Genomic DNA, 144,179 nt, shown 5'->3' on the forward strand with positions numbered 1-144,179 from the left:
AAAGGTTTAGGAGTTGGAATCGTTCTAAATGAAACAGCCCTCTGTTTAATTACATGTCAGTGTCATCTTCTAAACACTGAAGGTGGTTGCTTTGTACTGATGCCCCCGTTGTTGTGGTTGTCATTCTTGAGAGCTGGATTGATCCTTCAGGCTGAATATGAAGTGGCGGAGATCATCGGTTATACAGTAGAACTCTAGTGAAGAACACCTGTGCCGAGTCCATGACTAAGAGAGCTGTCAGCTGTCCACATCAGCTCAAGCACTCACTGCATGAATTTAGAAGTTATGCTGTCAAGTAGGGCTTGAATCGTGAATGATAACCGAAGAATCAATTAAGTGAGTGAGTCGAGTATCATGTATCATGTATGCTGTTTACGACATAACCAAAACGTAAATCCTTGTGTTTGTTCCATTTGATAAGATGAATAGTTAGGTTTTCACAGCTGGGTAAACATACAGTATTACGATAGGCTATTTCAAGATATTTGGTGTCCAAATTATTCTACCATCTACTTGCCTCCTTTATTTGGAATTTATTTTGTTTCTGTTTTTTTTTTAATTCAGAGAAATGTTACAGACATTTGTGTGTGTGTGTGTGTGTGTGTGTGTGTGTGTGTGTGTGTGTGTGTGTGTGTGTGTGTGTGTGTGCGTGCGTGCGTGCGTGCGTGCATGTGTGTGCAGGCTGCTCAACAGCACTGCCGGGTGGCTGTAGCTGGCGCTGCCATTCTCACACATACCATACTCCTATCAGACAGACGGACAGACATACATACATAGATACACACTCGGTCAAATGTTGGAGCGTGTAGGTACCGCTCAAAAAGATCTGATGCCTGGATGTTGGATTCAACCTTATAGTCTTTAGTTTGGGGAGTACGACAAAGCAAACTCCCCGCAGCTTTTGGCACATGGTCACGTCATGGTCTTAATCTAAATAGGTTGGAAAGTTGGTTTTCATAGAGAATGACAACACTAAGAGTGCTTCTTTTGGCAAAAGTCCCCAGAGAAGAGAGAGACACAAAGCATGTCTGTATCTGGGGTGCTAATGGATAAATTGAGCCTCTTACCTTGACTGATCTTTAAAAGATTTTATGCTTTTACCAAAGCCAACTGCGAGGCGTTGTGAGCTTGTAGATCTGATATTTTTTGCCAAAGTTCTGAAAGCTAGGGTACAAGTGGTTAATATAAAAAAGGAGAAAAAAGTTTCAATCACACAAAGATTTGGAGGACCCCCTGTAGTAACTCTGAGGACCAGCTAGGGGTCCCAGACCCCCTGTTGAAGACCCCTGGTGTAGACACTCGACAAAGCCGGACGCACCATGGTGGATTTGAACCCACAACCTCCGAGGTGGTGGTGGTGGTGGCGGGCGGACACTTTACCACTACTCCACCCGAGTGCCTGGATTTAGGATGTTTTAACCACTAAATCAATTTCCTATTTTATACATTGTACAGCTGTGTCGCACAAAAATATCCAATGCATCGTGCAGGGATCATCGCCATGCTGGCTTGTGGAGAACATTTTTGTCAAAATTCAACTTTTGCCACGGACATACAGTAATGAGTGAACAATAATTTACCAGAAACACATAAAGAGATGAATGACCATAACAGGTCTGTAACTCTGAGAGTGTAGACTCTCAGAGTTATGGGCATCGTTGCAAATAAACCATTTGAGAACAACTAGTACCGTACTATAGTGGATTAGTGTCAGTAAATCAGTGTCATACATAATCTGAAGAAAATCTTGAGACTTGACATTCAGTAATCTTATGATCAAAATAAGAACATTATACTGGTGTGTAAATCTAAAATTTGCCACGGACTTGCCAAGTCTTGCCACGGACACATTTTGTCCATGCATGGGCATATTGTTGACCTCTGGCAACGAGGTTGAAAGTGGTTATGGGAGTCAAACGTTCCAAAAACGAAAATGCTTCCAATTGTTAAAGGAGAATTCTGGTCTAAATGGCTTTCTTACCTTGTTTTTGTTGTTAATTTGTCTCCAAAAAACTCGTCCAGATGTTATTTTATCAATATAAGCAATATTGTCCATTTTTGAGACCATTTTGGCATCCCTCCCACAGCTCAAAACGGGAGCCGTGGGGCTTATGCAAATCTGCGTATATTGGCTAATATCTCCCCTTCATTACATACATTGTTGGCGTAGCAACCACATTGTACCTCAGGGTTACGTCATTGTTGAGATTCTGCCGTAAAACGATTCAGTCACATAACGTTATAAATATCGTCTCGCAAGACTAAGATTCCGAAGTCTCGCGAGACGAACTGTAGAACGTGACTGAATCGTTTTACCGCAGAATATCAACAACCTAACCCTGGAGTAAGATATGCATCTTAGCTCAACAGTGTTTATAAACAGCAGATTATTACAGAAAGAAAATGATTTAGGAGCAATGAAATGAGCAGATTTGCATAAGCACCACAGCTCCTGTTTTGAGCTGTGGCCGGGTCACCAAAATGGACAATAATGCTTATTTTTATAAAATAAGACACGTTTTCTTTTTTTTTTACAAATTAACAACAAAACAAGGTAAGAAAGAATTCTCCTTTAAGCAGCAATATGGAGCATTTTTCCGAAGTGGTGGCCTTTCCAGAAAAACAACGCAGATGTAAGGATCATGACATTCAGTGCCCATCAGTTTGATTTGCAGAGTTTGCGTTTTCCGGTTTCAATGCTAACTGGCCACATCCTGCCTCATAAACCACTCCGCCCATCATGCTCGGAAATGGCATTTCAAGACGGGAGCATCAAGCTGGTACAAACATAATGTGTGCAGATCCCCGGTCCCTGCCTTTTCCAACCCAGAGCTTATTTTATGCAACTTATCGCCGTTGTCGGGTGAAAACCTTGTATGTCCAAAACCGTTTATTTTGGATTTATAAACTTAAAAATGATTCAAACTAGTGAAAACAGCCGATCTACAAGTTGTGAGGCGTTGTGTGCTTGTAGATCTGCTGTTTTCACTACTTTTGTGCGACGGCCTTGTATGATGAAGCAGGGCTTTACTTTGTGAAAGAACGTACAAATTTGAAACATGGAGATACGAGGTTTCCACCCGAAAACGACGATATACACACACCAAATCAAGGACTTCACTCTACCAGAACATCTCAGATATTTCTATCGCAGACTTAATGTTGTTACCATATTTATAGTGCTGCCTACGGGTAATATTTTATGAGCTCCAGGGTCAGAGACGAGTTTAGAGGCTTCACTATAAAGTTTGGCCTTCTCCGTTTTCCATTGCTGTGACGGCTGGGTGAACGCTGAAAGCACTGCGGATAAGACGACCATGATGGTCCAGAGGATAATGTATGCTCTCTTATACTCTCTCTACACTTTACAAACGTCAAGAGATTTCTAAACACTGCTGAGCCTCAAGGCCCCCCTGAGCAACAGGCTGCGGGGCGTCTTTTTCCACCAGGAAACCGGGCTTATGAGCAACGGACACTGACGGACTCTCTGCCCTGTGTACACACACACACACACACACACACACACACACACACACACACACACACACACACACACACACACACACACACACACACACACACACACACACACACACACACGTACACGCCCTTCCATTGATTTATCATTTCCATTGACTAGTCTGCATTCCATAGTAACAACAACCCCCAATCTCCATCCATAATAATCCCAATCCTAAACCAGCTCCATCAGGACGTGCAAAGCGTCCACAGCTTCCAGGATATTTCTCATCGTTCTGTTTTTTGTGAGGACATGCTTCATGCACCTCTCAGAAAGAGAGAAGCAAGAAGCATGCACGCAAACACACACACACACACACACACACACGCACACACACGCACGCACACACACATGCACACACACGCACACATGCTGTAGAATCGTTTTACCCGTCCATATGAGGATGACATTTGGAGAGCCATCGGTGACGCCCACGCGAATGAAAAGGCGATTCAAAGAGGTCATCTCAGCGAGCAGCCAAGCCATTACAGTGCAGGCGAGAGAGAGAGCGAGCCAGTCACTTCCAGTACAGTGCTACTGTTTGACTCTGTGCAGGGCGTCTGGAGTCGCATACGACTCCCTTTGATACCTGGAAGGTATAGTGATGTCGCTCTCTGGGGACGGGGGCTCTTTCCATTCCGACATGTCTCCATTCCGACATTTACTTCTTATTGTCGGAGTGGCACTTCCATTGAGGTTAGGGTTATGGTTAGGGTAAGGGATAGGGTTAGTGTCGGAATGGAGACATGTCGGAAAGGAGACATGTCGGAATGGAGACATGTAACCCTCTGGGGATGGCCTAGTAAAGTGCGTTCGTTGGCTGATCTAAGCAGCAGAGTTGTAATGTTGATGCTTTTGACTAGGAGAGCCCCTCCGCTCAGAGACAACACACTGTCCCCCCGTAAATGGACCGTAGATGACCATATTAGGTAGGCATCTGGAGGAATACACTGGACCGAGGTCCTCTGGAGAGATTAAGCTGATACTGTAGCCACCCACACGAATGCACACAGACGCGCTGTACTGCACAGACATGCGTGAATGTAGACTCGCACACACACAGATGGACGTGCAAAATGTACAAAGCGACAGTATAAAAACAGAGGTTTATAAAGTTAATGTCAGTTCATTCATAACAGAAATGCAATACAAATGCAAAAGTAATCCAAAATGGTGCTATTTATTTCCTTTAGCGTCCCGTGAAGCTTGGCCAATGTGGGATGAGGCGGGGCATACGTACGCACAGACAAAGCCAGATGTAGGAGCGGTTAGCACCGCTCAAAAATAAAAAGCAATGCTAAAATAATTTGCAACGTACAGTAAGTACAACATAATAGATACACATTACACCTTCTCTGGCATCTGGCATGCTGATTGTTTTTATTAATGTAACTCCCAAACCACACCTATGCATAATGTAACGGGTAGCGTAAGTGTTTTAGGTGTCGGAAGATTGCAAGTTGGCCATGGGAACACGCACGCACGCACACGGACAGGCATGCACACACACACACACACACACACACACACACACACACACACACACACACACACACACACACACACACACACAAATACAGACAGTAATACATGCACGCACACACGTGACTACGTACATAAACATACATACTGTACATACATACATACAATATTCATGGTTCAAGTAGAAACGATTACATAAGCATCTAACAGTACCTGCCAGCCTCATAAAGCAGGAATATCTCGATAGTCCGACGTCCCATTAGTCCGACTTAGCATGTCACAATTGTCACATGCCACGAGCACCATGCTCCCAAGATATCAGCACATTGTGCCATAGATGACCTAGCAGTTGAAGAACAAAAGAAAAGTGTGTTGCCAATGCCATTGAGCTGCTATTATACAGTAGGCTATATGTTAATAGTTGAAACCCCAGTCTTTCAAATAATTTGGGTAACTTCTTGATGGTAGGGAATATTATGCTGAAATAGCAATTAATCAGTGGTGAAATGCATATTACATCATCTCTTATGTAATATGATACTGACATGATACTGACCAGAGCATCACCAGTATCAAGTTTGGGGTTCGGGTTCCTGACCTGGCGGAGACCCTGTGCTCGGAAGAGCACTGCTTCTATTTATTTTCATGAATCTATCATTAGTTGTCATTGCACAGGCATCCACACCTTGGTTGTCCCACATGAGACGCCACAGCCGTTCACCGATGGAAGGACGGGCACATGGACGAACAGGGGCGAAAACATAGTCTCCAGCCTGGCGGAGACAAAATTGCAATTCCTTGATTTGATAATAGTTGGACTTCCAGTCATGGCCACATTGGCGGGTAGCTGAACTTTGTGGACACCCCACAATGTTCTGCCAAAGTACAAAATGACCTTAAGTTACTTAAAACCCAGAACATTGCTACATAGTACATACGTAAGTACAGGTGTTTGTCCATTACAACAAAGTACTGTGTAATCATTATATTACGAGTGACAATAAATCAACGCCTTGAAACAGAAGTAGAAATGTGCGGTATGCTGTGGAATGAAGCACGCGGCTCACACAGCAGGGCTGCTTTCTCTGTCTGTCCTCCCAGACCCCCGGAGAGGGAGGAACAGAGGTAGCAATTGATGGCAGAGACATCTGTCCATTACATAATGAAATGGCTGCTTTTGGTGTTGTGCTGGGAAAGTGTTTTGAAGACTTGTAGATGTATGTATTATGTTTTTGTCCACAAAGAGATGAAATATGACACACACACACGGCCTCCCAACGAAGCAACAATGTTACAGCTATGTAATGTACTTACAAATGGAGTTTCGTATTTATATTGGAATATTTTGAATTGCCAACAATTACAAAACAGTTGTATTATACTTCCACTTCAAGATTAATTAAATACCTGATAGGTTGCTGCCACATTATGTACAGCTATTGTTGCTTATGCTGTCTGGTTTGCATTGTCTGTTATTGTTTACATTCGTGGGCCTCTTATTAATTGACTGACTGACTGAATGATTGATGTTTTCATTGAAACAATGCATATCTCATTATGATCCTTTGAGTGCAAATGTGTGTGTAAAGTGAGTGCAATGTGTTTGGGGTGGGGGGGTGGTCCTTGAGGGGGTTCCAGATGGTCCCCAGCTAAATAATGGAGAGTTGGTAACCAAATGGACCCTTATGAATCTGAACACTTATGAATAGTGTAAAATGAAAGTGTAAAACTGTTGTCTCAAAAACAGTTAAATGATTGTTAAACAGTCTACTCAATTAGAGAATATAGAATTGTTATTTTGATCAACGTGCCTGTTATCTCTCCTATGGCACCACATCAACACATCATGGAATTGTGGAGAAAATCCTACTCAGCGAAATATTCAAGCGAAAATATGTTTAGGGTCTGAGAGGCTGAATGTCATCAAATGGTGGTCCGTGGCTCAAAGGCCACTGGACTTGACTATGGACGAGTAAAATAGCAAAGGGCAACATGAGTACTGTAAAATGACCCTGTTACAACTCAACCCTGTACAGCTGCTATTCAGTTAGCTCTTTATGGAGGAGTTGAAGTTAACAATGGCGCTAATCAAACTAAGGCTTGCAGGTAGGAAACCTATTCCACACAACTGATGCAAAGTATAAAAACAAGTCCTTTCTCATACAGCTTTTGAATGTGCTGTACCTGTACAAAGGTACAACAGGTACTAGCCTACAACACCACAGGTTGATTCATTACGCCACCGTGGCTAGTGAGCACAACTCTCACGTGTTTACCTCCTCTGCATGGGACGTCACATATGTGTGTACAATGGAATTTACACTGGAATGAGGCCTGAAGTTTCCATGTCTGGCCGAAGCAATGCTTTTCCAATAGCAGAGAGAGAGAGAGAGAGAGAGAGAGAGAGAGAGAGAGACAGAGAGCAGATTAAACTCTGAACCGTAGTGGAAAGAATCAGACTGCAAATGTTCTGAGAGGCCCATCAGAAATGAATGGAAACAGACATGCTGTATAGAGCCTTGCATTTATTTCTCCTCCAAGCAGGTAGGCTATAGCATACAACAGGTGGGCAGACTCAAGCTATTGCATTGAAAATTGGTTAAAACTTGTATCCGTAGCAACCAATTTTCTGTGGCACTGGGAAATTACAGAAATAGAGTTAAACACAAAATTGATCTGATTATTATCCCCACCACCAAGCTGTCAGGCAGGAGGTTATGTTTTCACCTGCATGCATGCATAAAGTATGTACTGTATGTTGTGGACATGCTATCCCCCCATGCAGCTTCCTCGCTCATTGATGGCCTAAATACACGTTGCTCTGAGATACTGTATGTGCTCAGATGAGCATACTTTTCTAACTGTTTCTGTCCTGGTCCTGTTAGCTCAATCAAATTACAATGCTGGCCAATAGGTTTGGCCGACATGGACAAAATCAAATATCACAATATTTTATATCCCAAATACTTCAATATTGAATTTGTGACAATAATATAGATTTTCTTTCACTTGCACTTTCTTTGTGCAAAATGTGCTGCTTGTATCACAAAGTGAACGATTCTTCCAAAAGAACTGACATAAGCTGCCAGGCTAAAATAACAGATCTGCAAGCTCCCAACACATCACATTGAGACATGTTGTGACAAGTATGTCTAGAAGTATAAAATGGGGCTTAAACGGTGCATTAAGTGATTTTATTTTGTTAAAATAAGGGGAGACCCCTGTTATTGAACAAACACCATATAGCAATAATTAGACAGTTTGAACCTTATCACACACACACAAAAAAAAAACTTTTGTTTTAACCAAAAAATAACACTTACACTACCTTTAGGTGATTAAAACCTAATATGCCATATCACGACATTCCAATATCCTAAATCCCAGACATTATAGTCTCATGCCACAACATCAATAAATATAGATAAGGGCCCAACCCTGGCCATGTCATCAAAGTCCCGAGTTCAAATCTGTGTTGCGTGTTGGCTATTCTTTCACTCCACTGCATTATCTAATAAAGCAGAATGAATAAAAAAAAATAACGTAACCTTTCCAATGGACACAACAAGCTAATGAATCTGGCGAGGATGTGTGGATTTGTGGAATATTCCATTCAATCCAGCCACTGCATTGATTGGGGAATGTATGACATGTGTATTAGTCACGCAGTGTGTTTTATTTTTCCTGGCAGCGGCCGGGGGGCCTCGCTGCAGCTTTATCACAACTCTTAACAAAGTGATGCTGTCTCCACTTTGTCCCCTCCGGCCAGGCACTGTCCAAGCAACAGATAGGTCCAAGATGTAAACAACTCCTGAACGCAATCCGTAAACACATTCTCTGGTCGCTAGTAAAATGGTTTTTACTACAACAAAGAGATAGACCTGAAGTTACGCAACCACTGCTTTTAATGAGGCTAAGCATTGCAGAGAGTGTGTGTGAGCATGCGCGTACGTACGTACGTACATACGTACGTGCGTGCATGCGTGCATTACAGTCACGTCCAGAGATTGTGTAGTGGTAAAGATTCCCCCCAAAACCCAAACATTTCACAAATCTTAGCTTGTCAGAAAAACATTTGCAAAACATAAAACACATTTCACAAAACAATCCTAATCCCCCTTCCCTCTTAAATTTAGAACAGCCAATTATTTGCCCCTTTTTCCCCCCTTCCCAATTTAGTCATCATCATGCCAATTGTTTCTCCCCTCATTTATGTGTTACCACTGTTGTATTGTCTCCTGCTGGCTCACCTGCCAGTGAGGAATCCCCACCACCATTACCAGGATGACATAGTGCCTCTCACACCCCATCCTCTCTGCAACCAACGTGAGTGAGTGATGAAAAGTCATTAAAAGACATGTGTTTCAACTAAACCGCCCTGACGCACAGCGGCAGCACATTGCGCAGCGATACCGTCCAACCCTCAAATATTCACTCGCAGTGTCTCTATTTGAGCAAGGTTTCACAGCCATGTCCCCAACCCAAACTATTTTTATTTGGTCGCAATCTGCTCTTTGCACCCTTTCCTGGACTTAACTGCTATTTGTCAGACGTTTTATTAAGAGTGAGGGAAACTGGATGTTCAAATGGCATAGTGCAGTGGTTTTCAACCCTTTTCATATCAAGGTCCATTGTTTATTCGGCATTTGAGCCACGGACCACAATTTGATGAAATTTTGCCTCTCAGACCCAAAACTTCGAATATTTTGTTATCGCTGGACACGATTTGCTGTATTGATGTGGTACCATTGGAGACAACGGGCAAATGTTGATCAAAATAACAATTCTTCAACATTCCCTAATTGTGTAGACTTCTTGTAAATTGAGTAATGCAGATGTTTAACAACAATTGAACTCTTGAGAGAGTAAAATGAAACCAAATGGACCGGTATGGTTCCATTTGGTTTCATTTTACGCTCTCAAGGGTTAAAGATCTATAAGGGTCCATTTGTTTACCAACTCTCCATCATTTAGCTAGGGACCATCTGGAAACCCCTCAAGGACCACTGGTTGAAAACCACTGCCAAAGTGGACAGACAACAAACACGGCAGCTTATTGCTGCACCCTCACTTTCCTGGCGCACTTCATATATTTACGTGTATTTCAGGATTGGTTCACAATAGTACCCACTCCAGTGTCCTCAATACTTCATATTTCAGTATAGTTCAAACCCTCGTCAAATAGTATAGTGAGACCCTTGATACTACACACATTTCAGGATCGTTCAAACAGTCAAACTGAGACCATCATAGTGGTTTGTGCTGTCAATAGGGCCAACCACTATTTTCCTAGTACAAGGGAATCATTTTTATGATTATTATTTTAAGCAGATCTACAAGCTTAAGAAGTGTTGTGAGCTTGTAAATTGGGTATAAATAGCCATAGGGTTTAAATGGTTAAACTGATTTTAGTGCTATATTAACTGCAATGGTGGATGTTCACAATGCGTTGCAAACTCTGTTTCAACTCTCTGATCCTGTGTGACTGTCCCTTTTTCTTTTCCAGGAACAGCAAAGTCAACTTGACAAAGAAGCATGTGTCAGATGCTTGCCTTCTCTGATAAGTAGTGATCCATCGTCAGTTTTCACTCGTTTAAATGAGTTGTCAGGTGTTTTGTGTCCGATTCGCGCATCCAACTTTCCCTGTTCCATCATGAATCTTTATGAATCTTCAATCTCCTCCGTGCGTGGAGGCCTATCATATCATCTAATGGATCTATTACTGAGCCTGCCTCTCAGTTTGTAGACTTTCATGTTAAGCCCTTGGCTCTACAACTAGCTTCATACATCCAAGACACTACTCATGTCTTGAAGGTCCTATGAGCAGTGGTGGCAGAAGTACTTAAGAAAAAGTAGCAATACCACAGTGTAGAAATACTATGTTACAAATAACCGTCCTGTATTCAAATTTTTTTTACTTAATAAATTAAAGTTAAAGTACCAAAAGTAAAAGCACTTATTGTGCAGAATGTCTGATATCACACGTTTTCAAAATCCTTAGAATAATAGACTATCTACAAGCTCACAAGTCACAACATGTGATGCATTGTGTAGATCAGCTATTATTGAATATCCTAAGTATGAAATAGGGCCTAACTGGTTAATTGCAACCGTAGGTCGCTACTTAGTATGAAAACCTCCTGTCTGTCTGTCTGTCTGTCTGTCTGTCTGTCTGTCTGTCCATCCGTAGGTCACTCTTCTGACATCACAATGACACCTCATCCCAGCACAGCAGAAGGATATAGCTGACCTGTTCTGACATCACAATGATGTTGCAAATGAATTCCGTCCTTGTCCTTTTTATGCCCATATATGGAGATCCCTGATGTCATCAATATTCAGCCCATATCTGTGAAAGCCCATATATGGAAATTTTGTGTCAGTCTCATGTGGTCTATGACATCAAACATCTATGACGTCAGATGTCAGTCATCTCCATATTTGGGAAAATATAGTAATCATTCAGGGTTTTTTATGATCCTTAGGGTCATCCAAAAAACATGTTAAAAGTTTCCCATTATATTCTTAGTGGATCAAGGTGAATTCAGGGGATTCAAGTTTGGGTCCCTTCACTTACTATACAGGAAAAAAAGACCCCAAAAATATTCTTTAATAGCATGTGAGGGGTCTAACTAGGGGTTTTTCATGATTCTGAATCCATTGCAAGCATTTGTTTTACACGAAAAACATTCCTCGGGCTAAAGACGGACCCACAAAACTATGGTTTAGTGACGAGTCATCACTTTTCTGGGGTCAGCTCAGTCTTGTGGGTCCGTTTCTAGCCCGAGGAATGTTTTTCATGCAAAATGGATTGCGATGGATTCAGAATCACAAGAAACCCCGTTAAGACCCCTCACATGCTACTTAAAGAAGATTTTTGGGGGGTCTTTTTTTCCTGTATAGTGAGTGAAGAGACCCAAACGTGAACCCCCTGAATTCACCTTGATCCACTCAGAATATAATGGGAAAACTATATGAATAAAAATAGTAGTGGAGTAGGACTATAAACTAAAGTATTAAAAAAAATTGAAATACTCAAGTAATGTAAAAGCACCTCAAGTTTGCACTTGAGTAAAGCTTAGTTACTTTCCACCATTGGCTCTTACTAACTTTGGATTTGGATGTGGAGTCCTTATCGACAAATAATGTGGCTTTTGTGGGGGCGCCGACAGTGGTAAGGTGCGTACCATATACGGTATAGGCTCTAATTCCTGACAACACGTTCCAGTTCGACTCCCTGACTGTCTCTACATTTCCTGTCTCTCTACACTATAACTAAAGGCAAGAAATGGACTGGCTTTTGCCTCGCTTCTGACATCTAATAACTATTAATTTACGGAATGTCTTTCCGCATGCTGACATGTGACATGATACTAAACAGTGTTCTGCCATGGTAACAGCCGCATGCTGAAACAATGCCCGACATCACTGACTGTACTATGGGCATAAACAGGTGAAACAGTCTGAATGCTTACATCACTGATATTAAACAGTGTCGCCACCATAGTAACAGCCGCATGCTGAAACAATGCCCAAATAATGTCTGTCTGACTGGCTGACATGATGAAACAAGTGACCAAATTTGGAGATGACTGACATCACTACAGTGCCCAAATTTGGAGATGACATGATTGACATCACAGACTGGCCTGGACACGGAACACCATATGGGCATAAAAGAGAGACAGACAGACAGAGATAAGAGATAATGTACGGACATGAAAGGTACACAGACAGACAGACGGATACAACGGGTATTGCACAACTGGACGTCAATGGTGACTATTCTGTCTGAGACTCCTCAGGGACATTCAATCTCTCATATACTGTGCACACCCTCGGGCACAGGACTAGTCATTCTTTAATTTGATTTTTTGAACACTAACAAGAGAAACCTATAATTGTGTGAGCATTCTATAAGCAAGTTTCCTGGATTTGATGGTGAAGCTGGACAGCTTCACAGTTGACACTACATTAAACAGGAAGGCAACAAACTTCTGAAAGCGGAAGCTCTCTTTAAATGATAAACATACTTTTATGAGTTTGCAAAGCAGGCTATTATACTGTCAAACCCTTTTGCACAGAGAGGCTGTAAAACAAAACAAAAAGGTCCAATCTTCCTCAAGATCTGATTTCTTTACAAAAAAAAAGAAAGGAACATCCTCAGGACAAGAGAGTAGGTTTACTTTGTCACAGGATACAGTTCTTTAGTAAATCCCATAAAAAGTATAATACACTTGAAATGGAATCTTATTAAGTCACCCTGCTCTTAAGGACGTTCTTCCTCCCCTACCAGAGACCAGTTTCAAGAGGGCCCCTACGTTATGGGACAGGTTAGTGACATCTCCCTGTCTCATCTGTTGTTCTTCCGAACCTTTGCAGGGTACTAACAAATGTAGCTCATGTGGGGGTGCTACCAGCCGAGAGGTAAGGTGCGTACCATATACGGTAGGCACTGATGCCTAGGAGTCCCAGCTCTTCACCAAGACTTTCTCTCCCCGTTTCCTCTCTCTTTACACTATAACTATCAATAAAGGCAAGAAAAGCCCGAAAATGTAACTTAATTTCTTTTCCCCCCTTTTTTTCAAACATTGTGCAAATACAAAAGAAAGAAGCCATTCTGTGACAAGGTTTATGACATCACCACAATTACCAAGTATCACTATCACTAGTATTATTTTTTTCAATTTTTCTTTTCAATCTTGCAGTGCAAATTCAAGATTATCAAAAGCTGCGTAACAGCTGCACACACACAAATAAGAACTATGATACAAAAATAGTATTTTTCCTTTTCTTCGAGCAAAACAAGTAGACAAGTGTTGTGTCCATTGCCTGTTTTACATAGGCTGGACAAAGAGATGACTCTCTGAGTCTCTGAGCGCAAGTATGATATCGGAAAAGCCCATTTGGATTACCCTATGGCTAAGCACATATATAATGTATCTAACAGTAACCCAGACAGTATTATGGTTGAAGCCCCAGAAACCATCAAAAAGAATATATTATTGCACAGAGATGTTATATATACCGTATATATATTTCATTAGGGCTTTGAGTTTTTATCCTCAGTGATAATGTGCGTTATATGATACTAGACCTTACCCGTTCGAAGATATGTGCTCCAAAATATGTCAAACGCACCCGGTGAAAGTGTGTGAGAGAGAGAGAGAGAGAGAGAGAGAGAGAGAAACATTCCTAACTGTGAGAGAAAGGGGTGTGTGTGTGGGGCTACAGATCCCATGGCCTGGAGGAACGGACCGTAACCCTGGCAACAGACAGCAGAGTTCAACAGAAGTGGTTAAGAAAACGCTAAAAAAACTGCTTTAATTTGGGAGAAATGAAATTCGGGCTCCGTCAGCGTTGGTATAATGCTAATGGCCAATACCATGAGAACTTTGGGATCAGTTGCTGAAGCGAGTGAATAGATAAACGTAGATAAGCGTGAGCGTTAGAGCGTGAGCGTTAGAGCGTTAGTTTGCTCCTTTATTAGTAGGATAGTACTTTATTGTCAGCTCAGCTCTTGAGACCCAGCAGCCCTGTATGCAAAGCACATACTGTAGTATACTGTATATGTTATGGAAGTGCTGATGTGCCCTCTTCTTTTATCACCAAATAAATCAATCACAAAAGAGGCTCAGAGAAAATATCAGCATTACTGAGATTAACACTAATACAGGGATGAAATAAAAACCCTCAGAGACTTCCCTAGATTTAACATTGTTTTTATTTACATGTTATACTCTTACAAAAACAACAGGACTGAAAGGTCGGAACACTAGCCAAGATTGAGAACAACCATAAACTTTTACAGTACAGAGTGGTCTGAAATCAGTTTTAATAGCCAAGCTGTGGAATATTATCCAGTTAAAACACTCAAAACACAGCAAAATGTCTGGTCGGTCATGTACAATGTGCAGGTCGCGTAATTTGTCTGGGATGTTTTCGGAAATATTTCTTGAAACTACTTTCTACATACAGTATCAAAGACACAAAATACAACTGTTTCAAAGCAGGTTGCAGTCAAGTAACCTACGGTATAAAGAATATGCAATATAGTTATGTATGTATATATACACATTGCAGACGGTCACAAGCTGAGGGCTTGCAGAGGCCCTCACACTCTGAAAACTAAGGTTCTCTATTCACATTAAACAAGAATATCCAAACATGGCATACCCATGAAACAGCAACCATAATACAAAAGTCACCAAAAATATATATATTTATATATATTTATGTCGATATGAAGAGCTACCTTTTTTGTTTTTCTCCTATTTTCAAACAAAACTGTATGAATCAGAAAATGTATACATTGTGTGTGTGTACACTGAAAAGGCATGTATACCGTATATAATTGGCAGATTTTTAAAACCATTGCACACACAAAAAAAAGGAACTACATAGAGAACAGAGGAGGAATAAAAGACATGCGACGAAAAACCGAAACAAATGAAGTTGGATAAAAAAGGCATTAACACGTAAGGCCATGACAGAGCACACATCACCTCAACTTGGCATCACTGGAACAAGCAGCCAACAGAAGACAAGAAGCTGAACATGCTCTCCGATCCAAAAACAAAAACGACCACATGGACATGCAACCTTTCAAATGAACAAACCCACTTAAAAGAAAGAAAAAAAAAAACACACAACCACTTCTTTGATAACGAAGTGCCATTTTACCATTTCACAGATCAAATGGACTTCTAAACTCATCAGCTTCAGTCATATTTTTGAATAAAAACAAATGATACATTCTTTCTATTCATTGTTCAAAGAAACAAAAAATATTGAGTTAGAACCGTTAAAAACACCTGTCCATTTATTGCACACGAATGATTCACAAAAATATTTCGGGCACTTTTTGCGTTTCGACAAACAGCAGCATTTTTCTTTATAAAAAAAGTCATTTGAGTACAGACACACACAGCTGAATGGAACAGATGACAAGTGTACCACGTACAAATGGAGAATAGAAAAGTTTTCTTAAAATGTCAAAGTCTTAAGATTGTGCAACTCAAGTTAAATAGGTCCATTTAGTAAGGCTAGCCTTTGTTTATGCACAAATACAGTGTTTTAAGGGGCAAAAAAGCACAACCCTTTTACTAAATCAACATGGACCACATAGACTGATTATCTCTTTCACTTATTGTGTGCAATTACTGATTGCCATGGTAACTCTCCAAAGAGACAGAACATTTGGTCCAATGGGGGGAGCTCAATTCACACCCTGATAAGAGGGCAAAATGGCACAACTTTCATAAAGGAAGTCATAGGCTGGCAAGAGATGACAGAAACTGTTTTAAGACTCTTCTCAATGAATTTCTGATTACTAGCATGCTATAAGAAATCATAGCACAATTAGGTTTATTCATTGTTGAGTTCACAATCATCTCCTACCATGTATTTAAGGTGGTCTGTATAGTGAATAACATCAACGTTTACTGTTTAGACCGTTTTCAGGAGGCAACCGGTATTAAATTAAGAATGAAGGTTTCACTAAATAAGACAAGTAATAAATATCAGTAGCATTCATCTCATGGATTTACCATGCGTATTGCGTATCATTGTCTTCTTATAATACAGGCACAACTATGCTGATCTACAGAATGACTATCATGGTGGCACAATACAGCTAACAGAACTCCGAGGTTTTGACCATTAGTCAGCAGGAAGGAAAGCAAATCTAAATAAGTAGCAATTAGTAGGGCTGCACAATACATTGTACATACTTTTAGTTCATTTGGAACAACCTGGTGTGGTTTTATAACAAGGGTACATCATCGCCTATTCCTGCTGAGGGGTCAATCACAGTCTTTTTAGTCCTGCATCTATCAGCCATAGAGGGAAATGCAGTGTGGAGCAGACTGCTGGTGAGACAGGTGAATAGAAATGGAAAGAAGTGCAATACATTTATTTTGTTCCCTAAATTGTCATAGTGACTGTTGGCAAAACGGTAACTTAACCCAAATTCAGGCAATTACATATGCCTTCCCCCCACCCTCCAAGTGCTAAAGAAGTTGAGTGAAGAGGTTTGTGAACAATTAATATGGTGGCTATTTTATCAAAAAGCTTATTTTTGTTAATACTGTGCAGCCCTAGCAATAAGGAAATGCACACCGTCAGGGACGGTACAGCGTACAAACAGAAACGGCTTATTCTGTGGCCTAACCGGTCCATATACGACTTACAGTGCAGTACATGCACCCACACACGTGCGCGCAAACACGTGCTGTTCACTTGTCTGTCTTTAAAGCATCATATAACTTAACATTTGCCTGGTGTAATTTGAGACAATATCTGTAGTGATGAACAAAGACTTTTGGCCCAAATAATGCTGGAAGCTATAGTCATACTATAATCAAAGCTTTCAAAGATTATTATATTAGTGGAGTCCAGGGGGTTCAACCAGGTAGCAGAACGTAACATGTAGACAGAAACTGAATCGCCGTGAATTCAGTTCTAATGCGGCTCATGAGCTGTGGAACTGGCAAGTCATTTCCTCTTTATACAGCACCTCCTTTGATGTCTCTCCTATTGTAGCATCAAATAAAGCAGACATGGCTTCACAAATAGATACAAAAAGAGAAGTTAGAAACACGTAGCTGTAAAAGTGATGCACTACAAATTGACAAACTGTCTTAAAGGACAAGATGGCCTGAGACATCCAGAGGCTAGATGCGACATGAAATGCTACATCCCCATGCCTTACAACGCGTATTAGTATAACGCTGTTTGATGCAACTCTACTTTCCGTGGACTTGATTTTTCTTCTAATGGCAACATGGTTATTTAAAGTGAGTTTTGTGAATCCGAGAAAGCCATCACATAATTTAAATTAAATTTTGGTTTTGAACCAACTGAAACCACTAAATGGATCTTAGTGTAACAGAAATAAATAAGATATAGAGCCGATAGTTTAAGGGGAAAACGGCATCTCTCCGTCGATGCCATTTCAAGTTTTTGAAAAACTATTTAAAAAGTTGTCTTACAAACATATTGTGTTCATACTGATAAAGAGTAATACACATACACACACCTGACAAGTCACACTTCACAACAGCCAACACACATAGCATTCAAATATTTAAAGTACAGTACAGGCTTTTGAAATATAGATAATAGTAAGTGACATGAATGGTTGCCAGTTAGAACTGGCACTGAAGGAGCAACACAGTCTCTGCCCATACTACCATCAGTGCTAGGAATAAACTGCTAACTGCTTTATTTTCTTTTTCTTGATTTGTCACTTGTTGACAAAGTCAACACTCCTCCTTCCTCTACATATTACTTGTTGAAATGGGGGGGAAATCTCAGGCACTTTCCAAAAGGAAGGGTGAAGTCTAGGAACTCGTACTGACTTGTAATTGGCCGGGGAGGGGAGCAGAAGACTTGTCATTACTCGATGGTAATGGAAGACAGCTCCTTGGTTGGGGCGTGCTGCTGCTGCTCCTCCTCTCCACAGTCCACCGGGGATTTAGCGTCTCGCTTGGCCTCCTCCGTTAGCACCGCCGTGACCTCCGCCTCCAGCTTGAGGGAGGACTGGGCTTCCAGAGGGTCCAGGGGGTCGGGAGACAGGAAACCAGGGGAGCTCTCGCAGTTCTGTGTGGAGGAGGAGACCACCTGGGAAATGACGGGCAACTGGACCGAAGAGGAGGCGGCGTTGTTGGCGATTGGAGCGGAGGCGGCGCTGCCGGGGAAGGCCGGGTGATGGTGGGGCGGCTCCTGCTCCAAGTCGTACTGGACTCCCAGAGCCTCCTCCTCCTCCTGCACCTGGCTCAGGTAGTCGGGCACGAGGAAATCACTGCAGGGCGGGAAGAGAGAGGACCATAAGAGAGACGGGAACCAAAAGGAAGTTTTATAAACATTGATCAAAGTCCCAAAGGCTTCATTATTACTTAAACACATTGACCCTGGTGTCCCGATTTTGGGCAAAAAAAGAAAAGGCAGAAAAACGTGAATTTACAAGTTCACAACCTGTCGTGATGCGACTCGTGGTGAGCCAGAAAAATGGCTATTTACGCTATTTGTTGTGCATGACAAAATGGACAAAATGCAGGGCTTAAAATGGTTAATGTTTGTTCTCAAATGGTGAGAACATTTTGCTTCCAACTGATTGCAGCCAGGTCCTCGGGTATTTATCAAAATAATCTTAAAAGTAAGGCCTCATTTAAATCTCGCTTAGCGCCATGTCACGAATCGGAAATAGCTGATCTATAAGTTCACAACGCATAACGATGCCAAGTGTTGTGAGCCTGTAGATGGCTTTTCATACTTTCAGCGCACAACACTGGCGTGCAACCAAGTTTAAGACATAAGCGATGGGCCTACAGTCAAAATGCTGATTGTCACAGTTCTCGCTCCTACTCCAAACAATGCCATCCTACTAGAGGGTGTCAACTGCTGCAAACATGCCTAATGGAGGATTTAAGAGATTTTAGTTGCAATCAAAACCAGAAGCAGTTGTGAGGCATTAAATGGAGACCCTGAAACTCTTCCAAAATGAAAACAACAAAAACCATTTGAACAAATTCTGAACACATCTTCATTATGCTGTCAACCACTATGTAAGTCCACATGCCATATTTACTACAGCTAAGATGCACTTAGTTATGCTGACCTATCCCTGTAGCTTTAGAATCCTTTCACCCTGACTGACTATGCTAAAGGCTCGAGACCTCAGTATCCAGGACAAAATTTAAGGTTAAGCATATGTGTTATTGTGTGGCAAAGACTAAAGCTTAATGGCATATGGTAATCTATCTGCAATATGACATGCTGGTCTGGAAATAAGCACTTTAAAAAATACAATGCAGTTAACATATCTTTTTACAAGAAGCTTGTGGATGGGAGTTAAGAGTCTTAACTGGCTTGCCAGAGAATTTTCCACAGAGTTATGATGTCAGGCGTAGACATTCTACTATAAAACTCTTGAGGAGTCGATGGCCCGTTTGAGCCCAAGCCGACCTGTGAGGGCTTGAGTTGATTAAGAAGTGGAAAAGTCTGGGATATAAAAGCACACGGCCACTTTATAAAAGACTTAAGACTGGGCTGTGTCTTACTATGGCTTCTGTGGACTGGCTTGTTCATACAAAAACAACTCCATTGAGCAGGGGCGAATAAAACTGCATTATTATGATTATTATGAGTCTGACTCAATTGTGTTGCGTGTGGTTTCAAAGTTGCAAGTTAATTGATTCAGGTATAGTTGATAAACCAACTTCTAGACACACCCACAGGGTAATATTAAGAGTAGCTACAGTTGTTTGTGCTACACCACTATAACAAAACTTTATTGGATTACAGATTTTACTTCAAGATATTAATTGTACTTAAAAGTACAACAGACAAGTACTTGACTGTAAACCTGTAGTTACACCTGGATTGAAACACCTCTAAGGCCGGGGCCACACATTTAAAGCACATGCTTTATGCTTTACCTGGGGGCAGGTGGGAGGTAAAGCAGCTCCCAATTCATTCCGTATGGAAGTCACATGTTTTGAAAAGGCAAGCTCGCTTTGTGGCTCAAGGACAGCCTTGAGAAAAGCTTAGAGCAGGGGTGCCCACACTTTTTTGACGTGTGATCTACTTTTAAAATGACTAGCTCAACATGATCTACCCATCCAAAATGTTTTAGCTGAGGGCCTGGGGGGGGGGGCTTTGGAATAGCAGCACTGGCGTTACATTTTAAACAAACACACTTACTATAAGGGAAATAAATGGGAAATACTGGAAATGTCTTCATTCCATTCTGTATGGAAGTGGTAGGTTTTGGGGTTCTTTGTAATGCTACTGACTCTTGAACAAAGTATTGCATTGGAGGTTTTCCTACTTTAGAAGCCATGAAGGGATCTGACAGGCCCTTCTTGATGTCATATTGACATATTCTTTTTATATTTTAATTACATATTTTTAGAGGCATGTCATGTGGTCTACCTGCACACCCTTGGTGATCTACTAGTAGATCACAATCTACCTTTTGGGCACCCCTGGCTTAGAGCAAGCTTGCCTCTTAAAAACACGTGACTTCCATAGCGAATGAATAAAGTAAAAAGCATGTGCTTTAAATGTGTGGCCCCGGCCTACCACATACCCCCAAAATACTTGAAGGGCACTCGATATAGTGATTCAAAACAAGAACAAACAAACAAATAAATTCATCAGTGACAAACAATCAATCAAATTCACCCCCAGGGATTGGATTTTTAGAAATTAAACTGAAGAGATTATCTTCAGATCCAGGCATGACTGTCTGAGTAAATGATGTTGGGGGTCTGTGTGCCCCCGGACTCCTCACCTGCTCTGGAAGTAGTTTGCTAGTTCGGATGCTTCATGGTTCAGACTCCTCAGATGAACAATTAAATTGCCAGAGTTGGTGAACATGGCGCCACACGTTTTGCACTCGTAAATCCGCGGCTTGCGGATTATATGCCGGGAGACCCTCATGTGGTGCTTATATTCACCGAAGGACGTGAATGTGGCACTACAAATCTGGCACCGGAAACAGCGTTTACCTTCGTGCTTTAGCCGATGCATCTTTAGCGAGTAGGCCCGCGTGAACTTTTTCCCACAGCGGTCACACTGGAAGGGCTTAATACCTAGGGAAAAAGAGGGAAGTAAAGTTAAACCTCTATTATCATGTATAACTACACTATTAATAATAATAATACATTTGATTTATAACGCACTTTGAATTCTTGCAAATCTCAAAGTGCAACAGTGAAACAGCATAGGCAACCAACCAATCAGAGTGGGACCCTGATAGGCTAAACTAAAGGGTCAAATGAATAACTAGACAAAAAGAAAAGGCCCAAGAACAATTAAGAAAACAATTTGTTAGGTTTTTAGTCCTTTTTTAAAAGCCACAGTGGACTGTGGTGCTCTCAGGTGTACAGGGAGGGCGTTCCACAGACATGGGGCTGTATTATGGCGTTTCATCTTCCATATTTTGTGACAACTTGTCTCAGTGACTATAATCACTACACAAATTATATAAATCCAATCACTTTATTAAACTGCTTTATTTAAGGCTCATTCGTGGCCTTAAATTTAACATACTCAAATTGAAGTGTAATGAAGGATTTCCTGCACTTGTGACTTGTACAACCCCCATTAAATGAAGACAAACTACTGCAACAGCCGCTGTTTGTGACTCAGACAAGTCTTTGTGAAGATACAACAACATGCTCAACACCGGCCTTTACCATCACACAGCTCAGCTCCAGTGTGTATGTGCGTGTGTCTGTTGGCATGACGAGTGTGTATTTTCCCTGAGACAGAGCATTGTGTGTTTTCCAAATTAGTGTTCTCAGGAATGCCCCGAGTCTGGATATTAAAGCCTCATCTATTCCACTCATCACAACGTCAAACAGAGCAGAGTTCATGTAAATACGCACAGTGGTAAACTATTCTCCAGGTAGATACAGGCACGGCTACTATCATAAGCCACCAGTGAATTGTTGCATATATAATAAATGTCAAAGGCATTTACTAACCCTCTGCACTTTTAAATAAACACTTCCCGAGTACACAGTTTAAGGCCAACTGTATCGTAATACAATAGAGCCACTGGAGCCATTTGTATATTTTCTCCTCATCTAAACATAAGCGGAGAATAAATGTCCTAAAATCTCACACGCGGCATGTTTTCAGAAACTGGCCTCAGGGGATTTAAACACATTTGAATGCAACCCAATGCAAAGTGTTTCTTTTCTTACCAGAGTGTATGAGCATGTGCTGCTTCAGGTTCTGGATGCGTGTGAATCGCACTCCACAGGTGGGACATTGAAAGGGCCTGTCAGGACCGTTAGTACCAGGGCGGGCCGAGGGGCTGATGTACAGATGGTAGGGGTACTGGATCCCTTCCAGCCTGAAATAAGGAAAACACATGGTAAAGAGTACAGCCACAGGGCTCCAGACTAACCTTTTTTATTGGAGGTGCACCAGCACATCATTTAGGTACCCAGCATTTTGTGCCCTTTGGTTTTATCTTATTGTCTGTTTCTATTACTGTGTCACTTTAGATTTTAACCACTTTGATCATTATTTTTTTATACTTTGGCTATTCAAAAATAGCAGATATACAAGCTCACAGCATTCAGGGTTTCCTGCAGCACTTTATAGGCCAGGGGGGCCCCCTGGCCTAAAATCTGTCCCCCCTGGCCAAGAGACAAGAGTCAACCTCTCCTTTTATGTTGAGGGCAAAAATAAGAATTAGTCTAAAATAAGGGAATTAATTTAGTTGTGTGAGCACCTTCCTAGGAAGGTCCTCGATGCACGTCCCACTGGGAGGAGACCCCGTGGCAGACCAAAGACCAGATGGAAGGATTATATCTCCAGACTGGCTTGGGAACGCCTCGGTATACTCCCTGAGGGAGTGGAGGAAGTTGCTCGGGATAAGGAAATCTGGAGGTCTCAGTTGGAACTGTTACCCCCGCGACCCGATTCTGGATAAGCGGTTGAAGATGGATGGATGGATGGATGGAATTTAGTTGTGTTTTCCGTCATCATGGGCACATTTATGTGGTTTTTTATAGGGCAAAATTAAGAATTAATATTACAAATTAAGTGAATTAATTAATTATTTAATTAGCTAAAATATTCGAGATCCCCCCTGGTCAAGACTTTTTCCTGCAGGAAACCCTGGCATTGCACCGATTGCTGCGCTGTGAGCTTGTAGAAAAATCACAAGACTTTAATCTTTGAATATATATATGTTTTTAAAGCAAACTTCGGAAACTCAAATCTTTGCTTCTGGGCGTCCCTGGAATTAAACATTTTGTAATACATATAAATTTGAGGGTCCTTGTCATGAAAAGGTTTGAGAACTACTGATGATAGAAACATATGTTTTTCAAAAAACCTTTCGATTAGAAGACATTTGTAGAATCTGCCTCAGGTGGGTTAAGCCACTACAATACATCGCTTTAAAACAGAAACTTATCATACACACACGCGCGCACGCACGCACGCACGCACGCACGCACGCACGCACGCACACACTCCCAATTCCGTATCCTCTCTAGACTGGATATGCAAACTACCACAACAGGAAATTATCATCAGCTTCACTGTGAGGCTACAAATGGCTGGCAACAACAGGACTACACACTTTACCACTACAGTTTATTGCGCCATCGAGTTTAGCTGTCATCAAGCTCTTGAAATGCTTTATAGATGTCCTTCCTTTTTTGTCAGCAATGCTCGTATATTGCTTGTATTGTGTGGGGTTATGTGACTCAAATGCGAAGTATTTTCTAATAGCACTTAAGTGCTGTCATCTTTGTCAACCAAAACACTTGTGCACTTGTCCACATCAATGAGCTTGTGAGCTAAATAACAGCTAATACACCATAAATTGTAGCAAATGAAATGACAAGCCACCATGGGCACACATAACACTGAGTGAGTGACAGAGAGTGAGACTTTCTCTGCGGGGGCTACGCAGCGCAGGGGCGGGTCCTCTAAAAGCCAGTCCACACCAATGCAACTCCTTGCAACATGCTAGGGCTGACCTTCGATTGAATTTTTTTAAATCGAAGCTCGTTCGCCAAAATCGGGCGAACTTCGAAGCTTCGGTGACGGCGACCGCGGGGGGGGAGCAAACGTTTATCGGTTACATAAGTGATAACCGTTAAGGAAATGTGTTTAAAAATGCGTGATTTTACCCAATTTTAAAAGGGAAAACACACCAGTTTTTTCCTCATAATAAAGCTCCCGATTTTCAATAAATACAACAATACAATGAGGAAGAAGAAGAAGAATAGGCTATGATACGAATGTTTTCTATATTAAAGAAAAGTACAGTACAGTAGGATTGACATAATCACATCACGTCTGTAATGTAGGCTAACACACTGCGGCTGCAACAGCAAACAGCAGCAGCGCGACTCAAGAGCCCTATATAACAGATTAACTCCCAAGTCCCAAGGTGTACTGTACATCGCAAATGTAATAGTAGATTTTATAGTAAATAATTGCACTGCAGTGTGTCTGTTTTAACGTTCCACTCATCAACCGAAAGCTGACGGTCAGGCTCAGACAACTCTATGCGGACGCGACTAGTTTTGAGCTTGCAGATCCGATATAAACTTGTCATCAACACCACGACGACGTAACCCTAGCAAGTTGGTTTTAAGCTCTTTTTTCCTCTTTAAAACAACGCTGACGGGGTCCGTTTTGTAAAATCAAATTTTCGCTGTTTGTTTCCTGTTGAAGAACACACTCGTGTGTCTGTCAGCGTGCGTGTGGTGGAATTTGGAAGACAGCAACCGCATACATGGATGTTACACCGACACTGGTTTGGCACCGAAATGTGTGACTGCATCGCAAGCTAAGGCACGCGGCCCCCCCAAAGGACAAACGGCCGCGGCCGATTATTCGAATTTCTTTTTCAAATTCGAATACCGTGCCTTCGAACGAAGCTTCGAATATTCGATTTTTTGGGTCAGCCCTACAACATGCAACCACTTTATTATCCCCAATGGCAGTCGCTTCAACCCTGAAGAAGGCTGTGCCGTGGGTTATCCCAGTTTATTTTATTTTTCTATTATGAAATAGCCATCTCAAATATAGGCTTTAGCAAGGAGTTGCATTGGTGTGGACTGGCCTTAAAAAGTGTTTTGTTGCAAGGAGTTACGAGTAGTTGCATTGGTGCTGTCTGGCTTTAAGAATATGCGTGAGGAGGGAGAAAACAAAAAGCTGAAACAGACACTCTGTGTCAGTAATTAATTATTTATTAGGTTTTTGTTGCACTTGATACATTTTTGGGTGCATGCTCCGGAGCCCTGAGGCAGGTAAACACAGTAACCCCCAACTAACGATGATTTTATTTCTTTTTCCCCCTGCTACTTCTCTCACCAAACTGCACACGGCTGTGGTTTGAAATTGTAGGTCATGCTGCCATGGCAACCAGTTGGAGTAGTAGGCTGATTCTCAATAAATTCTCTTTTTGTCAAACGTATATGTGACACATAAACATCCTTGAACTTGGTACCTCTGGAATTATTGTATAGCATACAGATTGGCAAATCTTGGTGTAAAACATCGAACAGCTAAAAAATGCAAAAACTACTCTGACTGCCTGAGATTTATCTTCTTGATTGTATTTTCTTTCACTCATGCCTTAAGAAAGACGTATGGCTATGAGATGATATTTCAATATATAATTTTGTGTAAGTTCTTAAGTCAACAGACCGCACCGACTGGCAATACAATGCACTGAGTGTTTTCACTGCTGGACCTGCAAGTGCTCTGGAGCGAGGAACATTCTTGCCTTGATTTTACCCAACCAGCCAGAACTTAATCTCAGGCTGTGTAACACTACCTCCACCACCAAATGGCAAGGTTATGTTTAGGTTTATATTAAAAGATGATTGAGGTTATGGGCACACTTGGGGAAAGTGTCTGCCAAATCTAACACAAGTCAGAATTTGTACCAGCCGTTGAAGGAGTGCTGCCCGAGTTGACTGAGTTGGGCAAAATAAATCTCTTTCGCTAGTTCAATGGCAGCATACTATCGCTTTAAAGTCTTGCTGTGCTCTCCCGGTGGAGCTGTGTTAAGACACAGAAGAGAGAGGTTAACAGGAAATTGATTGAAAGCTAATTGAAAGCACTGAGGAAGTGCTGCTTGCCGCCAACAAGGGACGCTATTGTGCCAAACTTGAAAACGTGTATAATATCACTTGAAAGGCCTGGCTAGATATTGGATTTTAATAGTCTACTGACGCATTCACTTCCAGTTAAGTGCATGTTTAGCTTTCATATCATCGTGTATTCATCTTATGACCTGAGGCACTGTGTTGTTTCCCAGCAACGTACCATCGTTTGTCATACTTTTGCTATTGGAACATAACAATTCATGATGACCTAAGCAGGTGTGGTACAGACGCGCACTGCCTGGTGAAGGAAATGATGAGCTATACGTTTCCTATTGTTCAACCGCAAGTTTCAACAAATCATGTTACCTTTCATCGTCTTCTGCATGTCCTCCGGCATTAGACGTGCTTTGCATGGATGGCAATCCCTCAGATACTCCCTCATCCATCGACCCTGTTAAGAGAACAGACGGAGACACCTGTTAACAGCTGTTCCTCTGTCTGCTTACTGGGATAATGGTACAGCAAAGAGCAGACATAAGTAGTATGACGTCCTGTAGAATCATACTTTGTGATGAAAAGTCTACTCTAACCTATTCTGTGATGAGTAATTCACTCCTGGTACGTACTGTAGCGTATTTTAGAAATCTCACCTATGGAGGAGGACTGCGGGCTGATGAGCAGCTCTTCCTGCACCTGTTCGCTCCCTGGTACTGTCTGCTGGTCGCTCAAAGAGCTCTGGGAGGCGCTGACCGGCTGGGAAGAGTTCTCCTGCACCTCCTCGTCGCTGAGTCGCTCCACCTTCACCCTCACGTCCTCTTCCTCCGCCGGCACGGGCGACGAAACCGCCTTCGAGCTCTCGCATGTCAGGAAGTCACTGAGCCGCCGCCCCACTACCACCTCCGACGTCCCCGCCGCGGCCTGCTCCAGGCAGCGGGGGCTCTCTGGGCGTTTTGGTTTGTCCGAGTGGAACCTCCGGTCGATGCCGAAGGGGAAAGTCCACGGAAAGGCCAGGGATGAGTCCATGGGCTGGGCAGCACCGTCAGAGAAAGAAGGTGAGGGGTTTGCTATCTGAGGGGAGGTGGTCACCATTTGCGTAGGGCATTTGAGCGGGCTCTCGGGCGACGCCATGCTGACGAAGGTCTTGCGTTTCCGCCGCGACTCGCGGCTCACGGGAAGGTTCCTCTCCATCACGCTGCAGTCGGACGACACAGGCGACAGGCTGCCATCCAGGGGAGTCAGAGTACAGTTCGACGAAGCCCCTTCAGGCACAGAGTCGTGCGGTTTGTCTGCGGCCATGCCGTTGTTACTTGGACTCCACAGGATGCTGGACTTCATAAATTCGGAACACGTACTCGCCACAGCAAACATCTGCATGTAACTGGCGGCGGCCAGGACGTCGATAATGTTCTCCGTGCTGATGGAGAGGGTCGAGGTGTAGGCGTACTCCAGGAGAGGGGTGAAACCGCTTACCGTCACGTGGTGCAGGTCCAAGACAAACTTGTCCTCTTCTTCGGGCCGGCCAACCAGCTTGGAGCGGAAGAAGTCGCTGCAGCAAGCCAGCACCACCTTGTGGGCCAAGAAGAGCTTGTCCTGCACCCGGATAGTGATGTCACACAGGTGGCCCTCGTTGCGCAGTGCGTTGAGCTTCTCCAGCATCTCCTGGCTGTGAGACGCTGAGCTGTGGGTGAACGTCTTGACCCCCATGTTGGAGTCAGCTATCCCTCCAGACAGTTATGGATGACGTCCTCCTGTGGGGACAGGGACACTTTACTTTCTGTGTTTCATTTACTACTTTCTTTTAGGTACGCCCATTTCTTTTTTTGCCCTTTTATTTTATTTTATTGACAATGACTACAGGATGGCTGAGCCACCAGGACAAATCCACTTTTGTTTTGTAAAGGTTAAAGTGGCAGTGAAAGAAATGGAAAGTATGAGGGCGGATATTCAGGCTGGTCTGCTGCAGTGTAACTTAACAAGGATATTGCTTCATATACTACTTAGGAACAATTTTCTATCATGCAAAAAACAAATTAACTTTCTCTCACTTTGAAAAATAAACTAAATTCCTAAACACTGCCAAGGTTTCTTTCCCTGGAATCCCTAAAAGTGCAACTCTCATACTACAAATCATACTGCTGCTTAATCATCTAAATAGTTTTTAACCACTGTTTGCATCAAGTTGCAGCATTAGCAATTCACACTTTGTGTGTCTGCTTGGTCTCATTGGTAATACTTCCTCAAACACAAAATAATCTGAAGTCAATATAAAAAACACGGTACAGCACCATAGGAGCTTTTCTTTGAGGCAACTTCTGTACAATAGCGGTCAAGAGCTACACACACATCCAAAATATTGCAACAAGTGCTGGATCAAAAATGGAAAACTGAAGAGAAGAATAGTTCTGCACACTGTCTTAATGCTCCCCTCTAAAATATCTGGTGTACTCGGCACACTTGACGAAGGCCTGTGAAACGTGGTGTTTCTTTTACCGCTTGGTTAATACAATTATTTGGGGAGCATTGAGACAGTGTGCTGATCTATATTTCTCTTCAACTTCTGTACAATAACCTAAAATAGGTTCCACAGAAAAAGTACATTGTCAACAAGCAGAGGTTGAAAAAAAAAGCATACTATGCTATTCAGTTAATGTTTTATCTACTGGGCATTACAGTACAGTACATAATAAAAAATAATCTGAAAAATTATTGGGTGGAAGATTGATAGGTAAATGCTGAGTTTTAAGCTTTCAAAACTATATTGACACACACAAGTTGCTGGCACAGGATAATTACATCAGATCTTGCCATATTGAAACAACTGTAACAACTGTTACAAGTGAAATGCAGAAGGCCGCTCTACCAGTAGTCACATTTGTGATATCGATGCCACCCACCCTAGCTATTTAACCACACGTTGCATGATCAACATGTTGTAGATCTGCTAGTTTCACTATTTTTTTGAACAAGCTGTTAATGTTTTGCCTATTATGACGAGCCCAACATCAGGGAGGCCAGGTTGAAAGCGGTTAAACGTTTGGATGATGACACAGAAGAAAAGAACTGGGTTAGGGACAAAGTGAGAGGCACAGGGGACGGGAGCCTTCATTGGGGAAGTGGCGGTGAGAGGGGTGAGAGCAGGGTAGACAGCGTTGGGGATGAAATGCCAAGTTACGTAACGACAATCAAAGCAGATGCGCAGCAGCGCAGGCCAGACCCATGTGGAGGCCAGCGCACTACAGGATGCTGCACAGCTGTCTGTGAGACATGTGGGTTCTCTGAGGCATGAGATTTTCCATCAAACAAACGCTCGAGTCGAGGGGCTCTCGCAGGGAGAGCTCGCTGCTCGCTACCCTGCACACACAGACGGAGAGACCAAGGGAAAATACTCTGGGGCCATGTTGGCCCGGTACAGCCAATGTAAATTACAGGCCCGGGCGGAGGGGTTCTAACCTGCCATGTGCAAACAGGGCTTGCATTATTCACCGAGAGGTTTGTTTTACCTTGATGCCTTGCTGAGTTTGCCATGATTATGTAAGTAGACATACCCGCCGCGAGTTCTGCACTCTCACTGCCAGTTGATAACAAAGCATAAACAACTTCACACACCCAAAATAGACCCCCAAAATAAACATATAATAATAGTAATAACAATAATAAATAAATAAAAACATACTAAAAACTGTGAGCCTTCCACAGCCAAAACAAACTACTGCATAATAATATATATGTTGTGTGTATCACACTTTCAAATCAATTCACAAGTGAAAATAGTAGGAAGCTATGGGGAGTGGGATAAGTAGAAACCTTGACATTTATAAGTATGCGGTTTAAGTGAGATCTAATTTTATTAGACACATCCTTAAAATGTATTTTGGCCCTTTCTGTGCAAATTAATGCCCTTCCCCGCCTACACCATCGGTTCTCAAAGTGGGGTCTGGGGATTTGATTCCTAGCGATCATTTAGCTGGGGACCCCTGGAACTCCCTCAAGGACACTTATGGGTATGTAACTCAGAGACCTGGTCCATTTGTACACTCTCTGAGTTAAATCAACATTGATTTTACTATATAGATTGGGGTCTCAGAGATAGAAATGCTGTTAAATGGGGGGAGCCTAATGCATGTCAAACTGGGGGTCCTTGAAATTAAAATGGTTGGGAATCACTGCTAGAGCCGTACATACACATCGTACCTTATGGGGGTCCCTGGCATATCTTTTCAAATGGGGGTCCGCGGGCTAATACGTGTCAATCTGGGGATCCTTGTTCCTTGGCACTAAAAAGTTTGAGAACCACTGGCCTACACTTGCTTAATCCTAGCCTAGTATTATACTATGAACCACGATGAATCACAGCGGGAAGGAAGAATGGTTAAGTGCTCGTGTAGATGTTGATGCGTGTAATTACAACAACAGAAAGGTCAGTGACAGCAGCAATGGCTCCATTCATGATGTTTGTTTGGATGGCGCCGAGGGGGCGTGGCTCAGCCCCCTGGTACTTCCACCGTGTTTACATTTACATCCACGCACAGCAAGCAAGCGACAACACGTCCCGAAAAGTCACTAGCGTAAACACACACACACACAGACAGCACTGGAACAAAACGTTGTCTTGCCAGTCACACTGCTCCCACAAAAAAAAGCTCGTGGTAGCGCTTTACACAGGGAACAAAACACAACGTAGTACAGCTTCTTCTCCCAAAATGTCGAACAAAAGAAACGTCTGCGCAACCACAATAACACAGAGAAAAAAAGTCGTTAGCGAGGCAGCATTAGCAAGCGGCAGAGCAGTATAATCAGAGGCAAGCGGTAGCTAGCTGCTGTGCTAGCTGGCTAACGTTAGCAAAGTTGTCGTTAATTGCTGCGTAGGTAGCGAGGCTGACAGGGGAACATAACGGCAAAACAAAGACAAGCTAATGTACATATTGTGTCCAGACAATGTTCCAGACAGCCAAGGAAGGGAAACACAGAGGCAAAAAACAACCGCTCTGAAATAAGAGGGAAGGGGATAGAAATGCCCCTCACACATTCAACTGAGGGGAGCAAGAACGCGTCCTTTTCCTGCACTGCAGACAGCCACGTAGCCTCCGTAAACATAACGACATTGTTACTGGTGTTATCTAACAGATGACATGTATTTACCTTCCGTATCCAGGCTTTTAATAGTTGAGGTGGAGTCCAAAATGGGTTAAAAATGCAAAGCCCTCAGCTGGCTGCTGGGGAAAGCCAACGGTACTTGGAGTGATCTTCTCGCGATGCCATTGGAAGCCGCACGGGATTGCTCCAAGTATCGCGCGATCTGCTCGTGCAACTTTACCACAACAACAACAACAACAACAACAACAACAAATAAAAGTACTCATATGTAATAATTAAGCACACTTTCATGCTCATTTGAAAAGGCAGCCTTTACAATAAAATAATTCAAAGTGTTATGCAGACTGTGTATTTACATTTGTGGTATTTCAGTCCAAAATAATCTTTTTGCAATACATTTGTGGATTTTGGTATAGAACAAATCAGTGAATTAATTAATAAGAACAAGCTGTTTTTCCAGCATCTCTCTCTCTCTCTCTCTCTCTCTCTCTCTCTCTCTCTCTCTATATATATATATATATATATATATATATATAGCCTATATATATATATATATATATATATATATATATATATATATATATATATATATATATATATATATATTTATTTATTTATTTATATATATATATTTTTAAATATAAAATCAAAGATAGGCTGCATTTTTTTCTCTCTCTATAGACACATTTTAGGCGATCAATCAATTCAAACCAAAACTGTTTTTCACAGATATTCATAAAATTGTTTTAAAGTAACTTCAATGCTTTTCCTTGTTTGTGGGACAAAGCCTTCTCATCCTTTTTTGGGGCCAGTGACCCTTAGCCAATATCCAGGTCCCTTGCCGCCCCCACACACCCCATTAAAAGTTTTGCTTTTACTGTATTTTGTTTATTGTGTTAATTATGGCTTATCATTTAGAAAACATCTCATTGATTTCCAATCATCAGATTTTACAATTGGACTATTAGTATGTAATTATTATGTAATTAATAGCCTACTTGAGGAGGAGGGGGGGGGGGGGGGGGGGGGTCTGTTACGATTCTAAATAGAATTGTATGTCAGGCCCTGTCACATCAGGCCCCTCTCACAGCACTGAATGGCAGGGCTGCCATGGCCCCAGGGGCGGACTGGCCATCTGGCATACCGGGCATATGCCCGGTGGGCCGCTAGGGCAGAGGGCTGGGGGGCCGGGATTTTTTTTTTTTTTTTTTTCAAAAAATATTTTCGGGGAGTAGTGTCACAGTAATAATCACAGTAATCCTTAATCATTTTCAATCATATTCAAGGGCTTTTGGAGAAATGAGACAGGCACAGAGCCCTGCAGAGGGGTGGTGATTGTGTCAGGCTCTGTGTCCAGCTGGCAGCTGATGCCAATAAGTAGTAACGGCCCCTTGTTAATGGGTCAAAGGAAGGCAATTATGTCTCTCTGCACTGTCAACTAGCTGCTACAGATGCATACTTTTCAAGCAGACTGGTTAATTGGTTCTTAACTTATTTTGTTTCAACTTTAAGGAGGGCATTTCTCATAATAATTATAATAATGGTTCATGATTAATTGCTTTTAAGACCCATTTACTTGTGAACTTGTAGATATATGTTTTCACTTGTTTTATCAGGATACCAGGTTTGAAGTGCCATCATGCACCTTTCTTAGTTCCCACATCCCATATGGGTGTACTGTAAAGGACAGCATTTGATGTTTGTATTTGATGTTATGCTTTTGAAACTGATATTATCCTAGATAAAGTACTATGTTCTACCCGTCTGTCTTTCAATGTTATATGAGATACTTAAAGTCTGGTTCCTGTGGAAATAAGCCTCGGCTTTCTAGGATCTCCTTTTAGTTGACCTTGTACCAGTGATTTGTACTGTCATGAAACTGTACCTTTTTCTTTTGCAAACTTCTAATAAATTCTTCAATCAATCAATCAAAAGCAGACAAAATAGATACTGCATGTACAGTTCTAGGCTACACATACAGTATTGTCACTGTATTGGCCTTTCACTTTCAGCATTATCACAGGTTATACAATTATTATTAAAACACTGCATTATTTGGCCTTTACACTTACTGTTACTACCTACCTATACAGTAGCATTTACTGCATATTGAGCAATGAAATGCACATTTCTAAAATATAATATAACCCAAGTGTGTCCACTTCTCAGATCAATATACTTATTTCCCATTCATTAGCTAACAAGCCAAATTTCTTATTGCATGCACATTTTGACATGCAGTCATGTTCATACTCTCCTTGTTGGTGAGAACTGTACGCTAACTTATACAATTTATGGATTGTGTAGTTGCCTGTGGGTTGTGTAGTTATCATTTATGTTGTTCTGTAAAAGTTGTGGTATTAAGAGCTTGTGTATTTGTATGTGCCTCGACCGGATGAGTCGGTAGAGTATCTGCGCGCGCGCGCTGGTTGTGGGGGCTGGTCTGGGCTAAGATGCCAGGGCTGAATTTTAGTCCCAGTCCGTCCCTGCATGGCCCTGTCATGTTACTTACTACCTTACTTACCGTATTCTAGATTGGATCTGAAGGGGCAACGTTGCTTTAACTGCAAACGTAAATCGACTGCACAGAAGATTAAAATACATGCGCTCGTTGACTTTAACGTTTATTTGATCATTTTATTACAGACATAAAAATCTCAAAGACAGCAGCATCTGAAATGTTAATTACATGTCCAAGGTAAAAACTTTACAAAAATAAATAGCATAAAAAGGAAGCTGTAATAATAAAATAGTATGGTCCTTCACTGAAGGGATATAGGACTAATGCTTTGTCTCTTTTGTCTTTTAACATAACGACTGGAATGAAAATTCAAATATACATACAAGTATCAGAAAACCATAGGGATCATTTGCATATAACACAATAACACAAAATGACCTTAAAATTAATAAAATTAATAACGTTCCATACACACGGATAGATATTATGCTTATTGCTTCACTTAATATTAACACCTCCAAGGGAACACTGGTTGTATTGCTACATGTCTGTACGACTGTTACCGTCAGTTGCATTGCAACACACCTGGCACGAAGCTAAGCTAAACCTACTGTACAGAGCAAAGCAAAGTTCTGTCTCACTGGTTTGTCTTGGTTCAGATTCTGACCAATAGTTTTCTATCTAAACAATTTTTTACACAGGGTGTGTAAATCTCAAAAAAGGATCAGTTCCTTTAAAACACACTCTGATCAACAGTAAGATCATTGCAAGAACCCTTTCAGATGTAAAGTACAGGAGACACATCCTCATATCCAGACATACTGTATGCTCAGATTCATGATACATATCCTTAACATAGTTAAGAAACTCAATATTTTAGGGAAAGAGCATAAACTACAATCTTTCAACACAAATCACATTTAAGCAATTGATCATTTTAGCAAAAAAAGAAAAGAAAAAAAAAGATCCCCCAAGAAGATATTTCCCAGAGACTTGAAATTCCCAAATGTGTCCACATTTATGTACCTGGCTTTAGACAACTGGCTCGATTAAAGCTTTATAGGGGTTTGAGCTCTGTGGAGGTCAACTGGAGGTATATTTGCACTGTGCTGGTGTTTGACAGCAGTACTAGCCCCACTTTAAATGTAAGCTAATATAGAAAAACAACCAAACTGCAAACTGTCATTTAGACCAGTGGCTGGAATTCCCAATCAAACACTTCATTCAAAAAGTCCTTCTTCATTTAGAGTGAGACTGAAGCTTCCCTTTCTGGAGAACGTAACACAGTACCTTCATCTAGTATCTACAAATGGCATGTACATCCTGAGGTAGATTTACATTAGTTTAAAATTTCAATAGTGGTTGTCGAATTATCAACAAAAGATGACAAAACAACTTTCAGAAGAATGCCCTTGATGTAAATCGATGTTACTGCTGGTTGGGAAAAGCACTCTCTTCATTTATCCTAAAATTATGCCATCCCTGCCTATAGATGAGGCATAGAAGGGATTTGTTAAAAGTTCGCTATGCCCCATCCTTTCGAAACATCCCAGAATCTCATTATTTCTCATAAGCACTCTTGGTTGAGGCATTCCCCGGAGGCCGGCTCGGGCATCTTCTGGGGGTCACACTTGTCCGACTCGACAGTCTTCCCTGTGTAGTCGATGCAGACCACACTGCGGCGGCGATCCCCCTTGCCACAAGTTCGTGAGCAGGAGGACCATGGCCCCATCTGCCACATGGGGCAGGGCAGGTCGCCGCAGGGCTTGATGTCACTCGGCTTCAGGCCTTTGTCGCACTGCCCTGAAACGAAGCCGCCATTGTCCCTGCATTCCACGTTCCTCCTGGACCAGCCAGAACCGCAGCTCTTCGAGCATTCAGACCACTCCCCCAGCACCCACTCTGGCACGCCAAAGGGATGGATTACATGGGGCGACAACGAAGAACCCTTCCCGTCCTTGGATTTGTTGAAAGTGACATCTCGGGGAATGAAGAAGGTGTATTTGACCTTGGGAGGGTTGGCGTCACCGGCCGTGGCCAGGAGCTGGATAGTGACTGCTTCCTTCAGCTGCCTGAAGCTCTGGATCCTCTCCAGCGTGGTGGAGGAACCGCTGTACTTGAGCACGGCACCCAAGACGGGGATGTCCTGCTCCACCGTGGACACTGAGTAGTTTCCATTGAGGATGAAGCCTCCGGTCTCTCTCTTTATGGCCAGGTAGTTCCCATCGTGTTTGATTCCCCGGTGGCTCCGCTGTTTGATGTCAATGTTGGTCGCACCGACGGGGATAGTGACGATGTCACTGTAACCATAACTGGGTGGGACAAGAGACAGCTCGTTTTACAGATGGAAAACATTTGCAGGGTGCTCATATTATTAAGTAGTGGCATGTTGCAAGGAGTTGCAATGCACCAATGCAACTATATATACTATATATAATATATATACTGTAGTATATAATAATAAATAATAATAATGGATTTTATTTATAATGCACTTTACATTTGTAAAAATCTCAAAGTGCTAAAATAGGCAATTGCATGAAAAAAGAACCATCACACCATTAAGGAAGTGGTCTCAATAAAGTGGCCCAGTGGTCTCAATAAAGTGCAGTGGTGTCCAGTGTCCCACGTTCAGATTAGCAGTATTATTTTAAAAGTACATACGTGGCTTTGTTGTAGGAGCCTGTAATCTTCCTGCAGGTGATCCCATTGCCTCCGCAAACTCCGCACTTGTCTACTCTCTTGTTGGAGCCGATGACCTGGTCACAACCAGCTTTCACACACTGACCTTGGACACACACGGAGGTTGTGTCTGGACCGCAGCTGGTCCCATCTGTTACCTTCAGTGACAGAAGCAAACAAATATATGTTCTATATTCTTCCACTGAAGTTGTGGCTATGAAACAATAGCTACACAATAAAGTTTCAGTAGTAAAGTTTCAGTTCCATTTCTCAGAATTGAATTGGATAAATGGGATATTTAAGTCAGTGTACATTTGCAGACAAGTGACATTTGGCCTCTGCATTATTTACCCATATTAGGAGCAGTGAGCGCTATAAATACAACACTTGGGGAGCAGTTAGGGGTGTCTTGCTCAAGGGCACCTTGATACATAGACTAGGTGGGCCAGGGGGCGAACCAGGGAACTTCTTATTCCCAGATGGGCTCTCTACCCATTCAGCTACCGGTATGTCCCTAGATGGTCACACCTCTGCTTCCACAGTGGTTGCCTTCTTAAATTAACAAGATTTTACTGTGTAGCAAGCTTGCTCAATATAACACTGGGTTACTTTAATACCAATAGTTCACGTCACAGATATTTTGACAATTTGAAATATGTATACTTTTGGGGCATTTGTTGTATCGTCGTTGTCGGGTGGAAACCACGTATCTCCAAGTTTCAAATGTGTATGTTCTTTCGCAAAGTAAAGCCCTACTTCATCATACAAGGCTGTCAGACAAAAGTAGTGAAAACAGCAGATCTACAAGCACACAACGCCTCGCGGTGCGAGGCGTTGTGTGCTTGTAGATCGGCTGTTTTCACTAGTTTAAATCATTTTTAAAATGATAAATGCAAAACGAACGTTTTTGGACATACAAGGTTTTCACCCGACAACGATTTTTGCTCACAGTCGACTTCGATGAAGTGTGTTGAGCTGCTGGGACGTTGAGGTGCCATACCTTTGCCTCAAACACTTTGAATTCGCTGCTTCCCCTGGCTCTACAGAACAGCTTGCATCTGTCTCTGGGAGACACGCCAGCATACTTAGGGATCCACTGTTTGATGTTTCCGTTGAAGTCCAGGTAGCTCAGACTGTTGTACTTCTCGCACTGCTCCTCTCGAAAGCTCTTCCCTGAAAGGATAACGGCGCTATAAAACACTGTGTACAGATGTCCACTCACGGCCTCGTGAAAATATTACCGCCGCAATCAAATATTTTTCCACGGATTAAGAAAAATAAAACATTATGAAACTACCGGGCAAAATGGAATTTCAAGGCACTCAAAAGCCTAAAAAACAAGAGCACACACATCCAAAACATAAATCACAGGCACTGGAGCGATGCCTCAAATGAAAAAACAGCTACTGTATATCAATGGGGACCTGACTGAAAAATGAAAAATAGTTTCTATAAAAAGACAAAAATGGCGTCTCACCGCTGTTGTTTTCACAGGGCTGGGTGTTGCAGGACTGGTATTGAACCCGCTGTCCCTCACAGTACTTGCCTCCATTCTGAGGCACGGGGTGTGTGCATTCCCTGTAGGAGAACTCCACCCCTCCGCCACACGACCTGGAGCAGTGCTGCCACAGCCCCCACGAGCCCCAGTTGCCGTCCACAACCACCTGTGGTAAAAAACACAGAGAAGAAAAGTAAAGAAAAAGAAAGAAAAAATCTACGGATTCCAGAATAGTTGGTTTGTAGCTCTGTGCCAAAGGCAATTTGAGCCGCGCTGTCCCTGACCACAGTCTGGGTTTCTGGGTTTGAGGCCACACAGTCTCCTGGCGTGCCACTGTTCAACGGGTAAATCTGTGTTGAAGTTCGGCACGCGCCCGCCGTCTGCCTGCTCTCGCGCTGCCGCCACATGTGTCACTCAGCACCGGGAGAGGCACGCCAAATTTTAAGAGGCCAAGTTTAAAGTGTTTGGTATGTGTGCGTGTCTATATAGTATACATGCGTACATACAGTATCGTATGTGTGTGTCGTGTGTCGTGTGTACCATGCACGCGCATGTGTGTGTGTGTGTGTGTGTGTGTGTGTGTGTGTGTGTGTGTGCGCGCCTGCATGTGTGCGTGCAGGGGTGTCCTTTCCAGAGATTTTTATTAGTTTGCAACCGCCAGTAGTCTTAACTGCCAGCATGTCTGGCTTCATAACCAGATGTGATCACAACATAAGGAGAAGATATCAAGGCAACCAAAGAAGGACGGAAATGACCCAGACCTCTATGTTAGACATAATTATACCGTATACTATATAATATATATATATATGTATGTATGTATGTATGTATGTATGTATGAATGTATGTCTGTCTGTGTCTCTCTCTCTCTCTCTCTCTCTCTCTCTCTCTCTCTCTCTCTCTCTCTCCATCCAGCACAACATGTTGATTGTTGATTGATTTATTGACTGGTTGATTTTATGAACTATCAGACACAGGAAGAAAACAAATCTAAAGGCTAACATGTTAAAGTGAAAACACCTATTTCATTATAAATCCATAAGAAAAAGTCTTAACCTGTCTTATATTAGCCCTTCTCATATTTGAAGAAAAAAGGTACTTCTGGCAACATGCATTACTGAATTATTCACTGCATGCACTTGTTTTCACTTCTCAGAACAAAAGTATTGAGGAGTATGCCTTTTATAATAGCGCATATACTGTATGGTGCAGCTTCTGTTGTTCTACTCTGAGCGGTACTGGCAGTCCTACCCTTCTGAATTAATCACTACAAACCTAAGTTTGAGGGGATGCATTTTAGTCCGGGAAAAATGGGGGTGAACGTGGATTCGCCTGTAAAAGTTTTTTTCTCAACTGATTCTTGTAGCTTGGGGTCACCTCTTAAGGATTCAAGAGGATGACCAGTGATATCCATTGAGCATTTTTTATTATTAACCCCTTAATGCCTGAAACATGGGCTCCCATTGACTTTCTATACAGGAGGAAAATACCCAGAAAAAGATTATTTTTCGGGGTATTTAAGGAGGATCTGAGGGGTCTAACTAGGGGTTTGTCATGATGCTGAATCCATTGCAGGCATTTGTTTTGCACAAAAAACATTCCGTGGGCTAGAAATAGCCTCAGAAAACAATACACGTATGGGTGAGTATTCATGTTAGTCGGAGGCCTTAGGGTTTTTTTTCTCGTGCTAATCAGTCTAAAAGTCCAAAATTTTGCACAGATGTAGCTCAGGGCTTGCTCTAATGATTTAGCTAGGGCACCCGAGTCTGCGACATTCGGGGTCGCCACAGCGGCCAAATCAAGTTGGGCTCCCATCGACTTTAGTGATGAAAAGTGATGAGTCATCACTTTTCAGAGTTTTGTGAGTGTTGTTGTGACCCCGAAGGTCGCCGACCTAGCTAAATCATTAGAGCATGCCCTGAGCTACATCTGTGCAAAATTTTGCACTTTTAGACTGATTAGCACGAGAAAAAAAACCCTAAGGCCTCCGACTAACATGAATACTCACCCATACGTGTATTGTTTTCTGAGGCTATTTCTAGCCCACGGAATGTTTTTTGTGCAAAACAAATGCCTGCAATGGATTCCGCATCATGACAAACCCCTAGTTAGACCCCTCAGATCCTCCTTAAATACCCCGAAAAATTATCTTTTTCTGGGTATTTTCCTCCTGTATAGAAAGTCAATGGGAGCCCATGTTTCAGGCATTAAGGGGTTAATAATAAAACATGCTCAATGGATATCACTGGTCATCCTCTTGAATCCTTAAGAGGTGACCCCAAGCTACAAGAATCAGTTGAGAAAAAAACTTTTACAGGCGAATCCACGTTCAGCCAAAAATCACCCTTTTTTTCCCGGACTATTTATTGTATCGTAACAAATAATATTATTTTGCCTTTACCTGCAGTTTGTTCCTAAATTCGAGCTGTCTGTACCAAGCAGAACATGCTCAAAATGATGCTGATGATATGAGAAGTTTCTTAACCGAAAAGTTGAAAAGAATTGTTCTGCAAAATAGGAACTTTTATTTTAACAGCCATAGATTCACAGGAGAGTGGATGTTCCAATATTATTCTTAGATATGAGTCTAAGATACAACCGAAAGATAGGTTTTTCTTAGTTAACAGGATTGACTTGGTTTTATCCAAATATATTGAAAGCTTGTTTTCTGTGAGCCAATCCCGTACACTTTCTAATTCATTGCGTGTTCTCTTTTCAGACTAATTTATATAATTCCCAAATACACACCAGCAACAGATGAATCAGCATAAAACAAGAGCTTTACATTTAATTTCTGGCATATCATTAATAAAAGAAGCCCTAGCGGCACCCGCTGGTCTAGTGGTCAAGGCGCATACCACATACTGGGCTATGATGCCTGCTGGCGTCGCCGGTTCGATTTTCTTTTTTCTTTTTCATATTAACCTCTTGAACCCTAACGTCCATATTCTGAGAACTTTAGACAAAAATAGCAGATCTACAAGCTCACAACGCCTCACTTGCGTGGCATTGTGAGCTTCTAGATCGGCTATTTTCAGCAAAGACGTTTGGTGAAAGGGAAAAAGAGCAGAGTGAAAGGTCAAGTTTATTAAGTGTTGACGGTTCAAGTGGTTAAATGTCTGAAAACACAAATCGACATGAATCCAAAATACACTGATGATTGTGCTGTCAAACGATGAAACTATATGGGAATCCACGAAAAGGTGGGGGTCCCTGCTTCATCTCTCTCTCATCTCTCATCTCTCTCTCAACTAAGGGGTCCTTGGCCTGAAAACATTGAAGACCCCTGCATTAAACCCATCAAGGTAGAGAAAGCGATCCTTACCAGCGGTTCCACGACCTTCTGGTTGTCCATGCACGTCCCCTTGAGGCAGGTGTGATTGGCCCCGCAGGGCGTCCCGTCTGCCCAGGGCAAGCTGCCATTCTTGGTGGTGCAATGCGGCTTGCCCTCCTCGTGACACCACAGCTGGCTGCACACATCGCTGAATGAGGTGTTGGGACAGCGGATGAATTCCTCTCCAAATATCTGCTGGCACTGCCTGTCCAGGCCATACACGGAGCCTGGCAGGTCGCTGGGCAGGCGCATGCCGCTCTCTGGGGGGTCTAGCAGACAGTCTCCTGTGGCGTGAGAATGACGGTGGGGGCAATAAAGGATTTAATACCAATGTCCACACGTATAGAATTATGTAATATTGTCCTCAAGCGAGGTAAAGTGAAATGAATACCCTGCAGTCAAACACCACTAGACAAGGGACCTAGCTGACTGGTTAGTACATCATAAAACTCACTGTCATCCATTTGATTTACTGTAAAGTAGCAACCTTCACAACTATCTGTAAGTATCAGAGCTCCTGCCATTCTTCGCTGTCACATCAAAATCTTCTGACCTGTGTATTTTTTGTTGGTCATTATTCACTGTAATGCACCAAGCTCAACGAGACAAATTCATTGTACTGTATGTGCAAACATACGTGGCAAAAAAGATTCTTATTCTGAAATGCTTGTTCATAGGGTTGGACAATGTTGGGTCTCTGCTCTATAGGTAAAATGTCCTGAGACAACTTATTGTGATTTGGCACTATGATAAAATTGGATTTGATTTATTTGAATTGTTAAAGTGAATCCATAGTTGTTGTGTATTGTATTGCAGTGTGGTATTTTGTAACCATGCATGCAGAAGGAAATACCAGACAACTTCTATCTACTTCAAACTAAAGTGAATAATTTGGACTTGATGAAAGCGATATTGCTTCTTGGGCAAACTAATACTCTTTGCCTGGCTATGACAACATTACTAAAAACGGCATTTAGTCATTGTTTCTTCTCATCGTCTTTTACTACACCGAATAAGCTGTTGTCAGGGGCTGTCGCTGACGTTTATGGTGCAGAATGAACATTCTCAGCCACATGAATTTTCTTTGGATACATTTTCCAACTGATAAAGAACATATTTTGCTGACGGCAGCTGTTGGTCTTGGCGTGAGCGGCGGAGAACAGGAAGCGGTCCATAGTATGAGTCAGTGGAAAAGAAGGTTCACCGATAGGTCCAACAAGCAGACAAACAATACAGAATGCAATGCACAAGACACAAGGAATGAGCACCAGAGGAAGAGGGACAGAGACAAAGAGAGATACAGAGAGAGAGAGAGAGAGAGAGAGAGAGAGAGAGTGTGTGTGTGTGTGTGTGTGTGTGTGTGTGTGTGTGTGTGTGTGTGTGTGTGTGTGTGTGAGTGTGTGTGTGTGTGTGTGCGTGTGCGTGTGCTTGCGCGCGTGTGTGCGTGCGTGCGTGCATGCATGTGTGTGTGAGTGTGTACAAGTAGAGAGGAGAGTTTAAAATAATTGATGGGAGGTCGGCAGAGAGGTTCGAGAGAGAGACAAAGAGTTGAAGACAGAGAGTGAGACAGAAAGAGAGACAGAGATACAGCATGAGTGAGAGAGGAATAATTAGAGAGAGAGAGAGAGAGAGAGAGAGAGAGAGAGAGAGAGAGAGAGAGAGAGAGAGAGAGAGAGAGAGAAATGAAGAAGACAGACAGAGACAGACAGAAGGAGACATGTGGAGATGTAGGTGAAGGTAAGCTTTGTTTGACAACACTGTGGTTTACACAGCCTATAATTTGTGGTGAGCAACATGTTGAAACAGGAAAGCTATAGTACACGAGAGAGAGAGAGTGTAAGTGAGAAATAACAGTATGTTATTTCACCCCTGGACTGGCCCGTTTAACAGAGCAGACCACGGTGCGGTGGCACATTTCCATTTTGGCAAAGTGTCCCCGCAAGCAGAAAGTAAAGTAATCATATAAAACCAGCACATTTGCTGAGGTTTGAATTGCTTAAGGTGCAAGTAGTTTTACAGTTCTCGAAGACAGAAGAGGAAGGTCTGGGGTGAAAGTCAGATTGTGTCCATTCGTGTGTCCATTTCAGAATGGCGGGTTGACTTACCGTGTCCATTATCGAAGAACTCTGTGACGTAGCGTGCACTGCACGGCGACCACGGGGACGTCTTGTTGAGGTTGACAAACAGCGGGGCCATCAGGTGGTGTTCCCCCAGGTCTCCAAACAGCCTCTCACAGGTTTTGGAGTCATCGTGAGGCATGCTCAACACGTGGCCTAGAGTGGGTGAAGATGCAAGTGGTAATGTATTGGTTCCTCACCCACAGCCTGTGTGCACTGGTGCGCAATGCGCAGCAGGCACGTGCACACATAGACAGACATCAAAGGGGGCTTGAGCCCCTGCCCTTTTAGGGTCTGTAAAAAGTCAGCGGCTATCTCCACTCTAGATGGTACCCCCATTGAATGGGTGGAGCGTTATAAATATCTAGGTTTCTGGCTGGATAAACATCTCAACTTTAAATTTCATATTGATGCTCTAGGAAAGAAGCTTAAATTCACTATAGGTTTTTTCTACAGGTTGAAGGCCTGTTTTGCTCGCTCCTCCCGCAAACGATTGGTAAATGGTTTGTTCTTGTCCCAGCTGGATTATGGGGACACCATTTATAGGTTTGCTTGTGCCTCCACTTTGGCCAAATTGGATCCCCTTTATCACGCAGCTCTGAGATTCATAACAAATTCGCCTTTCAGGACTCATCACTGCATGTTGTATGCTGCAGTTGATTGGTCTTCATTGACATCTCGCAGGTTACAACATTGGTTGAATTTTGTATACAAAGCCTTACTTGGTGAGCTTCCTTTTTACATTTCCTCCAAATTTGTACTGGTCAAGAATGGGCTAAATCTCAGATCAAATGCCTGGTTACGCTGTGTAGTACCTGCATTTACATCTGAGGGAGGCAAAAAAAAAGCCTCTCCTTTTTTGGCCCCTGGTCATGGAATGACCTTCAGTCCAGACTCAAATTGGCTGTGTTAATTCCTTTGAGAAGTTTTAAGAGAATCACTCTAGACAGATCTACAAACGCTTGCACTTGTTCAGAGTTCAGACCTGTAATTAATTTGCTCTGTGAGCTCTTCCTTTGGGTACATTGGGCACACTGTGCGTGTACTGCTACCTGTGAATTGCAAATTAATTTATTATTTAGTGTACATTTTGTATTTTTGGGGTTCTTAGGTATCTGTTTGTGTATCATGGATGTTCTATTTTTGTTGTGATGTCTTGTATGTAAGCAAGGATTGTGTAATTTTTTATTTCTGCCTCTTGGCCAGGTCACACTCGAAAAAGAGATCATGTCTCAATGTGTTTTTATCTGGTTAAATAAAGGTTAAATAAAAAAAATCGAATGCTATCAGCGCACTGAATGGGAATTTGTCTTTTCAGGCCTTTGAATGGTGCAGTAGGCAAGATACTGAGCTACTGAGCTTGGAGGTCGGCTATTTTCGGAGGTTGGCGATTTTGGATATTTTCACCAAAAGGCCCTTTTCGAAATTTCTGCCCCTGCCTCTCAAACATTCTCTGCACGTCCCTGGAGCGCGCCAATCTTCTGCTATTATGTCATGGAAGATAATTACCTGCATTACCTCAGTCTATGCCCTACTTCCTTCTGTTTCACCTCCCCCTTCTCCTCCTGCAGTCTGTCATACGATATAATCTTACACTAAGAATCCACAACGTGGCGTGTGTTCGTGCATTTGCATTCCCACAGCAGACCAGTAGAGGAATTGCTTCCAAACTTGCCATAAATACCTGGGTCGGATATTGAACATGCTTTCAATTGTCATACCTTTTTTCTTTGATTAAAAGTCAGATTTTGCCCCAGATTTTTGCATTGACAAACAAAACCTACATGGAGTCCTGGAAATCACTTTCAAACACTCTGTATTTAAATAAGACATACATGGGCTATGCCTGCCTTCAGCATACTCTCATGTTGCTGAAGTGCATACTCATGTTGCGCTCACGCGCGCGCGTGCATGCGAGCAGCTCCGTGCACATTATGTAGGAATGTCGGCCATAGTGACGCCCGTTGTGTGCGAATCGAAGGTCACTTAGATTAATGTTGAGTCGGTGTGTACATAGCCTGGGTAAAAACAATGTTGGGCATCATTTTTTCTGGTCCCCTGCCAAATAAAATGAATAATGTACCAGGCTGATGTCATAATTCAACCACTGGTTTGTTGAGGTGGCTTACACATGATAATAACCATGTCCTTTATACATACATATATAGTATATGATGTTATATAATGTTATAAATAAAGTGGTCTTTATAGATATTAGGGCAACCTGCACTGATTAGGAGAGAGGGCAACCATACAACTTGGAATGATGTGAGACATATTTTAACTGCCGACAACGCTGGTCGATAAAAATCTCCTTGTGTTCCTGCCGTCATTAACGTACGTCCTCCATTGAGTAAACAAAGCAACACATGAATTTGATTGACTATCGCCGACTATGTCGTCCAAGATGTCGTCCTATTTTCATGTTTTTGGGCTACATTCCTCCACCCACTTTTCAACCATCGCCTCATCGCCTAGTATCGGCAGCAGTTGCCGGGTCCCAGAGACAAATTATAACGCATTTCCGGAAAATACTCCAGGCTGTCACCCGTGGTCGCCGGCTGTTAAAATGCACCGTTTGACAAACCATGCTCATCAAGACCATCTACAGTTGGCACACAGAAGGCAGACTTGCAGCTGTAGCTGTACACATTGTTCTGTGCTTCTACCACAGCAGCCATGATGAGCCAGAGCCACCCACCCCCCAAAAAATAAAAATAAATATAAAACAGCAGTGTCAGGGGGTACAGGTCTGGCCTGGGGCGGGGGTCATTTAAAGTAGGAAGGGTCTAAACGTAAACTGACTCGGCCAGATGATGGCAGCAGTGCGTACCGCAGGGCGGTATATGCAGTATACGCACTACTGCCACCATCTGAGTCAGGTTAGTCTAAACGCCCAAAGTGCACTTTTTTTCTAGTCATAATAACCCAACTCAGTCCATTTAGGGCATTTCAGCACAAAACATCCCTGACACCCTCACCTGGCTGTAACCTTGCTGCATCCTAAAGTGTATGATGTCAAACACTGAAAATTGCCGATCTACAGTATAAGCTCACAACGCATCACAGGGTAACGCATTGTATTGTTGTATTGTACTTTTGGGCAACGAAGTATATGAAGCCCTTAGCTGTCCTGCTACTCCTCACTGCATTTCCATACCTCCATTCACATTCTAAACTTAAAGTTAAGGATCTCCAGCTAGTGCATACGTCACTGGGAATGGAAACAGAAGCCAGTGGACCTCTGGAAAAACACCATAGCTATGAATCATGAATACAAATTCTTTCTCTTTCTTTTCCTCCATTTGGCATTGTGGGAGGGAGGAGTGGAATGGAAGAGAAAGATGTTAAGATCTTATATTATTATTTATTAATCATTCAATTCAATTAAAACACTTTCCCGGTAAATACCAAAATAGCTATAGTATAAGCAGATATGAATGCTGACATGTTTTTGTGCACAAGGGGAACAAAGTAATTGGAAAGCGTAAAAGAACTTACTTGGATTAGATTGTATCGATACAGTACAGAACCACTAAAGCAATAGGCCCTTTCCCTAAAGGCCCAATCCGGGATTTGCTTTGATGGTGGGGGTTTTGTTCACGTTTGGATTAGAGATTGTGCCATTAAAGTGGCAATTTATACGTTTGATGTTATCTCCCAAAAGAGAGAGGTAATTGCAACCGTAACACCCAGGATTCAAACCCCAAACATCTACTGCTTACCAGTAGGCGCCCTACCCAACACCAGGGTCCACGATAATGGAATTCGTAGGATACAGGGGTGAATAAATTAGAAACCGCGGTTTGTGATTGGCTGAACCGGCGGTCGGAAGAACTCCGCTGTGTTCACTTGGATTGCGCGGAGTGGCCGACAGTGTATGGAACTCGGACGGCGCTGAGTCGGCTCATGCAACCTTCGCAACGCTCGACACAGCGACTTGTTCGCTGCCGCTCGCTTGGCGGTGTCTCGCGTGGATCAAGGTCGCCTGAGACGGCATGCCTCCGTCATCTTCACTGAAAACAAGCGCTCCTTTCCCTTGTATCTCCTACGGATTCCATAATAGTCCAGGGTCCAGACCACCTCAAAACCACTGCAGATGTGCTAGTTATTATATTGACATAATTCTACCATACAGAGTGGTTAAAACAGTGCTTATTTCAAAATAAGTTCTGGATTGCAGCTTTAATATCACATACACGTCTTTAGCACACAGAGCAGCCATCTTACCTAGTTCGTGCGCAGCAGTGAAAGCGGCTTGTAGGCCATTGTCCTCAATGACAGAGCAGCTTCTTTTGGGATCACACATCGTTCCCACGTCGGCCACACCCAAAGTGTCACAACTCTGATGTCCACAGATGTCCTGCAAAGTTAGAGAAGATGATTTGTGACAGCAGCTGGTCATTTTCTTTTATTCATTTCTTTTTCTTCTTCTTTTTTTCCTTTTTTTGACAGTTTCTGAAAGTGAAGACTGAAAGCATTCAAATAATATTGAATATCATGCATAGAAATCTGAAAATAGTTTTAAGAAGATATGCTTATGTAAATGTTGGTACATCTAGAATCTTGTCTCCAGCCTTGCATCCCAGGCTGCAGTGGACTTCACATAACGCACAAATGTTAACACATTGTTTCACTGTTCAGGGAGATGACATTCATCATTCTGAAATTGTCATGTACTGATTGCAATGTTCCTCTTCTAATGTATCCCAGAACAGCAGGTTATTAGTGGAAAACCCAGGAACACAACATCTGTCCCCATGACTCCCTAATTAATAACTTTAACAAAAGTATAGTATATCCGCAAAGACGAGGGGTTTAAATCCCCCATGGTGCCATGCATTCCCACTTATGGGAGAGAATCCGGACGGGGAGGGCACTAGAGACAGCATTATAGAGACTCTTGCAGGGTGGTCAAGGGCGCCTGTTAACAGGGGTGTTGAACTGTGAGGAATAGAGTGTTCCTCCGCAATTGACTGAATTCACGTTACGCAACTTTGTGGCGCTGACGTCACGGTAGCAGGGGAAAAACTACCGTTAACACAGAAATCGCAAATGTAATCAATTTCCAAATAGTAATGTATAAAATACGGCTAGCATGATCAAGAACACAAGATAGTAAAAGGCATAATTTACTTTACCGTTCGAAATAATGATTTGTTGGCTTTAAGTCCAGCTATTTCTATGTTATTTTCGGTTATTTTACCCTCCAAAGCTGACGTCACGTCAGCACCAGGAAGTTGCTGAGAAATTAGCTGAGTGCGCATGCGTGGGCGGGCTGTGAATAGGGTCTATCTGCTATGTCCTTCCCCACATGAGGAGAAGCACCATGCGATTCCATGTGTATCAGAAAAGGCAGGTGGTTTCAGTACCATCCCTAGGACCAGCCTGTCCGAAGACCAACCTGTAGGGGTCAGCCGCAACAGGATTATACACAAGTACCTAAAGCAATGTGTGAAATGGCATAACGACTACATTGGTGGAAAAGGGGGGAATATTTATTTAACATAAATAAAAAATAAACAAGGCTAAGCTAAACTAAACTAAGATGAGATGAGATGAGGTGAGATGAGATGAGATAAACCCCATTAGATCACATGAATAATATCTGGGCACTGTGGCTCTGGATCTTGTACTGGTTATTATAAATAATGGTGTGTGATTAAAGGCCTTTCTACAGTTCTATTTGTCCACATCTGGCCACGGCTGTCGGCCAAAAGCCTAAAAGGTAAATGTAAACTGTATGAAGAGCAGCTGCTGCAAGTGGATTTGAAAAGATAAACTGTTGTGAATTTATGGAGTAGTCTTTGGCATACCGCCATCTGTGGTGGCACATTGCATTGCACTCGCTCGTATCCTGCCAACCCCACTCCAGATATTAACCACATGAATTCTAGCATCCCTATTCTGTGGCCAAGAGTTTTGGTGTTGGGGAGGGGGGAGGGGGGGGGGGTTAGCTTGTAGATTGGCTTGGCAAAGAGATTTGGTGTCGAGTGAAAAAAGGAGAGGGCCTAGCATAAACCCCTGGGGGACTGAATAGGGTTTTTCTAAAATCAAACATTGATTTGAGGAGTGCCAGTGTTATTTTGAAAAACATAGAATGACAAATCTTCATGTTTGTGTTGGGTTCTTGTTTTTTTTTTAATGTTTCCTTCGTAAAAAATGCAAGCGGATAAATAAATCAAGGCGCGCTGTGGCAGATGAAAAACGCATGTGACACGGGGGAAAATAACAGCACGGTGGATCAGAAAATGTATTTCAAACACGGGTGACCTCTGAATCTTTCCCCTCCTGATGGCTGCCGCTGCAAAGACAGAGATGAATGCGTCCTGGGCCCTCAGCCCCGAAACCACAAGACAACCCTAACCCTGCATGATTCAAAACACATCTGGGCCCAGGGCAGCAGAGTTCTGCATAGCTCGTACACCTTGTTCTGCAGCAGTGTCAGTGGTGCGCAAAGTAAAAAGACACACATGCACTTGCATCGGTCTGTGCACTGCAGTGTTTCTCAAACATTTTTTGTGTGTCAAGGATCCCCAATTTGATGTGTATTTGGCCGCAGACGCCCATCTGAAAATACGTTTGTGCCAGGGACCCCCATATAAGATGTTGGTTATGTTATTAGAATCCAAATTTGTCTGAAATGGCTTGTTTTTGAAATAGCAGATCTACAAGTTCACAACCCATCGAGTAGATTGGCCCCCACCGGATCCCACTTTGAGAAGCATTGGTGTACTGTATGTATGAACTGGAGCAAACACTTTCGAATTCATTGCTTTTGCACATAAATAGACAGAACAGCGCAAGAACCACACACAGAGACGCACACACACGCGCGTGCGCACACACACACACACACCCACACACACACACGCACACGCACGCACGCACGCTCACACACACACACACACACACACACACACACACACACACACACACACACACACACACACACACACAGGAGAATGCTAAATGCCTGAGTCGTAAATTGCATGTATGATGCAAGACCACAAACATCCACGTGCAAAAAAAATTTCCACTACGTGCAGATAGCATGGAGTTTAGAGTTTCAAAACAGTGGCAGTGTGGTCTCCTCTGAGGAAGAGGAACATGGCACACATTTCTGGACAGTCAAGCTGGGCTCAGCCTGGTATTCAAGCCCAGTGATGTCATTACAGTGGCGCTAAAGTTAGCTCAAAAGACAGGACAGGAGCCTTCGTTTCAAACCGCTCCACCACAAAAATGGAAAAACAAACCCTTGAGTGATGACTCCTTGATTGAAGCCCACTTACTGCAAGCCGCCCATGTGTTCTATGCATTTCATTTACATCTAAAGATCAGATTGCACTCTTCAAATACCAGACTCATTCACTTCTGCCACTGTCAAAACGGTCAAACACAAACTCAAGCTATGGAGACAGTTTGAATGGGGCCTGTCCTCTCTGTTCTGTCTGGCTGTACTGTCCAATGAAGCAGAAAGTACATGAAGAATAATCTTATGATTTGGAAATGTGAAACTTGGAGATACGAGGTGTCTGCCCGACAGGCAACAGTGACGATATATTAGACACTTTGGTTAAATAACGCTGCATAAAAATGACTCATGGTGATCATGGCATAGCATTGTGTGGCCGTGGTTGTGAAGGAGAGAGCCTGACCTCTCTGGTGAACAGCAGGGCTGTGTCATAGTGCTCGGGATGCCTCTGGCTCGGCGGGTTGAACAGCTGCTGCCAGGAGCAGAAGTTCCGGAGCGCCACGCCCCCGTTGCTGGAGAGTGCCGGACCCACCTCTGGATCCTCCACCACCAGCATCTTCACCACCACCATCTGCACCGAGTTCTTTATGCTGGGGTGCTTGTAGAGCTGGGATGCCATGGACACCAGCGTCAGAACGTAATGCTGCGGAGAGGGAGAGGAGTGGAGAGGAGAAAGGACTTTTAAAAACACAAATTCCCCATATAGCCTCACTTAGGTCCGCACACTGTGGTCGGAACTTGATTGCTCTTTGCAGGAGCTTGTCTAGTTCAGAGTCCAGAATAATGTGGTTTGCTTCCGCATGATGATTATGGCACGATGCAATGAAGGATATTTAACTTGGTATAGTTTTATAAATGGCATAACATCTGTAGGCCTAATTTGTCTTGCTATCTCACAATGACAACACTCAAATCTCAAGGCATCTTAGAGCCTCTATTATTCTACCAGTAATTATGTAACAGACGTAACAGATAGTCCAAGCAATCCTCTACATCGTTAATGTTAGAGTGCATTATGTTTTATAGGGTCCTTTACTCCAGCTACATTAGGCTACTTGATTATTAACATTTGGGGACATTTAAATGGTGTAATCCAATTAGGGAAAATGAGTCAGATGCTCCAGATCTTTGTTTGGATGATGCTTAGAGGCTGCTGCCAAGCAGTGACCAAGCCTGGAGGAATGTGCAATAGCACATTGCAGACATTTCTGTGCCCTGACCTCTTTTTCAGCGTTTGGAAAACAGTGAACCCACTCATTTCCTATCAGGTCATCTCTGACTGACGCCACCTGGACGAGAGGAATACTTTGCATTTGGATTTTGGACCAGAATTTCACTTTCAAAGAAGGGGGAAAAAAAAAAGTTTACGCCCAAGGGTAGGTCTAATATTTAGTATAATTTCGTGACGTATAAATATCCATTCTCCGACTCCCGGTGACGCGTGGGATTGACTTTAACACCACATAGCTGGGAAAGGTCAATAGAATAGCTCAAACTAACATGGCTAATTGTTTTGTTCTTTGCATGTGATCTATTGCTTAAATATGCTACTACTACTACTATTACTACTACTACTACTACTACTACTACTAATAATAATAATATTATATGAAAAGCTTTATTTTCTGGCCTATTCTTCTCACCTTTATCTCGTCTCCATAGAAATGGGTCATGGACGCGTCCGCGACCACCAGGGACTCGATGAACCGCGGCGCGGACACGAAGCGTCTCCCTCGGCGAGCTTCTCCGTGACGCGCGTCACCCTGGCCGCGCGTAAAACTTTCCCCGTCGTCGTCGGATATTTCTGGGCTCTCCTCGTGAGCGACATCCGGAGCCGTTGCAGCCAGTGTCCTCCTTTTGATGACATGCAGCTGCTCCGCAGACGCCGTGCCCGAGCCCACCAGCCTGTGCTTCGGCTCTATGAAGTATTCTCTCCCCTCGGACACGAAGGTCCCAATGACGCCGTGACACAAGCTGACGGCGACGACGGAGTTTCGACTGTGATTCACGTTTCCCGAGTAAAAGCAGCCTCTCAAATCGCCCTCGGCCTCCTCTGTCTTGTGGAGCATCTTGTGGGAGTCTGATTCTAATATGGTGGTACCCGATTGGACACCGGGGCTGCTGCGTAAAATGTCCAGGTGTTTGGCCTTGATGCGCTGGATGGTGAAGGACGGTGAGATGAAGCTGGTATCCGGCATGAGATTGAGAGTGAAATCTTTGCCAAACGCACTGAGCATTAAGCTCGGCTGCTCCTCACTCCTCTTCCAAAAGCGACCGCTGCTTCTTCCATTTAGCCGGACAGGTACAATATCCTCCGATTCAAAAGGACTGGAGAGTGATCGGTCAATTACGCAAATGGCCACGAAGACGAAACATACCGTGGAACACATCTTGCAACTTGACATTGCGCGTAGGAACAACTAAAACACAAACGTTTATTGTTTGTTTACTCAATTATCTCTGGGAAGTGCGCGCATTTACTCCTTGTATCAGTGAACTGTATAGGCACTGTTCCTGTGCCTTTTCCTATGCAAACTTCTAATAAAGTATTCAATCAATCAATCCTCTAAAATCTCATTTCGAATAAAAAAATATATATAGGCTATATATATTCCAGTGCTGTAAAAGTCAGTCTTGGTCAAAAGTGTGATCTGATATATGTTTCAGCCCGTTTGCGTCTTCCTTTCAATGTTTCTTTCTCTAGCCAAACTAGGCTACTACTTGTTCTACCTCGATCTGACGAGCACCGCACAAGTGTGGGGATGGCGGTGGTATTTATACTCCTCTCCTCTGTCTGGAGGACATGAGCCGGTTTATTTTTGATATCCCTTCGATGCGGCGCAATCTCCTCCCACTCAGTGGTGGAAAGAGTATACTCAAATGTTTTACTTAAGTAGCCTAAAAGTAGCTATGTAGAAATACTCCGTTACAAGTAAAAGTCCGGAATTCTAAATGTACTTGCGTAAACAGTAGCCTATTTATTGGCGTCAAAACGTAGGCCTACTTAAACTAAAGTAGCCTACCAAACGTAGAAAGTAGAAACTAGAAGTATAGCCTACTCGTTGTGCAGAATGTCCTTTTTCACAAGTTTTCAAATGTATAACATTACTTTTGATGCAGCATTGGGAGCTTATCGGCTATTTTCAAATAGCCAAAATGTAGCCTATAGGTGGTTAATGTCTTATAATAATAAGAAATCTACAACGTAACTATAATTACTAAAGTTTTCAAATGTGGTGGAGTAAAAGTACAATATTTATTTGCCTCTGATATGTAGTTCAGCAGAGGCTATTGGAAATTGGAAATACTCCAATAAAGTAAAACAATACCTAAAAATTGTTGAGTACAAATACTTGAGTAAATGTACTTAATTACTTTACACCACTCCTCCCACTTCATGAGAAACTCGGATAAAACGGATCCAATGAGAATGGGCCGACACCCCCCCCCCTTCAGAAATAGCTTGACAGCCCCGATCCTATTATTAACCCAGCAGCAGCAACTCAACAGCAGCGGCAGGACGTCTATAGGCCGGTGCGCATAACTGGAGGTCCCCATGTCAACTATTTTGGAGCCGTCTTTTGATTGACACGGGTCAGGCAGCCCCCCCCCAATGCTGCGTTATTATGTATGATCCCGTTACAAAAGACCTGACTGCATGTGTAACAATCAGAAATGCAGTAATTACTTAAATTCACTACAGACCCTATAGATAGGCCTACTAGACTATATCCATATGTTAACATAGTTTTTGTATGAATTGAGGAAAAAAGGGACCACAATTTAAACAAGCCTAGGCCTAAAACCTTTGTTGAGGTCTTTATCCTTTTTGTTGACCTTGTATCAGTGAACTGTAGGCCTACCTTTTCTTTTCCTATGCAAACTTCTAATAAAGTAGGCTATTCAATCGATCAATCAATCAATCAATCAATCAATCAATCAATCAGACTGTCTTTTTACTCTTATAAACACAAATCCTAAGATAACATTGCGCACAATAAAATAGAACAAAAATATATACAATTTTAAAATGCGGACTATCTATTTTTAGCCTATTCGTTACTTGCACAAAAAGTAGATTATTACAAACTGATGAGATGTTGTGTTTATTGTTATGTGTATTAACGTGTATTCAATGCGTGCATTGATGCCAGATGAACGCCAGCCCTTTTCCAACCCAAAGTGGTTTCGTTGATACACACTCTCATTCCCCGCCAGGTGGCAGTGTTGTATAGCAATGCACGCGCTGGTCCACTGATGATGATGCTGGAGGAGAATCTGCAACAGAGATAATAAGGGGGCGCCCTTGTCTGCATCACAGATCGTACAGTAAGTCATTGGTTCTCAAAGTGGGGTCCGGGGACCCCCAGTGGTCCTTGAGGGAGATCCTTTTTCTTTTATTGATTGAAGTATGTATTAGAAGGCATAGGGGAAGGTATGCTACTGTTTCATGACAGTTCGCTGGTACAAGGTCAACTAAAAGGAAACTTAGGTAAGCCTTGCAGGCTGCAGCTTATTTCCATTGAGATCCATCCCCAGCTAAATGATAGTTAGGAACCAAATGGACCATATGGGTATAGGCCTATAACTCAGAGAGTGTAATGGAACCAAATGGACCATAATGGGTAATTTCCAACTCTCTGAGTCCGAGTTAAATTAAGATTGATTTTACAAAATTGTGGTCCCAGAGATAGAAATTACATTAAATGGGGGTCGATCCGTAGCCTAATGCATGCATGTCAATCTGGACTGGGGGTCCTTGACATTTAAATTGATGGGACTTACCGCTAGCTAGAACCGCACAATCTTCTCTAATGGGGGTCCCTGGCATATATTTTACTGAGAAACAGTTCCACTTGTTTCCTATAATTTGCAGCCTACAAACATTTTATCAGTTAATTCATTGTCATGAGCATGCAGACAGACAGTGAAGTGAGTGCACTGCAAGCAAAGTTTTATTTGCGAGTCAGGCGTCCGCGAAACATGCGTTCTGACAAAAGTGCAGTTGACACAAGCAATGCATATGGTTATAATCTGGTAACTTTTATGTTGGGCTAATGAATCGGGGAGCAGTTTGGTCTTTTTCTCTGCTGGGGAGGAATGTTGGATAGAGGCTATCATCATCATCATCATCAGCCTCCCAGTGAGAGATGGGAGGGGACGCGCGTCCCAGCCATAGGTCCCAGCTCGTGCCACACATGCTGCGCAGCAGCAACAATAATATTTGGAGAGCTACAAGTGGTTGCGGTTTGCAGCTCACGAACCGGGAGGCATGACCAACGAGCTCCCTCTGTAGCACCTCCTCCGATCTCTGATGACAATGTTCATCGATGTTTATACTTGACTTTAAAGCTCAAGTCTTGAATAGAAGTTTGCTGGTCAGAGTGGAGCAGCAGCGGCGGTATGGCAACGAGGATGGGTTACAGTGAACCAGGAACGCAATAGTTCCCCAGTCCTTTGAGGGGGCTCACGACTTACTGCGGTCCGCACCAGTGCGCACAGCTGTCTGCTGCATGTGGCGTGGGGCGCAGGGCAGGCAGATGACATTGGATGGGGCTTTTTCGTTTAACTCGTAGCAAAGATGGCTGTATTTATTAGAGCTTTGGTTATCTTTGTGGACGTGCTCATTTGTGTGAACCTGAACTATTGCATGGAGGTAGACTTCAGTACACCTGTTCGATTGGATCGCCAACAGTTAGAGAACCACCTCTCTTGGCCAGCGGAGAGGATAAACGAGAAACAGGTTGTTTTTACAGTAAATGCTTTCAGTCAGGAATTTTACCTCCACCTCAATCCGGATTCTAATTTCCTCGGTCCAAGTGTTGCGCCTCCTGAGAGCGACTCATCAGCAGCAGCATCAAATAGTTCTGCATCAGCCACAGAGCTGAGGCGCTGCTTCTACTCCGGTGATGTCAACGCGGACCCGGATTCCTTCGCCGCGCTCAGCATCTGCAAGGGTCTCCACGGGGCGTTCTCCTACGATGGCATGGAATATTTCATCACCGGGGTCAGGAGGAAAGGGGACGCGTTGTCGGCCGACGGCCCCGGGACAACTTTCGACCGGCATGTCATTCGTCGCCGCGGACGCGCGCACAACTCCAGCGGGAATTACACCAGCAGGTGTGGAGTCGCGGCGCACGGGTCCGACCTCAACATCACGTCCCTGGAGAAATACAAATACATGCGAGAGTACATGGAGAGGGACGGCCTCGCGGAAACAATCTTAAATAAGTTGATGGGGAGGTCCAAAAGGTTCGCCTCCATCCCCAGGTTCGTGGAGGTGCTTGTGGTAGCGGACGAGTCTATGGCCAAATTCCACGGAGATGACTTAAAGCATTACCTCCTGACCCTCATGTCCGTGGCCGCGAGGCTTTACAAGCACCCCAGCATCCTCAACTCAATAAACATAGTGGTGGTGGGCTTTATGGTGATAAATGAAGCCGACAAGGGTCCTAAGGTCTCCAGTAACGCAGCGCTGTCCCTGCGCAATTTCTGCTCATGGCAGAAGAAGTTGAATAAACACAATGACAAGCACCCCGAGTACTGGGACACGGCCATACTGTTCACTAAACAGGTAAGATCGGGAGAAGTAGAGTCAATTAATGAACCAATATGAACTGATTAGGCCACAACAGAACGAAGCACATGCATGTCTTTGCCTCTAAGGAAAGGCACAGGCTGCAGCATGTTTACCTGATGTGCTTTGCAACTAACATCTGCACATAACATCTGTACACTGTCAGACTCCTCTATTCAGTGGGTGGGTTGGCGCTGTGTTGGAACCAATGTCAGTGAGTCACTGGAAAAGCCATGCTATTTCCATTAAAGACATCACCACCACCACTGACTAATGACAAGGGAATAAATTAGGGCACTATAAACAAAATAGAGTAGGGGTAGATTAGCCTATACATTTAAAACTGGACTGTGCTGGCTGACAGTGATGGAACAGGAAGCATCAGTTTCTGTGTGTGAAAGTGATGTGGTCATTTGTGTTACACTACAAGACTTTGGCCCTGGTCTTAGATCAGCTTGGCCTCACGTGCATGTATGAGCAAGTCTCCCTAACCACTTGTTCAGCCTGTTAACCCCACAGTCTCAGCTGTGTGACACCTACAGTAACCCAATAGAGTAATGGGAGTATGTCGATGTTACTACATCTGTTACTCATCTTTTCGACACCTGACTCTAACCCTCACCCTAACCTTAACCTCCGTGGAGTGAGTCGCTAACCCTCTGGTCGAAATGATGGGCGTTCGCAAAAGCGAGATTTCCCCCAGAGTAATCACAATAGACCCAGTTTGTGAGCCTGCACAGCAAAAAGCCTCTGTGTCAGACTTATTCCGAGGTTGTAAAACTGGTCCCTGTAATTGTGGTTGTTGTGGCATGGCGTTTTGACCAGTTATTGAACTGTGTGTCAAACCACTGGCCCACCCTTCTGTTGCCAAGCCACGCCAGTTTTGCATATCAGTAGGCCTTACAGCTAAGCCACCAAGTAGATGAGTTCAGGTTTTCATCACATAGCTCAGTACAGACCCCTCAAATAACACAGCCTCCGTGCTGCAGCCGCTCATTTACAGAGTACAGAGTACTGTCTACCAAGCAACCTGTACAGGCTGCCCTATATCTATACAGTATCTATCCACAGTAGTTTTAGACACAAACTGTCTGTCTCTGTTTGTTTAACACAGTTCCCTTTTTATGTGCATACTATAGCAAACATGCAAATACTGTACATACTTCAAGGTCAAGCAAGCAAGGTTATTCAATCCCCTGGACAGACGTTCTTATTTATTTAAAGCAAGGATGAGGATCTGTTGGAAAATACAAGGCATGGGATGTTGTCCTCGTAGGGTGCAACACATGCTGTTCCACTGCACTGGAAAATCTCTTGTAATAGGTTATAAAGAGTCTGTCGTGGAACACTTCGCTGTCAGGGCTTTATTTCTGTCTTACTGGAGGCTCTTTGTGAAGTATGCTCAACAGGTTTGCTGTCAGTCCTCTGCTCACCTTTCCTTGGTTAGTCACCACAGAGCAAGTGATCAGTGCACACTTCTCACCAATACAACTTGGAAATGTGGAAATCAGAAAAAGGTGTCAAAAGCGGGGTTAGAATGCATCATATCTTAAATTCCCTGTTTTTATTGTAGCAATAACATATTCAGCTAGATATCCTGTTAGCAAGGCAGCAATTCTTGTAAATATTAATTTGTTCCTGAGGGGAAACTACAGGTCAGAACTTATCTGCAGATTTTAATAAGCAGACAATGTGCTGTGATATAATAACTGGCAAGGGCATTTATTAGGGGAAACATTGGTCCAGACGGCAGGTTCAACAGCAGCCAACTCTGCTGGTCAATTAAATGAGGTGGGAGGCGCACCAGACAGAGATAGGAGTTTGTAGAGGAGGGAGGGAGAGCCGACAGAGATATGGAGGCAGTGTTTGTTGAGAACTCAACAAGGCGGCCGTCAGCTTGAAGAAGAGAGATTAGTCAGAGCATCACGGATCACTTGGACGGGCTGTGCTTTAACATCCACCCTGGGGTTTGGGTCTTGCAGGTGCTGGGTGTTTGTGGTCAGAGTTTACACACGTACAACATTCCAGGTGCTGAATCAAAAGGATTTAGTCCATGTACTGGTATATAGACTCCAGACTCAGTCTAAAAATATCAAAATGCTCTCATCTAGTCCTCTCTGTGTGGGTGGAGGGCACCCAGATGTAAAAATATACTGTGGACACTCCTCTATGAGAGAAAATATGAGTGGCGAAAATGTGTAACAAATTAAAATACATTTCCATGGTAGATTCCCAGGTAGCCTACTATAGGTTGAAAGTGGGCAGGCTCTTCTTCCGTGAATTATGAGCAAAGGCAAGGAGAGATTATAAGTCAGCCAATTTGAGCCAAGAGTCTAGTGGGCTTTGTTAGAGCAGTTTATGGTCCATTCATTCTGCAGCCATTAGCCATAGGTCTCTCAGGCACACATAACTTGGCTTAGCACAGGCTACAACTTGGCAAGAAAAGGACCTCCTGCATCATGACTCATGAGTGACTTTTTTTTCTCTGTAAATCAGCAAATTGATTTTCACCATTAGCCATTGTCAAAGCATTCATTTTTTAAAAGACTTTCCCCAATCAGCAGTACTCATGTGTGTTTGTCACCAGGATCTCTGTGGCGCGACCACCTGCGACACCCTGGGTATGGCAGACGTGGGGACCATGTGTGACCCTAAGAGAAGCTGCTCCGTTATCGAGGACGACGGCCTGCCCTCGGCTTTCACCACCGCACACGAACTAGGTGAGGCAGGCCTCATGTCGTTGGTCACAATTTAAGTAAAGTAATGTGTACCGTTGGACCGATCGCCACAGATGGACGGTACGCATTTGTACTGATCTGGAGCCAGCACTTGTGTCAGTGTGCCTGGCACTGCTCAAGTTAATCTCAGACTGAAATGCCAAGAATGCTGTGACCACGTGTGACAAAAGGACGCACACATAAACTATAGCGTGACCCCCAGGCTCTGTGACGCTCATGCACGTGATTAGGTTACATTGAATAGATTGCCAACTATCAAGCCTGAGTTATACTTGGTTGTGCATTGTGTCAGCGCATAGAAGATCTACAGTTTATAATGCGTGCAGATCTGCTGTTTTCGGGGCGCTCAAATTAGGCGTCGGCTGTCAGATGTGGCTGGTGGGAATGAGGAGTTTGCAATGCTAACCCCATTTTGGGCATTTTGGTTAGGACTGGAGTTATTAATGATGCAACAAGTGACAGTTGCTATCAAGTGATTTCAATCATCGCTGGTTGGACAGACCGAGGAGAGAAGGGAGGGGGGGTGTAATGCCTGGCCGAGAACCGATGGAGGAGTGTTACCAGATGTGTTCAGGCCCTATGAGAGGCATCGGTTTACAGTGCCCACTTACATGAAGTAATTATACAATTTCCCTTTCGAAATGATCCTGTCCCACCATTCAAAATTGGTTTGTAAAGTCATCCTTTACGTTCTTTTCCCCCCCTTTGTTACTTTTGTACTACATATATGGCACATGTAAGGAGAATGGAATGGCTTCCTTGGGAACACAATTCCCCTGGTAGACATGTTTTTTAGTACATGGAAGTATGCCATGTTTTATATTCCCATGCATAACCACATTCTTCCCCTACCCTGACGTCATTCCCAAATCACCAGGAGGAAGCTTAGTTGACTGCATGTTGTACTTTTGTATTGAGAAGGTAATGATGTGCAGTCAGAGGTTTCACTCTGTATTAACTTTCTCATAAATCTGCCCTTGTTACCCGGGTGATTGTGTTGTGATTGCCACTCAACGGAGTAATTGCTTTGTAGTTGAAATATAAACCCATACAGACAGACCTTTCATGCTTTAAAGTAACTGATGTGTCTCTGGCTTGAATGAGCCATCATTTTAGTGCGAGCGTCTGATGAGAAGATTCTCTGTCTTTGCCTCCTAAAAAGGACAATCAACAGAATCCACGTACCCTGAGGAGAAATAGAGAATGTCAAATGAGAGGCTTATAACGAGAAAGAAAACAATTCATCTGACAACTGGATGTACGGTATTCGTAAATCAAATCCACCTGAAAACGGTATCCATCTGAAAACTGATTCCAACTGATTCATAATCCTAGAGTAAAAAAATATGCAATGATGAAAAAAGTACAACAAAACGCATTTTTGCTGATTCCTGATTGTGTATTGGTTATGTGAGACGTTTTCCTGTTAGTTTGCATAACACCGTCATATGGAATTACGTTTTTGTTTTTGGTCAAATATATTTTATTGTGAACAGATTATACAAACATGTGACATTACGGTACATGCACTAAAATATTGAACTGAAATATTCCACAGAGAAAAGAAAACTATTTGATGTGGAATTCATTTCTGAAAGTGTACGGTAGCACAGGACTAAATGTTTCTTCGTCCTTCAGGTCACGTCTTCAATATGCCCCATGACAATGTGAAGGCGTGTGAGGAGGTGTTTGGGAAGCTACGGGACAACCACATGATGTCTCCCACCCTCATTCAAATTGACAGGAACAGGCCGTGGTCTGTGTGCAGTGCAGCCATTATCACCGAGTTCCTGGACAGAGGCCACGGTTAGTAAGATGGGTGCAATGGGCTTGTATTGACATTGGATATTATAAGATGTGATGAGGTGGGGTGAGATTATGATTTGAGATAAACTGAGATGAGATGGGATGGTATGGGACATGAGTATTGCCCTTTTTCAGCTGAAGTGTCCCACAATAAAGTATTTCTAAAATGTCAAGTAATGAACCTGGCCTTAAAGGAGTAGTTAACCTCCAAAAGAAATTCGCGACAAAACATTGATTACAATAAACTTACCCCCATTGGGGGGTAAATATATGGCGATTCATGGCGTGAATAATCAATAGAAAAAAATTGGCATTTTGGGGGTGAACTACTTCTTTAAAAGGACATTTTAGCATGATCTGCATTCAGGGTGATATCAGTGTTGTTGGCTTCCTTCCTAGGGGACTGTCTGTTGGACCAGCCTCAGAAACAGCTGTCCCTCCCAGACGCCCTGCCTGGCTCCAGCTACAGCCTCCACCGTCAGTGTGAGCTGGCTTTCGGCACAGGCTCCAAGCCCTGCCCCTACATGCACCCCTGCTCCAAGCTGTGGTGCACGGGAAAGAACCGCGGGCAGCTGGTGTGCCAAACCCGGCACTTTCCTTGGGCGGATGGCACCAGTTGTGGCAACAACAAGCTCTGTTACAGAGGGGACTGCACTGACAAGAACATCACCATGCAGAACAAGGTAGGTTTGCGATGCGTGGTACGAAAAGGCATTAAGGCAACATGGTTGCAGTGCTGTTCAGATTAATCTGAATTAACAGCATCACAAGCATCACAACGGCAATGGATCCATGTTGCCATGTTGTCATGGCTCCTAATACCAGAACACGTACTATGATGATAGCTTGATAAAGACTAGAGTGAAGCAAAGGTGAACAGAGAAAGTTAAAATGTTACAAAAAGGAGACATGACTTTGAAATCAGATTTTATGATCATAATAGAGATTGCACATTTTAACAACAGATCTGTAAGCCATTATTGTGGAAGTACTATACCTAAGTTTGTATTTTTTGCCCCTCCAGGTGGATGGCCGATGGGGGAAGTGGGGTGCGTTTGGTGACTGTTCCAGGACATGTGGGGGAGGTGTTCAGTTGGCCAAGAGGCAGTGTGACAACCCCGTCCCAGAACATGGTGGAAAGTACTGTTACGGACTGCGCATCAAGTATCGTTCCTGCAACCTCAACCCCTGTCCTGAAACAGGTCAGCTCATCTCAGCTTAAAGGTTTTAAACCTTGCTGTCCACCAAATAAAGGGACACAAAAATGGCAGCTGCACTTAAAATAATAACCTTTTAGTCCGAAGTTCACAAAACCTTGACTGCCAACTGCAACAGAGACACCAGAGAGTAAATTTTGTTATTGAGGACATTTGCTCTACAAGCAAAATTGGCAGATTGGTCATTCTGTAGTCTGTGTATGTGTAGATATACTGTATATGGATATAGATATAGATAGAACTGAAAACATCCTTTAAACGTTTGAGTAGGTCATATGATTTTAAGTATGAGTTTATTTAATGGCTGTTAATCTGAAGGTTACATGCAAACTTAGCTTTACTAGCAAAACAGATGCAGCGACAGAACTAGATAGTAGATAGTGTAAAACTAGACACAGACTTGCATTTATTGTGAATAGTAAATGCTTTGAGTTGTTTTCTCCTCCTTTATGCTTGTTTGTTTGTTTGTTTTCTTTTGTACTTTGAACATGGCACCAATTTAAATAGGGGATTAACCCTCTATGTGTGTCCCTTTGGGTTAAGTACTGTAGCTACTCTGCAAAATCCTGAGTGTCAATTTAACGAGTAAAATGTACACTCAGGAGTTTGCAGTGTAAACGGTCTGTTACTGTATGTGTGAGTGAGTGGTATAGCTGCTGACCTATAGCTTGCTTATTCGTTCTCAGGTAAGAGTTTCCGTGAGGAGCAGTGTGAGACGTTCAATGGATTCAACCTCAACACCAACAGACTCAGCTCCACCGTGGTCTGGGTACCAAAGTACTCTGGGATCTCACCCAAGGACAAATGCAAGCTCATCTGCCGTGCCAATGGGACAGGATACTTCTACGTCCTGGCTCCAAAAGTATGTAACGTTCATGATGTATGTGTTACTGTCGCATCCACGATGCCTAGGAAAGGCATCCTATCCACGAGTTTCCAACGCCCCATAGTGCATTGCGCAGACGTCTGCACCGAGCTTCCGGCGCCGATTTACAAGCTCACAACGGGTTGCATCTGCGACGCGACGTGAGCTTGTATGTCTGCTGTTAAACCCTCCTGATAGTCTCCAGTAAACTCCCGCGGAAACTTGTGGATAGAAGAAACATCACAAATTATATTGTTGCTGATTATGTTAATTGATCAAATATAAGAAATAATTGTATAAAGTATATAATAAAGTCATGAATTATATACGAAGCCATTAAAAAGTTTAATTCAAATAATCAAGAGTCATTAAAAAGTGATTCCTCTGGATAATAATAAGTGAACATGGTTAATCTTGCTACATCTTAACTACATGTGACTGTCTTAACTACACGTGACTGTGTGTGTGTGTGTGTGTGTGTGTGTGTGTGTGCGTGCGTGCGTGCGTGCGTGCGTGCGTGCGTGCGTGCGTGCGTGCGTGTGTGCGTGTGTGTGTGGGGTGAGTACTGTGCATTTGCAAAATTTGTACATTTGGCAATCACGTGATCAGACAATTATTATGTGCATAATAACAAGAGAGATGGAGAGATCTCTCTCAGAGAGATGGGAGCGGTCAAAGTTTGATGGATAGACTAGCGATGTAAGTGGAAGGTTTAAAGTGGCGTCGCGGTTAAAGGGTGAACAAGTAACAAAACCAAAACAAACCGGACATGTTTAACTTCCCAAAAACAACATGTTTAACAGTCTTTCTTCTAAAAAAACTGGCCAGTATCCATACAGTACATGGTGGAGAGAGACAGAGGAGAGCTGCTCATTGCAAGAACATTTAAGCAGGGACAGGCGCTGTATGAGTGGTCAGTGTTGCCAGAGTTTGCGAGAGAAGTAGACAACCAATATTTACAAGCGACTTACCCTAAACCCTACAGAGAAACAAGACGAAAGTTGCTCCTAATAAGCGGACATGGCAACAGTGGCTGTAATTGTGTTGTGAAGACAAAAGGGAACATGCAGGACAGTGTCACTGCACAGCTGTGAGCTGTCAGCAAGTATTTATGCAACCGCCAATGTTGTTACCTCAGTATAGCCAGACCCTCCAACTAGAATAGATACAGTAGTGGTGTTTCTGGTAGCTTCTCTCTATCAAAATGCATGGAATACCATACTGCGCGCATACGCATGTGCACGGCTGCACGCGCACGCACACGCACACACACACGCACACGCGCACACACACACACACACACACACACACACACACACACACACACACACACACACACACACACACACACACACACACACACACACACACTTGATAAGGCTTTGTTATGCACCATACATGAACCACTTGATACATGCTATCAAAAACACATACACATGGCACTCAGTTTGCACACACATTTGCGCTCAAATCTTTCCACAATGGAAATATGCTCTCAAAATTTTTGTTTTATCCTTTTGACAGATATGTACAAATACATGGTCATGTATTATGCTTTTTGGTATATAAAAACATGCATCTGTCAATCAATCAATCAATCAATCAATCAATCAATCAATCAATCAATCAATCATCTCCAGGTGGTGGATGGAACACCCTGCTCTCCAGACACTTCGGCTGTGTGTGTTCAGGGCCGCTGCATCAAGGCCGGCTGTGATGGCAAGCTCAACTCAAACAAGAAGTTTGACAAGTGTGGCGTGTGTGGAGGGGACAACCAGGGCTGCAAGAAGATCTCAGGAATGTTCACCAAACCCATGTAAGTTAAAGCAACCACTGACTAGAGGCCGCAGTTTACAGAGTTTTTTTATAATGGCTGAGAGGCGTAGGTGGGCACAAGGCGCTAGCCAAGTGTCTCCGACCCTATCAGCCATTATAATCGTTTGCTATGTTCATCTTTCATTCTCACTCGTAGTGCAACCAGTGAGAATAAACAAATTGATTTGCATTATTACGGATATAACGTTACGTCATGTTGTAGTTGGTTGTATTCATAAGTTTTCACAAGGCTAGATTTTGAATGAATACCAGGCTTTCCTCCAATGTGGAAAGTCTGGTGACGCGAGGTTACACTACAACTAGAAAGATGCAGTTGGTAATTGCAAGTTTCACACCTGCAAATGAATTCCGTCTTACCATGTCGGTGGCAGTGGCTCAGGGGTACAGAAACCGTCATTAGAACACAGAGGGTTCCCAGTTCGATCCCGGGCTCCCCCAGAGTTAGTGTCGAAGAGTCCTTGAGCAAGACTCTGAACCCTAGTTGCTCCCGGTGAGCAGGTTGGTGCCTTGCATGGATTCCTCTGCCATCGGTGTATGAACGTGTGTGTGAATGGGTGAATGTAATGCACAATCTCTGTAAAGCGCCCTGGATAAAGGCGCTATATAAATGCACCATTTACCATTAAAATTCTCCCCATTCAAGTCAATGGGGTAAATTAATTCACTAATACATTAATGGCCAAATATGGAGATCTCTGTGTCAGTCCGTGTCCCTTTTATTCCCATATTTGGAGATCCCTGATGTCATCAATATTAAGCCATAACTTGGAATGCCCATATATGGACATACTTTGTCAGTCTCATGTGGTCTATGATGTCAGTCATCTCCATATTTTGGAAAAGTTAAATTTCTATTAAAGTCAATGGAGAAAATGTATTCACGAGTATATAAATGAAACAATATATAACGTATCTCTTTTCAAAATGCACCTCTGCGTGTCCAAATGAAGCCGTGCCACCAAAACTGTGGGAGGAGTAGCGCGGCAAAAGAAGCGTTTATCTAGAAAGCTTGATGGAATTAAATAAAGTCGGACAAGTACTATAGTCTGGTTGCCCTGCAGGGGCAACCACACAAACTCTTAGCACGTCATTCACATTTAATCTCCGCCCCTTCTAGACACGGCTACAACTTCGTGGTGATGCTGCCCATGGGAGCGTCCAACATCGACATCCGACAGCGCGGCTACCGGGGCTTGGTGAGCGACGAGAACTACCTGGCCGTGAAGAACCGCCACGGCAAGTACCTCCTGAACGGCAACTACGTGGTGTCGGCGGTGGAGAGGGACCTACTGGTGAAGGGCAGCCTGCTGCGCTACAGCGGCACCACCACCGCCACCGAGACGCTGCAGGCCATCAGGCCCCTCCAGGAGCCCCTCACCGTGGAGGTGCTGTCCGTGGGGAAGATGACCCCTCCCCGGGTGCGCTACTCCTTCTTCGTCTCCAAGGAGAGCAAGGAGGAGAAGATGCAGCGGAAGGAGGAGAGGAGCCACGTGGCTCAGAACAGCGTGCTGGCGGAAGGAGGCAAGAAGGTGGTGCTGAAGGACCGGGCGGTGGACAAGAGGGCCTCCAGCCAGTGGGTGAGCGGGGGCTGGGACAAGTGCACGGTGACGTGTGGCAACGGGCTGCAGAAGAGGCTGGTGCAGTGCCAGAGCGCGGAGGGTCGCCAGGCGGCGGACTGCGAGAACGCCTCCAGGCCCGCGGCGATAAGGGTGTGCGGGGACCCCTGTCCGATGTGGGACATAGGACCTTGGTCTCAGTGCTCAAAGACCTGTGGCAGGGGGTTCAAACGAAGACCTGTGCGCTGTGTTACCCAGAACAGCCTGAGTCTACCCAGAGAGCACTGCTCTGGACAGAGGAAACCTCAGGAACTGGACCTCTGCAGCCTGAGGCCGTGTTAGAGCGCAGTGCTAACTGGACAACTTGTGATTTACTTCAGTCAAAGTGATGGAGAAAAAGAACAGAAAGGGTCCAAATCATCACATTAATGGCGTTGTGGTTGTGTTCTCTGTGACAATGCTGAGGACTGAGTGCTCAGCAGTCCAACTTGTCTCTGCAGAACTCTCAGTGGCCTGTGGAGACAAACCAGTGGAGATGGACCTCAGCAGTGCCTGGCACTGGTTTGAAGAGGCGGAACATTATGTTTACACGGGACAAAGGAAGGGAAAGGGTTTTCTTGTACAGTATATTGTCAGGTTGGACTCGAGATTAGTCTACCTCCGGTGGGACACATGACGTGATGCCTACACAATCACAGCAGCAGTCTTACTACCTTGGTGTTAACACACATCCCATAATATCTAGATTGTGTTGAGATTGTACTTAGCTGGATCACACTTACAGCAGGCATTGAAATACATTCCTAGCTGTACACACATTGGACAGTGTTTAAGGGTAGAAGAAATAGTGTGTCACACACGCACGCACGCACGCACGCACGCACGCACGCACGCACGCACACACACACACACACACAAAATGCAAGATTGATATTGAATGCAAACAGTATTTCCTTTATTGAGCCGTTCTGAGCTTCCAGCAAAGAGAGAGTGATAAATTATTAGATAAGGTATTGAACATCAAGCCATTCAGTCATATCAAACACCACTCTGCTTTTTTAACACTATCACAGATGTTACCTGTGAATTGACAGTAATTTCAGCAAGGAACAACTCAAAATGTGAAGCACGGTACTGTATCTGAAAAATGAAAGACCTGGTTGGTCCATGCACTAGTTTTTATTTCATTCAATCTTTTTTTTTTTTTCAGCAATACTGGCTGTCACAGTCACAGTCACACTTACACTATTCATTTAAATGCCAAATCAAATTCATGACAATTTGAATATTCGAAAAACAAAAACAAAAAAATAAAATAAAATAATTCCTTTAAATAGTGACTTTTAGTTCCACATAAAAAAACGCCAGCAAAATATCCTACACACTTGAAAACATCTGCCATCATTGTCAAACCAATGATCAATTGTATCAAATAATCTCTGGGTGCTTGCTTTTGACCAAAACAATATGCATTTAAATGACCCCTAGAGCCAAGTCCGTGCCATATTGTATGCAGTAAGCAGAAAATGCTGCATACGTTATCAGTCACTCTGTAAATCAAGTCCATTGGTGTCAAAGCTCAGCTGGTTTCTCCTATGTTGCCAAAGAGAAAGCCTTTGTGTTGTAATAGATAACTGTCTGGTTAACCTGACAGATGCATGGCTAGCTCATATTATCCATACAGGCCAAACACATATTCTGGACACTCCTGTAAATGGGAGAAAATGGATATTCCCCAAAAATATCTGTAAAAGGGTATTTTGAAAGTCCAAAAATATATTTGCAAATAACATATTTGGGCTCTTTGTTTTTTAAATTATGTGAAATGTGAAAATGATATTTTTTGATGTATGTTTTGGTGGACAGTTATGCCTGTAACTGCCTTAGAACGGTCGACAAGCTTGACGTGATGCGACACTTCACGTACTGTAGATCTGCCATTTTCTATTGGTGTTGTTGAGGGAATAAATGAGCAGACCTTGTATTCTATTGAGCTTTGGGTAGCCTCGGGAACCCAGGCGTTTCCTTGGGGGACCCCGGTCAACTCAGTAAGGGTTTAAGTGGTTCATGATGCTCCACAGTATACTGTATTGTGTGATAAGTCACTGTGAGCAAAGCGCTAGTTGGGAGTCCAGTGGCTGCTTACGTGCTTAAAATACCATTCCTAAGTGATGATACTTAATTCATTTTGGTCCCATTTGTTACACATTGTTTCGTTGGTTTATGCCAAACCCATAGCTCATGTCAGGCCGCCATCATGATCCCCGGCCGCAAAGATTTGCAGCATTTAACAAGATTTTTCTCACCATGACCTCTCTTAAGGGGGAGGTGTGGTGAAAGGCCTACCTATTATTTAGTAAACTCCCCCGTGTCAAATTAGATCTTAGAGTTAGAGTTATAGAGTCAAATTAGAGTTATAAATGCATAGATTAACTCGCATACAAAACACAGGCAAAAGGCTTATTTTCGAGACAGATATAGCTCCATGGTGAACTGTAAATAAAGATAATGTTTGATGGTACATTACAGTACAGTACTGTATATGTTCACTCACTTGATTTCTGGTCCATCGTGGCTCAGAGGGTCTCGTTATACCATCTATAAGATGGACTTGTACAGTTGTTACACTTTACTTTGTTTTTTACACCATGTACAGGTTTTTTACGAGATGTGTTTTGTATTGTATACTATGTATACATTCATCTAGCTGTGTATGGAATTAAAAATATGTATATGAACACAACTTGGATGATTTGTATGGAACTTCAGATCTCTACGGTTTCTTGAGGAAATAAACAAATTGAAGCATTTAAGCATATACTAGTTGTCTGCTCCCACTTTGAAAACCCACGGGTTAAAGGATGTTAAAAATACATGCTGAGAGACATTATATATATAGACATTGCTTGAGCTACCGTCTGTCAATAAATGCCATTATCCTTTAAGGGGCCTCCATTAGTGTCAGTAAAGCCGTATCTGTTACAGCAGCAGTTTGTGCTGTCCCAAGCAGTCTTCCATCACAGGCAATGAGACAGCTCTTCTCCAGACAAGCATGGCTGCCGGTGAAAACACATTCATTCATTCTCTTTGGAATTCTGCTGATTCAAGCTCCGTTGTGGCAGCCACGCTGTAACAACACAACCAGCTCGGCCGCCACATGCCCAGTAAGCCTGCTCCATTGTTGGGGTGAGCTGCTCCGGGCGTATCTATCTCACTCAGACAGCCTGCAACCTTACACTGCTGGCTGTCAGGAAGAGACTGACAGCCACACCTCATGTTCTGTACATCATCTATTATTATTATTATTATATATTTTTAAAGATATTTTGGTGTGTTTTTCGGCCTTTATTTATAGTTTTGATAATGGAAATCAGGACTCGAACCTGGCTGCTTAGGTGCCTATAGGTGCCTGGACCTTTTTTTTTAAATATTTATTTTGGGGCTTGTATGCCTTTATTGTAAGGACAATACATTGACAGGAAAAGGAGAGAGAGATGGGGAGTGACACGCAGCAAAGGTCGTCGTGATTGGGATTCGAACCCGCAGCACTAGGTGCCCAGATCATCACGCCGGCAGTTAAAAGATAAATGAGAGACAAACTAATAAATTGCTCCGACACCATAGATTTACAGATCTTTCGGGCAAATACAGTAGTGACAGTTACTTCTTAAGGGCAATAATACAAATAATACAAACTTGAATGGGGCCGCTCCATGATGGCATATCTTCTCCAGGCCGGGTATCCCAGGGCTGTGCAAATCGTTGGCTGTAGCCGTTAAGACCAGAGGTCCCCTTCTTTTGTGATCCTTCCTGAGGGTTGTTCCTTTTCTTTTCCTCTCAAGGGATATTTGGTTGGGAGTTTTTCCTTGCCCGATTGAGGATCTAACGTAGTGGTGGAAAGAATACTCAAATGTTTTACATAAGTAAGAGTATCAACCCTGCAATGTAGAAATACTCTGTTACAAGTAAAACGTCCGGTAATCAAAATGTACTTAGGTAAAACAAAGGGCATCAAAATATACTAAAGGAGTAGTTCACCCCCAAAATGACTTTTTTTCTATTGATTACTCACACCATGGAGAGTAGAGTTCAATAATATTCTTTGGTTTTTGTCACATTCCTAAGACAAAAATGTGATAATAATAAATTTACCCCCATTCATTTCGGATGGTGACCCGTTTCGAAACGGGTCACCATCCGGAATCAATGGGGGTAAATTTACTCAAATCAAATTTTTGTCTTAGGAATGTGACAAAAAACAAAAAATATTATTGAACTCTACTCTCCATGGCGTGAGTAATCAATAGAAAAAAAGTCATTTTGGGGGTGAACTACTCCTTTAAAGTACCGAAAGTAAAGGTATGCAAAATGTTTCACAAATTATTACTAGGTCTAACATTTAGCTTGCAGATCGGCTATTTTGAAATAGACAAAGTTTAAATAGGGCTGAGGTGGTTACTATGTTTTGTTATAATAATCTAAATATACAAAGTAACTAGTAACTAAAGTTTTTAGTAACTAAAATATTTGTAGTGGAATAAGTACAATATTGGCCTCTGAAATGTAGTGGAGTAGAAGTAAAGTTGGAAATACTCCAGTTAAGTAAAAGTACCCCAAAGATTTACTTACAGTAAGTACAGTACTTGAGTAGATGTACTTAGTTACTTTCCACACTGGTGGAAGGTGGTTGCTTTCCTTAAGAATGTGGATCTGTAATTACTAGTAAGTCTCCCTTTGAGACTGTAGTAATTAAGAACTATTCAAATAAATTTGAGTTGAGTGGATGTTCTTGTCTCTCTACACTGTCCAATCAAAGTAGATATCTTGTTCTAAACACATTTTGTTCTGTGTAACTTGGACACCATTTATTTGCATCCCAGTGGTGGACTATTTGGATTAGGGTTATTGGCCTGCCTGGGACTGTTGCTCTCTCCTGTTCACACCCCTCTAACTCGCCCTTCTCTCTGTAAATATTTATCACGTTAACAACGTGGTTTTGTAGAACCATACAGCGACACAGAGGGAGAAGTTCATTTTTATTTTATTTTGATTTGGCTCTTGGCAAAAGCATCCCTGCTTGCCCTTGATCAAATGTTAAACTGTCCAAGCTGAAACAGGTGGCCTAATAAAAAGCTCCCCTGCTTGGAATTCCACAGAACCTCACCTGACATGCTTGTTTAACCCAGGTTTAACCCTGATTACCAAGCCAATAAACCAAAATGTGTTTTTTGTATTGATGCTTCTAGATGATAATGACAAAACAGGCTTTAAGTTGCTTTATCCTTACTGCCTATAGAGCCCTAGAGCCTAGACAATCTGTGTGTAGAATTAGCTAGGATCAGATGTCTTTTAAATCAAATAAAGTTTTGGAACCTTTTCCAACTGGATAGCTGTTTATAGGATGGATGTCTGTAAATGTCCGATTCACCATTTATGACAATATACATCATGTATAGTGTGAAGAAATAAAGTACGACAATATACTAAGATATCACTTTTTATGACACTGAGCAAAACACTACCACTTAGGGACTCTCGATCTCCATCAGAATCCATAAAGGTCGGTCGTACCATGGTTTTCCATTTTCAACTTTTCACTCAGTCCATAGACAGAGTGCCTTCTGTTTCATCCTTCTTTAAGTGTTTAGCTTCCCCTATGGCCCTGGTACTCAACACTGCCCTCCTATAGCATCCTGAAGGGGAGTTCTATTGAATGTGAGATTCAGCTCCAGAATCTTGCCTTTATGTAAATCCAGGAAATCGCCCGCTTGGAGTTCATCTTAGAACGTTTCTCACCCTGCAAAGACCCGTTAAAAGCCGAGAGGTGTGAAGAGGAGAATTCCTGTCCGGAAATCACATTATCTGCTTGGACACAACAACACAGCGGTTGACAAGGGCCTCAGCCAAGAAGAGAATAGACTTCACATCACTTTGCCCCCTCCTCTCCAACTGCATGACTGTCCATCTATTCAGACTCCTCTCACACGGCCAACTACCACAAAGGGTTAATGTGTTGCTGTCTATGGGGACCATTGTTGCTCTAAGTTGGCCTTTCTCTATAATGGCTGGAAGCACATAGATAACCTCGGAAATCACCATGACCAGCGTTGCAGAATTAAACGCATATGGAGGGCTGTACGCAGTTGGCCAGGAACATCATTTGCTGAGCCAAGCATGAAATGCATCAAGATCTGTGCCAGTTTAAAAGAACAATCTTTACAATGTGGAGTACATTGTAATAAGTATGTCTGATAATACACTAGTGGTACAACAAGATAAATTGGTATATATTCCATGAAGCTATAGCAAATACTTTATTGTCTATAACACAGATCCCATTTTAGAGTGGAAAACAAACAACAACAAGACCAAAACATTTAATTATCTGTTAAGTTCATTGTTCAACTGCATCTGAAACGCCATGGAACAAGAAGATTAGTAACAGTTTGGTAAACTCGCTGTTCAGTATTTTGTTCTCTATTGATGCTGTTCCACCACAACCACTAAATATGCACTGTGGGCAGTTTGCTTGCCACAGGCCACCGCCGTGGTATTGTCGGGAGTTCCTCCAACACTCAATGGGACACAGTCAAGTAGATGGTACAACAAACACATTTATTGTAGAGAGGGCAACGTGACACAAGCCAGAGCAGATGGAGAATACAGTCATGACAAAGACTCTCTGAGAGAGACAGAGAGGGTGGGTAGGTGCGTGGAGCTGATTTATCCTGAGCACATCGATTCGACCAGGGGTGGGCAACTTTGATGATGGACACATGTATTTCCACACTCACCCCAGGTGGTTCACATAGCATATCCCTTGCTTTTATCTCCTTATATTAACCTTTTTTTCGTAAATGAATGCCCTACTTACTCATTCTGGCACACAAAAGTAGCACACATAGCCGATCTACAAGCTTGTAGTTTTGCTATTTTTGCTACTTTTGAATTGGAATCCTGAATCATTTTTTAACATATATACTTAGGTTAACTTTATGAACTTAAAAGGGAATACCACTCATTTTCAACATTGAACTATGTCATTAGTTGTTGTTGTGTGGAAATAAGAAAAAAGGTCCCCCCCTTCTGTGTTGCCTAGAACTGGAGGATTGATTGTTGGGTCATGTGATCAGTGACATGATGAAGGTGTACTCTTTGGCTTGCAGAGTACACCTTCATGATGTCACTGATCACATGACCCCACAATCAATCCTCCAGTTCTAGGCACAGAAGGGGGTTCTTATTTCCACACAACAACTCTAAGGTATATTAATGATAGTTCAATGTTGAAAATGAGTGGCATTCCCCTTTAATACATTGGACTTAAAAATACATTTTAATATGTGTCATGTTTACATGTTTGTAATGGCTGAAATCAATAAACCATCAGTTTTCTGTTAATAACCTGCGGGCCGCATTGTTGCCCACCCCTGGACTAGATACCGGTACATACTGTACATACCTCACTCCCAGCTCTCAGGCTAGGTCTAATGCTCCAGATCAGAGCTGATGGCCTCTCCATACCTGCAACCACAGCCCACAAGAGCGGACAAGCACTGTAGACAGAGTGGGAGGGCTATCACAGACTGCTTAAATCAGCCATTGCCCACTCCACATAGGCACATACACATATTGCTATAATGTAGTGAATCTACTTTAAATGCACATATTGGTCAAACTGTTAAAGTACAGACCTTACCCAAAACACAGTGTTAAAGCTACAGGCTAGGAAGGATATATTGTATTATACTTTTTTGATATACAATCTGAGATAGAGTTAATATAAAATCTAGCAGGGTAGCAGGGAAGAAAGCCATCAGGAGGAAATGGGGTCAGGTAGATCTTCCAGCGCAGGGTCAATGGGAAGAGTTGGTAGAGGAAATATATGTAATGGAAAAACTGACACATCGCTTGAGACTGCAGGAAGAACAAATGAACGACAAAATGGTCAAAATGGACAATACTCGAGAACTCTGACAGAGACATGGGGTAGTGGAAGGACATATGAAACAAGAAGAGAGCTTATGATGATTGCCATGGTAAGAATGTAAACTCAGATTGAACAGTTGTCTTATTATAACATTTTTTAAATGTTTTTTTATGTTCTTTGTCTGTATGATTGTTCCTTTTTGTTATTACAAATTCGTCTTTCCTTTGGCTGTACTTTGGTTGTTTATGCTGTGTTGGTATGTGTAAATGTTTTTATAAAATTCTATTAAAGTGAAGAAGAAAAAATAGTATGTTAATATAATATACTGTAACTAGTACTGTACATCTGCAGTGGTTAAGGTGGTCTCCCTGCCCTTCCCTTGAGAAATGTATACCTTGGTGTCGGGTGGGACACCTACCGGCTGACAATGTCAATAAAAGTATTTGAAGCATAGAAGCAGACAGAGCAGAGTGCTCTGGATTGAATACTAGATGTACCTCCAATGATCTTTGTGCGTAGTTTGGACACTGTTGCAATTACTTCTCTGTCAGGACATAAAATGACTGAAGCTTTAAGTGAGGCATATGATGACTAAAATAGACATTAATATTTATTAGGGATTCTGGAAGTGAAAACTCAGCACCCTGACAGCTAGACCAGTGGTTCTCAAGGGCGCAACCCCCAAAATAATCATATTTTAACTGGGGACCCCCCACCCCTGAGCACTAAGAGTTGAGGCATTACATTTTGTATAACACGGTTCTATTTTCACAATTTCTGCCTTTAATATTTGACCAATGTTTAATTTGTCATTTTAGAGGTGTTAAAAACACACATTAAATTCTAACTTTAGAAATATGCAGATACCCTCTATACACTTAAAACCTTATGTTGGTTTATTTACTTTTGAGAGAGAAAACAATATTGCACATTAAGCTAATCATCTGGGGACCCCCCCAAAAATAATGTGGAGACCCCCCTGGGGGTCCCGACCCACAGGTTGAGAACCGCTGATCTAGACGTATACTGTAAGAGCCCCCATCGGCTGAGATTGGGGACCTGTAAGGGTCCATTTTTACTGTACACAGAGACGGTGAATACTGTAGACCAGGGTTCCCCAATTAGTTTTCCCCAAGGGCCGAATTATGTCTAGGGTACCAAGCCGAGGGCCACAACATTGCAGGTATGTCCTGCAATGTATGTCCCAATGTATGTCCAAAACCGTTCGTTTTGCATTCATCATTTTAAAAACGATATAAACTAGTGAAAACAGCCGATCTACAAGCACACAACGCCTCGCGGTGCGAGGCGTTGTGTGCTTGTAGATCTGCTGTTTTCACTACTTTTGTGTAACGGCCTCGTATGATGAAGCAGGGCTTTGCTTTGTGAAAGAACGTACACATTTTGAGATACATTTGATGCGCTCTACCAAGGGCTGATGTTTCATAAGTTTGGATATGAAGCAAGTTTCCATATACAGATCAAAAGAACAACCAATTTCAAAGATGACAACTGATTTACTTGTTTCGTGAATGAAAATAATACCTGGAGCATTTGGAATATTACAATTTTGAGGTTTCCACCCAACAATATACTTGTTGTTGCTGCTCTTATACCACCATTATTACTGGGGTTGGTGGGGGCCAGACAGTAGCCCCCCATGGGCCGCAAATGGCCCGCGGGCCGCCTATTGGGGAACCCTGCTGTAGACACAACAGTACCGTCTCTCGGTACTGTAAAATCACACCCGTGTGAACTGAGCGGTGGTTTACCCCCCCCCCCCCCCCCCCCCCCCCCCTGTGTTGTGTGTGTGTGTGTGTGTGTGTGTGTGTGTGCGTGCGTGTGTGTGTGTGTGTGCCTGGCCTGGCCTGGCCTGAAAACAGCGCCCCTCCCTTAACATGTGTGGTCATAAAAGGTACTGTAGGGCAGGCTACATACAGACCCACCCACATACACGGATACACGGATACACACACGGCCACTCTATGGAGACGGTGTGACCACCGCTCAAAAACGGACCATTACAGGTCTAGAGAGTTTCCCATAATGTAAAAGCCAGGGGTTGAGACGCTAGATGCTTTAAGTGAGGGTCAACCTTCTCGAGACATGTTATTACCTTTGACAAATTGAAGTCTCTCACACTTCACCCTGCCTTTCATCTTCCAGCATGTTGTTGGAGATGAAAGGAAGAGATAGGAAAGCATGGAAAGAGACCTGCTGCACTAAAGATAAAGTTCTTCAGAGACGACCGTGAGCGATGCACGGCGAGGGCTCAATTTCCCTAACAAATAAGTTAAAAGTCTGCCAGAGGGGAAATACATCTCTTGAGCCTTTAGTGTTTATCTCTCTGTGGCAGAGAGAAGAGCGGCAGTACTGTAAGTTCCCTCATCTCTGTTGACTCATAATGGACCATTCCGTAGCAGTGCTGGTGGTCCAGCCACTTAGTGGTTGTATTGTATTATTAGTGCACACTTTGTAACAATGTGGATTCATTCACCCTATAACCTGTGATGTAAGTCCTCTCTCTCTGTCTCTCTCTCTCTCTCACCACTGTACCGATAACAAATGTCTAAAAATGTACGTTGTCACTTTGCAGTGAGAGCAGCCATATGACGCGGAGGACTATGGAGCTTACGTTCCGCCTGAGATGATGTTCAGAGAATGTGCCGTGATTTATACGTCTAAAAGAGCCCTGCATGATGCGGGACCCGAGGCTGTGTGTTCAGAGTTGAGGCAAGCAGCTTTAGTTCATTTGACTGGCGCCTGTGTCATCAGATGTTAAATCGGGACTCGGGTCAGCTAGAGGAGGACACTTTTATGGACGACCACTCTGAGAGAGAGAGAGAGAGAGAGAGAGAGAGAGAGTCTGTGGTTGTGATTCTTCAAGGAAAACAATAAATCTCAAGTTTTGATGCCTGTGTGCTGGTTCAGAGTGAGGACTTTATCCATCCAGCATTTATCAGCCTTTCCTTCCGTTTGTTTTGATGTGCACAACCAAAGTGTCTTCCTCCCTCCCTGCAGATTGTCCTGTGAGTGGGAGCCAAAGCCACATGTACTGTATGCTGTTGGTAAAGGCTGCTTTTAATTACTGCTCAGCAGGAGGCAGTGGCCAAGTCATCAAATTTATTTCTCCCAAGACAATCTAATGAAAGCTGTCTGATAACGTAGAACAGGGGATCACAAACATTTTCAGCTAGAGACCCAGAAGAGAAATCTGCAGTGGTGGAAAAAGTACTCACATATCAAGTATCAATAATGCAATATAGAAATATATGAAAGTCCAGAATTCAAAATGTACTTTTGTAAAAGTATGAAAGTGTTGGCATCAAAATGTACCAAAAGTAAAAGTACAAAATGTTTGAAAATACAAGCTCACAACGCGTCACGATGCGACACGTTGTGAGCTTGTAGATCGTCTACTATAAAATAGGGCTAAAGTGGTTTATCTATGTTTTTTTATATTATAATTTATATCTGCAAAGTAACTAGTATATAACGTTTTCAAATAATTGTAGTGGAGTAAAAGTACAATATTTTCCTCTGAGATAGAATCCAAAGTATTGGAAGGAAATTGGAAATACTCAAGTAAAGTCCAAACACCTCAAAATTAAAACCTCAAAAAGTAAATGTACTTTACACCACTGATTGTATCTACATTTGACAGTTTTCAACCTGGAAATATACGATGTTTCTATGAGGAAAATATGTTGATCTATCATCCCTGCGGGAGACTGTTGATCTCCCTCCCGGGGAGCACTGATTGTTCAGCTGTGGTAGGACTCCTATGAAGATACAGCTTTAGCTTGTGCAGATTGGTCAACTCAACTGTCATATCAGCCTCGGGGGTTATACGGCAGCTTTAATTATTGACCATAACTGTCCAGATGGCTGGTTCAGTGGTTCAGTGGTTAACACCCGACTAGGCCCATCCTGTGTGGAATTTCCATATTGTGTTCATGTGGGTTTCCTCCCACACAAAAAAAAAACAAACAAGAATCAACAAGCATGTTAGTGACATACTCCTGACAATGCCCGTGAGCAAGACACTGGTCATAGCTGGTCCCTACTCAGCAGAGGACTCATTCTGGATATGAGTAAATGCACTTGGTAAATAGATGGGGAAAAAAGTAAGCAAATAATGACGAACTGATGGCTCAATCAGTAAGTACCACATGATGGCACATCACCCGGAAGCCATGGGCTTGAGTACCATATAATAAGAAGAATTGTAAAAAAAAAAAAAAAGGTTTTCTATCCAACAATGGAATGTCAGAAGTCAGAACAGTTCATTTAACATACTCTTGGTGACTTAGCTGCTAATGTAAAGCTGCAGCCAGACATTTAGGAGTGATTTTGATAGTTTTGATAGTTTTAACACATAGGCCTGGCTACTGTAAATAAGGTGGTCCAGTCCTGTTTTGAGTGCAATGCGCACCAGTCCTTGAGAGGTCCCGGCCAACGGTATGAACACTAAAAGAATAAAAGAGTCGGCACACACTCGTAGCTGGCAATGCCAGTCATTTATTTACTGGCAACGGCTGCCTTAATCATCATAAATAAATTACTTGCTTCGGCAACTACAAGTGCGCACTGTGCGGCGACTCTTTTATTCTCCCAGTCCTGTTTTTAGCAGCTATTAAACATATCTAAAATTAAGTCTTTTGTAACTCTAGTTGATCTGGAAAGAGTCATCCAAGCTTTTACCTCGTCTCGCAACTCTGGCCTCACGTCTCCTATTAGTTCAGAATGCAGCCGCCAGGCTGTTAATTAAAACCAGAAGAGCAAAGCATATTACACCAATTTCAGCATCCCTTGGTTGCCTATTCATTTTAGAATTGAATTCAAAATTTCATTGATCACTTTTAAGGCACGCCTCGGCATCATCCGGTCATTCCAAAGTCTAGACTGAAGAAAAAAGGCCACTAGGCCTTTGCCACCATTATGTCCCGTCCCATCCCACATTGGCCAAGCTTTGCAGGACGCGTAATGAAATTAACTCATAAATAGCACCGCTCACTTCACACTGGGTGTGATTTCAATCTTTATGCTCGGTTCTAATATGCTAATATGTTTCTTCTTTATGTTTTTCACACAAAGTTCCCTTTGATGTTGTGTGCAGTGCTTTGTAACAATGTGCTATACAAATGAAGGTTGTCATGATGATAATGATGATGATGATGATGATGATGATTATTATTATTAATAATATGTCTCTTGAACAACATATGTGCCAATTCTGACAAAAGTGAGACCAAATCTCACTTAAGCCGTCTCTTCTGCTGACTCCATGCTTACAAAGTGCAGCTGAGGACAGCTCTATAAGCCCAATTGGCTGATCTGTCAGAACCTCTATGACAGCAGCCATAAACAACAAACAGCTGTTGTAAATGTACTGCATAGCTGTCCCACACACAATAACACTCAGCCCCAGTAGTTCCGAGGGTTTAATTGCAGTTCAGAGCAGTTTTATGTATCAGAGTTCCCAAATGAGCTTTGAGCGCAAAGAACGGGACGCACTGAACCAAACCTTAGACCGGTACGTTGAAAACACTTGGCCAGCACACAACATTATTAAATTGTGTAGTCCCATTTTATTAACACATACACGCACGCACGCACACACACACACACACGCACACACCCTTACTGTATCTACATATGGTTTGCGAACATCCAGTCGTAGGTCATCTTGTCATCCATTTCAGACATGCCTGCAGGCTGCTGTTATCTACAGTAATAGAGTACGGGATCTAAATGTGAGCCGTTTAGCTCATGCTGTATAACCAGACTGTCCTTAGAAGGAGTGGGCAGGCCAGACGTACATATAATGCTCCCACAAAACCACCAGTTCTGTTACATAACGTCAAATGGGTTCCATTGACGAGCAGCTGTGGCTGAGTGGGTATAGAGGCCGTCTGCTGATCAGAAGGTCACCAGTTCAGCCCAGTAATACGTGTCCAAGTGCTGTTGAGCAAGGCACTTAACTCCTAACAGCCAGTGGTGTAAAGTAACTAAGTACGTTTACTCAAGTACTGTACTTAAGTCAAAATGTACTTTACTGGAGTATTTCCAATTTTCAATACCCGTAATTGCCGGACTATAAGGCGCGGCTTTTTCCCCATGTTTTGAATCCTGCGGCTTATACAACGGTGCGGCTTATATAGAGATTTTTACAGCCAACGGCCAGTTAGTTAGCTTTACAATGGTTTTTAACAAGGATTTATATATAGATTCTTACAGCTAACGGCCACCAGGGGCGCTCTAGCAGGAAGCAGGAAGGACACCTGCGGCTTATAGTCAGGTGCGGCTTATATATATAAACATTTGTTTTTTGCTTTAAATTACGGTACTTTTACTTCTACTGCACTACATCTCAGAGGCAAATGTCATAGTTTTACTACTTGAAAACTTTAGTTACTACTTACTTTGCAGGATTCTTATTACCACTTCAGCCCTATACATTTCTCAAAATGTGTCGGAATGCGATGCATTGTGAGCTTGTAGATCTGTTATTTTCTTTTTAAATTTTACACATTTGAAAACTTGTGAAATGGGACATTCTGCATGATGAGTACTTTCTACTTTTGGTACTTTGACAATACTTGTGTACTTTTACTCAAGTACGTTTTGAATTCCAGACTTTTCCTTTTAAGGACACGGTCACACCAAAATATTGTTGCAAGATGATTCTGCCAATTCATTTCAATTGGAATGTAGCAGATTTCTTTTTAGAAATCTGACATTTGCGGATTTCTCCAAATATCCACTCCATTCCCATTGAAATGCATTGGCAGAATCCGCTTGCAACCATACTTTGGTGTGACTGTGTCCTAACAGAGTATTACATTGTAATACTTTTACTTAAAGGAGTAGTTCACCCCCAAAATGACTTTTTTCCTATTGATTACTCATGCCATGGAGAGTAGAGTTCAATAATATTTTTTGTTTTTTGTCGCATTCCTAAGACAAAAATTTGATTTGAGTAAATTTACCCCCATTGATTCCGGATGGTGACCCGTTTTGAAACGGGTCACCATCCGAAATGAATGGGGGTAAATTTATTGTTATCACATTTTTGTCTAATAGAAAAAAAGTCATTTTGGGGGTGAAATACTCCTTTAAGTATCAAATGTGAGTACTTTTTCCACTGCTAACAGTCCCCCCCCCCCCAATGGAAACACAGGTGAATAGATACCAACATGAAAGACAATGCTCTCCACCATCTTCTCCATGAGACCTAATAGTATATTATACCAGTAAGACGCGCTTGTGTTGTGTCAAGCACACTGGTTGACGCGACAAATTATGTCCATATGGGCTTAATATTGATGTGCATAAAAGGGATTCTATGGGCATTCCCAGATATGGGCTTAATATTGAATCATTTTAAAGAAAACAGAGTAAAAACGGTTTGCTCGGTGTACTGTACAGTATAACTATGTCAATTGAGAAAAAAGTATAACTGAACTGAATATGTTTCCTGCTAATTTTGAGAGTCCATATACTTTCACTCACGCTTCTCACTCCTCGCAAAGAATACAAAAACTAGACCAGGTCAACCTGGTTGTGCCAGACCCCCTGTCTGTCATCATCATTTATGACATCATGCCTTTTGTAGGCATGTCATCATCATGTCATCATCATATATACCCTTTATATAGAAAACCCGGACAGACCGACATTTGCTTATGTAGGCCTACCCATTTCATGGGTCTGGCAAAAACGTAATGAGGGCCAAAAGTGGGGGTTTTCCAGGGCCTACATAGGTTCAAGTTGCCATGGTGAGTGTGCAAAATAAGGGTAGGGCTCGGTTCTCCAAAACGTTTCAGCAAACATCTCAGCTGTAATGAAAAGCAGCTCCCCAGAAAAAGGTCTGTGTCACCAGCAGCTTCCTGGCGTCTCAGTGAAGTTAGACTCACAGTATCTCTATGAAGGCGCGCTGCCCAGGCTCATGATAGAGCTGAAATACATTACGCTGCATTCCGTTAACATGTTATTCAAGGAACACGCCACTGTCAAATTTGTAGATTTGGCCTTTGTGACAGCTGAGGTCATCGATAGACAAGCGCATTCTGAACAGGGCTGTGCTGTGTGATCCTTGAATACAATACCCAGAATTCAGAGCATATTCTCAAGCAGTTCCTCAAGGTCATTGCCCCCAGTGGAAAAAAGGGGAGAATGGCTGTAGTCTTTTATGTCCATACACTGACTTAGCACCATAGATAGCTGACTGGGTACAGAGGCCACCAGGTAATTCGCCCAGCCTACAGTGTGTGTCGAATTGTCCCTGAGGGACACATAACTGCTAGGATGGTTTAATTGAGAGGACAAATTCCAGGTATGTGCAAATGTACTTGGCAAATACCCCAACAACAACTAATAGATAGACAGACTCACAGACAGGTCTTTCAGGGGTTGTAACAGCAGTTTTTAATGTAGCCTACCGCTGTACTGTTTACTGCTAATAAGGTATTCGATCAATTCAATCAATTCGGCTGGTCTTTCAATATAATACAAGCCACATTCCTTGTATGTAAAACCCCTTCCGCACATGGAATCTATTATATGGCTGGAGGAACAAATATACAGCAAATGCAGCGGATAGTCGGCTACAGTATGCACACATTGACTTCCTTTATGGAGAAGTTCCATATGGTGTCTGTTCCCACATTACATGAATGTAACAGTGCTGTCACAAAGAGATTTTCTTTTCAAATCACTTTTAACCTTTTTTTATGTTTTAGTTTTTTATGTCTGTTCGTCTATGACCAACATAACACAGTAATGTAGTAGGAGAAATGAGTGGATTGCCATGACATGTGCTGTGCATGTTCATGCTGGAACATCAAGCAAAACCTTCTGGGGAGATTTTGGGGCTTTGACTGTTGACTTGACAAAGGATGGCTGGATTTACATGAAGCTTGGGGGAATGATCATTAGTGGGGGATATACATACATGTACTCAAGTACTGTACTTAACTCATTTTGTGCTCCAGAAATGAACGGATTAAAATGTCCAGCGTGCCTCTCGCTGGCTCCATAAGCGGCCAGTCTCTTATTTTGAAGCCCAGAAGTCGATTGCGTAAACACTTCCGGTTTGACGTCATCACGTCATTCACCGGAATCGCTCGTCGTCAACATGCCGTTGTGTAATGGCGGATCGTTGCTTTTCAACATGTGTTTTATTAGCGAGAATCTACTGCCATCCTCCCCTTTGAAAGTGTTCTTTGGAGATAATGGACATTAAAGATGAGATTCCCCGTCTGCCTCCATGTTATGGGATTACTATTTTGTGCACGTGGATCCGTGATGATGATGAATCGGCGAGGGCGATTGTGCCAGGACCTTCCGCGCAGCTACAGGGTAGGAGAACCGCCGTTACAGTAATAGAGTACTTTTCACGAGTATACTCGGGATCGGCACCATATGATACTCGAGTATTTTTCACGAGTATTCTCGGGATTGGCTACAAATGAGTTAAGTACACATTTTTACGTTAATGGAGTACTTCCAATTCCGTTTACTTCTACTCCTCTACATCTCAAAGGCAAATATTGTATTTTTACTCTGCTACAATTATATGAAAACTTTAGTAACTAGTTACTTTGTAGATTTGTATTATTATTACAAAACATACATTACCTACTTCTGCCCTATATACATTTTCTAAAAGCTCACAATGCATCACATTTATTTTAATACATGTTATACATTTGAAAACGTGTGAAATGGGGCACAGTGACGCTGTCGATATTGCGACGTAGCATTTGTTCGACGTCCCATTAGTTTGACGCTGGTGAATGCTAACCTGGTGAATGTTAACCACTATGCCTAAACCTAACCCAAACCATAACCATAACCTCAGTAAAACTATGCCTAAACCTAACCCTAACCCTTAGTCAAACTAATGACACGTAGAAATATCGAGCTTCTCCCGTCGGTTTTGCTGTCGCCTCACAGCTAAAAGTTCTTGGGTTCGAATCCCGCTGGAGGTGTGTTCTCTCCGTATCAGTGCCCATACCCTATTTGGGGATGACGAAAGGGCCTTTCTGTGTGGAGTTTGCATGTTCTTCCCGTGTCCCCTAGGGTAGGTACCTTCACAAAAACATGCAGTAATCCTGGTCTCTATACTGCCTCCCCCTGGCCAGCCGGAGCGCCTGATGGAGGGGAAAGGAACTGTTCCTTCAATGCGTTCCTTCCACGCGCTACGTCCTCCTGGAGAATCTCCTCCCTGTCAGGTGATAAGAAGCGGCGTGCTCACTCCTCAGCTCAGTTTGTTGCTCTCCCCAGTTTGGCAGAGGGAGAGTTGCGCCCAGGATTACAGTTTAGGCAATTGGCACTCGGTGAAAAATTGGTTACAAAAATCATGGGATTAACATTTTGAAAGAAAAACAGATAATAAAAGAAAGGAAACTTGTGAAATGGGACCCCTGGGGGTCCTTAGCCCCTACTTTGAGTACCAGAGCATTAAACAATCTCTGTTTATTGTGAATCCATGAGCCAGATAGAACACATACTGCACTTACTTACTTATTATGCCTGACACCCTTACCAGGGCAGGTGTGGACAAGATACCTCCAGAATTCTCGGTTACTGGCGTTCTTTTCTATCTGATAGATTGAACACAAAGTAATGTATAAAGGTCATTTGATTGTTAAGGGTTTAACTTAAGGGTTTCACTTTGATTGAAGTTCAGGCGATCAGTCAGTCCTCTGTTCATTGTGGGCAGCAGAGTAGCTCAATGCATTTTACCAGTGAAAAAGCGCCCTTTGGGCCCCATCCTTAAGCCTTTCGACTTTTAGAAACGCTCTTTAGTCAGACAGGACAGGACAGTCAGTGGAGTGGAGAGATGCCATGACACATTAACTAGTTCATCCACCAGAACACCACTCCCTTCATCCCCGATGCAATGCAGAAATCTGCCAGAGCTCACGACCTCTAAGCCGCATTCATCCGGAACCAGATTCATCTGTTTCCTGATAGGACAAAGCCTCCCAGCTCAGAGCTGCTCCACTGGAAGTCACCGGGTTTGCAAAGGTGAAGCTGACTAAACAGTGAGAGCGACCATCTCTCGCTTGGGGAACCTGAACACTCACACAACAGGGGCACGTCACTCACTTCCCCCCGCACAGACTTTCAACTTTTCAAACGTTTGCTTGCTCTCTCTCACGACAAAAAGAAGCTTTTGTTATCCGGAGGAGACGCAGGCAGTGGATGTCAGGAACCACAGTTGAAGACGCCAGCAGCAACCTCTGGTCCTTGCTTTGGATGACTGCCACAGCACGTCCCCATTTGGACACAACGCACGTCTATATACTGCACCAGAGATTACCTGACACACAGGAACGCACGCACGCACGCACGCACGCACGCACGCACGCACGCACGCACGCACGCACGCACGCACACACACACACACACACACACACACACACACACACACACACACACACACACTCTCAGAAGTGAGACAAATTGTACATGCTTGCGTGTGTACACATCCACATCCCACATATCTGTCAAGCATGCCGCTGTAAACACCACCATTCAAAGGTCTTGGACTTGGACTCACGATAGAAGGAGTTAAAAGAAGGGAAAGAGAGGAGGAGGACAAACAAAGAAAGGGAAATGGAGGGAGCGAGACAGAGAGAACAAATAGGAGAGAGCGAGAGAGAGAGAGGGGGGGGGGGGGGAGTAGTGGGAGAGCTGTTTCTGGTTCAGTAAGAACGCTGACTTGGCCTGACGCTCTGAGGCCGCATGGCTTTAATCACAACACACTGTGTTTGTTTAGCACGTTTACACTAAAGCACTGATCACACACACGCACGTGCGAGCGCGCGCACACACACACACACATGCATGTGTAGGCTTACATTCACACCAGGGACGTGCTGGGCCCCTGATTCAGCCCGGGAAAAAGAGTTGGAGGCCCTCATTGCGCGCTATAGAGAGAGATCTCTGTATAGCGCTGCTGCTACTCAAAGATTTGCCATTTCAGATCATGACAAGTGACAACCCAGTGGGCCAATTACTGTACATGAGTTATATTTTGTCGTTGTCGGGTGGAAACCTTGTATGTCCAAAACGGTTTGTTTTGTATTTATCATTTTAAAAATGATTTAAACTAGTGAAAACAGCCGATCTACAAGCACACAACGCCTCGCACCGCGAGGCGTTGTGTGCTTGTAGATCTGCTGTTTTCACTACTTTTGTGCAACGGCCTTATATGATGAAGCAGGGCTTTGCTGACATTTTATTTTTAATCTTTTCCTAATGGCCAGCCTGGACCGGCCGGGAATGAACCGGCCGTTCGGGAGTTGTCCCGCTTTTCCCAATGGCCAGCACGTCCCTGATTCACACAAACACAGTCACACACGCTCGCACATCTATATACACACACATACTCACACAGTCATTCAAGTGAAAGGAAAGCAATCTAGAGGGCACCTCATTGTACGTGCGACTGCATGCATGCCCACACACAGGCTCGCACGTGCGCTCACACAGTTATGTTGGCAGGATAAGAGTAATGAAATCTCTCTGCCCTCCTGTAGAGACTTCAGTAATGTCTGGCAACTTAATTAACCACAATGCAGTCAGCCGTCTCCCTGTCCAGTCTACCAGTGCACCCACACATCACGGTTTCGCGCGCGCGCGCGCACACACACACGCACGCACGCACGCACGCACACACACACACACACACGCACACACACACACACACACGCACAAGCATTTCTGTGACACTTTGTCTCAATGATTCGAAATAAAATACAGGAATATGGTTCAATATGAAGATGTTTGTTAAATATTAAGGTAAATATTCACCTGTTGACATTCTGTTGCATCACTGGCTAATGACATTCCCGCTATTCTGTATATTTGTACCTCAAAAAGTTAATATTAACTCCATATTAGTATGCCATTCTGTTCCTTCCTTCCTTCCTTCCTTCCTTCCCTTTCTCTCTCTCTCCCCCAGTGTGTGTGTGTGTGTGTGTGTGTGTGTGTGTGTGTGTGTGTGTGTGTGTGTGTGTGTGTGTGTGTGTGTGTGTGTGAGAGAGAGAGAGAGAGAGAGTATGTCTGTGCACCCGGGCGCACGAGTGTCATACTTTATTTATTCAACATTTTGAGTCGAGAACATAATACAGTCACGGATAAGCGCAAAAGAACCGTAGAACGGGCTATATAATATGCTTGTTCTCATGCTATGGGCCCCGGTCTGTTTTCAATGTGACAACATTGGATGAAAGACCACAATCCTATAACATTATGAAACACTATGAAACACTCTCATGCCGGCAGACCAACATCCTCGCGGTTCAATCGAGGTATCAGGTGTCTGGCTGAAGACAGGCGGGGTGATGTCATCAAACAACAGCAGACCGTTGCTCGTGGGCAACGCAGCCCATCGATCATCTGCATTCTTCAAAGAAATCTCATGCCATGAGTTAGAACACTGCAGAGTTCAGCTGGGATGTGAGCTGACAGGGGTCTAAAGTAAAACCATACTGTACACCAGGGTTCCCCAATAGACGGCCCGCGGGCCATTTGCGGCCCGCGGGGGGCTACTGCCTGGCCCCCACCAACCCCAGTAATAATGATGGTATAAGAGCAGCAACAACGCTAGTATATCGTCATTGTCGGGTGGAAAACCCGTATCTCAAAATGTGTACGTTCTTTCGCAAGGTAAAGCTCTGCTTCATCAAACAAGTCTGTCGCACAAAAGTAGTGAAAACAGCAGATCTACAAGCACACAACGCCTCGCGGTGCGAGGCGTTGTGTGCTTGTAGATCGGCTGTTTTCACTAGTTTAAATCATTTTTAAAATGATAAATGCAAAACGAACGGTTTTGGACATACAAGATTCTCACCCGACAACGACGATATCCGAACTGTCACTGGAGTACTAGCGGGAACGCCACCGTCGCCCCCTGCAATGTTGTGGCCCTTCGGAAACCCTCCTCTAAACCAGGGGTTTTCAAACTTTTTTGACTCAGTCAGGGCACCCCTGTAAATAACCTTCATCCACGGCACCCCGGAATTACGGGTCATTCCCTCCGGGCAAGATAAAGATAAGGATAAAGAGAAAAAATATCTTTCTCAATTGTAGTGGATGGGAGTGGATGGTAGCGTCCAGTGTGGACACTACCATCCACTTCAATTGAGAACGATATTTTTTTAATCTTTATCTTTATCTGTATCTTGCCCGGTTGGGAATGTCCTTTTACACTGTTATTTTTTTAAACCTTATATCATATTACACTACGTAAATATGCACATCTTTCCACCTGAGATACGGTATGTCACGGAGAAATATCCGTTTCCATTAGAACGGATTGAAAATAACTTTTATATACGTTTAAACAACTTGAACCCAGGTCAGTATCCATACTCTGGGCGAAAGGTTCACCAAAAATAGACAATGAAGAGGTAGAAGAGGTACATGGAAAAATAACTCTTCAAGTACAGTGCAAATCAGGTCTATTTTACTAAGCATGATGAATTCCAAATATTATCAAAGTATTCTGCGAAACCTCTGGACTGGCGTCACGGTGCCCACTTTGAGAGACCCTGCTCTACACAACATGGTACACCCTGTACACAGCAGCTTAATGCTGCCATTGCTTTACGACGCTGCAGTCTGACTCTGTACACACATTTGGTTAATAACAGGTTGTGAGCACTGTAGTTAGCCTTAAGGTAATCATACAAACGAATCCTTATTTGTTTCCGACCTTCTGAAGTGCAGCTTTACGAACTCTAATTTCTGACAAAAGGTTTGGTGGTCGGAGACAATATGGATAGGCCTTTAAGGCATAAGAGCTGGTACTTAAGACAATCAAAATAGAGCCGTTGGACTCAAGCGCATGGACAATACTGTATACGGTCGGTAGATTCCATGCCTGTGTCAGTATTGCTCTTATCATAATGCACAGCAGTGATAACTGTAAACTTCACACACTTTGGTTCAGTGTTATTGTCGTTTTATAGAAGATCACAAGCTCTTCTGTCCTTTACTGCGCCATTTTGTCCAAAAAAACCTGCAAGCTCTTTAGGAACATCAAGACTTTGTAAAATCCAAACACTGCATGATCCCGGGCACTGGAAACAATAAAGAGGTTTCCTTTCATAGACAAGTTCCTTTTTTCATATTCCTTGAGGGTCTGGGATCTACACACGACTGACTTCAATAACAACACACATGTGGACACTATGACAAACTCCATCACTCCAACAGTGTGTGTGTGTGTGTGTGTGTGTGTGTGTGTGTGTGTGTGTGCGCGTGTGCATGCGTGCATGCTTGCGTCCGTGCGAGTGTGCGCGTGCAGGAGAGATATAGGAAGTGACCGAATGAGTGATTGAGCGAGTGAGTGTGCGTGCGTGCGTGTGTGTGTGAGAGAGAAAGAGGGAGAGAGAGAAAGAGGATAAAGAAAGAGAGAAATTAGAGGGAGAGAGAGATCAAGCACCTGGTCTCACTCCAAGAGTGACAACTAATTGTTGATCAAAGCCAGAGATTCAATCAGTGTGTCACTGTCACTTCTTCCTCTATGCGCATCTCGTCAACAAAATAACCCAGATGACATGTCAGTCAGTCAGTCAGTCAGTCAGTCAGTCAATCAGTCAGTCAGTCCCACCATGCTGCGTGGATCCTATATCCTTTTTGCAGAGAGACTGTGACGCAAGAATTGTGTCCCATCTGGTACATATGAGAGCTCAGATTTCTGAAAAAGACCATTGCACCATCTCTCCCCCATCCTGCCTTTGTGCTGAGGTTTGTAATGACTGCGAGTAAGAGCCAAGAGTCACAACGAAGAGGAAATAAAATTCGGCCTCATGTCACTGCATCACATCTTCTGCTGCTCCTTTGACTAACGGTAGATGAGCTCATGTCCTCTGCGTTCAGTTCCATTTGACTTGATTTGGTTTGGTTCAATAGAGCTGCAAAGTTTGACGTCATTTACACATCCTACCTGGTTCCTGTTTTTTTCCCCATTCTGAATTCCCATACACTTTTTTCATATCGTGTCAAATAAGAACTGTGTTCCAAACATAAACAAATGATCTCAGCAGTTTGACTCATATGGATATGAAGAATCAACTGATGGTGAGAAAATGCTAATTACTAGTTACTGTCGCCGAATTAGTTACATTTTCACCAGAAATAGACTGTATCAAATATTAGTGATTGACTATCACAAACCATACAGAGCCACCTCCCCGGGTCAGGGTACTAAAGTATCGTTAGATTTTCAATAGGAATTCAATTTTAAAAAATCATTTTTCTCTCAATTTTCTAATTTTCTAGCTCCCCATAAAATCAAATATTGGTTCCTTTTTCCAATTTTCTAGCTTGCAAAAAAATCAGGAAAATGCTTCAATTTTTTAAATGTGTGATTCATGTTTGTCATTATTTGATTTGGAACCGACAAAGGAAAAACATCTTTAAAAAAGTTATTTTTCATTTTTTTACCACATTACGAATATCAAAAAATGGACCAATTTTCCAATTTTCTAGCTTGCAAAAAAATCAGGAAAATGCTTCAATTTTTTAAATGTGTGATTCGTCTTTGTCATTATTTGATTTGGAACCGACAAAGGAAAAACATCTTGAAAAAGGTATTTCTTAATTTCTTACCCCATTACAACAATCAAAAAATGGGCCCATTTTTCCAATTTTCTAGCCCACAAAAAAATCAGGAAAATGCTTAAAATTTGCTCAATTTTTTGAATGTGTGATTCATATTTTGGCATTATTTGATTTGGAACCGACAAACAAAAAATAGGCCCATTATTCAATTTTCAAGTCCAGGAAAGAAATCGTCATCATGAATGTCACGTGACCACGTGTCAAGTCACATGGTACACAACTTCAAAATAAAAGCTGTAGGCTAGTCTAACATCCAACAAGTAATAGGATCAACATGCAGGCAGGCAGGGGGTCCATGAGGGGTTTACAAGGGGGTCCATGGCTGGTTCCCAAAGTGTGGTTTGGGGACCCCCAGGGTTTCTATGGCTGGTTCACAACAGCCTGGTACACGTACAGCCATGGCTGGTTCCCAAAGTGTGGTTCGGGGACCTCTGGAGGTCCATGACGGATTTCCAAGGGGGTCCATGGCTGGTTCTCAAAGTGTGGTTCGGGGACCTCTGGGGGTCCCTGAGGGGTTTCCAAGGGGGTCCATGGCTGGTTAGCAATAAGTGTGTTTAATTGCGACCGTAGTAGGTCGCAGTTACTTTTACACTCTCTACTATCCAAACCTCCACCAGCCGTCAGCCTGTCCTTCCCTCCGTCACGTCACTCGTCACACGTCACACTTTCCCCCTACTCATATCTCCGCCACCGTTGCCCCGATCCATGCCAAAATTTCCATACAAACTCCTTGCCTGCCAAACTACAACCTCGAAGGACCCCCGGAGCTCCAGGGACCCCCAGGTCCCTGGGGGACCCCCAGGTGTAAAAAATGACCAAATGTGCAAAAAAGACCACCCCAACGGGGCTGCTCACGGGGAATTCCCGGGGACCACCGACTCCTGGTGCTCCAGAACGGATGCAAAAGTGGTGGCGCCCCCAGTGGAGGACCCCCTCCACTGCAGCTCACATAAAATGCCTTAACTCGGGCTAGGAGCGACCGGGAGAGCCGGGGCCGGTACCTATTCGTCCGCCTCGGCGGCGCGGAGACCCCACCTCTCATTTCTCATATGGCCCTCTTCTAGCGCCACCATGAGGCCGATTCTGCAAAACACATTTTTGGACACTGCTCCTAAAATTTTTGCCCTAAAATCACACAAATCGGTACACAGTATGTCTACACTCATGTCATCAACTTGGATCTGTCCCATATAGCGCCACCTTCAGGCCGATTTTTTAAAACACATTTTTGGACACTGCTCCTACAATCTTTGCCCTAAAATCACGCAAATCGCTACACAGTATGTCTACACTCATCTCATCAACATGGATCTGTCCCATATAGCGCCACCTTCAGGCCGATTTTTTAAAACACATTTTTGGACACTGCTCCTACAGATTTTGCCCTAAAATCACGCAAATCGCTACACAGAGACACTGCTCCTACATATTTTGCCCTAAAATCACGCAAATCGGTACACAGTATGTCTACACTCATCTCATCAACATGGATCTGTCCCATTTAGCGCCACCTTCAGGCCGATTTTTTTAAACACATTTTTGGACACTGCTCCTACAGATTTTGCCCTAAAATCACACAAATCGCACAGTCATGTAATCAAAACGCATCTGTCCCATCCAGCGCCACCATCAGGACGATTTTGGTAAAACAAACTTTTGGCCTTTTTGTGGAGATAAGCGACCAACGGTCGCTTATCTCCCGATTAGGGAGTCTTACTGGTAGTGTAATAGGTGAAATAGTGTAATAGTGCATTCTTATCAAAACCTCCACCAGCTGTCAGTCTGTCAGTCAGTCTGTCAGTCAGACTTTCAGTCACACTTTTGCCCTTCTCATAGTGGTTTTGGCTGCCAAACCACTACCCCATTTCTCCCTCTTCTAGCGCCACCATGAGGCCGCTTCTTGCAAAACACATAATTTTTTGGACACTTGCAAAACACATAATTTTTTGGACACTGCTCCTACAAATTCTGCCCTAAAATCACGTAAAGCGGTACACATTATGTCTACACTCATGTCATCAGCATGGATCTGTCCGAGATAGCGCCACCATCAGGGCATCCTAAAATCACGCTTTGCAGAGTCCAAAAATGTGTTTGAAAAATCGCCCTGATGGTGGCGCTATCTTGGACAGTGTAGACATACTGTGTACCGCTTTGCGTGATTTTAGGGCAAAATTTGTAGGAGCAGTGTCCAAAAATTTGTTTTGCAAGAAGCGGCCTCATGGTGGCGCTAGAAGAGGGAGAAATGGGGGTAGTGGTTTGGCAGCCAAAATCACTATGAGAAGGGAAAAAGTGTGACTGAAAGTCTGACTGACAGACTGACTGACAGACTGACAGCTGGTGGAGGTTTTGATAGTAACTGCGACCTGACGGTCGCAATTACACTATTACACTATTATATTATTACACTTATTACAATATTACACTATTACCCTTATTGCGCTATTACACTACCAGTAAGACTCCCTAATAGGGTGATTTTAGGGCAGTGTCCAAAAATGTGTTTTCAAAAATCGGCCTGAAGGTGGCGCTATATGGGACAGATCCATGTTGATGACATGAGTGTAGACATACTGTGTACCGATTTGCGTGATTTTAGGACAAAAAGTTTAGGAGCTGTGTCCAAAAAATTGTTTTGCAAGAATCGGCCTCATGGTGGCGCTAGAAGAGGGTCATGTGTGAATTGATGGGTGGAGGTTGTGGTTTGGCAGGCAAGGAGTATGTGTGCAAAATTTGGCATGGATCTGGGCAACGGTTGCGGAGATATGAGCAGGGCAAAAGTGTGACGTGTGACAGACAGACAGACAGACAGACTGACTGACTGACTGACGGACGGACGGACGGACGGACGGACGGACTCACAGCTGGTCGAGGTTTTGATAGTAACTGCGACCTAACGGTCGCAATAACATTTATGCTATTTCAATATTACAAGTAATGCACTATTACACTATTTCACCTATTACACTACCAGTAAGACTCCCTAATCGGGAGATAAGCGACCGTAGGTCACATGTATACACAAAGAGGGCTGTAACTGCCATTGGTTCCTAGTTGTGTGGGCAATGTGTAGACATACTGTGTACCGATGTGCGTGATTTTAGGGCAAAATCTGTAGGAGCAGTGTCCAAAAATGTGTTTTGCAAGAATCGGCCTCATGGTGGCGCTAGAAGAGGGCCATGTGAGAAATGAGGGGTGGGGTCTCCGCGTTGCCTTGGCGGACGAATAGGTACCGGCCCCGGCTCTCCCGGACGCTCCTAGCCCGAGTTACGGCATTTTATGTGAGCTGCAGTGGAGGGGGTCCTTCACTGGGGGCGCCACCACTTTGGCATCCGTTCTGGAGCAGCAGGAGTCGGTGGTCCCCGGGAATTCCCCGTGAGCAGCCCCGTTGGGGTGGTCATTTGGTCATTTTTGCATATTTGGTCATTTTTTACATCTGGGGGTCCCCCAGGGACCCGGAGATATGAGCAGGGCAATAGTGTGACGTGTGAGGTGTGACAGACAGAGGGACAGACAGACAGACAGACGGACAGTTTGTGCAGGCTGTGATAGTAAGTAGCGACCTACGGTCGCAATTACACTTATTGCTAACCAGCCATGGACCCCTTTGGAAACCCCTCAGGGACCCCCAGAGGTCCCCGAACCACATTTATTGCTAACCAGCCATGGACCCCCTTGGAAATCCGTCATGGACCTCAAGAGGTCCCCGAACCACACTTTGGGAACCAGCCATGGCTGTACGTGTACCAGGCTGTTGTGAACCAGCCATAGAAACCCTGGGGGTCCGCAAACCACACTTTGGGAACCAGCCATGGACCCCCTTGTAAACCCCTCATGGACCCCCTGCCTGCCTGCATGTTGATCCTATTACTTGGATGTTAGACTAGCCTACAGCTTTTATTTTGAAGTTGTGTACCATGTGACTTGACACGTGGTCACGTGACATTCATGATGACAATTTCTTTCCTGGACTTGAAAATTGAATAATGGGCCTATTTTTTGTTTGTCGGTTCCAAATCAAATAATGTCAAAATATGAATCACACATTCAAAAAATTGAGCAAATTTTAAGCATTTTCCTGATTTTTTTGTGGGCTAGAAAATTGGAAAAATGGGCCCATTTTTTGATTGTTGTAATGGGGTAAGAAATTAAGAAATACCTTTTTCAAGATGTTTTTCCTTTGTCGGTTCCAAATCAAATAATGACAAAGACGAATCACACATTTAAAAAATTTAAGCATTTTCCTGATTTTTTTGCAAGCTAGAACATTGGAAAAATTGGTCCATTTTTTGATATTCGTAATGTGGTAAAAAAATTAAAAATACCTTTTTTAAAGATGTTTTTCCTTTGTCGGTTCCAAATCAAATAATGACAAATATGAATCACACATTTAAAAAATTGAAGCATTTTCCTGATTTTTTTGCAAGCTAGAAAATTGGAAAAATGAACCAATATTTGATTTTATGGGGAGCTAGAAAATTTGAAAATTGAGAGAAAAATGATTTTTTAAAATTGAATTCCTATTGAAAATCTAACGATACTTTAGTACCCTGACCTGACCTCCCCGACAATATCGCGGAGACCGTTTGTTTATTTTTGGACCACAATGCTTATATGAGACGATTTTAAGATTTAGTTTTAGTTTATTTGATCAACTCATACATTTATACAGGTCATACATTCACATAATCATTGTTACAGGTGATCAAAAGGAATAGGCAGAAGTTGAAAGCTTGTGAATGCCTATCCTACGTATTCATGAAATTAAGACATTGATTAGTTATCACTGAATGATGACTGAATGTTATTCTCCATAGAGAAATTACTTCCGCGAACCGGGGGATGAGCGAGTGACGTCATGACTTCGTTACTCTATTCAGTTGAATATGGTACAATTCAACACAGTAAAACCGAGAAGGCCCTATTATGCACGTCTTAATTACAGGTCTTATGTCTTAACTTAAAATGTGCAGGCGTGGCCAATGCCATTTTGTCCAACATGCATGCATGAACGTCATAATAACTAAAGTCTCATGTCCAAAACAAGATACACCAACAAATATTCACATTCTCAGTTGCCTATCATTAAAGCATCTCCCCCTTCCGCTCTATCTCAGCGCAACAAATGGACATACATAGTATGTTTCACAAATTTGCTCAGTGCTGATACTGCCGCCCAAAAATATCTCCAAGCAAAAAACAGATCATTAAAAGTATCTGCTGTACAAGAGTTGGCTACCCGGCACTGGGGGCTTGGTAGTGAGATTGTAGATCAGCTATTTTTTTAAATGTTGAATTGTTTTGACTAGAGGTTTTGCCCATAATGACCTGCCCGAAATACTGTAGGTTGAAAGTGTTTAAAAAGACAATGTTCTGCTCTTTGTTCCATATTGTTTTAGTTGGAATTGAGGGAGAAGGAACAATGCACACCCTCCACCCCATGTCTTTACATCATCCCTCCATTTCATTTTACCGAGTTAGTCAGGTTGTCAATAAGGCCTTTTACTATAAACGTCAAGTCAAACCACAATAGTTCCACTGCGGCTGTGAGAGAGAATTACTCAACCCCTGTGGTATTAAAGAGAGAGGTGGGTTTACATAAGTAAATATTTAAGCAGAGACAGTTTTCCCCCTCTTTTTCTGTTCATGTGTGTGAGTGCAGGCGTGTCTACGCGCACGCGCACAATCATGCATAGTCCATGTGATCTTGTGTGTTGCCACTGGTGTGATTAAATGTGTGTTTGTGTGCATGGGTGCATGGGTGTGTGTGTGTGTGTGTGTGTGTGTGTGTGTGTGTGTGTGTGTGTGTGTGTGTGTGTGTGTGTGTGTGTGTGTGTGTGTGTGTGTGTGTGTGTGTGAGAGAGAGAGTGTGACGTGTCAGGTTACCCCCTCATCATTCCAATGCACTCTGCAATGCATCACTGTCAATCCGAATTTCTCCTCATTCCAAGTGTTTTGCTCTGACGCAAACCACTTGAACACGATAGCACGTATTCTCATGAGAACTCCATCACAGATATGTATAACATGTCAACTCCCCCCGCCCCAAACTGTGATGGCGAATCGCCGGAATCACGTTATCTGTGTGCAAGGTTTTTGAGTCCATTTCACGTGTCCCCAGAGAAAGTGTAATTTGTCTCCCATGGAACGATAGCCTTCTATCCTGTGTGTCCTCTAGTGCAGTGGTTCTCAACCTGTGGGTCGGGACCCCCAGGGGGGTCCCCAAATTATTTTGGGGGGTCCCCACTCCCCAGATGATTTGATTAATTTGAAACACTGTTTTCTCACTCAACAGTAAACAAAAAAACTTGCAGTATAAGTGTATATAGAGGGTATCTGCACATTTATAAAGTGACAATTAAAGGACTTTTAATACCTTTGGGGGGGTCCCCAGTTAAAATATGATTCTTTTGTGGGTCGCGGCCCAAAAAGGTTGAGAACCACTGCTCTAGTGTGCCGGTGACTCACACTCTCAGTTTAATAACAATAATAGTTTTGAAAGAAAATACAGGCGCGGGGGTCGGGGGAGTTGGAGGAGAGCTTGAACTTTCAACTTCCCCTCAATAAAACCTGTGTGTGAGTACTCATTACTCAATGAGTCATGTAGCTCTAACCTGCAAAAATAACAGACATTTATCTGCGGAGCGAGAGAGGCACACTTGTTACATCACATGCATGATGGAGTCAAATGGTATTCACCAGCAGGCCAGCAGCCAGAAGCTGCACAGCACTTTTATAAGCTAACACCGCATTACTGGAAATGGCTAGCATGGCTGATGATAAGACATGGGCAACCCTCTTCATTCTGTTTTGCACATGGTAGTGTATCACAGACTCAGTACAATACAAATCCTATTAGAGGATAATAATTCATTTAATCTAATCACCCATGGGTGTAAAGGAGCAGGACGACAAATACCTTTTTATTAATACCTGTCCCCTATCTAACTTAAAATAATATACGTGATGATCGGCGCATACTAACAGTACTTGCAATAAAATTCAAATTATCTCGAGCTCATTCAATGCCAAAGACGAGGTTCTCATCATTTTTCAATTTCATTGGATTATGATAGCGAGTGCTCCCCCACACCCATGAGTGAATCCCAGAATGCAATGGGAAATGACGTCATCCCCAAATTCTCCGGTCCATCCGCCTCCATGTACAGTAAATGGATTTAGAAAAGTCTATTTATCTCGGATTCTTTTCCCATGTGTTTTTTGGTCGAAACAAGCTTTTTTTTACAGACCCTAACAAAAGACTGGATGATCGTGGATATAATGTTATTTTTCAATGAGACAAGTCTTTCCAACATCACCTGCTTTGTTTACATCTGCATTGGAGGGAAAAAAAAGTCTGTGGATCTTCAAAGGTCAAAATCACTGACAATGTTTTAAGTCTGGCAGTTAAAGAGTTAAAGTTAATAAATAAATAAATAAATAAATAAACAATTGAACAAGTAGAGCAAAAAAGACACTCCTGAGTTGAACTATAGCCCACTTTGCAACATGACTTACATTCTGTTGTAGGAATGAAGACACAATGCACAATAAACTAGACTTCTGTGGTCACATGGTAGCGCTGAGATAGCGGTGATACTGTGATTTCTGTGTCGGCTGTAATTCCATTGCGTTGACCTGGGCTGGAGGCCTCGTCTGGCCACAGTTCTGGAAACAAGACAACCTGACCAGATGTGTGCGCGCACACGCACGCACACACACACACACACACACACACACACACACACACACACACACACACACACACACACACACACACACACACACACACACACACACACACACACACACACATCACGCTTGTGAGTGTGCAGCAAATGTATTATACAGTGGAGTCAATGTAGCTATGATGAACGTAAACGTGCACGCGCTCGCACACACACACACACACACACACACACACACACACACACACACACACACACACACACACACACACACACACACACACACACACACACACACACACACACACACACACCCACACACACACACACACACACACACACACACACCTGCCTGCTAGGGCCATTACAGAGCATGTGTGCTGTTCTCCTGACTGCAGCAATGCGTGGCAGGGTGTTGTAATCGCTCCTGTTTGTCTGTCTGTTAGCAGAATAAGTTGAGAACAGATGGGTGGATTTTCTTGATGAGAACGATAACTGGGCTAACCCAACGGGAAACCTTTGGGTTGGAAAGGTCAAGGAAACGGAAGGTTAAGGTCCACATTTTGAATGGATGGGTACAAGACTTTGGATTGGAATGGTCAAACGTCCAGGTCACGACCAAGGTCAAAATGACATAGAACAAGACATGCTGGTGCAGGGTAGGCCGGGTTTGCACTTCTTTTATTATTATTATTAATTTTAAACAATGCTTATTTGCCCCATTCAGTCTAGTTAACTGAATACATATACTGGACGCTACTTGATGTACATAACTTAGAAAGCTCTGCTTCCCAGTAGGGAGGGGTCCAGTGTCATTATGTTCCTTATGTCAGGTCAGGCCTGCCTGCGGCTGCAGCCGGCGTGTGGAGACACCCAGACCTCCATGAAAGCCTTCCACAGGGAGATGGACGGTGGATGGATCCAGATGTTGTGTCTGTGATGGATGTTTGACTGCATGCTGTGTTTGTAGGCTAGCGCCAAGATCAGACCATAGCCTGACCAGTGAAATCCTCAGTGTTAATTAAACTCTGGCGGCGTACACATGGATCCATAAGGGCCCAGTGTGTTATTGAAGTGGTCCCTGGCTCCATGAGTAACACAAGGTTTAGATAAATACAGCATTGCTTCTAAACAGTTTGGAGGATGCTCGGTTGGTTGGAAATGGAACCGTTCCCAGAATCACCCGAAACATGGCCGTCTTCTTTTTTAGGCATTTATCAGAGGCAAGATCAGAGTCAATGGCATGAACTGCAGTCAACAAACGACAGGGTATATGGTCACGTAAGTTGAGCGCAAAGAAAACAATGTAGTGCTTCAAAGAAAGTAGGATAGCAGGTAAACATCACAACTAGCATGTCTTCTTCCTTCCTTCTTTTTCTGCTCGTTCCCTCTTCTTTCCTTCCCGCTCTCTCTTGCTGACAGCTCCCTCGTCTGCCATCTTCAGCTGTGACAAGGCCTCTCACTCTGGAATGAACCTTGAGAGTAAGTCTTCCTCCACTCTCTTCCCCACAGGGGGCCAAGATGCTGTCCAGGAAAAGTTTTTCACAGCCAGTCATCCAGTCTTCATCCATCAATGTCCACTGTCCGCTGCTCCATCCTAAGTGAAAGGAATGAGGGAGGAACGAACGAGGCAGTACATGTGAGCGTTATGAAATATGAAGTCTGAAAGTATAAGCATGTGGATTTGCATGCCCTCGCCGAAGTTATATAAAAAGAGTGTGGCTTTCATCCAAAACACTGTGGAGGACTTCAAAGTTGACTCCATCTCTCATTGCTTCTGCGGTCCTTCTGGGAGGAAATTACTGCTCCAGTCAGTCATCTTCTCTGAGGATCACGGATGAAGAAGTGGTCCCCACTTCAAGAGGTCCACCATTATCCCCCAACCTAAGAACACTGGCCTGAATGACTACTGCCCAGTTGCGCTGACCTCAGTGGTCATGAAGTGCTTTGAGAGGCTAACAAAAGACTGCATCTGCTCCTCTGTCCCCAGCACCTTCAACTCACTGCAGTTTGCCTACAGCCCCAACAGATCCACCAACAACGCGTGCCACTTTCCCCTATACCTCAACAACAACAGGAATGTGGGCTATGTTAGGCTGTTATTAGTCTCGCATAGCCAGACGACTATTCCACAATCTCCAATGCTATAGAGTCTGGAACTACACCTCCTGAAATCTGAGTAATGGAAGCTGGCATTTCTGTTCATGAAAATATTTGTTTAAATATTATTTCTGCTAAGCAGCAAGCTATATATGCTTAGATGATTTAGATTTATATTAGGATACATGTCCGCGACTGTAAAAATGAAACGGAAGTGAAGAAGAGGCTTCACATCCGCTTTATCGCTTACTCATGAATGATCAGAGCTTCCTTTCCCCGGACTGTAGGAAGGAAGCATTTAAACATTGTGGGGGCCACGCGAGACTAGGCTGTTATTGACACCGCTTGGCCTTTAACACTATGGTCCCCACCATCTGGCTGGCAAACTTCAGACCTGGATTGAACCCTGTGGTATGTACCTGGTCCTGGAATTCTTGTCTGCTATTGCCGTAGGTGGTCAGGGTGGGGCCGTCACACCTCTACCACCACCCCCTCCGGTACTGGAGGCCCCATGCAGGGTTGCATAGAGAGCACTTTGTGCACTCCCTATAAACACCCACGACTGTATAGTCAGAAACAGCGCCAACACCATTGTCAAGTTTGCTGATGATTGATGACGCAGTGGTCATGGGCCTGATTTCAAACGACGATGAGGGGGCCTACATGGAGGTTGTGGCAGACCTGTCACAGTGGTCCCAGGAAAACAGCTTCTCCTTGAACATCAGAAAGACCAAAGAGATGATCGTAGATGTCTGTACGCAACGGCAGAGGTTTTCCCGGCCCTCTTGATCAAAAAACAGTGTTTTTTGTGTTGTGCAAACATCTGACTCCTGGTGGCACTATAATAGAGCAATGTAAAAAGGGTGACATTTGTTCCCCAAGGAATGAGCGTACACAGTTTCACCGCAATCAGATGATGCGTTCGTGATTTGAGGCATTTTGTTCAAAATGGGCCACTCCTGCACACGTCAGATGTCAATCTTCACCTCAGGCATCTGAGGATGTTCAAGGTCTCAGAAAAGGTCCTCAAATCCGTCTACTCTGTTATCACCCAGAGCAGTGGTTCCCAAACCTTTTAGCTCAAGACCCAAAAGATAAATGAGACTAGTGAAAACAGCAGATCTAGGCCTACAAGCTCACAACGCTTCACGTCACGTTGTGAGCTTGTAGATCGGCTATTTTCACTACTTAGACATTTGTTTTCTAATTTATGGAACCTCTTAGATTTTTCTCTTCTTTATTAATTGCTTAGAAAAATCTTTGGACTTATTTTATTTTATTTTTTGAAAATGTTTTGACATAATAATAATGTAAAAAGAAAATGTATGAAAAGAAATTAAGGGACTCATAAAAAACAGTGACACAGAGCATACTGACAGGGGCCATCACCCTGAGACTAGGTCTTCCGATCAGTGAGCCCTGTGGAAGGTGACCGAACGTAACACATGGAGCTCCCTCACCTCCCTGCAGCGGGGTGCATGTAATGCATATTACAGCAGGTTCTTGAGCAGGGCAAAAGGGATTAATGATGGAAAACCACAACCCCAGTAATGGTCTGTTGAATCTTTGAGGATGCGAACTGGCAAAGTACCTGAGGTGTCTCAAAGCCCTGGGCTCAAAGCTCAGCAAGAGTGTTTTTTTCTGTAAATACCACTTGTAGATTTGCTCAAACTGTTTACCCGCACTAATGCCACACAAAACAGCCATGGTTCCCAAGAAAGCAAAAATCCAATGCAAAACAGATGAGGAGGGCGACCACTGTACAAGTCAAAGTGTAATGGACATGAACACAAAAGTGACTTAAAAACAAGCAGACTACTTGGCAACGTGTTCTGAGTAACAACTCTTTCTCATGCAGCAATAATGTTAACATGTGTAATCCTGTGACAAAATAAATAAATAAAATAAAAGAATAGATAGGAATGGGAAGGGTTCACATCATGATCACTTGAGTACAGGCAGGGGTGTGGTCAGTAATGTAAGTCAATGAATCATTGCACTAATGTACTGTACATAATACCAGCACTTTTACCTGTACTACATTATATTGCCAACAACTTTATTGTATCTCACTTTTTCGTATCTCATTGTATTACACTTGTATTATCTTGTTATATTATGTTCTTGTTAGCACAGTCTTGTGGAACATACCGCACCACTATTTCGCTGCTTGTACCCGTATGATTGAGTGACAAATAAACCCTCTTGAATCTTGAGTAATATAATGGAGGCTGGCTACAGTCAATACACTAATTGCCAGTGACTAATCACTAATTGCCTGTCAGTTAGGGTTTACAGACTAGAGTTGTGCCTCAAGGCCATAGAGCCTTGGCTCGTCCTCCATAACCAATCATTATTGATTACAGATCATTTATCTGTTCCAAATGAACAATCCATCTGAGTTTCCAGACTGGACGTTTTGTCTTAAGACACCAAACATGTGACATTAGACATCTATCAGAGTCTTTTTGACAGCTTTTAGACACCAAATTCTTCATCTTCATTGACAGTGATGGAGAAAACACCCACAGTAGCACCACTGGGGAGTCATTCCAGTGGTCTATATCTACTGATGCAGTGACACAAGCCATGAATCTTGTCCTACTCAGTGAGAGCTGTCCATTGTTACTTCAACATTACTCCGGTAAGTGCCGTTTGAAAAATGATGTGACCAAATTCAAGGCTTTTGCAATAATGGACCAATGGTTAATGGTGACATTAATGGTGTAATTTGTTGTGTTTAATGGACACTAAACGGTGATATATCTGACTAGCCGTTGGCTTTCGAATGAAATATTACAGGATGGAATGTAGAAGAGAACACGACTGGGTGGCCGTATGGCAAAAGGAATAAAAAGGAACTAGCTCCAATGACTTCTACTATAAAGTTACATTTACAAATGTATACACACACGCACGCACGCACGCACGCACGCACGCACGCACGCACGCACGCACGCACGCACGCACGCACGCACGCACACACACACACACACACACACACACACACACACACACACACACACACACACACACGCCCATGCCATAAAATGTGAGTGTAAAAATGTAAAGTGTAAAAAAACACATGAATGCGTGTTAAAATAGCACCCAGACAACAACAAAGATATGTTTACGTAAGACTCTTCCAAGAGCCCACTCAATCCTCTGTTCCAGCAGGCAGTCGAGAGACAGAGTCCAGGGCTCCGAGGTGCTGAGATTAAGAGAAGTGAGAGGTGCGAGGACAGTGCTGGAGTGTGTTAACTTTCCAGCTCGCTCCATTTATCATTCTCAGATTCCATATGCACAAGGCGTTAGCTGCAGGGAGGAGGAGAGGAGATGAGAGGCATGGAGGCCCGGGACAGTTACTGATGGATCACCTGCATACCTTCAACTTCTCTAATTAAATCTAGACAAAGAGGGAAAACAACAGGTGCCTCGTTCTCTTACCTTTTACATTTTAACACCTCCGCCACCCTCCCTTAATTTTTCTCTTCTCCTGCATGCAGTCGGTCTGCCTGCTGTCTGAAACGGTGACTGATTTGGAAAAATGTCTCTGGCACAGTCTGGAGACTATTTGAACAAGAATGTATCTGTAGGAGTGATGCCAAATGGAGACGTATGCTGCTTGCCTCTGTGAAACAACGTCCCTGCAAGCCGGAGCATTCTGGAAAGGCTTTCTGTTCTTCATTAGAATACCTTCTGTCATCTTACTTCGAAAGGAAACTTCAGCTCAACTTTCTTCATTCAAAGTAAATGCTTGTTTTCACCTCCCTTCCTCACTTTAGTGTTTGAGTCAATGGAACACAAACTGGTTTGTTTGTGTCAATGTACTGTAACCAGTCATCACTTGAATTCACTTTTCTCCCATCCAGGCCCCTTGATCATGAATCATCGTCTGCTGATTTTATTTTCTTAATTGTAGTATTCTTTCTTTAACCAGATGAACCCTATTTTCGTCCCTATTTCCAACATCCACAGAAAATAGCAACAATAGATCTATAACGCGTCACAATGCCACATGTTGTGAGCATGTAGATCGGCTATTTACAGCAAAGAAATTGGTGCTTTCTCACTTCTTATTCTGCGCTGCCAAATAGACCAGTCACGCATGCCTAGAAGAACAATTACTGTAATTGCTGGACTATAAGCTGCACCTGAATATAAGCCGCACCAGCCAAATTTAGAACAAAAAACTAATGTTTACATAAATAAGCCGCACCTGACTATAAGCTGCAGGTGTCCTTCCTGCTTCCCGCTAGAACGCCCCTGGTGGCTGTTAGCTGTACAAATCTATATATAAATCCTTGTTAAAGACCATTGTAAAACTAACTAACTGGCCGTTTGCTGTAAAAATCGTTATATAAGCCGCACCGTTGTATAAGCCGCAGGGTTCAAAACATGGGAAACTTAACTTAATCCTACCATATGGCTGTTTGTTTACATCCCGACATGAGCCATGATGTCACACTTTTCGCAGTTTTCCCAGTTTTTCCCTGTTTACATGGAGATGGGACACGGAGAGTCTTCAAAGATTTCCACTCTGGAAGGTGGTTTCACTTGCGGCTTCAATGCCTGAAAACGCTATTGCCGTCTAAACGGAAGGCACATTTGATATTTTATTTTGTCGTTTTGTCGAGAGAACGTTGTTGTGTAAACAGTGCCTTGGTGTAGAAGGGAAAAAGGAGGGAGCCTAATATAGACTCATGGAGGATAGTCTTTGTCAATTACCCACGTATACTGTGGTTCCTGTTGCTGCCACGGTTGGTGTGTGGAGGGGGCAAACAGCCACATGCCTCCCTATGATACACATGGAGTCGCCAGCCACTTCAGATCATGGCAATGCTAACTTCCTTGCTGAACAGGTCCCCAGACCAACCAGAGGACATAAAATGTACAATTTACAATGTACGCGTTTAGCAGTAGTCGGGTAAATGGCATGAACCCTAGTCAACAAATGACAAGGGCCCTTCGTCTGCTTCCAATCCATGCACACTGCCAATTGTGTTTGTTTGAGCATCCGTCCAAACCGGAGGCACCGCTGCCAGGAGTCTCCCTCAGGACTCTGCAGGGGCGTCACACCAAATTCTGGGCCCCGGGTACAAGGATTCACTGCAGGCCCCCCATGAATGTTAACTATTGAAAAATAGCAGATATACAAGCTCACAGCGTGGCACCGAGTGCCGCGCTGCAAGCTTGTAGATCTGCTATTTTTTAAAAATTGTGAAAATGTGTGCAAGAAACCCATGTTTCCATGTCAGTGATGCTCAAACTTTTTCATGTGAAGGACCCCCAAAATTATATGAATTTGGCCACGGACCGCCATCTCAAAATATTTAGTTCCAGGGACCCCCCCCGGAAGCAAAATGTATGACTTACAAATGTTCGCTTAAAAAATACATATTCATAAATAGCAGATCTACAAGCTCGCAGCGCGGCACTCGGTGCCGCGCTGTGAGCTTGTATATCTGCTATTTTTCAATAGCTAAAGTTACTAGGGCCCCTCCACCTTGGGCCCTGGTAACTCAGTCCCACTTTCCTACCCCTTGTGACGCCCCTGGGACTCTGCATTGGTGGTTTAGTGCTTTAACTGCTTTTACGCCACCCAGATCCACAGATACAATCAGATCCACCTCCTACAAAGTATCCGATTCAAATGGTGAGTGGTGACGTAAGGGGTGGAATGCGTTAATACAGAGGGTGGGGCTCTGCCATGTGACCTTAACAGTGTTCCATTAGCATATTTAATACCTGAAGGGATATTTATGACGTAGGATTCTGCTAAATGACTGTTAACGTAACATTACTTTTTACAAGCCTGAAAACTTCCAGTAGCGCAGCCTTGCCTCCCTGTAATAAAACGGCACAGAGGTGTCATTAACCATTGATAGCAGCCCTGAGTCACACACTGTAAATCACCAGTGACAGTGGCAACACACCTGCATGTAACAATCCATCGTCATAATGCCACACACACACATTACATTACAGCCTGTTAGAACTGTCTGTAGCACAGTGAGGAACTATGAGAGCCAGGAAACAGACAGTTTATCTGTCTGTATGTCATTGTCTCACACTTTCTCTCCATTCCTTTCTCCTTCATCTTTGTCTTGCCTCCTATGTCCTTTAGCCTGATTATGTAATGTTAGCAGTGAATTGGATTTGGGGAAATCTCGCTTTTGCGAACGCCCATCATTTCGACCGGAGGGTTAGTGACTCACTCCATGGAGGTTAAGGTTAGGGTGAGGGTTAGAGTCGGGTGTCGAAAAGATGAGATGTAGTAACAGCGACACGCTCCCATTGGATTTTAGCTATCTTTTTTTATTGGAAGGGTGACATCATGTGACCTCGCCTGCTGGAAACCTTGTCTGCTGGAACACGGCTGGGGGTACATAATTTGATAGGTCACCACATTCTGTGCAACACTTGGGTACCTTTCACACCTAAAGTCCTCTAAAAAGCTCCGGTCGGATCAAGAACCTCACACGTACTTGAACACTCTGACACTATTTTCTGTCTCTCGAAGAGTTTGTTCAGCCTTCTTTCCCCTTCCTCATCTGTAAAATGGCATCTTGTAAACACACACATATTTGTCAATGTATGTCACAATGTCACTATGTAAATTGCATTGTTATATTGGAGTCTTTGCTCTTTATTTAAGGCATAAACAATTTAAAATGTATGTGTGTGTTAACACACAGCACATTTCTGTCAACATTAATTCCTGTGTGCTCCTTTGTCTTCACATACTGTATTGAAAAGGCAGAGAAGCCTGTGGCATATGATTCAAATCTTTTTGTGTGTTTGTTTGTTCGTTCGTTTCTTGTTTTTGCTTCCTTGTGTTTGACTTGAGAACTTTATCCTTCAGCAGAACAGATGATCGTATTTTCTGTGATAAAAGTCACATTTTGGGTGGTTTTACATATTGCTGAATCCAGTTTAGCATTAAGAACACAGTGGAAGACATGGATTCGCTCAAAAACTAAATCTGGATCCGTTCAGCTATGGACTGTATTTCTGTCAAGCATTACAGTAGGGTGCCACAAGGCATTGCGGTCTAAAACCCACAAAACTGACACACCTTGTCATCTTGCGATGCAACTCATTGTGAGCTTGTACAGTGTTGATTGTCTATAAAATAGGGCTAAAGTGGTTTATGTATGTACAGTATATCCTGACTACTAATTGAAGCCGAGGCCGAATTGCCCCAAATGGTTCTACAGACTCCACATTTTGCACGCAGATAGCTCAGAACTTTGCCTACGTTCTTAGCTAGGCCTCGACCCGACCCGATACACGGTTTCCCAGAACCGGCGTGAAAGGTTCGGAATCTCCATATGCGGAGATGATGTCTGACATCGGGCTGTTCCGGAGGGACCGGAGCAAGCGCTGACTCATTGTGACATCAATTCATAAAAGGCTCTGACATCACGTACGCCACATGAGTCAACAAAAAAATCTCTATGAGTGTGTATGTATGTATGTATGTATGTATGTATGTAATCTGCGTATCTCGAGAACCGTTCGTCCCACCGGCTTCAAATTCGGCACGCGCGTTCCCCGCCACAGCAGGTAGTGCGGTGCCTGGCCTCGACTCGATCCCATACGCGATTTTCCGGAACCCGGCACGAAAGGTTCTAGCTATAATATTATAATTGATATCTGCAAAGTAACTAGTAACTAAAGTTTTCAAATAAATGTAGAGGAGTAAAAGTACAATATTTGGATCCGAGATGTAGAAGTGGAGTAGAAGTAAAAGTATTGTAAATTGGAATTACTCAAGTAAAGCACAAATACCTCAAAATTGTACCAAAGTACAGTACTTTTAAATAAATATATACTTAGTTACTTTCCACCACTGATAACAACTCACTCGTTCCTCCCCTCAGGAGGGCGTCTCGGTGTGCCGTTATCTTCCAGTTATGTTAGGTGTGGTCACCAGTGACCCGTGACTAAAAGGTCACAGGTTCGGTCCCCAGCACTCCCCACAACTGACAAGATGTGTTCACCAGTAGCCAATAGCCATTTGTCCAAGGAGACATGATGGAAGCGAGCTACTTGATGATTCACTGTAAATCGCTGTGGAACAAGGGGCGTCAGCCAAATGACCAAAGTGTAAAATGGTTTACAGCGGTAACGACATGACGGAGAGGTCACAGTCTGAAACGTATTAAACATCATACGTCTTCTCTCTCGCCTGGAGAGAGGCTGTGACCATATCCATTTTATTTGAGAACGGTGTCTGTGATTTTGATGGTTTATACAGGTCCATATTTCCATTTAGATAATTTCTTGACTTAAACTAATTCTTTAAGTATGCTACTGTGTTTTTATATTATATCTTTGCACCAGGTAAGGGTCGCCATTATTGGAGCATAAGTGGAGCATAAGTTAAACCACTACTGTCTAAAAGTCATAAATATGAAGCTGAATAAAATATCAGAAAATATGTACACACACACGCACACACAGGCACTGCATTTTAAACTGATTGCGGATGATAATGTAACATGCTAGACAGTAGCATGCACTTAAATCATCAGCTATAGAATCTACAGCGTTAATGAGTCAGCACAAAATATGTACAAAATACATGAAGGGATATATGATGAAGGGATCTTAACCAGTTTAGCCCGGGAACGTCTTGCAACCCATTATTGGTATGGTCTACTGGGCGAGAAGAACCACTGATTCAATGGTTTTAACTTCTACCTCATTTGAGAACACTTGTAGAGCCATCAAAATGAAGTTGGGTTCATGGAAGTAGACATAATTAGCTGGGTGTGACTGTCTGCTGTCTAGATGTTTACTGTGATATTTGGAAGGAGGTTTTAATTGGACTTGTTTAGTCAAGTTTATATGGCAGGGTGGTGGTAGCCGAGCAACCTGATTGGTTAGACAGGCATTCCAGCTGAGTTTTATGAGCCCGTAAAGCTCACCTAGTCATAGCTTTATGAATTGGTTGCTAAAACTAACTACTGGTGGAACTATATTACACTATTATTATTTGTATTCTGTTTCTGTGCTCTTGTGTGTGTTTTCGGTGGTAGCATAAATGGTCCCCATAGGTCTGACATCCTATTTTTATTTCACATTTTTTACTTTATTTGGAGAAAGATCAAGGGGGGAGGACATGCAACACAGGTCTCCAGTCACAATCAAACCGGCGATGTTGCAATTTTGTGGCTAACCCATTATTATAATTATATTATAACCACCGACTGGTGTTCCCTATATGGATAATCGTTTTGGGGGTTTTCTTTTACCCTGTGATTTGGGGGTTTATGAAAACCATGCATGTACATCACCACCACTGCACCTATAGACGTTAGAGAACAGCAACCCTCATATCATTGATGCATATGTTCTGTTATATCAGTTAATTATGTTTGTCATTATCCGTGTACAAGATTCACAATAAATGCAGTACAGTCCAGTACATAGACCCTTCTTCTTACAACTTTGTGTTGAGTCAGTGACTAGAAGCAGGAACGTGCACGCGCACACACACACACACACACACACACACACACACACACACACACACACACACACACACACACACACACACACGCGCGCGCACGTGTGCAGCAAATGTATTATACAGTGGAGTTTATGCAGCCGTATGACTTTATCCCTGGGATATGTGTGCACATGTGCAATCAATTAATGGCATCAATTATAGGCACTGAGGCTCATCTGAACAGTCCAAACTCTTCACCACGCATGATGTATTTGTGCACTCGTTGATGACTTGATGGACGACCCTTTAACAATCAGCAAAAGCCGACAGCCTTTGAAATGCAAATCTGCTTTCCTTCAGTAGGAACTGCCTATCCTTCCAGGGATGGGCGAGAGTTGGGTTTGGCTGAGCTACGAAAGACACTGATTGAATTTGTTTCCAGCCTGGCGAGGAGCTTTAAGTGAAAGCTTAGATGTATAGCGCTGTCTAGCGCTGTCGTCTCAGCATTAGCTAAAAGGTTTACTATACATCATTACATCACTAAAACGTCTCTGCTAAAGGCTTAGCACATGTGCTGGAGAATGTTTGATAGACTTGAATTTGACTTGATGCGGTAACATTTCTAAGGTCAGGAATGTTCTTTTCAATTGGATACTACTTTAAAATCCATCACGTACGTTAGAAACACTGCAGACTATGCAGTTTGAAGGTGCTGGAAATGTGGACGTGGTTAAAACAATGGTTGAATTTGAGTTTTTAGAAATGGCACATTCTTTTAGCCCAAAACCTCTCCCAGGACATCCCTACAGTAATGTGGGTTTCGCTGAATGGCTTTAACTACATGTCACCAGGGAGGGAGTCGCCACCTGGAGCCACCTTTAACAGACTGAGGGAGAAACAAATGTTCTCACTCTGTTAAATTAGAAGTCAATCAGTTATATGGGTGCTTATAAATCTCTTACAATTAGTGTCTAATATGAGTGTGATTTCCTTGAACCAAAGCCCAGACCAGAAAGAGCTCCTTGTGTCTGGACATTGTCCAAGTTAGGCTCTGTGTGGCCGAGCAATATGTGTGCGTTCACACATGTGTTTGTGCATGCATGCACGCTCCCCTGCCTACCACACGTACGTGCACATAATGTGCCCACAAATCACACACACACACACACACACACACACACACACACACACTTGCAGGAGTGACAGCACCTGGTCAAAATGACCTGTCGCAGAGCCAGACATTGATCAGCAATTAGCTGGGCACGGGTACTGTACCTGGCACGGCCCTTCTGGACCAGTAAACGGCAGGGGGAGGTTTAGCGATCAGGTTTTACAACTAACACCTGCCGCACGCAGGCCGGAGGTACCGAACACTTCTCAACAGTCACTCCATTAATCCAAGGAATAGGAGTTCAGTTGTTGTGGACCCTCTAAATGATTGTGAGCACAATGATTACCGACATCACAACGAGGAAATACAGTCTCTCATTGTATGCACATGGTTTTAGAATATGCCATGTTGGTTCGATTATTTTAAGTAACATTTTAACCACTTGGAAAAACATCATGTTTATAAAAAGGTGTTGATCTACAAGTGCACATGCGTTGGGAGCTGTGACTTTTTCCTTTAGCAATATTCATGCGGTACATATTCACTTATTGTTTCTGGGGGGTAATAATCTAGGGAACCTATCTGAACAAAGGTTCTTTGTGCATACAAACACTAAAACACTACAGTGTCTCCACTGCCCTCGGTGGGTGGGTGAAAAGGGGTGAAGAGAGCTTAGCTCCAGGCAAAGCATAGCTTAAACTTCACAGAGCTGACAATAGGCTCTATGCATATACGCCATTTTGTTCTACTTCCGGGTGTCTTTCGACTTCCTTCACAGGTGTTACTGATGATACTAATGAAGGGTCTGTTTGATTTATTGTACAGTGGTTCTTTAATTTCAAGGACCCCCATAACTCTGTACAAATGGAATCAACAAATGGAAGCAAATGGACCCTTGCAGGTCCATTTGCCTCCATTTGTACTGTCAGAGTTACACACCTCGACCTGTATGGGGACATTTGGAACCCACTCAAGGACACTTTGAGACCCACTGGTGTAGCAGAGTGTTTCCATAGTGAGCCAACATGCACAATATCAGCACCCTGACTCTGTTTGACCAGAATGGAACAGACCCTTCATTAGTATCATCGGTAACACCTGTGAAGGAAGTTGAAAGACACCCGGAAGTAGAACAAAATGGCGTATATGCATAGAGCCTATTAGTAAGAGAGAAACAGATTGATCCTACTGACAGGACTGAGCATTCCTCTTGGAGGCTATAGCCAGAGACATCAGCTCACTGGAGACGTACAGGACAGAACAGAACACAATTATGGGACGCAGAGGTGCAGCACGAAGCTCCGGTTTCAAACCATCCATCAAAAAGGTGGAACTCAGACCAAACAAAATGAAGCTGATAAAAGCCAGGCTTAATGCCACATACTTGGTTTCAAGGCTTTTCGTCTTACTGTACAGCTGTCCCAACACTGCAGGCATTGAAATGCAATAAGAAGGTTAAAAAACAATCAGAACTAGACAGATTGCATTCAATAGAATGCAACTCTGTGCAACTGTCAAGATATGAGTGAAGATTTTGCCCTTCACTTTGACCTTGCTTGTTCTTTGACCTTTTCAAAACGTAATCATCTCTCCGGGACTGAAGACTTTCCCACTAAGTTTCATAATTTCATTATATATTTTTGCCTCGATTATGACCTTGACTTTGACATTTTCCACCAAAATGTCCATCATCTCTTTGGGGCAGCTTGCTTACAATTCCCTTCAAGTTTCATGAAAACATGTATTCATTCTCGAGTTATTTTGCTAATAGACAGACAGACAAACTGTCTGTCTGAATGGGCTAATCGTAAGTAACCTCGATCCAACTGCACTGGCAGAGGTTATAAACAATATAGCAAATAGTTAGCCATGTCAATAACACTGAATAGATAAAGTTTAAAACATAGTTGATTATTTTCTTAGCAATTCTATTGATTACCTTTTTGATTTCTGGCTATGATGTCAGACATCAGTCATCAGGCATTTTTTTTGTCAAAGCACCAGCGCTCGCCCAGCAGTTTGCTGTCACACCGGTGGATGCGTGCACGCGCCCATGTACTTCTCGCCCTTAGGGCGTCTTACTGGTACTTAAGTACCAGTACTTAAGTACCAGTAAGACTTGAGTAAATGTACTTAGTTATTTTACACCACTGCTTGTAGATCTGATATTTTCGGCTAGAGTTCCCCCAGAATAGGGATGCGAGGGTTCAAGTGGTTCAAAATAAAGTCCCTATCCCACAAAAACTTGGCAGCCTCCCTGCAATATCTCTGAGGACCCCCTGATGTGGTCATGATGTGGTCAGGGCGAGAGAGGTTCTACTTGTCAGAATCCACAGACAGAGAAATCATAACAAATACACAGATCATGTAGGGAAGTCAACGCCTTACGCCCCAAACCAAAATTAATTAAATCAGCATACCATAACTCGTACTTCACAAGGCGTTGTTTATGACTTCGCAGATGCTGAGCTAACACATGGCAAACATACGAACAGTAACTAAACAATTATAACACGCTGTAGGCTCTTACATGCTAGCAACTCAGCACATTACTGTGAGTTGAATATAAAACCTACCAACGTGCTTTAGAACAATCCAACCTGCCAGATGGATATCTGCAATCTTGTCTTATCATCTACTGTTTCCCAAACAGTGGGTCGGGACCCTCTTTTTTCAAAGAATTGTATACATTTTACTGTAAAACAAACAAACAAACAAATCTACAACATTCCATAAATAGCGCAAATAGCGCACAACACGTCGTATCGCGCCACGTTGCGAGCTTGAAGATCGTCTATTTTCACTAGTTTGGGTCCCAAGCAAACGTCTAATCTCTATGTTAGGTCTCGACCTGAAAAGTTTATGAACCACTGATCTAAGGACACACTGTATGTAAGCTGTAGTAACCATGAAGTCTGGAACAAATCATTTATGTTAAATAATACAATGTTGCCCGATTGAAGCTAAGTCAGGACTTTTTGGCCACCATCTTTATTGCAGTTGCAATTACTTCTCTGGACATAAAACTTGGATGGATTGTAGTTGATTGATTTACAGTTCTTATTTCTGTTCAGCTTGGTCACAACAAGACCCAGTTTTACATCTCAATCCACAGGTTGAGAAGCATGATTTTTTTGGGGAAAGCATGAATGCACTAGTAACACTATTGATGACTCCATCGCTGGCATGGAATGAGGCTATACACCTGTGAAACATACACTCACAACAACAGTAATCATCAGACACTATCCTTTGATGGATTTTCAGCACTGTCTCAAACCCTCAAATTGTGTGTGTGTGTGCGTGTGCGTGCGTGCAGCATGTTACAGTGTCACCCACATGTGCAGCAGACACTACTCCCATTGTTGAGGGGAAGGAGCTAGATGGGAGGTATTGGGTATCAACAGGCGAGTCATACATCAGTTTTCAGCACGTAGGAGGATCTCTCTGTTACCTGAGAGGATGTGGGCTCAAGTGGAAGCCACCAAGCGAACGTGCACTTTGTCACTTTGAAAACCTGCAACTATCCTCTCTGCCTAATAACAGGTGAGTTTGAGGAATGATGTCCGGAAGGTAAATACAGGAGAAGAGCAGTAGCTCAGGTGGAGTACATCTGTCCTCACCCCGGACGCTTAAGCCCGATTTACACTTGGTTGCGCATGGTGTCGCTCACTGAAAATAGACAGTTTACAAGCTTGTAGATCAGCTGTTTTTGGTGCGAGACACTGGCACGCAACTAAGTACAGTATCTGCATGTGTGTGGTGTTTAAACTGATGTGAGGTCTGCATGTAAGAAGCACGTGCTGTAAAACAACAACATCTGACACAGGCCAACGGTGAGAACACATTGTTATCGTATGATTGAAAAATTAAGTCTGTAAAAAAAAAAGAATAATAATAATAAAAAGAAAGATCAATCAGCATTAGTAAATATACCCAAAATATGCCAATTTCATCTGTAAATTTTTGTGAGAACAGAATGATAAGTGAGGGCAGGTATGTGTACATTTTACATGTGTTTTTTTGCATCAAACCTTGGAAAAGAGGGATAATAGCCAGGTTTATTAACTAGCCTACTTACAGTAGTGAGAATAGAAGAGAGCAAGGAATGTGAACGTGTGCAGTCAGTAACAGAACCGCTGTGTGACAATTAAACTCACCTTAGAGGAACTTAAGAACCTCGCCTGATATGAGGTCTGAGGAGAGTTAATGCAAATATTTTCACAGCCCTAAAATAATGACAAAAATCACACCAGTGTGAACTGAGCGGTGGTGTCCATTAATTTCAAGGCTATGTCTGTGTGTGTGTGTGTGTGTGTGTGTGTGTGTGTGTGTGTGTGTGTGTGTGTGTGTGTGGGTGGGTGTGTGTGTGTGTGTGTGCGCGCGTGTGCGCACGCGTGCATGCGTGCATGCATGCATGTACATTATAAGGCTGCTCAACACCTCTCTGGTCACCCAGGGGTATTGCAGGCTAGGCTCACACACACACACACACACACACACACACACACACACACACACACACACACACACACACACACACACACACACACACAAGATGATCTGTAGCATCTTAGTTATTATTTTGATAGGGCATTTCCATAACGTAAGCTCCACCAATCAGAAATGTCGATGTTACTTAAAACTAGATTGATGTGTGGCTTCTATGGAGCATAACAGAAGCAGGAGCCGAGTGGTAAATCTACATTAGATTGTTACAAGTTACAACATTATAGCACCCAATACAATTCTCTGCTGAGAAAATGAACGGGACATTTACTTGTGGAAAAATGTTTGATTCTGATTGGTCAATTTGAACAAGACCAAACATTGCTATGGACGTAGTTCTGGTCAATAAACCGAGCTCCTGGATCATATCAATCTGCGTGGTGCTTGGTTTTCCGGAGTATCCAACGCAAAGGCCAATAACAAACAAACAATGTCATTTTAAGCTAAACAGTCCACTAAAGAATGTTTCTGAAAGCATTTGTGGCGAGAAATAGGCAAAGCAGTAACAAAATCCTGATTCATATTTGACCAGCGCTGCCTAGCTTGACTGGAGTTTTGTGCACAGTTGTGTTGTTAAATGGAACATTTTCTTTACTGGAAGCGATGACATCTTTTGTGTCACATTATTGTGCGTGTTCTCTCCTCCGCGTCTTCAGTTCTCCCCGTGTCTCCTAGGGTACATGTAGGTACCATAGAGTATATATAAAATAGAGAGCGGACTGGCCCCGCCCCTACTATCATTTCAATGCAAGTGCTCAGTGGCGTTTTGAAGCAACGGCTACATGCTAGCATGTAGCTAATCCAGGTGCATTCTGGGGGAAATTGGCCACTACCTAGTGGCCAAAAATGACGTCACGCTGCTCTCCGCTCAGAGGAAGGATTGTCTGGAGTGGAGGGGGCGGGGCCAAAATGCGCGTTTAGGCTGCAGTTCCAACTTTGGCCACCATCGGGGTTGCTTCAAATCTAGCCCTGGGTTCTGGGGGCTTGGTAGGTACCCTTACAAAAAACATGCAGTAATCCTCCTGATCTCTATGCTGCCTACCCTTGGCCAGCCGGGGCGTCTGATGGAGGGGAAAGGAACTGGTTGGAATAACATGTTCCTTCCACGCGCTACGTCCAACCAGAGAAACTCCCCTCTGTCAGGTGAAAAGAACCAACTTGGACTCCTCGTGCATAGAAGGAAGCATGAGGTCAGTCCGTTGTCTCCCCAGGTTGGCAGAGGGAGTGTAGCGCTCAGGATTACATTAGATAAATGACACCGGGTGAGAAATGGGTTACAAAATCGTGGGATAAAAATGTTGTTAAAAAACAAAAAGATTAGTTTTTGGGCTTTTATGCCTTTAATGATAGGACAGTAGACTGACAGGAAACGGGGAGAGAGATGGGGAGTGACATGCAGCAAAGGTCGTCGGGAACTGGACTCTAACCCGCGACCGGCTGCCAGTCATCAGAGCCTATGTGGTATGCGCCTGGACCGCTAGGCCAGTGGGCGCTCCCATAACGCATAACGATTTATGACATAAATCCTGCCTGTAAATGCTCATAGTGTCGGAATGCACACTGCAAAATTGCACATGTACTTCAGAGAAACTGAATGGAGTACAGTGAAAGTGGGCAATTTTATATCACAGCAACAAGAATATGGTTCTTGCTTTGTGTGTAAATCTGTAATTGGTGTTCCACCAACATGGCTCATGGGACCAATAGGCTTGAGGTAAATTTAATGTTGGGAGGACTGAAGAGCGAGAAAGCTCGTTTGAGCTCGCTTCCATATTATTACACACACACACACGCACACACACGCACACGCACACACGCACACACGCACACACACACACACACACACACACACACACAACATGTCGCAACAGTCTCCAATCTGTTACAAGCTGTCATAGTGGAGTTATGGAGAAGAGGGACATATAATAAAGCCATAAAGAAGATAGCAATATGAAAACATGCCACCCTGTTACCACTTCATGTTCACGCAGAGATTTTACTGCCGATATTTTCCCCATAGCTGGTCTGCTATAAAAACGCCCCTCGCAATTACCGTGACACACTGCAGAGAATAGGGCTTCATTTCACCCGGGTAACACCAAATGTGCAGCACTAAATTATTGTAACAAGGTCTTTCACCGTTAAGCTGGTTTACCTTGAAGCCACGCTGTACTGTATGCAGAGCTTTGTTTCAACAGAAAAGGCACAGAGAGAGGGGGACGGACCGGCTCATAACTCCACAACCACGGTTATTTTCCACAAAAACCAAGACAGAGCCGAGCCGTGCCAATTCTGCTGTTATGTCCTGTCAAATACAATGATGTCACCTTTGTCAAGTTTTTGGCAAGTGTGTGTGTGTGAGCGTGTATGCTTGTGTATGTGTGCGCAGTGTGTCTTTCTCTGTGTGTGTGTGTGTGTGTGTGTGTGTGTGTATGTGGGGGGGTAGACGTACATGGTCAGCTGTTGGCCTGCTAGCCCTGCATGACTGATGGCTAACAGAGCCACTGGCGAGGAGCTCCACAGCTGCGCTAGACGATGTCTGCACCCTGCCAAGCAATGCAAGCTAGCATTCCACCGGCTAGAGAATTAGAGTAGTAGCACACAATGGACACGCACGCACGCACGCACACACACACACACACACACACACACACACACACACACACACACACACACACACACACACACACACACACACGGAGAGCAACACCTAACATCACCACTGCTTTCCATAATTGAATAGTATTGTTTGGAGCATACGCCATATCACTGTGAGTGATTTACACTGCACAGCTTTGCATTTTCCGCTTGGACAGAAAGAAATCCCCCCAAACATCATTGCATGGTTTATATATACAGTATATATATAGCCTATATACAAACTAATTAAACAATTCTGCATACAGTATAACAACCCATAAACACATGCCAGCCTCTTAGTTAATAGGGGTATCTATGTACCTATTGTATGAGGTAGCGAAAAGGCCTCTATTCCAAGAAAAGTCCCCAATATATTCCTCTGCCAGCGCAATGAGTCAATGGAACTATTGCATAACCGAGGCTTTGGAAGTCGACCATGTGCCTTGTGATGTGGCATGTATAAATCAGATTACAATTCCAGTATCACCAACAAATCACTGTGGTTTTGCACGTGGCACGTGGCCTAAAATTATGAGGAGATAGTGTCATATGGAAATTGTCATGACTTGATGTCAAATTAAACGTGAGCTGTGCCTTGGCTGGAAATGATTGAGTCTACGGGGTTGTTTTCATCTCTGCTTCATGGCAGCGCCCTGTAATAACAACTGCATATAAATCTTACTATAAACCTACATGTAAAATCTGCCTTTATTACATCCCACATACGTGGAAATGTATTTCACTTGATGTTCTGCTTTGCCTGCGTGTTTATGTGTTCAAGTGTGACCTAATGTAGCCATGTGTGGTGCCTTTATCAGTACATTGTGAAATCACACATAATACTAGTAAGACGCCTCAGGGCGGCATGAGACCTCGCCCTAAAGGGCCCATATATGGAGATTGGCGAGGTCGCGCCAATTCTTGGCCATCTGGCCAGTGATGTCTATCAGACCAATTACCCATATGGGGACCCCAGCCACACAGATATGGGCCATATCTTGGCCATCTGGCCAGTGATGTATATCGTTGACATCAGGCATAAAAGGGATTATGGGGAATACCCATATATGGACTTGTCTTTTACATAGGTAATATCACCTGTGATGCCACAGTGATGTGTCAGGGGAACCACAGAGTCAGGCGTGACCTTCAGACAGACAGACAGACAGACAGACAGACAGACAGACAGACAGACAGACAGACAGACAGTATATGACATCACTGTGATATCACCTGTGACCTTCAGACAGACAGACAGACAGACAGACAGACAGACAGACAGACAGACAGACAGACAGACAGACAGACAGACAGACAGACAGACAGACAGACAGACAGTATATGACATCACTGTGATGTCACCTGTGATGTCACAGTGATGTGTCAGGGGAATCACAGTGTCAGGCGTTATCCCTGCTCTGAGTATCTGACATCACTGTATTGTCACCTGTGATGTCACAGTGATGTGTCAGGTGAACCACAGTGTCAGGGGTTACCCGTATGGTTACGGACAAGCTGTGCTGGTTCTGACAGTTCTGACTATATATATAGTCAAGTGATGAAGACAGATCCATCATATTTTTCATATTCCATCCTGATTGGCAAATTCTGAACATTGCTGGCCCACAATAATCTACTTGACCTGGCGGAGACGTTTTCTAGTTTATTCTCTGCTCTTGCCGGTCTGTTTGAGGTGATGTAGATGTTATTTGACAACTCTGCACCTCCTGCAAAAGGATATCAGATTACCTTTAAGAGTGCAGTCAGTGCACCACTCAAGGCCTGTTTTCACATGTACAAACTCACAATTATGAGAAAGAAAAAGAAAGGAAAAGAGAAAAGGAAGAAAAGAAGAAAGACATATGAGAATAATTGGTTAGTTGACACACGGTGACTGATGTGCAAAAATCATGAATTTATACTGGCTTATAGGGGCAGAAACGGTTGGGGTTGACCAATCAGGAAAGCCGATGTTTACAGTCTCTCGAACACAGGGAGAATTACTCCATCCTTCTCAGGCCCCCGGGCTGACAGATACAGACATTTGTGGTTTGTCTGTACTCAGAAACTGTTGGTCAATCTGAATTACCATTCAACGGGGCACACCTCTGGGTCATATGAGTCACACATGCCAAGTTTGAGACCGAACGGTCAGTCACTTTCCGAGTTACACGCACACGCACGCACGCACGCACGCACGCACGCACGCACGCACGCACGCACGCACGCACGCACGCACGCACGCACGCACACACACACACACACACACACACACACACACACACACACACACACACACACACACACACTTTGTGAATTACTCACATTAAGAGTATAGAAGCAGGACCAAAAAGAGAGCATCACCAGTTGTCTCGCAGCAGAACAACAGCCATTCAAATCAAACTCTACACGAGACCGTATAGGATCCACATAAGAATTTAGTAAAAAAAATGAGCATTTAAAGCTGTGTTTCATAACATACTGTACAGTATATATCTGCCTAGAGGGGTTCCTATGGCAGGAAGCTGTGTTTGTTATGTTCATTTGTTAAAGGTAACAAAGTAACAACCAGATCAGGGGCGTCATTTCAGAATAAAGCTTGACTAGAGGGTGGCAAAAAAGACACTTGTATAAGCAATTTTTTTGTAGAAGCTCACTACACTTCGCTACACAGCTATTTTAGTTAAGTTAAATGCAAATACATTTCCCTAGTGGCATGTCCAAAATAGGGATGCCAGGTAGAAAGTGGCTAATGCATGTATGGTTGCAGACAAGAAAACGTGTCTATAACGTGCAATATGTTCAACTTGTCACAGATGTGCATGGATTCAAATGCACTCATCCCATCTCATCTGAAATTGAGGTGAAATGTGAACGTCAGGGGGTGGCAACTGCCATCCCCTCCCCTGGGATCCCAAATGATGGCCATGAACCAAGTGTGCTACGTCTACCAGGCATGTGCACACATAGACATCAAAGGGGGCTTGAGCCCCTGCCCTTTTACCTATCTGTAAAAAGTGCCCTCTCCAGACCATGAATGCAGTTTTTACTATGGTTGAGAGAAATGCAAATGCCCTCTGTCGCAGCGCGACGCTTTGTGAGCTTGGAGGTCTGCTATTTTTGATATTTCCACCAACAGGCCCTTTTAGAAATTCCAGACCCTGCCTCTCTAACATTCTCTGCACGTCCCTGACGTCAACTATAGTTGAACAACCTGCTGCATGTCTGGCTCAGTAGCTCCGTTTCAGTTTACAGTGTTTTTTTCATGTTGTTTAAAGACCCATTTTTCTGTCAGCAGCACCGTTTGAAGTCAGTGCGACGTTCAACTTTGTGGTAGCACTTTCCACAAAGTAAATATTTATAAGCATAGATGTAGCCTTCTGTGTTTATAGGGTGCAGCATTATCATCTGTAAGAACATACTGTCCAGTCTAGCTGTCATAAAACACTTTTATAACGTTTTGCAAATATTCTGTGAAAATAACTCATTGTCTAAGTTTATAATGTGCTGCAGTATAATTCACCAGGTATAATTAAAACCATTGTATAGTACCATACTGGGATGGGAGCTTTATAAACCATGTACTATACTTGAAAGTGTTTCCAAAGTTGTTGCCCACCGTAGGTGTTCCATCTTCGATCATGCACGGTAAAATCCGGACCGTTTGTTTTATTTAGGGCCACACCGGTGGTCTGACATGTCTGAGCCATTGACTATGAATCACGGGATATTTGACATACTCATTCGATGCCCACGACGAGGTGCCTCGTCAAACCCTTTGATCTCGCCGAGTGCCGTCGGCGAGATTGACGAGATTTTGATTTGATTTAATTAAACCGATGTAAAAACTCAAATTCCCTTAATGCATCGGGAGATAACGTAATCAGGAAATCTGGTCTTGCATCCAGGCCAATGTTACGAAATTCACAAAAATTGATGTATCTCGTGATCTATCGCCAGAGCACGTTCTTGATCAAAACAAGCCATAACAAAAGCACGGATGGCCGCTGTTGTAATTTTTCTGTTCTGGGTGAAAGAAAATATGACCGTAATGCGCGACCGGAAGTAATCAAATTACATTTGGACCGGTGGTGCGTTCACGGAGCCTCGGAAATAGGGTAAAACTATGAAAGACCCTGGCACTGGCTACAGAAGTAATTAATTAATCACTGGCACTGAGTTACTTAATGGCAATTATTTTCGAAAGCAAACAGTCATTTTTTGAGTAGCTACAGTACAATATGACAATTTGACTTGAAACTAGCTACCCAACACAGTAAACTTTATTGTGTGGTCACATTTTATATGCAACTTCGACAGTTATGTTTTCATTGCATTTGTATGCAATTAAAATGTTGCAGAAAATAGTCCCTGCAAGAAAGGATTGTTTTGCGATCTAAATTCAAACATGCCTTATAAACCACACAATGGCGTTTGGCTCAATTATTCATTGAAGTTGTTCTTTGCATTCCTGTCAGAATATCTCACAACCCACTTTGGGTGTCTAGGCTACTGGATGAGAAGGTCCCCTCCACCAAGTATATCCTGTTTCTATCCTAATGTAGTACAGTCTCATTGCTGATGACAATCTATACCATAGCTTGAGAGGAATGTATGTGATTCTGGGCTGGTGGTTGATGTAATGTGATGTGATCGGCTCCTTGTTGAGCCAGGTCGAAGCTACAGTATGACTGCAGCTGTTCGACATATCACTGCACTTTACCCCAAATTCCCAGGAAATGTCAGCTTTTCCTTGCCGTTCTGACTAAGTCAAGCTGTTTATGCGCTGTGAGTACTGTGAAAGGTTTTGTTGATGTGTTGTAAATACTGTGGCAGCTTAAGGGGACAAATAAATGAGTGCCTGTGACAGCGCTTCTGAACTTTTCGCAAACATCGAAGCAACAATGTTATGTCAATCACTTAGTTCATTCATTCTGTTCTGCATGATGACAAAATATTCAATTTTTCAAAACGTCTGTCAGTCTTTAACCTCCCCTCTGATTTCCAAAACAGCCTTCTTTGGAATTACGGCCTAACAAATCAACAACAAAGCTTTCGTCTGTGACATAAGGAATTCAGCTTGAGAGACTCATTAATCTGCACACAGGGAAAGACATGCTATTAATGATTGATACGTGTTTTTGTAGGATCGTTCGTTTTGACAAAAATTATGTTTTATGTTGACTTTTGTCTGATTTGGGGTTTCATACAATTACAATAAAAGTTCCCATTTAGTAAATATCATCACCCAGTTCATACTACAACACTAACACATGATTTAGGTGTTATTTTTCCACCTATAAAACTTGTGGATAGACTTTAAGACAAGCTTTTTTTCCCCCACCAACACATCTGCAGTTATAATGGTGGCATAGTTAACAATAGAACAATACAATAGATTCCCCAAAAAATTGGTGTACTTTTTATATAAAAAGTCAAATCTTCATTACTTTCCGTCAAACAAAAGTAATGCATGATTACATCAGCAGGTACTAACCAATTTCAATCAACAATATGGTTACTTGAAAGATATGTTAAATGGGAGCACTGGGAGCTGCTGTTGATGTGCTGCATACAGCATTTGATGTAGGCTAATATATTTGAAGATTATATTCTGAATATTTGCAGTTATGATGATTGAAAAGTTATGATGATTGAAAAGTTCATATTTGGTAATATGTGGAATGTATGAATGGATGAAAATGGACATTGGGAATTGCTGACTTTTATTTATATAGGCCTAATTCGTTAATCTTTACCCCTTTTCTTTTTTTTTTTTAAATATATTTGTCTTTTGTTATTTTGCATCTATCGTCTTTGTGTGTGAACTCGGAAGAAAAAGTCAGGATTAATTACCAGAAGCAACTGTAGATATATTTCGCTAAATAAATATTAGGGATGCCCCGATCAGGGTTTTTTTGCTCCCGATCCGATACCGATCAAATATTATTGCTTCCGATTCGATCCCGATCTTTCCCGATCCGATCTTTTGGCAAGGCATTAAGAAGAAAAAAAAAATCTATTCATTCTATCACTTGGTTCTCAACCTTTTCAGGCCGTGACCCCCAAAATAATCATATTTTAACTGGGGACCCCCGACCCTGAAGAGTTGAGGAAGTATATTTTGTATAACACGGTTCTATTGTGAAAATAGCAGATCTACATGCTCACAACGCCTCGCAACGCGAGGAGTTGTGAGCATGTAGATCGGCTATTTTCACAATTTCTGGCTTTAATATTTGACAATTTGGCCAATGTTTAATTTGTCATTTTAGAGGTATTAAAAAGTCCTTAATTTTTCACTTTCGAAATGTGCAGATACCCTCTATACACTTAAACTTTATGTTGATGTGTTTACTGTTGAGAGAGAAAACAATGTTGCACATTAAGTTAATCATCTGGGGACCCCCCCAAAATAATTTGAGGACCCCCCTGGGGGTCCCGACCCACAGGTTGAGAACCACTGAGCTAGTTGACAGTGCAGAGAGACATAATTGCCTTCCTTTGATCCATTAGCAAGGGGCCAATTACTACTTATTGGCATCAGCTGCCAGCTGTACACAGAGTCTGACACAATCACCTTCCCTCTGCAGTGCTCTGTCTGTCTCATTTCTCGAAAAGCCCTTGAATATGATTGAAAATGATTAAGGATTACTGTGATTATGGTAAGCTTACATTTCATATCGCATTCACCTTACCTGTAACTTTCAGTACTCCCAGAAAATATTTTTTTGAAAAAAAAAAAAAAAAAAAACGATTTTTTTTTCCCCCCGATCTCCGATCTTACAAAAACGGCCATATCGGCGGCCGATCCGATCACGTGATCGGGCAACACTAATAAATATTACTACTATACATATGGGGGGGGAAGGAATACTCATAGCTTCCAAGGAGCAGTGCTTTTATGAGTTTATTTCATTATTATTTCATTAGCTTGGCCAATGAGCCAAGTGGGACATACATACAGTACGTATACAAACATACAAAGCCAGATGTAGGAGCGGTTAGCATCATGCACCAAATATTGATATGCTGATATACATTATGACTGAATATAGTAACTAATATATAAACTGAAAAGTGATATCACTTTACATTCAGCCCCTGAGGCCCTAATGGATCCTGACCCCGAGGTGGAGGACCATCGGCCCGCACTGTGTTCAGTGTCACAGCTGGCTGTAAGTGAACCCAGACAGAGTGATGCAGGTTAACAGCGTGAAGGCACAGAACAAGCACTGTTTCTCCGTCTCAGTGTGTCTTGGTGCCATGGTAACCCACCACGGGGGTAATGATGATGACTGCACGGTACCGGCAGACAAAATGGCTGCCGCGCCTGCTGTTGCCGCACACCGTCTAGGAAAGGGGTTCTGTAGGATATCAATGTTCAAGTACTGTATTATATCTGCATAATTATACACATTATGTACTGTATAGATACACACACGTGTATAAACATGCGCACACAAGTGTACACATGCACAGCACACACACGCACGCACGCACACACACACACACACACACACACACACACACACACACACACACACACACACACACACACACACACACACACACCTGCCCGCTTACTCATAGCTTCCAAGGAAAAATGGGTCTAATGTTGGGCAATCTCAACTTAACGAAAACATTTTTTGTTGTTATTACAGCACTGGATCATCTATCACTTCTCTGCCATGTGGAACCCCACCTAGACCGCGTATACTTTCCAGTCGAATGACATTAAATATCCATCATTTATCAAGTTACCTTCTCATCAGTCTTATTTAGGCCTACTATAGCATTTATTTATTTCATTTACTTCGTAACCATTACACTCCCCCCCCCCCCCCCCCCCCCCACACACACACCCCTCCACCCCCTTAGCTAAGAAAGGGGCCAAGTATAGACCCCTTTGGAACTCCTAGGGTTCAAGTGGTTTAGATATAGGATTAAGACTCCCTAATCGGGAGATAGGCGACCGCCAGGTCACATACACAAACTTAAGTAGGCAATCGTAGCCAATCAGGAGGGAATATGGGAAATGGGACAGATCCATGTTAATGACATGACTTTAGAGATACTGTGTACCGCTTTGCGTGATTTTAGGGTAAAATCTGTAGGAGCAGGGTCCAAAAATGTGTTTTGCAAGAATCTGCCTCATGGTGGAGCTAGAAGAGGGCCATGTGAGAAATCGGTGCCGGAGATAAGAGTAGGGCCAAAAGAGTCGTGACGTGACGGACAGACAGAGGGACTGACAGAGGGACAGACAGACAGACAGACAGACAGACAGACAGACAGCCGGTGGAGTTTTTCATAGTAACTTAACTTATTTTATGCATAAATTATTGTCCCCGACTCATCACAATCGATGCCCATCCATCTACATGTGACACGTGTTCTAATTTAGACAAGTCTTTTATTGTATGCAACCATTCATTTATGAAGCACTTTCAACGTGGCATCCCAATTTTGGCAATGTCATCATCATAGGCGAACATTTTCAAACATTTTCTCTTTTCGCCCCCCAAACAAATAGCGAAAATAGTGGATCTACAAGCTTTCAACGCGTCGCCAAGCGACACGTTGAGTGCTTGTAGATCCACTATTTTCGCTATTTTAGAAATGGGGCTGTGGTAACTTATTTATTTCCACCCACTATTTCTCTCGGAAGTTCCGCCTCTGCCTCAATGTGCTGGAACACATCAGACTTCCAGACAGCAGGTGGAAAGCTATGTATGCTATGTGCTCAACATCCAACCCGAGGGATGCTCTCTGCTCTTTGCTCAGTCATTTGCCAGTAATTATACTTGCAGACATACTCCATGTTTGCTCATGTTTGCCGATGACACGGTACCCATGTACCATTCTGGCATGCCTACAATTATGAGTGCTCAAATATAGCTGAGGAGGTCCACCTCATATTCTAATATGTCACTACAAACAATACCTCACCTCCAAATACAAACAGGTATTGGCAACATAAGTATTGCCCTCCTAAATTATTAGGACATCTAAAGATAGCCAGAGAAAGGCTAAAGACAAAAAATGTTTTTACCATCTCCTTCTAGGTGGCTAGGTCCACTGTTTAATATGGCATTAGTCATATTGTGGTAAAATGAAGTATTTTTGCTGGCTTGAACAACTTTTGAACAACTCAATTTTGCCGGCACCAACTTAAGGTGATGCTGAGGTGACAAAATGGAAGAACAGGACTTTGCTGCACATTCACTGCACCATGAGATCTTTCTGTTTATACTAATAATAACCAAATTACAGCATGTACTGTACAGCACACGTAGCACAAGGAATGAGATCATTATTCTCAAGTTCAGGAGAAAAAGAAATACTAAAAAACAACTAGAAATACTGTTCCTTCGAAACAGTGTGGGCTCGGTTCCAACCCAACAAATAGGATAAGGTACTGTAAGGTACAGTACCTTACAGTATTGTACTGTACCTTACTATACTGTACTGCACCTTACTGTACTGTACTGTACTGTACTGTACTGTACTGTAACTTACTGTACTTTACTGTACTCTACTGTACTGTACTTTACTGTATTCTACTGTAACTTACTGTACTTTACTGTACTCTACTGTACCTCACTGTACTGTACTCTACTGTACCTTACTGTACTGTACTGTACCTTACTGTACTATACTATACTGTACTCTACTGTACCGTACTGTACCTTACTGTACTGTACTCTACTGTACCTTACTATACTGTACTTTACTGTACTCTACTGTACTTTACTGTACTCCACTGTACCTTACTGTACTTTATTCTACTTTACTGTACTTTATTGTACTTTACTGTACTCTACTGTACCTTACTGTACTGTATTGTACTTTACTGTACCTTACTGTACTGTACTCTACTGTACCTTTCTGTACTGTACCTTTCTGTACCTTACTGTACTCTACTGAACCTTACTGTACTTTTACTGTACTCTACTGAACCTTACTGTACTGTACATATTCTATGTGTTCTAGATCTACATTTTTGATTCTGTGTTTGGGAACCAGCAACTGTCAAATGGACTCCAACTGTAGTGGAGTATATTGAGTGCATATACTGTAGGCTAACAATCCCAGATCACATATGTCCTCCACTATGTCTATAACCAAGGCGTTCTTCTATGTGGCCACTCCAGACTGAGGAGTGGAGCATGGCTTTTATTGTGTTTGTGGATCTGACTTGGAAATGCATTGGTTTTGATATCTCCCTGACAACCAACAACAACCACTAATATGGCTGACTGTCCCTGCGGGCTCTAGGATATATGGCTATGGGATTTACATCCCATCGCCCGGACTTGATTCTTGATCACAGCTGTGTAATCAGTAGAGTGGAGAGGGACATTTATTTATAGTTTTAACTATAACTATAGTTTTATACATCACACAGCTTAGACATTTGGATCAAATCAGAGAGCAGACCTGTGTGAACGCAATGATATAGATAGCATATCTGAAGTGTGAACACTGCAGCCACAGCGCCTTAACATAAACATGGGTCTATTATCCTTCTCTCCACTCTGTCCCCACTCACTAAACCCATTGGAAATGCATTGGGTGCTTAAAGTTAAACATTTTTATTTTTTTATATTTATACTACAAAACATTTCAAAACCAAAAATACAAGCACACTTGTCCTCAGTAAGCTGAACACATAAAAATTTGAATGGTGTTGAAAGGTGTAAGCGTTTAAGAGATGAAGCGCGCCAAAGTTTTGAGGAGATACACATATAGCTATAAATAAATAAATAATGAAGATAACATACGTGTGCTCGCCTTCCAGGCGAGCCCACAACTAAGGGCTATGAGCTAATAAGCTTTTTTTTCTCACCAGTTGACCTCACACATTTGGTATGTTCTCGGTTTTGCTGATATGCTTCAACGGCAGAGCCCACCTTGCCTTAACATGTGACTGAAATCCTCTCGTTACCTGATCCCCAATGAAACATTGCGTAAATGTTTTTCATAGATGTCAGCTGGAAGGCACACAGGTCCCAGGAGGAGCCAATACAACACTAATATCATGAAGTCATCAAGGAGCGCACTGGGTGGAGAGGTGTTCGGAGTGACAGCAACGACCAGGACACATGAATGAGGCATGTTTGAACTGAGCGCACGCCGCACGCAGGGGCGTCAGTCACAAGGGGGAGGGGGGGAAGTGGGACTGAGTTACTTGGGCCAAGGTGGAGGGGCCTTAATTATTTTATACTTTAGCTATTGAAAAATAGCACAGCACTCGGTGCCGCGCTGTGAGCTTGTATATCTGCTATTTTTGAAAAGTCACGTGTGTAAATCTTTGAAGATATGTATTTTTTAAGCAAACATTTGTAACTCAAATTCTGCTTCTGGGGGGTCCCTGGAACTAAATATTTTGAGATGGGGGTCCGTGGTCAAATACATATCATTTTGGGGGTCCTTCACATGAAAATGTTTGAGCACCACTGATGTAGAAACATCGGTTTTTCAAAAAACCTTAGAAGGATTTGAAATATTCAGACTCCAAACAAATTTTCATGATAAAAAAAAATAGCAGATCTACAAGCTCGCAGCGCGGCACTCGGTGCCGCGCTGTGAGCTTGTATATCTGCTATTTTTCAATAGTTAAAGCACAAAATGTGAGTGAATCCTTGTACCCAAGGCCCAGAATTTGGTGTGACACGCCTGAGCGCACGGCACATTCTGCTGTGTTCAATGGTGTCAGTGTTATTGTATGGTGACCTGTTGTTAGTCATGCAGACGGAATGGTCACACATACCTGGATTTAATTAAATTCAGCTCAAGTTCAATGATTCACCTCACTTTGGTGTCGCAGAGTGCAGTACAAACATTAATATAAACCAGAGACTTAAAAGACAAAACCGTGCAATTAAGAGAATGTGTGCAACAGTCCTATTGATCTGATATAGGAGGACTTACAGCATATACTGTATATAGAATTCACATATTGTGATACTACCGGTAGCTAAGGTGGCAGGTGCACACTGCACAGTAGTAAATGTTTGTTATACAAACAATACATCCCAAAAAATAATATGTAACAAAATCCAGCTAGAATGGATCCTATTAACGGCATGCAAAGTGTGAAGCAGATTACTGTATAGGCAATGTGTTCTCAAATTGTCAAATTCTCTCTGAAAATCTTGTGCATCAGTTCCAAAAATCCATATTTTACCACACTGTTCTGGCCTCACGTTTTGATCCGGTAAGATGCACACTAATATTTCCAAATATATGACAGCACTGCAAACATATTCACTTTAGGCACTCGGGTGGCACAGTGGTAAAGACTCTACACACCAGCAACGGAGGTTGTGAGTACGAATCCACCGTGGTGCTGTGGAAGCATACAGTAGATGCTTTGATGGTCTATGGCTATGCAAACACAATTGGCTCATGTTTGGGGGAGTGAAGCCGGCCGGGGACTCAGGGTGATATTGGCAGTGGGTGTAAAGTAACTAAGCACTGTACTTAAGTACAATTTTGAGGCACTTGTACTTTACTTGAGTATTTCCAATATTTTTACCTCTACTCCACTACATCTCCAAATTTGTACTTTTACTGCACTACATTTATTTGGAAACTTTAGTTACTAGTTACTTTGCTGCGCAACTTGACACAGTTTAACGTGTGTGACTGTATGTGCGCTGCTGCGCAACTTTCAGACAGTTGAGCGTGTGAGTGTGCTCCCCTTTGACTGTGTGTGTGTGTGTGTGTGTGTGTGTGTGTGTGTGTGTGTGTGTGTGTGTGTGTGTGTGTGTGTGTGTGTGTGCGCGTGTGTGCGTGCGTGTGTGTGTGCCTGGCTGCTGGGGCGACTCGAGTGCATGCGTGCACTGCCTGAACAGAGCGGAGGAGATCGTTGAAACCATTCACAGACACTTTTGTATATCCTAATAATATTATAGACGTACTAGTGTGAATGTTGTAGCTATATTCAGCCTGTACGCCTGCTGCCTGATTTAGCGGCGGCCGTCAGCTCTGTTCTCCAGCGAGGCTCCGATGTTTATTTGTTCCAGCTAGTTTAGAATGTACAATTTTGAGGCACTTGTACTTTACTTGAGTATTTTGCAATATTCTTACTCCACTACATCTCCAATTGTTTTTTACTCCACTACATCTCCAAATTTGTACTTTTACTGCACTACATTTATTTGGAAACTTTGGTTACTAGTTACTTTGCAGATATAAATTATAATATTACAAAACATACATTAACCACTTTAGCCCTATTTATACCTATTTGAAAATAGTCAATCTACAAGACAAAATGTGAGTACTTTTTCCACCACTGGATATTAGCCCTATTCTCGGCCCGCCCACTCAGCAACTTCCTGGTGCTGAAGTCACATTTTGAAGGGAAAAACCTTCTAAAAGCCCATAGAGTTAACACAGAAATCGCACATTTAATGCAATTTCCGAATAGTAAAGTATAAAATACGGCTAGCATGATCAAGAACACAAGATAGTAAAAGGCACAAAAGCATTATAATTTACTTTACCCGTTCGAAATAATGATTTGTTGGCTTTAAGTCCAGCTATTTCTGTGTTAGTTTCCCCTTCAAAACTGACGTCAGCACCAGGAAGTTGCTGAGAAATTTGCTGAGTGGGCGGGCCGTGAATGCGTGTTTCCTAAACCCACCAGGCTTGAGTTAAGACCCGCCTCGCGGAAACGCGAGAACTTCTAGGAGTGGCTGAAATCCTTGCTGGACACATGGAGGGTGGATAAAGTCAGTAAAGGCATGAAGACAATCTTAAAACTTGTACTAAGAAAAGCCTGCATTTGCACGATGCACAGCTATTAATTTGTCACTACAGTGCTCAAAATAAACTGTGCTAAACAAAAAACCTGAAACTTACTTTGTACTGTGCTTAAAAAAGGGAAACTTTATAACTTTGCAAAAGAGAAAAACGTACTGAGAAAGCTATTCATTTATCACTACTGTGCTAAAAATAAAAAGTCTTACTGATTATCAGTTACATTGATTGTTTGGATATGGCTTTGGGCACATTATTGTGTATTATTGTAATGGATCGGTAGGTAGTAGGTAGGTACAGTATTGCTTAGCACTAAAAGCACTAACGTTCATATATGCACTTTCATACTTAAGATTATTGAGAGGGGCGTTTCCGCAAGGCGGGTCTTAACTCAAGCCTGGTGGGTTTAGGAAACGCGCCGTGAATAGGGCTAATTGGTTATTGCATGTTCTCCTACTGGCTGCGGCGAAACCCGTCAGTGGGGAGTGTTGGGGGGAGGAGGAGTAGGACGAAGGCTCTTCTTCCTCCCAGTGGGAGCTCCTCACTAGTGGCAGGTCAGTCAATAGGATACAACAGCAGTGACAACACAGAAATGTGTGTGGGGATTAATCAATTGGCATAAAGACAGAATATCTCATTGTGTAGTAATTGTTGTGGCTCAACGACTGTCCTTCTAAAATGTACATACAGGTACATGTGTACAGTATGTGTTTTGATACAAAGTGTGTCAGGTTGAAGTCAGATGGTGTACGGCAGGGTGAAGGAAGGCTCAAATGGGGCTGAGATGGGGTGGGGTGAGATGAGGTATGTAGGCTCAGATGGGGTGAAAAGGGGTGGGGTGAGATGAGGTATATAGGCTATGGGGTGAGAAGGGGTGGGGTGAGATGAGGTATATAGGCTATGGGGTGAGAAGAGGTGGGGTGAGATGAGGTATATAGGCTATGGGGTGAGAAGGGGTGGGGTGAGATGAGGTATATAGGCTCAGATGGGGTGAGGTGAGGTGGGGTGGGGTGAGGTAGCTCAGATGGTATGAGATGGACGGAGGTGAGTTGTATCGTGAGTATGCATCCTGTGAATCAAATGCGTATCATTTCTCTGACGTTTTTTTTTTTTTTTTTTCTTAAATGGCTACGCTTAGCTACGAATATTTTCTGCAGGTAACTCTACGCATATTGCGTACCTAGATCACACTAGAGCTTAAAATTTCAGCCCGAGCCAGACGGGTCGGCGCGGCGCGGGCTGGGCCGGGCTCAATTTGTCACGTATATGTCGGGCTTCGGGCTGGGTCGGGCTTTTATAATCCGGTAGGTAAGCGCAGCACGGTATCATGATGTCTCTGTGACTGTGTAAGCTGCGCGCTCATAACTATCGCTGGGCTGCTCTGTTGCTGCGCAACTTGACACAGTTTAACGTGTGTGACTGTATGTGCGCTGCTGCGCAACTTTCAGACAGTTGAGCGTGTGAGTGTGCTCCCCTTTGACTGTGTGTGTGTGTGTGTGTGTGTGTGTGTGTGTGTGCGTGTGTGCGTGTGTGCGTGCGTGTGTGTGTGCCTGGCTGCTGGGGCGACTCGAGTGCATGCGTGCACTGCCTGAACAGAGCGGAGGAGATCGTTGAAACCATTCACAGACACTTTTGTATATCCTAATAATATTATAGACGTACTAGTGTGAATGTTGTAGCTATATTCAGCCTGTACGCCTGCTGCCTGATTTAGCGGCGGCCGTCAGCTCTGTTCTCCAGCGAGGCTCCGATGTTTATTTGTTCCAGCTAGTTTAGAATGTCGGGCTGCGGGCTGTGTCGGTCTCCAATTGTCAATTATGTGTCGGGCTTTGGGTCGGGCTGGGCTGACGTTCTAGCCGTGCTGGGCTGGGCCGGGCTCACTTTTTTTGGCCCGATTTAAGCTCTAGATCACACCACTGTATTATCACAAAGGAGAGAGTTAAAAATGGCCAGACTGCACCAATGCAACTATAGTCGCAACTCCTTGCAACAAAACAGTTTTAAGGTCAGTCCACACCAATGCAACTCCTTGCAACGGCCATTGGGGATAATGGTTGCAGGTAGTTGCATATTTCAAGGAGGTGCACTGGCTAGGGGGACCATTTCGGGATGTTAAACGTGTCTTTCTTGGACGTTTTCTTTCTATTAGATGAGGGCAGAGCTAAGAGCTAAGAGGCTGTTTTTAACACAGAATAACACGTGAACCTGACCCAGTTCATGACTCATGAGGCACTCGATACGAAAGCGCTCACATTATTTAAATCAAATGTTAACACAGTGTACTATATAGGCAGACCTTACAGCAAACCGAAAAGCCTATGGCCTTTAGAATGTAAACAGTTTAGCTCAGTGAAGTTCAAAAGTTTGTAAATGTGATGCTTGAACTTTACGCACCAGTCACTACCGTTTTGTCACAATAATTCAACAAACGTTTCGCAATGCAACATCTTTGTGTTGTTGCACTCATTTTGTCGTCCGTCATGCTTGTTTGGTTTACCATAAACTAGCTTACGTTGATTTGAAAATGAAGAATTGAATCTAAGTTAACTGAAAAGACAAAAACAACTGAAAACAACATTCTGACTGTATGTTGTTGAGCTGTGTATGTTTTAACCTTATGAACCATAGCAGTGTCCCTATTATGAGGCAACAATATCAGATGTCTTGTAAATCAGCTATTTTAGCTCGTACATATTTTAGTGATGACAGGGAAACATGAGCGGTCCTAAGGGACTTTGGTTAACTAAGTACAGTATATAGAGTTTAAATGTTATAACCAGATTAATTTCATTGTGATGAATTATTTGTGAAGTGCTTTTCCAAACACAGTTACAAAGTGGTTGACAGAACATTAACCTCTACAGAAGGTGCCCCTAGTAGTATTAACCCCTCCCCCAAAAAAACAAATCAGAAGATGGATGGTAATGGGACTCAATTCAACAGGGTCAAAGTTTAAAGAAACTTTTTTATGGCAGTGCTCTGCCTCTGCCAGTGTGCCCAGTTAAACGGTCAGGCGCGCTGGAGATGACGCAACTGGGAGAGCATGCATGCATAGTTACTGTACTTGAACGTATCAAATGACGTCAGCCAGGAGTTTGACTCTTAAACCAAGTCAGCTGTCCAAATAGATGTAGTGAGGTTCATGGAATGGACAACATCTTCTGCACATGGCAACTGAATAACAAAGGACAGGGAGAACAATTCACTCGATCAAAAACAGGCAGGGTTTGCTTTGCTGGGGGGGATGGTAGGGGTGTAAGCCATGCCTCTGCTTTTGATATGCCTCCCTTCTGGTCATTGATTTTTATTGCCATTGGGGGATATGTTTTATCCCCGCATCTGGTCGGACTGAATTCAATGGATGTATTTCCTTTTGGGAAATGTAGACTGTCTGATATGATTTATATTTATTTTTCATAATATTACAATTTAATAGTTATAACATTGAGAAAATTACAGCTCTACAACCTCAAAATGTGTCACGATGCAATGCATTGCAAGCTTATAGATTGGCTATTCTCACTATACGGTTAAGAAAATGCCCCATTGTTTTTACAAATCAAACCCTGTGCACACTCATTCACACAAATGTGCGTGCGTGCAGGATCGTGCATGTGTGTGCACCTGCATTTGTTTGTGTAAGGCATACTTGTTCCGTAAATCTCCCGTCAATCTCAAATTACTCCAGCCCCAAAATGACACCTAATTACTAAAGTATTCACCCTGGGAACGTGTGAAGTTGTTTACATTACAATCAGCTCAGCCACATTCTTTTCACACACTCTAATTAGGGGGAAGGGGACAATAGTGCCAAATACGATAGATAGAAGATCGTGGTAAATCAGTTTGCATCCTTGGGACTCCACCCACCCACCAGTGCCAAAGTTGAAGCATAGAGAGACCGTTGTTCCTGGGGGGCCAGAACATCTGCTTCTATCCAGTTTAATCATCTGATGATTGTCAAACTTTATTTGTACGCCACATTCCATTCTTTAGTGAGCTCTTAACTTATCTTGTCATCAAAAACAAAATTACATGACGTACTTAAGCCGTAGAAATCTCCTAAAGTGTTAGTGTGTGTGTGTTGTGTGAGGAGTGAAATTCTAATAACCACTAAACCAAATATTACAGACTCAAAGGAAAGACAGACGAAAGCCTAAGGCTGTGGTTCACAGGTACACATCGTACTGCTTGCCATGACTAAATTGTCATCACATGGCGTCTTTCCACGGCATAGTCCCAGCTCGGGACGTCGCGACTCTATCTTCATTTTCTGCGTTTCCATTAGTACCTGGCACCAGGTAACACGTACTTAGAGGTACTTTTTACGTGCCTCCGACGCCCCAAGTTCCGAGTGAGCCTGAGGCAACATCAAATGGTGACATGAAACACTGCCGACTACTTATTGGTCAGAGAATCCTCTCTAGCGAAACAAGACGCATCCGTGCAGACAGCGAGCTTGTGAGGTGTGAATAGTATTGTTACGGCCACACATTATTGTTTTAAATTTGGATTTTGTATCTTCTCAGTGACGACGTCTTCTGTGTGCAACTGCTGGTGTAGAAATCTGTGAGATTATATTTCATTGTGTGGGGGTCCGAGAGCAATGGCCAAACACATGATTTCTGAGTAGAGAAGAGTCAGAGTAGTAGAGTAAAGGCACGGCGAACTGATACTATTTATGGAAAGATGACAAAAGTTAGACACACACGAGGAAACAAAATAAATACAGACAGAAAGAAGCATGACATAGGCTGTCTCTCCTCTGGATGGTTGATTTAATCCTTTTGTACATCGATTCATTCGATGCACAACAGGTGTGTAGTCAATTTACATCTATCTCTGAGTCGTATTAGTTTGACTCGGGCCAGGTGTGACAGCATGGGGCCATGTCCACAGAACGTTTTTTTTTGCTACCGGCGCCATTCTGGCATGCGTTCCTATGGTAAAGATATACTATATATATATATATATATATATATATATATATATATATATATATATATATTATTTTTTTTATCCCACAATGTTGTGTGCCAGTGCCAATGCCTAAGCTGTAATCCTGGGTACTACCTTCCCTCTGCCAACCTGGGGAGAGCAACGAACTGAGCTCTTTCTTCCTTCAATGCACAAGGAGTCCAAGATGCTTCTTTACATCTGACAGGGAGGAGTTTCCCCGGTAGGACGTAGCACGTGGAAGGAACACGTTATTCCAACTAGTTCCTTTCCCCTCCATCAGACCAGGGGGAGGCAGTATAGAGACCAGGATTACAACATGTTTTTTTTTGTGAGGGTACCTACCCTAGGGGACACGGGGAGAACATGCAAAAAACTCTATGGTAAAGATAAAGATGTGCTGCAGCACTCCCCTTCACAGCACTTCAGTTTTCCTGGCGTCCAGAGTTTTTTGGGGTCCAGAGTATTTTTGGCGGAGCACAATGGGCACTACAAGTAGAAAACAGTGCCACTTTTGGAGAAGAGCTACAGTACACTCATCAATCTTCAAGAACACAAATGATAATGTTTGAGCACAGGAACGGTTGATAGATGTCAGTAAGTGCTCTGGACATGATATCAAAGTGCCCCTCCGCTTTCTGTGGCCCCTAAATCAGTCATAACCCACCCTACAGCAAACAAATTACACTGCATAACATAATTACTCACCCAGTGCAACTTCAAATATATTTATGGGTAACTTCACTGATATGTCAGTGTTTTAATCTGTCTGCTCTGCTGCTTGTGACCCTGAATGTCCCTCTGGGGATCAATCACATCATAATTAACATGAATCATATATTCAGGAGATAATCTGATGTACCATACACTGACACACTGTAAATCACATGCACTGGGAATTTTCATGTCAGATTTCCATGTCCAACAATATGATTCAATGTTATTGTCAGCAAATTCACTCTTTAATGGAAGTATATTCAATCAGAAGCTAGCAAACAACATATCAATGAACATACAGTACTTCAAACAAAGAGATAACAAAGCAATGAGTGCTACAGTAGAGTGCTGCAGTTTAATAATAATGATAAGTGTCCCTGAAGGGATATTTGTCTTCACAAATCCTTTTGAAAACAACAAGGTCCTCACTGTACACAGAAAACCATCCTATCGACGGGGGCGGGGCAGTTTGTTTAGTGCATCAATGGCTGAGGGGACAAAACTCCTGCTAAAACGAACCCTTTTCCTAGCTGGATTAGCCTGGAATCAGACGAATCCGCCAACAGCAATTTTTGCCCTTGGAGGATTCAGTGATAGTCTGGCTAGGCGAGGCTAGAAGATCAGTGTCTTTTGTTATTGAAAGTGTTAAGCGTGTGATGGCCTTATTGTTCATATCAGAAAGCGTGGGTGTGGTAATCCGATGAGAAGTTTGTTTCTGGTAGGCATGGACAGTATGTTGAAAAGCATTTGGAGTCTGAACACAGTAGTGAGTTCACAATGGGTTCATAATATGGCTTCAAGGCCTCGCTGTCAGCATGCCTGCCTTGTTGTTCAGAAGTGTGCACTGTTACGTCCTGCTAAACCACACCCATCCTTACTGAGACCCATTCGTCCATGGATGTTTCACCCACGCATGGGCCTGGGCGTTCGTCCGTTTCATGTCAATAGTGTCCTGTCTTGGCTGGCTGGCACTGTGGGAAAAGGACGTCCTCCCTGTAGCACTTTGTTATCAAACCAAACGTTGTTCAATAACACGACAATACTAGCAAACACCGTGAAGGTGAAAAATAAAGTTGTAAGCCTCACGTTTTGATCATAGCCAAGTATGAGGCTCATTCAAGGAATGTTCTTTGGCATCTGCTGTTGGTAACTCAACACAAGAACATTTAAACTCCCACTTAACGCCTATAGAAACCCATTTTCCCACAACCCACAACAGTGGAGCATTGCAGGTTATTTCTGGATGGCGTCCATTGCTCAGTCCCCAACCTGCCCTGCCCTGAGGGTGCCTGTCTGTCTGTCTGTCTGTCTGTCTGTCTGTCTGTCTGTCTGTCTGTCTGTCTGTCTGTCCAGCTGCATGAGCAAACCAGCAACACAGCCACATCTGGCTGTGATGTCATCCAATCTGAGGTAAGAACAGGGGTTTCACCCAGACAGACACCCACCACCCAGCTGTCAATCACTGGCCAGGTGCAGGTGCAGAGGAGAAGTGTGTGTGTGTGTGTGTGTGTGTGTGTGTGTGTGTGTGTGTGTGTGTGTGTGTGTGTGTGTGTGCGTGTGTGTGTGCGTGTGCGTGTGCGCATAAGGTCAGAAAAATAACAAAAATAGCTCACAATGCGTTGCATTGTGATGCGTTTTGAGCTTTTAGATCTGCTTTTACAATTCAAATTTTAGTTATTTTGTTATATGGTAGTTTTAGTTTAGTTTATAACAAGAAGCAGTGCTCTTCCGAGCACAGGTCTCCACCAGGTCAGGTATGTTATTGTGGCCTCCTGGTGGCACTGTAATAGGCCAATGTGAAAAGGGTGCCATGTCTTCTTTGGCCTTGTAGGCAATCGGATGCTGCATTCATGATTTATTTCAGGCAAATGTGACGGGGCGCTATAGGCCAATGTGAAAAGGGTGACATTTGTTCCTTGACCTAGTGAGAATGTGCGTGCAAAATGTAATGGAAATCGCAAACTGTGTTCATGATTTCAGGATTTTTTTTTTAAACTGACCAATCCTGCAAACTTTGGAAGCCAATGTTAGCCAATTAGGATGAAATATCGGACAGATCCGTCTTGATCACACGACTATAGAGATACTGTGTACTGATTTGCATTATTTGTGGATAAAATCTGAAGGAATAATATCAAAAAATGTCTCCTGGTGGAGGCATGGAATAATGCAGGGCAGAGGTTCTGAATTGGCATTGTTTTTTCCTTGGCCTCTATACGCAAACAAAGTTTTACACTGCCTGTTCGGCCTGTTATAGAGCCACCATGAGGCTGATTTGAAAAAAATGAAGTGGACTTTCTTCCTCTGCCTAGTGGGAATGTGCGTGCAGCAGTGCACAATGTCATCAAAATTACATTTTGTTACTGCATGGGAGGGCGATCTGGGTGTGGACCTGACTGGGCTGCGGAGTGATGCACAGGAGAGTGTACATTCGGTTTCTGTTTGCGCCAGGCACGGCCTCATACAATTCAAGGTACTGCACCGGCTACACTACTCAAAGGTTAAGCTTTCCAAAATGTATCCCGACACAGATCCCATGTGTGATCGTTGCAAGGTTTTTCCGGCCACACTGGGGCATATGTTTTGGTCATGTCCAAATTTATCCAAATTTTGGAATTCTATATTTAAAGCTCTCTCTGATATTCTGGGATATAGAGTAGACCCCGACCCTGTTTTGGCAGTGTTGGGGATTCCGGGAGAGAACAGTCCCCTTAGAGGACGTAATTCCACAGTAGCGAGATTTGTGACCTTCTTGGCACGTAGGTTAATTCTAATGAATTGGAAACAAGCTCAGCCTCCTGCATTTAATATGCTGGTTAATGATGTCATGCAGCACCTTAAGTTAGAAAACTTAAGATTCACGCTACGGGGTTCCACGGAAAAGTTCCTAGAAACCTGGCAGCCCTTCATGGACTATGTAAAGGCCAGGCGCTGAGTTGCTTCTGGCTTACTGTGGTTCGGAAATAGGCCAATGGCCATCACGGAAAACATATGAAGAATACATAATGATAAACATTTAGCCTTCATGCACTGTCTTTTTTATTTATTTTATTGTTGTTGTTGTTTTGTTTTTGTCTCGGTGTGTGTTTTTGCTTTTTTGTTTCGTTTCCTGTATATGCTTGATGTATGTTTGTGGGGGGGTGGGGGGAGGAGGGGGTGTTTTTGTTTTGTGTGGTATACACATCTACAAAACTGAACAATTAATGTACAGATTTACTTGTATGCATGTTTGTCCTTTAAAAAATCCTGTATAAAACCAATAAACAGATAAAAAATATATATAATTACATTTTGTTAAAAACAGACCAATCCTGCAAACTTTGGAAGCCAATATTAGCCAATCAGAATGGAATGTGGAAAATCGGACCGATCCATGTTGATCACATGACTGCAGAGATACTGTCAACCGATTTGCATAATTTTTGGACAAAATCTGTAGGAGTATTGTCCAAAAATGTGTCTCATGGTGACATGTGGGGAATTAGCATCAAGGGACTGTGTGTGTGTGCACAAACGCCTGGCTGAGTATAACACTCTGACTCAAAGACCAAGCAGGCCTTGACTTCTTTATCTCTTACTTTCTCTGTAAGTTAATAAAATAAAATAAGACGATGACAATCATCTGATATTTATCGCAAAATGGTACTCCTGCTGGTATTTTCCAACAATATGGGGAAATATTGTAAGTCGCTTTGGATTAAAAGCGTCTGCTAAATGCCTAAACTGTAAACTAAACTGAAGTAGCTGCCAGCTTAAGAACACTGTCAAAGGTCAAATGCTCTCTTTTCATTGTGACCGTAGGTTGCATTTACTATGACAACCTGCAGCTCCCGTCCCACCTCATGTCACGCAGCATATATGGCCAAGACAGAAAGTTGGTACAACACATGGATCTCCATATGTGTCCCAGCACCCCTGAGAGCCAGTCATCTCGGGGACTGTCATTATTCCCTGCAGCCAAAATGATTTTTTTTTTTTTTTTTGCTCTTTTTTTTTTAATGCCACAACAGCATCTCATAATATCTAGGCTACATTTCACTTAAACGCCAGAGCTTAACTCTGCATGTAAATAAGACTTTTTTTAATTAATGTGAGAGATCGGTACATAATTCTGTTAGTCCTCCCAGTTTATATTAGCTAAAATGCTAACTAGCCAGCCTTTGTTAGCCGTTTGTAGCCAAATGCGGTAATATCGGGACTCCATTACTTAGCAATGCAACCCACAGTATTTATCCCATTAATTTAATGCCACGTGTGTTCCAAATGAACAATTATTAACCACGTAATGTATGATTTTGTGTATTATTATTTATTATTCTTCCGCCGTTCTTCCGCTGTTTCTTCTTCTACGCTGGTGAAATGATCCGTTCCTGCCTGGAGGCGTCTGTGACGTATGCGTTTGTCTTCTGTGAAGCTCCGGTGCGGAAGCTTCCTTTGTCACTGAGTTAGCTTAGCATTGAATAGATCAGTGTCGTCCTAAACTATCTAATTCTAACGTTCAGGGTGTTTGTTTTTTTGGACAATAAATTGACAGCCAAGAAAACATGGATGGAATGCAATCGTTCACTCGCCGTCGGAAAGTTGACTTAAGAGTAGACTATTCTGGTTGACTGGCTATGAGTGGCTAACGGCTAACGCTAGCTAGCGTTAGCTAGCGCTAGCTGCAGCGCTAGCTGCAGGCTATAAACAAATAAAACGTGACCCAACTCTATTGTTGCTCTCTTCTACAAGCTCACAACGCGAGGCGGTTAAGCCTGTAGATTGTGTTTTATTATCAGGTCAAATAATCCTTCTGACTGAAGTTACACAAACACTGATTATGCTACATTTAGCACAGTTAGCCCTGTTGCACACGTAATAAATTCACTTCAACCTCGTCACGATGTCGTGTTGAGCAGTTAATCCTATTTGCTACGTACGTCTACAAAAACCTTCATATTTCAAAGATAACGTGCTTACTGAAGTCTCACAGATGTCACAGTATGGTACGCTCAAGCAGAATTACCCGTATCTT

The 144,179-nt window shown here is 43.0% G+C and overlaps 3 protein-coding genes across 3 annotated transcripts; 1 reads left to right on the forward strand and 2 right to left on the reverse strand.

Annotated features, from left to right (window-relative positions):
- Positions 1 to 14,830: 14,830 nt before the first annotated feature.
- zbtb44 (zinc finger and BTB domain containing 44) lies at positions 14,831 to 31,815 on the reverse strand. Its single transcript, XM_080731389.1, has 6 exons — positions 31,741 to 31,815; positions 27,252 to 28,349; positions 26,968 to 27,052; positions 22,720 to 22,871; positions 21,300 to 21,600; positions 14,831 to 18,806 (listed from the first exon to the last, which is right to left on the reverse strand). Exons 2-6 carry the CDS (start codon positions 28,303 to 28,305, stop codon positions 18,401 to 18,403), a joined length of 1,998 nt encoding a protein of 665 aa, XP_080587515.1. The 5' UTR covers positions 28,306 to 28,349; positions 31,741 to 31,815; the 3' UTR covers positions 14,831 to 18,400.
- Positions 31,816 to 35,723: 3,908 nt separating this feature from the next.
- LOC308290344 (A disintegrin and metalloproteinase with thrombospondin motifs 8-like) lies at positions 35,724 to 53,432 on the reverse strand (the record flags this gene model as incomplete). The annotated part of the gene is made up of 9 exons (XM_080732142.1): positions 35,724 to 36,468; positions 36,821 to 36,996; positions 37,839 to 38,011; positions 38,316 to 38,502; positions 41,662 to 41,954; positions 43,776 to 43,943; positions 48,018 to 48,150; positions 51,446 to 51,685; positions 52,686 to 53,432. 9 exons carry the CDS (start codon positions 53,430 to 53,432, stop codon positions 35,724 to 35,726), a joined length of 2,862 nt encoding a protein of 953 aa, XP_080588268.1.
- A 3,191-nt stretch (positions 53,433 to 56,623) lies between these two features.
- On the forward strand, positions 56,624 to 67,979 carry LOC308290105 (A disintegrin and metalloproteinase with thrombospondin motifs 15-like; the record flags this gene model as incomplete). The annotated part of the gene is made up of 8 exons (XM_080731880.1): positions 56,624 to 57,616; positions 60,207 to 60,339; positions 61,996 to 62,163; positions 62,563 to 62,846; positions 63,188 to 63,365; positions 64,067 to 64,242; positions 65,886 to 66,061; positions 67,199 to 67,979. The coding sequence occupies 8 exons, from the start codon at positions 56,624 to 56,626 to the stop codon at positions 67,977 to 67,979; spliced, it is 2,889 nt and encodes a 962-aa protein (XP_080588006.1).
- Positions 67,980 to 144,179: the final 76,200 nt, after the last annotated feature.

The sequence above is a fragment of the Nannobrachium achirus genome (assembly GCF_963921795.1).
Source record: "Nannobrachium achirus genome assembly, chromosome: 8".
NCBI classification, from domain to species: Eukaryota; Metazoa; Chordata; class Actinopteri; order Myctophiformes; family Myctophidae; genus Nannobrachium; species Nannobrachium achirus.

What these genes read in the sequence shown, in the direction of transcription:
- zbtb44 (XM_080731389.1), bottom strand. Translation starts at nt 28,305, where the DNA reads ATGGGGGTCAAGACGTTCACCCACAGCTCAGCGTCTCACAGCCAGGAG. An exon ending in CCCGCAGTCCTCCTCCATAG is followed by an intron (nt 27,053 to 27,251) that starts GTGAGATTTCTA and finishes TTCTCTTAACAG; the next exon opens with GGTCGATGGATGAGGGAGTA. An exon ending in CATGCAGAAGACGATGAAAG is followed by an intron (nt 22,872 to 26,967) that starts GTAACATGATTT and finishes TCCTTATTTCAG; the next exon opens with GCTGGAAGGGATCCAGTACC.